The sequence below is a fragment of the Meriones unguiculatus genome, chromosome 6 (genome assembly GCF_030254825.1).
Source record: "Meriones unguiculatus strain TT.TT164.6M chromosome 6, Bangor_MerUng_6.1, whole genome shotgun sequence".
Taxonomy (NCBI): Eukaryota; Metazoa; Chordata; class Mammalia; order Rodentia; family Muridae; genus Meriones; species Meriones unguiculatus.
In genome coordinates, this window is record NC_083354.1 from 136,590,439 (window position 1) to 136,712,334 (window position 121,896).

The window sequence follows — 121,896 nt, forward strand, 5'->3', positions numbered from 1 at the left end:
GCCTCAGGGGTCTTTTCTGAGACTGATATTCCAACCAAGGACCATGCATGGAGATAACCTAGAAGTCCTGCACAGATATAGCCCATGGCAGTTCAGTGTCCAAGTGTGTTCCCTCGTAAGAGGAACAGAGACTGTCTCTGACATGAACTCAGTGGCTGGCTCTTTGGTTAACCCCCTCCCAAGTGGGGAGCAGCCTTACCAGGCCACAGAGGAAGACATGCAGTCAGTCCTGATCAGACCTGATAGGCTAAGGTCAAATGGAAGGGAAGGAAGACCTCCCTTGTCAGTGGATTGGGGGACACCCATGGGAGGAGATGAGGGAAGGAGAGTGGGTTTGGGAGGGGATGAGAGAGGAGGGTACAGCTGGGATACAAAGTGAATAAACTGTAATTAATATTAAAAATAAAAAGAAAAAAGAAACTAGACATCAAAAAGCCAAAAATTCTATTTTAAAAATGGAGTACAGACCTAAACAGCGAATTCTCAGCAGAGAAATCTCAAATGGCTAAGAAATTCTTAAGGAGATGTTCAGGTTGCAACTCTTATCAGACTAGGAATAGAAAAGAACTTTCTATAATTCAATAAAGCACATCTGAAAAGTGAATAATAAAAAAGCTACATCACATAGTGTGCACTTAAGGGATAAGATGTGAAAGCATCATCTACAAGGCAAAGGTAGCAAAAGGACAGGTGCTCACCACACATCCAGCCAACACTGAATTAAAGTAAATGAACACTGAGATAAAGGTCTCAGACCAGGAAAACTGGATTCACTAGCAGGGATCCAGACTTAGGGAACCTGTGTGAATCCAGAAAGTCTTTTGGAGCTGGGTGTCCTGAGCCATACCACTCCTAGGCATATACCCAAAGGAGGCTCAAGTACACAATAAGAACATTCGCTCAACCATGTTTGTAGCAGCTTTATTTGTAATAGGGCTGGAAACAGCCCAGATGCCTCTCAGTGGAGGAATGGATGCACAGATTGTGGTACATCTACACAATGGAATATTACTCAGCAATAAAAAACAAGGAAATCATGAAATTTGCAGGTAAATGGTGGGATCTGGAAAAGATCATCCTGAGTGAGCTGTCCAAGAAGCAGTAAGATGCACATGGTATATACTCACTCATCTAGACATATAATATAGGATAAACCTATTAAAATCTGTACACCTAAAGAAACTAATCAAGAGGGAGGACTCTTGCTAAAATGCTCAATTCCTATCCAGAAAGGCAAAGAAGATGGACATCAGAAGAAGGAGAAAAGAGGGAACAAGTTAGGAGCATGACACAGAGGACCTCTGAAAGGCTCTGACCTGCAGACTATCAATGCAGATGCTGAGACTTATGGGCAGAGTGCAGGGAATCTTAGGAAAGAAGCGGGAAACAGTAAGATCTGGAGAGGACAGGAACTCCACAAGGAGAGCAACAGAATCAAAAAATCTGAGCACAGGGGTCTTTCCTGAGACTGCTATTCCAACCAAGGACTATGCATGGAGATAACCTAAGACCCCTGCACAGATGTAGCCCATGGCATTTCAGTATCCAAGTGGGTTCCATTGTAATGGCAACAGGAACTGTCTCTGAGGTGAACTGATTGGCCTGTTCTTTAATTACCTTCCCCTGAGAGGGAAGCAGCATTACCAGGCCACAGAAGAAGACAATGCAGCCACTCCTGAGGAGACCTAATTGACTAGGATCAGAAAGAAGGAAAAGAAGTCCTCCCCTATCAGTGGACTTGGGGAGGGGCATGCATGCAGAGGGTGGAGGAAGGGAGGGATTGGGACAGGAAGAGGGAGGGAACCACAAGGGGGATACAAAGTGAAGAAAGTGTAATTAATAAAGAATTAAAAAAAAAGACTTAGGGAGACAGTGGTGTTCATGGTTATACTTAAGGATTCAGGGTAAAACTGACAATGAAGAAAAGTATAAAGCATGAAATCTAGGAGAAAGCTATTTTTCCTGTTTAGGATTTAGTTCAGTAACTTTCGCCACTGAGTATTTCCTCATTTGTCTATTACTCCAGTGACATAAAACCTCAGCAACAACAGTGGCTCTATTTTTATGTCCCCAGTAGAGCCATTACCCCATTCAAACACACATTCTCTCTATGGTTTATTAAATATAGTAATGAGAGGAGTGCTGGGCATAGAGTGTTGAGCATATATGAGGCTCAGGATTTGATGCCCAGCACCACTAAAAAAAAGGTGAAAAATTAATTCTACCTCTTGATTACTGAATTATAAATTCTGAATATAGGGTAAAAACATGAGCTAACTTCAATAAACTAGCCATTTTTTCTCATGAAAACTTTTTATTAATAGGATATACTGTATGACAGTTAATTCCTTGGGCATGAGTCCATTGCTGTGGTTCTTTTGACTCTGAGATAATCTGAAGCAATGCTTGGCTTCAGAGTGATGGATGAGGCATTTTGTGAGAAGACAGATGGCTTTGGCAAAGGCATTGTGTACAAAGAAATGAAATTCATTCCTAGATATTTGTCTGCTCCAATGAGGTTGAATCTCCACTCCTTCATGGTAGAAAGGCCAAGTGTAATCAACATGCTACCAGATGGCTGCTTTTAGGTATGGATGGCACCTTGAACCCAGTGCTGATCTCTTTTGTTGGATTCTGAACTCAACTATAGTGGCAACCACATCACCTTTACTCAAGATATATTAGTGTTATAATTATTATCTCTGTTCCTGCCAGCAAGATCGCTCCTTCCATATACTAGTTTATTGAACTTTGAGTCTAACATGTCTGGAGCAGGGCAGTGAGTGACATTTACTGAAAGCATAATTTTGTTCAGGTAGTCTTTGATTGCACTCTTCACATGGAATGCCCTTTAGTGAATATTTATTTAATAGATTCACAGACACATTTTTGTTTCACTCTAAATGTTCTATCCAGTAACATTTCTCCAGACCGTTCTGTAACTAATATTCCAATCCCTTCTCTTCCAAGTCATTTAACAACTTGATCTATGAACAAAATGAACAACTACCCTCCCACAAGCCTCCTGTTTTCAAGTCAGAAGCACATGCCTTGGAATACCACAGAAAAACCTATTGCTTCTTGTCCCATTTCCAAACCCAAGACAGTACATTTTGTTTGAGAGAAAGATCATGCCTCCCTGTGAAAAGACTCTTTCGTACTGCAACAATATAATGCATACGTTCCCCAAGTCTCCCTGCTTAGAGACATGGTGCCATTAAATAGGAGGAATGCAAAAAAAAAAAAAAGAAAGATGGACATTTTCTAGGCTTGCTAAACATGGTCTCTGAAGTCTCTGAGGACTCAAAAATGTCATCACAGCCCATTGCTGAGAGTGAAAATTTACAGTGGGAACGAAACAAACACAGAAGCAGGTCCTATGTGACTCATGTTGACCCTGACTGCTTCCACAGGCCTATTTTCTTTGTGCTCTCAGCTTCTAGACAATTGGAGTAAATGTCCTTGGCAATTGGCAGGATTCAAACCTTGGCCAACTGTTGTGACAGAGGTCATTGTCATAGGAAAGGCTAATCTGAAGTCCTTCTACCAGAATAATACCAAGCATTTGGGTGAATTCTGAGAGAGGAACAGTTGAAGGTTTATTTCTCAAAAACAGACTCTTTTAAAAATGCCACAAGGGTTCGGGAAATGGCTTGTTTGTGTGTGAGAAACAAATGTTCCAGTGTCTTCAGGTGAGAACTTCATGGCTTTTCCAAGACGTTAGCTTTCTTTTGCTATTTTCTACTATTTGTATAAGAAACATCTTTATACAAGGTTGAAAATATGACAACCTAAAAACTAGAGTCTGGTGACTTCAGTGTGACATCCCTAGGGATAGCTATAATTCAACTGAAGGCTCATGTTTGTCATTTCTGATGTCCTCTGGCCCCCTCCTCACATGACAGTGTCTGGGTAGATGTTTATGTGTATGCAAAAGAAAAGGAAAGAGAGACTCCATTTCTAAGTAATGACCATCACTTGCAAGAAGCTTTTGTTTTTGTTTTGCAATCAAATAATATTAGTAATATATATATTTTCAAAACACAATCAAATATGTGTGTTAAGAAATATTTGAATCAGGGATCATAGCACCAGATTGACTCATTTATATTATGTTTGACAGAATTATGGTGTATATAAATTGTCTTTCTGTGTTCACTTGGGGATTCAAGCAGTATTCAAAGCACATTACTGAGCATCTCTACTGCATTGGGGCTTGTACTTTTTTTTTTTTTTGTCTGTTTGATTAGTTGGTTTTTATTGAGACACGGTTTCTCTGGGTAGCCTAAACTGTCCTGTTTAGCTCTGTAACCCATTTTTTAATTGGATTGATTGATTTATTGCTTTTTAACTTCCTCAGTTCTTTATATATTCTGGGCATTAGCCCTCTCTCAGATATAGGGTTGATGAAAATCCTTTTCTAGTCTGTAGGCTGTCTTTTTGTTCTGAGGACAGTATCTTTTGCTTTACAGAAGCTTTTCAGTTTCATGAGGTCCCATTTATTGATTGCTCTTAGAGCCTGTGCTGTTGGTGTTCTGTTCAGGAAGTTGTCTCCTGTGCCAATGAGTTCTAGGCTGTTCCCGCTTTTTCTTCTAACAGATTTTAGAATATCTAGTTTTATATTGAGGTCTTTGATCCACTTGGACTTTAGTTTTGTGCAGGGTGATAAATATGGATCTATTTTCATTTTTCTGCATGTAGACATCCAGTCGGACCAGCACCATTTGTTGAAGATGACCCGGGGTAAGTTGATCAATCCTCACCTAGAAAGACAAATGGGATGGACATTGGATGTAGAAGAAAACAAGTAATAGGCCAGATGCCTACCACACAGGGCTTCTGAAAGACTCTACCTAGCAGTGTATCAAAACAGATATTGGGACTCATAACCAAACCTTCAGCAGAGTGCAGGGAATCATGAAAAAAAGGGGGGAGTTAGCATGACCTGGAGAGGAATATCTGGGCACATGGGTCTTTTATGAGACTGTTTCTCCAAACAAGGATCATTTATGGATATAACCTAGAACCTCTGCTCAGATGTAGCCCTTGGTAGCTCAGTATCCAAGTGGGTACCCTAGTAAGGGGAACAGGAACTATTTCTGACATTAACTCAATGGCTTGCTCCTTGACCTTTCCCCCCCCCCAACTCCCCAAGGGAGGAACAGCATTGCTGGTTCACAGAGGAGGACATGGCATCCAGTCCTGAAGATACCTGATAAGCTAGTGTAAGACATGGAGTCTCACTGCTCAGGATTGCGCCCTTCCCAGGAACTCTCACAGACCACAGCTCGATGCAAAAGCAAGAGGTTTTATTGCTATCATGATAGGGTCGCCCCTCCAAAGACAGGAGATGACCCCGAACTTGCAAAGCACAGGGTTTTTATACCTGAAAATCAGGTCACATTTGCTTTATAGTTTACAGCTGGTTGTTGCTCAGAACAGTTCACCCTGCCCTTCAAGAGCTCTCTGCACCTGGCTTCAATTCAAATAATCACAGTTGTTTCTCATTCCCAGGTGGTCCCTCACTAGGGTCAGATGGAAGGGGAGGAAGACCTCCCCTAGCAGTGCACTTGGAAAGGGGCAGGAAGGAGATGAGGGAGGGAGGGTCAGGTTGGGAGGAAATGAGAGAGTGGGTTATGGCTGGGATACAAAGTAAATAACCTGTGATTAATATAAAAATAAAAATTAATAAAAAAAAAGAATCCTCACACAAGGCACCAAAAAAAATGCACTGGTAAAATGAATGGAGGATAAACTCTTAGTTACCCATCAGTGTCTCATTAGGAGAAGAGACCAAAGCACATTCTCCAGGATAGTTTAGCCAAGAGCAAGCTTGAGTTTCAGCCTCTACTTTCCTCTGTCTTCAGTCTCTCTGTACCTTATGGTTTTTCTAATAAAAGAAGTCTGTCTGTTTTATGAATCTAAACCTTTGTCCCTATGCATGCATGAATGCTGTTGTCTTCCTTTCCCTGTGTTTGTGTGTATCCCCCACTAAGGTTTTGCTCTGTCTTTATTAAGTAGCACAGAAAGTATCACATAGGAAAGGAATCAGGGATACTTTACAGAAAATATATTTAACATGTTTTTGGTTTTTTTTTTTTTTTTTTTTTTTTTTTTTACAATTAGTGAAGCTTTATCAACTCCAGATTAAATGCAGCAAAGACTGACCCGGATAACAAGTAGTTCAGCACACATCACTGCAGACATATAAACCTATATCCATATTGCTTCCAACATTTATGGAGGTTGTTGGTTTTATAAGGCTACATTCAACTTATTTGCTATCCTCGGCATTTATTACTATAATATACATACATACATACATGCATGCATACATTGCTCTGGGTCAGGGGTATTGAATAGAACATAATTTATGATTATTGCTATATTAACTTAATCAGAGCAGTTAATTACATGGAGAACCAAGGCAGTAAGGTTGACTGTTACATTGTCCTCTTAAAAGCAGGTTAAACAAGCAGGCTGAGCACATAGTAGGCTAGCAGCCCTAAGTGACCTCGAGGTGTATTCCTAACTCAGCTGTGAGGCCCAGCAAGAGTGACAGCCTCTTAGGGATATTTTCAAAATAATGTGTCACCACACTTACGTGTCCTTTGCGTGTCTCAAGTTTGTGCATGCATGAGAACAGAGGATAATGTTCCTTCCTCAGTTGATCCACACCTTAATTTTAGAAAGGTTCTTTCATTGGATCCAGAACTCACAAATTTGACTAAACTGAGTGGACAGCAAATCACAGGATTTATGTGTCTCTGCTCTCCCACTGGAAGGATTACATGCATACACTATCACACTATCACATCTGACTCTTCACATGTGTTCTGAGGAGCCAAACTCGGGTCCTCATGCATGCGCAACAAGTTACTGACTTAGTCATCTCCCCATCCTAGTCAGGAGAAACATTAAGAGTCATGAGCATGCTCAGATATGACAAGGCTATAGCATGCTAGCATGGCCCCTTGTTTTAGCAGCTAATGGGGCAACAGAAATCTTGGTATCTCAGGAGGTCAGAAGCCAGAAAGTGTAGATGATGTCAAACATGAGAAAAGCAATCTGGGATGCCACTGGACATGGATGATTGTCCAGTGAGGAAACCAAGATTTGAGAATGTAATTAAATAAGATTTATCTGAAAGAAAAAGAAAATATGGGAGAAGTGTCACACACAAGAGAACAAGTTCTCTGAGGAACTGGTTCTTTTTCGGTTTTCCAATATCCTTCCAGCTAAGTAGATTTTGTGAATCCAAAAAGATGAATTACTATTTTTGACACTGACTTATGTGAGATGTGTTTTAAACATCATGGGAAAATGTTTAGTTCCGTAGTGCATCCTTTCCTTGTATGGTTTCCTAAAAGCAATAACACAATATGTAAAGAACTCGGAAAGAAATCAATCTGAGGTGACATGTCTAGAGATGTTTCCTCTGTCAGCAATGTAAACAGCCTCCTGTGATGGTGTTTGTCATTAGTGCTGCATCTAGGAAGAACGAAAAATATGCCTCACACAGAGAAAGCAGTTTTCTTTTTCCAATTTTCCAAACAGGTAACAGAGTGATTTCATCTGCCTACCAAGTTGAAGGTGTGTAGTATGCGTGTGTGTGTTTAAGGAAACCCAGGAGAATGAAAAATATGTAAATATATGTAACAAGAAATTTTAACCTTTAGTAAAATCAGTTACAAATAACAGAATAAAACAGTATTTTATCTCCGGGTATGACAACGGCATTTCTTGTAATAATAATAAGAGATACATTCACTTAAGCACAGGAACATGGCTCTTGTGTTGTGCTCTATTCCCATAGGCCTGTTTTGTAGATACTATAAAACAGAGGCAACATAACGGGAAAACCAGCAACACCCATATCTGTTTAGTCTCACCAAACGAACTACCGTTGAAATTGAGTATAAGAATGATACGATAGGAGGCAAAGGTAGGAGGAGTGTTATAAGACCTGGGGTCTCACAGCTCAGGAGTTCAAGATCGCACCCTTCCCAGAAACTCCCCCAGACCAAGACTCATTGCAAAAGCAAGAGGTTTATTAACCATTGCACAATGGGGTCACCCCTGCTGGTCAGCAAAGAGTGGCACCCGGAGACAAAGGCTTTAGGTTTTTAAAGAAAAATTGCGGGAGATTTGAAGTTGCAGTCTTGGCAATTTAGGATTGGATGAGGAAGCTATAAAGTAAGATAATTGGTCAGTCTTAGGTGCTCAAGCTTGGCCAGTCCTGCCAAGTGTGGATGCAGCTGCAATTGAAGGTGGGGGTGGTTAGCTCATCCTTGAAGATTAGGGGCTACAGACTTTTGGCTGGAGGTCAAAAGCTACTCAGAAGAAGTCTAGGTTTGTTGCTAGGAAACGCTATCTCAAGGACAAGGGTCTGGTCCTTCTTTTGCTGAGTGAAGGTCATTGCTTTCTTGCCTTTTTTTATATCTGTCCTCACAGAGAGGGTCACATTCCTCCATTCTCTGGAAAGGTACTAAGAGGCTTTAGCTTAACCTGGACCTAAAACTCAAAACTATAGGCTTTAGAAGATAATAGGTTACAAAGTTAGCCTAACCCTTTCAGTGTAACAAGGTCAGAGCCAGCCTTTTCTACATATCAAGTCCCAGACACGTCAAGAGCACACAATGAACATATGTCTCAAACAAACAACAAAGAAACAACAACAAAAAACCCAAGCCAAATTAACACCAAACCAGCCTCCAAAAAGAATGATCTAATTTGATTATTTTTTAATTATTCTATTTTTTCAGTACATATGTTGTTGGAAATGCAAGGAAAAACTTACTTCCATATATTATCATGAGAGCATCAAAGTAAAGCTAATAAGAAATGCTCCTATGATTGCCACACACATGTTTCCAGGCAAAAATGCAGCGTGTGATCTGTGCTCATTGCACCGGTTCTAATCATGTCCTAGACATTAGCTTTGCACGTAAATCATTTAACATTTTTAACAATTACAGTCTGCTACTGGGATCAACTCATCTAGCAGAGGAAGAATCTAAACCTCTGTTTAATGAAATCTCTAGACCCTGAGAGCTGGAAGAAGTTATTTAAAGCTACTAGTGGGGGATTATTTCTAGCAGTAATGCTTTGGGGCAAAACAACTAAGATGTGAAGAAAATGGTTTGCACCACTAGTCGCTTGTCAGAAAAGACTTACTTAAGACATTCTTAACTTTGTCTAAAATCTTAGCAAAACACCACTATTCTGACTGGTGTTTTCAGCTACACACTTATTTAAATGCCTGAATTCTTTAGTGTCACCTGTTTTATGGAATTTATGTAGTCCTTAAAAAAGTCTTCAGGGTAAAAACCCACAATTCTACTTACAAGAGATACTTGCTTATGAACATGGGTAAAGAATAGTTTTAGAACATCAAAGATGAATGACCAGTAACCAAATAAACATGTCTGTGTTTAACTAGCCTTAAGGTAGAGTTTAAATGTTTCAAATCGTTTGGCTAAGAGATGAGCTCTACAGCATCAAGATACATGGTGATTGGAGATGGGGTCCCTTTCTGCCCAGAGGATGAATCAAACTGTGCCCTGGCTGTCTGCAGTCCACTGTGTTCCCACTCCTGTTCCAGTCTCTTTTTTTCATAATATTTTTATTCATTATTTGGGAATTTCACATCATGAACCCTGATCACATTCACTTTTCACTTCTCTGGGGTCCACATCCCCATTCTCATAACCTCTCAACCCCCCTAAAACAAAGAAGAAAAAACAAGTATACTCTGTATTGTCTATATGTTCACTGGAGCATGGACAAACTCCCAGTGGTCAGTTCCTTAAAAAATAGTCTTTTCCCACCCATACCCCCACGAAAAGCCATCAAATGTGGAGAGCTACACTTTTGCATCCATATCACAATTTTTGAAGTTCTCCTTTATGGCTTCTGTCTAGACTGTTACTTTTGGAGGAGGGTGGCAGGGGTGATAGTAAGGGTGGTCACATAAGCCTTTTATGTCCCTCTTTCTCAACTGTGAGTCTGCAGTCATTAATACCATGACAAATGGAGCTTCATTGCCCTTTATATATTTGTCTTGGATATTCTGTTGTTGCCCAGAGTTGGGGTGGTGTGGCTGGACGGGATGTCCATGGACAGGTTCTATGCAAGCTCCTGCTGCTGCAGAAGTGTCTGCCCTTGCCATGATGCCTGCCATGCTGAGGCTCGCCAGGCTCCATTGTTATGCTTGTAGGATGTGGGCCCATGCTGCTGCCCTGAGCTCCCCATCTCCAGCAGGGCAAGCAGCATGGGAGCTGGCTCGCTGGCCTGGTATTGAGTGATGGCATATTTCTGCAGGAGTTCCAGGCCACAGCACATCATTCTGTCATCAGTGCCAGCAGCCCCACCGCTCATCTGGCACGACCTTTCTGGTGCTGTCTGCTGGCTGAGATGCCCTGGTAAAAGGTATAGGTTCTTCATCCTCCACAGTGTGGCTCCGTTCTACCATCTTTACAGTTATGTGAGTCCATTTTTTAAAAGCATCTTCCCGTAAGACTTGCCTTTCTTCTTCTTTCTTCCTCTTTCTCTTCCTCTTCTTCTTCTTCTTCTTCTTCTCTTTTTATTTCTTCTTTCTCCTTCTCCTCCCCTTTCTTTCTTCTTCCTCCTTCTCCTCCTCATTCTTCTTCTCAGGTGTTCTAGAACTATTGCTAGCTCTGCAGACTCATCTTTCACCCTTGCATCACCTTTTCCGTGCATAGGTGCACTGTTGAGTCTCTCAGATTCCTTGGAACTCTGCAGCAGATGCGGGCAGCCACTGTCATCTTTGTTTTTCACTCCTCCATTCTTTCTAAAGGTAATCTACCCTATCTCTGATTCTTGTTATATTTACATAGTTTCAAATCTCTTAAAGATCAGTTTTGTAAATTTCTTATTACCTCCGTATTAGTTATTTTTTATATATATCACTGGCACTACATACCTGACAAAAACAAAGTAGTTAAAGGAGGAAGGATTGATTTTTGGTCATAACTCAGATGCCCTCAGCCTTTCTTATTAGGGAAAGACCAGTGGTTAGATCAGGTCAATGGCAGGAGCTTGCAGCTGTAAGACCTGGAATCTCACAGCTCAGGAGTTCAAGATCGTGCCCTTCCCAGAAACTCCCCCAGACCAAGACTGTTGCAAAAGCAAGAGGTTTATTAACCATTGCGCAATGGGGTCACCCCTGCTGGTCAGCAAAGAGTGGCCCCGGGAGACAAAGGCTTTAGGTTTTTAAAGAAAAATTGTAGGAGATTTGAAGTTGCAGTCTTGGCAATTTAGGATTGGATGAGGAAGCTATAAAGTAAGATAATTGGTTAGTCTTAGGTGCTCAAGCTTGGCCAGTCCTGCCAAGTGTGGATGCAGCTGCAATTGAAGGTGGGGGTGGTTAGCCCATCCTTTGGCTGGAGGTCAGGAGCTACTCAGAAGAAGGATTAAAGCCATCTGGGTTCATTGCTAAGAAACACTATCTTGAAGACAAGGGTCTGGTCGTTCTTTTTGCTGAGTGAAGTTCATTGCTTGCTCGCTTTTTTTCTATCTGTCCTCACAGATAGGGTCACATTCCTCCATTCTCTGGAAAGGTACTAAGAGGCTTTAGCTTAACCTGGACCTAAAACTCAAAACTATAAGCTTTAGAAGACATACAGGTTACAAAGTTAGTGTAACCCTTTCACAGCCTATTCACATCTTGGGGGGTTAGGAAGCAAAAATCTCTGGCTAAAGTAGTTCCAGGTTGCAAGTACAAGAGCTTGCTTTCCTAAGTGTACTCCTTCCAAGTATTGCCACCAGGTCGTGTTCCAACACATGGCCCCATAGGCGATATTTCCACCTAACAGAACAATCTCTCAGGAAAACTTCATTACAGTGTACTGCTCCAGAGGTGGATTCAGAGCACCATACGTTTTATACTCTGAGGGTTAGGAAAAGTCAAATGAGTAAAGCACACAATCACAAGGACAAGCCGCCCAAGGCAGAAAAGCTACACAAAGTAAAACCATGCTTTTCCATAGAGGCATAGAAAGAAATAAAAATAGCCCGTTGTAGTGAATAATCTGAGGTAAACTCAGTCCTATCCACTATGCTTGGGAGAAACATGAAAACATATTCCAGGAACAATTCCGTGTTTTGTAGAAACTGAGGCCACAAGGCTCTTGTCTTATTTTCTTAGCATTTCTCACAAGCCCTCAGAATTCTCCTCACATGGTTACACTTGTGGGCCACTCTCCTTTCCCATTTATTCTTTAAATGCAGGGTATCGAGAGTGGATTTGATTTGAGATGTTGTAGATAAACCTAATTGACATTTGATGCATGAGTAGCCTACAAACAAGCAAATTATAAACATAATTCATAACATTAGAACAGGGATCCAAACTAAGTCCAGTACTGTTTGTTACATTAGCATTCTGATCAGGAAAATACAGAGAATAGCTTTAAAAGAAACCCACATGAGTAGTAGTTCTGGTACCTTGTAGAACATAAGCCAATATTTGCCTTTAATAGGAATGTAAATGTTACGGTGTCCTATGAGAAGGGGAAATCTTTTCCCCGGAGGCATTGCACGTGTAGCTGCTGTGACACATGTGTGTCAGTGGTGGCAGAGAGAAGCGAGTCTGCATCTACACTCAGTGTTCTGACCTGGGAGCAGCTGAATGATTAGTAGCTTAACACTCCCTGACCAAAACAAACAAACAAACAAACAAACAAACAAAAACAAACCCCTGAGACGAGTGTGGCTGGTAAGCTGGGCCCAAAGGCGTAAGAGTGGGGACGTCAGTGGGTGATGGGCTTAGATACCTCTTAGCCCAGATCCAGATTCGAGTTGGCCCACCCCAACATCTAACCCATCAGTCAGCTGTTGCAGTGCATGAAGGGCTCTGTCCTACAGATCCAAAACGACAGAATCTCCATGACACAGGGAAACATCAGGATATCCTAGAGGAGTCTCAGTGAGGTTTCAGTATTGCTAGAGTAGCAGAAGCCAGAGGCCCCAGACCAGACCCATGAGTCATTGCAAAGAACATTTGCAGGCAAAGAAGTGTAGACAAAACAGAACACTGTGGGACACAACTACAGCTTCCATAATGAGATTTATTTTTCTCTGATGGGGGAGCGTGTTGCAATGGTGGAGGGCAGGAAAGAGAGGAAGGAGAGATGAGTGGGATTTGGGTGCATAATGTGAAATTCACAAAGAACCAATAGAAAGTTTGTTTTAAATGTTGAAAATCGTGTTTCATGGATAGCAAGGTGGCTCAGTGAGTAAAGACACTCGCCACCAAGCCTGACAATGTGAATGTGATCTTTGAGACCCATGTGGTAGAAGACAGAACTGATTCTCACAAGTTCCCCACTAACCTCCATAGGGGTTTTGTCACATACGCATTCTATTCCATATACATACATACATGAATATATACTTACATATATACAACGTATAATAATTAATAAGCAAATATAACAAAAATTTAAACTGTATTTCAACACACATCTATTGAACCTGCAGCAGTAAATTTGAATACTTAATGTCCTTGGGGCCGGAAGTATACAGGTAGAGCCCTTGCCTAGCATGCAAGAGGCCCTGGATTCACAAACTACAAGTTGAAGCAAAGGAAAATGAAGAACATAAGCCCAATAACACTCACAACAGACGCACAAGTCAAAGCAGCTAGCATTGCCAGAAAGAGATTCTCAGGTGGCATGGGGCTCTGTATGTTTTTTAGAATAAGTTCTCCCTTGGTGCACAAGGCCTTAATTTGGCAGGTGGGCAGACTTGACTTCTGATGATAGGGTCAATATCTCCTTTTGCCTTTTAGCTGCAAGTTTGCTATCTTTCTGGTGAATTCCAGTGTCTCCTCACCCTCTGCCATCATACTTGATGGCCTGGGGCTGGAGGAGCTGAAGAGGAATCCACAATGTTCCAGTGGATCCATCTGCCATGACAGATGCATGCCCCTTCCCAATTTTCTTCTAACTTAAGGCAAGTTAATGCATCAGCTTGCTTATTTCCTTCCGTAAAAACGGAAGGCTAGAGTGTGCAAGAATGTGAATCTATTGCTGGAAATAATCCTACAACACAAGCAGAATCTGAAACTCTATTTAAGGTTTTTATATAAATTTGAAACTATGAATTAACCATAATAGATGAATCAAAACAGCTAGTACCAATTGTTGGGATGAGGAAAAAGAAGCACTAATAGATTAATGTATATCTGGACCATTACCTCCTATTTTAGTAGATGAGCTATCAATAAAGTAAATATCTGTCTGTGTAATCAAAGAGAGTTGGACAATTTTTATAATCACAAATTTGGTTCATGTAAGAGAATATCATAAACAACAGAGCCAACATACCAGACCCAGGATGGTCTGCAGAGACCAATACTCCAACTAAGCACCGTACATGGAGAGGTTGTAGACTGTCCCTATCATCCCTTCTCCCCTCCCCCTGCCCCGTTCAAAGGAAGCCCATTGGCTGCTCAGTTTTTTAAGTAGGTTCCCTAGTAAGGGGTACAGGGGCTGCCTTTGACATGAATTCAGTGGCCTGCTCTTTGATCACCTACCCCTGGGAGGTGTAGCCTTACCAGGCCACAGAGGAAGATGATGCAGCCAGCCTTGATGAGACCTGATAAGCTAGGGTCAGATAGAAGGGGAGGAGGTCCTCGCCTATCAGGGGACTAGGGAAAGGGCATAGGGGGAGATGTGGAGGGAGGGTGGGAATGGGAAGAGACAAGGGAGGGGGCTGCAGCAGGGATACAAAGTGAATAAATTGTAATAAATAAATATATGCGGGAGCCCACCGGCACAGTTGAACAGTTCTTGAGTGGGGAGTGAGGATTGAAAGAAAATAAAAAACCAACACACTACACATGGGATCTGTTAGAGAAGGCTGCCAGTAGAAACTGTCACTCTGGTTTATTCTGCAGTCCCTTTTTATAGTCAGAGCAAAGCACCTCAATACAATGAAGGGGTTCATGGAGAAGTCAAATTTGTTTACCTCAACCACCTGTCTGCGTAATCCTCACACAAACAAAAGCAAGTGAACTTGGTAAAACATCCTGCCTATCCCTGCCTCCAGGTGAAGGCCAGGGTGAAAAAATGTTTTTCCCTGAGAGCTCAATAACAAAGCAGCCTGACAAATAAGTGGCTCTCCACAAATATATAAATAAAATTAAATTAAACAAACAAACAAACAAACAATAAATAAGAGAACCTCATAGCTTACCAGATGGATAATGCTTTCCCATTGTTCCAAGTAATCTGCAATTGAAATTTGGAAATCTATACAGTTCTGTAGTGCTCTTAAGAACTGATTGTTAATTAGGGTAATATAATGCAGCAAGGATCATATAATTGTTAACATTGGGTGTTCTCCCCCCCGATTTATTAAGTGAGCAAGAAGAATAAGATAAGCAATTACTATTTTATGGCCCTTAAGGTGTAAATAAATAATTCAAATGGTTCATCCTCTTGTGCTATGATCCCCGTAGGAGACAATTTAGTGGGAAAAATAAGTCAGTTTAAATGCAGTGAAGACTCTGCTTGATACACAAATGCCTCTTTTAGCCTGGATTCAAATTACTGTAATTCTTTTCTTGCACCTCAAGATAATATGTGAGGGACTGTCCAGCGTCATCTCTTCTAGAGTTTTAAATAGACTGGTTAGCTCTTTGGCGATATCAAGCACAGGTCCTGAGGAATTAAGAAACAAATTTATTTTCACTGTTCTGCCCTGGCTTGCCTAGATTATAAAGTTAGCTTTTTCATAGGTTCTCTCATAAGTTTTCAGCAAAAAGTGGAGAGTCTTAAAGATTACATTGATTATCAAGTTCTTCTCCCCATGCTTCAGGGTCATCTGCAGACAATGGAGAACACATATCTAAAGGAGGAACTGTCACCAGCATTATTGATGACACTGTTTTTACTTTTGATTTTGCCTGACCAGGAAAAAAAAAATCTTCTTTCTGTCCTCTTTTACCAATTTTAAGATTTGATAATCCACTTATAGCCATTCAAGGAATTAGCCATCTCTTCCTCATGATTAATACATTCTTTATCTCCCTTAAGAATTTTGATAAGTCTGAATTAGTACCCAAGTGGCCCCAAATTGAATGGGGATATTTTCCTTTGTTTATATGCCTTTTCAATATTCTTTTAGACTCTGTACCATACGTCTTCATCTAAAGTTTTTTCTTTTGGAAATCAGAGATTATAATTATAAACAACAAATGCTGGTGAGGATGTGAAGAAAGGGAACCTTGTTCAGTATTGTTAGGATTGCAAACTGGTGCAGCCAGAAATCAGAGTGGGGAATTATAAAGGACCTAAAATAAATTGACTATGGCTCAGCTATACTACTCCTAGGCATATGTCCAAAGGACTCAACATTCTACTCTACAGATACTTGCTCAGCCATGTTCATTGCTGCTCTATTCACAATAGCTAAGAAAGGGAATCAATACAAATTTCCTTCAACTGATGAATAGATAATGAAACAATAAATACTGTACAAATACACAATGGAAGTATTTGGCTGTAAAGAAAGATGAATTTATATAAATTGCAGATAAATGGATGTAACTAGGCAACCCATAACCAGAAGGACAAACGCTGCAGTCTTTCTAATATGCGGTCTTTAGTTCCAAATACTCAGCTGTGAGCATATAACCTGGAATCACTGCAGAAACAAGGAAAGTGGAGTCCAAACAATGAAGTCTATTGCCGCTGTCTCTGGTTATCTGGCAGAAGTTGAAGGTCAGTCCATAATGCTGGAGACACCACACTCTTTAGACACAGGGTGTGGAGGCTTCTAGTTGAATCTGGCTGGAAACCCTCCTGCCTGAGCACGAGCTTTCGTAGAACCAGAAGGTGCAATGCAAGCTGCCAAGGAGGGAAAGCGATCAATAGCGGAACACAGCTGAAGCCTGGGAACAGCAATCAGCTCTGGCTGCTGGTGACTGAACATCCTAACTATCGGATTAAGGCCCATTTATCTGCTTTGTTGATTCACCCATTTTCTCTGTTGCTTCCTCTGTGTGTGCATGCACATGTGTGTGCATTTTAGGGAGAAGGGGTGAAGAGTGAGGACAGTGGCACATTATGGTTTCTATTGCTATGATGAAACACAATGACCAAAGCACTCGGGGAGGAAAGGATTTGTTCGGATTAAGCTACCACATCACAGCACATCATCAAAGGAAGTGAAGACAGCATGGGAGTCTGGAGGCAGGAGCTGATGCAGAGGCCATAGAGGGGTGCTGCTTGTTGGTTTGCTCCCATGGCTTTGCTCAGCATGCTTATTTCTAGAACCCAGGATCACCAGCCCAGGAATAGCACCACCCATCGTTGGAGGAGGGGCTGTGCCCCCTCTGCCATCAATCTCATTTCAAATGAGTTTTCTCCTTTTAGAGGACTCTAGCTTGTGTCAAGTTGACATAAAACTAGCCAGAACACACATCCTATCGTTTTGCCTTGGGGTGTCTATTAATTTCTCACTTTACTTAATTTTTTTAAGATTTATTTATTTTTTTATTTATTGTGTAAGCATGTGTGTCTGCACACCAGAAGAGGGCACCAGATCTCTTTACAGATGGTGCTGAGCCACCATGTGGTTGCTGGGAATTGAACTCAGGACCTCTGGAAGAGCAGACAGTGCTCTTAACCTCTGAGCCATCTCTCCAGCTCCTCACTTCACTTTCTGTCTCAGACAGTTCACACATATTAAACACAGGTCAAATATAGCGTAAGTGCTTTAATATTTTCTTAATCCTCCTAAGAGTGCTCAGAGTGAAGCCTTTTATTAATGCCATGCCCAGTCTGTGGATGAGAAAGCTGGATGAGGCGTGAACTTTACAAAATCACCAGCTTGTAAGAGACAGAGTAAAATTTAAATGTAGGTCTGTCTGCTACATCCATGTTCCCGGTGTTCTTACTTGAAAGGGTGACTGACCTTTAGGAAAGCATACATAGATGCTTGCTGGGACGAGGGCAGCAAACCCATGCCTGAAATGTAATGCGGGAAAGGTGAGGTGAGGCTAATAAACTCCCATTCTGGGGTTGCTTGTGAGCTCATATCCCCACGAGAGCAGCACATGCCCTACAGACAGAAGGGCACACTGTAACCCTGCTGCTCAGGGGGCAACAAGATCAGGAGATTCAATGTACAGTGCAGTATGTGTCGAAATAATGATGATCATTTTTCTGCTAAGAGACAGTTTGTGTTCTAAAAAGTAAATGAAGTACTACACAGTCAAATTAGCTTGATTTAGCCATGTTATAAACTATGTGCATTGTAGCATATCATGTTTACTCCATAAAAATATAATTTTATGCATCAATTAAAAATAAGAATAAGGCCAGATAGTGGCTACGGTGGAGGTGGCTGTGGTGGCACACGCCTTTAATTCCAGTGCTCAGGAGGCAGAGGTGGGTGGATCTCTTTGATTTAGAGGCCAGCCTGGTCTACAGAGTGAGTTCCAAGTCAGCCAGGGCTTCTCAAAGACACTTTGTCTCAGAAAATCTCAAAACTCAAAACCAACCAACCGATCAATTGATCAACTGATCCATTGATAGATAGGAAACTAGATAAATAAATGATAAATAAATAATTTGTGGCACTATGATTAATCATTGAATCAAGTGTGTAAACGCCCCCCACACGCCTGTTTCCACTCCATCAGAAAAGTGAACATAAGAGAAAGGACCAAATAGTGGATGTTTTGTATTGGGAAATGGATGTGGTTGTGCCTCTTACTGAGGAAAACTGCTAATAGAATTATCTGGGTGAAGAAGGAGGGGAAGAAGAGGATGGTGATGAAGGGAGTCAGTGCTGATCTCCCTGAGTTCTGCTGTTTTGGGAACACAAAATGAAGAACCTGTGGAAGCAGTGACTCCAGACAGAATGGCAAAGCTGGTGTGGATGTCATACTTGGGAGGGACGGGCTGTGCAGGATAACGAGGCTCCTGAGGGTGAAGCTGACCATGAATGTATCTAGTGATAAATCTGGAACAACTTGAAGGAAAACAGCGGCTGTCAGTTTCCTGCGCTGCAATGTATCGGTATGTGGCTTTCAGCCGGTTCTGGCTGGTGCAAACATCCCTTCCATGTAGTCATCCTCAGTTCTCCGCGTGTCTGGATTTCTGCTGCCACAGGTGCTCTGCAGGGACCAGAGCTGCAGCCAGCCACCAAATGCCCTTCTAACTCTGCCATTAGCCACCACAGCCTTTGAAACTCTCAAAGATAAAGAATCCTTGTGTTCCTATCAGTGGACTTGGGGAGGGGCATGCATGCAGAGGGTGGAGGAAGGGAGGGATTGGGACGGGAGGAGGGAGGGAACCACAGGGGGGATACAAAGTGAATAAAGTGTAATTAATAAAGAATGTTTTAAAAAAAAGAATCCTTGTGTTTAAATGTTTTCTTTCCCTGTATGCACCCCTGCACACCTGCAGGTTTATGCCCCAGAAAATCACTGGGAGATAGCCAGCCCTGTTGGACAATGGCTTAGAATGTTTCTCGCTCACCAAATTTGGGAAGTTTTCATACACATCAGGAGAACGGCTCCTTGCAGAGGCGTGTGCCGCTCAGGCTGCACAGAAGCTCCTCTGCTGTGGGGTCAGAGCCTCTGTGCCACGCTGGCTCTCCTGAGGGGAGGCAGTCCGCAGGCCTGCTCCCCAGCTGCCCTCTCTAAAGTCAGCTGCCTTTGTGGTGCTCTGCCTTTCTCTGCCACCCAGTCACCACTGTCCCACAGCTTGTCAGGCGGTAGTGGACTTCTGCCGTCACTGCAGTGACCACGCTCTAGCATCTTGACTCTCTAAGCTGCTAACATTTCATGTAGAGTATTTTTTTTTTTCTAAAAACAGTTTCGGCAGAGATGAAACTATTGAACAAGAACAGTGGGGCCATGCTGACTCTCTTTATAGCCTTTTTAATGAGGTTTTCCTCCTAAGTTATTTTCTGGAAATTGAAGTCCGTTCTTCCATGCCTACCCACATTCTCCAGGGCCAAATAATTTAGTAATGAACTGACCTAGACAACACACACACACTGCTTTAAATGCTTTCAATGGTTTTGTCTTCTTTAAAAAATTTCACTAAATTAAAATATTGACAGATGAATACTATGATAATATGGTGTTTGCTTCAAAATAAACCATGTTTGAGAAAAAGGAAATATGTAGAGATATAAATAAAAAAAGACTTGGATTTAATAGTTGAACTTGGCAAATGGCTTTTGAATACTTATTGTACCACTTATATACTTTTGAATATGTTAAAACAGCATCACATATTGGTTACCCAGAGAAGCATGCAATTTACTTGAACATTACCATCTTCACAATCACATCACCCAAAAGTTAGCAGACCTGAACTTTCCTCACTTGTCCTCCATGCTCCAGTTTGTCTTTAGGGAGCCATGTTGGCAAAAGCCATAGTGCTTTCAAGAAAGGTCTGCATGAAAAGCAGTCTGATGGGCTGAGAGACCACACTGCCTCCAGCTGCCTTAAGGAAGCTCTTCTTGCTGAATCCAGAAACCCAACAGAGAGCTGGAAAGGAGTGAGGGGCTAAAGAGGAGGAGAGAGGAGACATGGCATTTAGGTTCTATACTTAAGAACCCTAGAGTCAAATTTATACTCATGAAGGCTTGTGAGATTAAATTAACTGGAAAATCAATCAATTCATTAATTAATGGAAAATTCTAGTGTGTGCATTGTGAATTTTGTTTTGTTTTTCTTCAAAATACCAGCCAATGCTTGCTGAGCTGAAACACAATTTAATCCTGAGCTGCAGGTATGGTTTTGGGGTTGGTCTGCCATAGAATGTGTTATGTTTTTCCAACTCTTCTATCAAATATACAGTGAGGTAGGGATGATACCAGGAGAGATAATTTTTTTATGTAGATAAAGAGAGAGATGGATATGGCTCATTAATCAGGCAACAATTTATGAGCAAATTATGTATAGCATTGTGTTCTCCAGCTTCTGTGCACCTGGAAGGGGCGCCGAGGTAAACTGTGCAGCATTCCTCTGGGCTTTCAGTGTAAACAAATTCACATCCGTGAGAGATCTAGAAAGGGAGCAGCGTGTATAGTCACAGCACTTAAATAATAGACACAGGGTTAAATGCCATCTAGAACATGAGCACTGTATTAATCTATAGTTAATGAATTAATTACTGTACAGTTAATTAATCCCAGTTTGTAGCCAAGGGCCCGAGATGGAGTTCATTAGCAGATTATCTGCCTAGCATGTATGAAGTTATGGGTCTGATCAATAGCACCAGAAAAAAACAAAAACAAACAAACAAACAAACAAATTTCACACCAAATCAAAATAAAATCAGCTTTAGCGAACTGGGCGTGGGAGCCGGCCCTCTTGAGAGTCCAAAGGACCAAGATAGATGCAGATGGAGACCAGGGCTTACCTCTTGTGTCTCTCCAGCATCAGGAAGGATAGAGCCTGTGAGCGGCCCCCATCCCAAGGACCTGCAGCTGTTCTGCAAGGTGAAGCTGCTCAGTAGAACATATCATTAGTAGGCTCATACCTAATATTTATTGCCATGGTAATGTCAGATTTCTCTTTTCCAGCTTAAAAATATTGTTTTGCTTAAAAAAAAACAAAAAACAGTGACATCTGTGGAAAAGCCATCGTTGCTAGGGGTCCAGTGGAAAGCAATTTGCATATTGTTGGGCTAATCCAGTGACCACGCTCTGGGCGGTAACAATTTTCTGACATCTAGTGGACAATTCAGAGAATAAACCGTGGGTTTACTGAATCCTGCAGCTGGAAGGAAAAGATTTATGTTAGTAAGACAACGATTTTCCCACTAACTAAAGTTCAAATGAATGTTTCCAATAAAAATTTAAATACAAAATTATAGCATTTCACTACTCCTCTTGATAATTACTGACACTCAAAAAACATAAAGACACCCCATTTCTGAACTTTTAATGAGATGTGCGTGTGTTAGGGTAAATGTGTTTATATTTAGCTTTTAATTTTTTTTTCTTTCACATCTTGGAAGTAGTAATGTTAAGAGAAAATAGCAATGGATGTTCGTCTTCACCGCCCAACTTAAAATGTTGATTTTGCTTAAACTTGAGCATGGGAGCGTGGAAAACGAATACTGCTGCCTTGTGCTTCCATTTCTCTGATCCTGACAGTGTACACCTCCAAAGTCTGCTGGAATGACTTAATCCATTTCAGAACACTTAGCCTTCAACGTCATTGTTTTACCAACATTGTGTGATTGTGACAACTTTTACTGCTCATGTCAAAGGTATTCAGAAGTGGCCTTTCCCGTGACAGGTGCAGCTTATAAGTTCAGGAGTCACAACAGTTAATGAAAAGGGGGAGGGGCGTGAATCTGAAAGAGAGCACGGAAGGATATATGGGAAGGTGTGGTGTGAGGAAAGAGAAGGGGAAATGATGTAATCATACTCTCATCTCAAAAGTAAAATTAAAAAATTAGAAATGAAACAAAACAGCAAAACCCCAGCCAAGAGCACGGTACCATAATCCTGAGGATGCAAAGGTGGCACAGTATGTTGGTGCTAACAAACAGCTCTCTAACTGGCTTAAAGTCTGTTCAACAGGAGGGAATTGTGTCGGTACTGGAAACCCAGTGAAGTCATAGATATTTGGAGGAGAATTTACAACTATCACTTTACTAAAACAGCATAATCCCTAACTACATTCTAAAGAATTTATCTTTAGTCTTCGTGTGATGGCAGTAGAATAGGTAAACACTCCATTCTCAAGGATGTATATTCCAGTGTGAAAAATACTGAGAAACAGGACTGTAGGAGGGACCAATTTTGGGAGTGAATAATGGAAATAACAGGGAGCTGTTGAGGCTAGATTGGTCCATGATGCGATTAAGAAGCATCAGGGAAGGAGTATGTGTGGGAAGTGAAGACGAGTGTGTTTTACACCATTGCAGATGAGTACTCTCCTCCAGAAGTAGAGGAAGAAGCCACAGTAAACTTCCCTATGCCTTCATGCCTGTGTTTGCATCAGGTGTATATGGAATAGAGGTTAGATGATGGTTTCATATACACAAGATAATTAGCAGAGAATATAAAGTATTACTTTCCCTCAGGGTCAGAAAAAAAGCTATCACTTCGCTTTTAAATTTGGAAATCAGAGTATCTGTCAAATTTGATATTATTGTCCCTACAAAATGACAGCAGCTTTACTTTGGCAGTTAGAGACGTGCTTATTATGAGGGATAACAAATTTTGTGAGAAACCCAAGAATTAATGTAAAAGTGTCGGTATGTATGTGCTTTATTTCTTGCATTCTCGAGATTTCTGGACTTGGGTTTCTCGTCTTCTAAGGTTTCATGTTGAACTCACTGTTGAAATATTTGGCAGCAGAAATGCTGAGAAGGTAATGACTTCTTAAAGTAATGAGCCACCTCTTTCTGGAATTCAATCCAAAGCAATTATGTGAATAACATGAATGTAGGTGGCCATTAAGAACAGCAGGATGGGAGACAAGGGAGTGTCAAGAACAGGAGATGCCAACAGCGGAGGAATGGGAGGAAGACCCTGTCAGTGAACGCTGTTCCAGTATGATAATCAAACTGAAGATGTCCACAACAGCACACACTCAGCGGTGGGTTAAGAAGCCCTATGTGTACTGTGGGGCACCCAGTAAGCACCCAGTAAGCACACTTTGCAGTTTGCTCTAGCTTGCCGTTTCTATGATAAACACCATGACTAATAGCACCTGGGAGAGGAAAGGATTGACACTTCCCACTTCCAGATCACAGTGCATCCTTGAAGGCAGGGCAGAAACTCAAGCAGGAACCAACTCAGAAACTCTGGAGGAGTGCTGCTTGCCGGCTTGCTCTCTTCTCTCTCCGCTAGCTTCCCTGTGTAGCCCAGGCCCAGCTCCTCAGGCGTGCTGCTGCCCATAGTGGGCTCTAGATGCAGTAGTGAGCCAAGGCCACAGTGCAGTTTGACGGAGGCAGTTCTTCAACAGATGCTTTTCTCTCTTTCCAAGTGACTCTAGATTGTGTCAAGTTGACAACAAAAGCTAAACAGCACAGTTTAAGATGGGTGCAATTATATTTCCAATTGTTTATAATCACAGGACACGACAAATGATTCCTGATTTGGGACAGTCTGGCTTAATCAGAAAGCTGTCCGTATGTACTAAACTTTGAGGTCCTAGAGGCATCTTCAGGTACCCATGTGACTGATGGTTGGAAAATGCATACAAATTCACATGGTCAGAAGAAACTGGTATCAAAATGGGAGGTCCTAAGTAACTTTTCGAAGTGCAGGAATGAATTTTCACATGAGTAATTTCATATACCATGATTGAAATGACTGGCCAAAGATATTCACACAATGAGGCATAGCTGTTGCCAGCACAAAGAGACCATCAATGTAGCAATAGTGCTTGTATAATGACAAGTAAGTTTCGTACTCACTGAAGTCAACTAAATATCAGACGTTTGTTAAAGTGCAAGTGTTATAAAATACAAATACACATATAATCCAGGGCCCAGTAGGGCTGACTGATATTCGAAAACTTACAATTTCCTGAAAAGTGCTAGTCAGGTTTGATGTAACTTTCCCATACTTACTTCCTTCTCCGCAGCTTTTAAGGTTTATGTTATAGTTTCCCAGTTGAACATAGAAAACTGAAACTTGATACTTCACTACATGCCACAGAGCAAGCAAGTAGAACTAGGATTCTTTTATTCCTTTATATATTTTTTGAGATTATAATCTTATTTTCCCCTTCCTATTTCTCCTCCAGTTCCTTCCACCTATCCTTCCTTACTCTTTAAATACCTCTTATTCCATTCATTGTTGTTGCATACACTTGTGTATGTACATAGTAATTCCTAAAAATAGCTCAGTCTCTATGCTGCTCATGCGTTTTCAGGCTGACCAGTTAGCGTACTCTTCACTGGGAAAGACAGTTCTCCCACTTTTAGTATTCCTTAGTTGCCCGTAGTGCTTTGTGGGGGGCTGAGGCCTCATGGACTTTCACCCACACTCTTTGGCATGTCTACTGCTGTTGTTCGGTTTGGCTCACATTATGAGGCAGCAGTGATGGTGCGACCATACGGATGTCGCTTCTAGGGTTACTAGGAGACAGTGTTTCACAGCAAGCTCCCTAATCCTCTGGTTCTTACAATCTTTCCACTTGTCATCCACAAAGATCCCAGGTCCTTAGGTTCTCACCAAGACTGGGATCCCCAAATCTTATTTTTGATTTGTTATGGTTTTCTTTAATAGTCTTCACCTTTTGAAAAGAGAAGGTTTTTTTTTTTTTTGTATTTTGTTTGTTTGTTTTTTATGGAGGATGAGGCCTACACTTATCTGTGGATATAAGGAACCACAATAATGACAAGCTTGGCACAATAACTCTAAGAGTGCAGTAGTGGCATGCATACCTTGGCAGTAACCAACAATTCCCTAATTGGACTTAAAATCTGGTCAACACACACACACAAAAGAATCATGCATAGTAATGGAAACCTAGCACTGGAAACCAATTACTCAATTCCCAAGGCTAGTGAGGCCACGTATCTTGGTGGAGAACACACAACCATCATTTTATTAAGCTAGCATAACCCTTAGCTATACTCTGAAAATTTTTTCTTATACCCACAGAACTGGGATTTTTTAAATATTATTTGCAGTTTATTCCCTTTGTATCCCAGCTGTAGCACCCTCCCTCATTCCCTCCCAATCTCACCCTCCCTCTCTCATCTCCTCCCATGCCCCTCTCCAAGTCCACTGATAGGGGAGGCCCACCTCCCCCTCCGTCTGACCCTAGCCTATCAGGTCTCATCAGGACTGGCTTCATTGTCCTCCTCTGTGGCCTGGCAAGGCTGCTCCCCCCTCAAGGGGAGGTTATCAAAGAGCCAGCCACTGAGTACATGTCAGAGACAGTCCCCGTTCCCCTTACTTGGGAACACACTTGGATAGTTATCTGCCATGGGCTACATCTGAGCAGGGAGAACTGGGATTTTAAACTCAGTTTTTCTTGCTATGAAGATGAGCTTTTAACTATTTTTATTCCTAACTGTAATAATGAACCAAGGTGGTTTAAATTTCCAAAAAATTATACAAGAAACTAAAACAAAATAAAACAAAACAAAACAAAAAAACTGATTAACTTTTGCTCAGAAGTATTAGTCAAGAATCTGCAGGAGGTATTCTGACTTTGCTTTTTATGTAAATTAGAAATTTGACAGGTAGGTGAAAGGAAGAATCTTTGGCAAAAAAACAAAATCAAAACCAACCAACCAACCAGCCAACCAACCAACCAAAAAACAAACAAACAAACAAAACCCAACAAGCCAGTTAGGGCAGAAGCACAGAAAGGAGGAATTGTGACTTGAAAAGGAGATTGCAGTAGATCACCTTGTAGATTCTTGTAGAGCTTATCTACAGGAGCGGGGGTGGGGGGGTTGGAAGAGAAAAACAAAGACAGGTAATTTTAAAAGCCTTTATTAAGTCAGTTTACATACCATAGAGTTTGCTAACTTTAAGTGTACAAATAAATTTAACTAGTTTTACAAAATGGTACAATCACCACCATGAATCAGTTGTCGTTGTCCTTTCGCTTTTCCTTGAATATGTCCATTGTCCATGGTAGCGCATGAAGACATTTCCACATCAGTGCTGTGTGCTGACCATATTCACCTCCACATTCCTGCAAATGTGTAAAAACATTGATTTTAAAATTTCTGTGTGTATATGTCTGCATGCATTTCTGCCTACCAGGTAATGCAGTGCCCATGGAGGCTAGAGAGAGTGCTGGGTTCCTTCAGGACTGGAGTTACAGCCAACTGTGAGCCACCCTGTGAACCGAAGGTGGGTCCTCTGGGAGAGTTGCCAGTGCTGTCACTGGGCCTCTCTCCAGGCCCATGAATCAGTTTAAAGTTGTTTTCTTCAACAAAGATCATTCTTGTCCACTTAAAGTGTAGGGAGGAGGATGTATCATAGTATCATAGAGACCACCAGAAGAAAACGTGAAAGAAGAAAGGTCAACAATAAACTCTGCACAGCAGTATGGAAAGAGATCAGTGGTGTATCTGCTGCTGGCATCTGGGGGGTTTCCACGAAAAACAAGGAGTGACATTTAATTGTAGATATCAAGCCTAAAACTTTATTAAGTTTTTGTTTATATGTTTTGGTTCTTTTGAATTTCATGTAATTGTGGTAGATCTTTATTATATAAGAAAAACAGTATTCAATGAAATTCAATTTTAACTAATATTTTTAAGAATGCCAATTTTCAAAACCAACACTTTTCTTTTCCTCCTACTCTCTTTGTCCACACTCCATTCATTTTCCCCAAGACCTTGAGGTGGAGCTACCAGAAAAACAGTCTTGTCAAGGATGTTGTAGACACAGCTCAATATTTAAAGGAAAACCACTGCATCTAGTATGCATCCTTCCACACATATCAAACTAAAATTTCCTTTCTGAATAAGGTAGAAATAGCATTGTGTCACTGAGCTCATTAATGTTTAATTTTGTAGACATTCACTCTTTAAGTTTCTGACCATTGCTGGAAAACACGTTACTAAAATACTCATTTCCTCTGATGCAGGCTACAGTTCTTTCAAAGCTGCTGCTGCTCTTTCCAGCCACAGATGTGTCCAGTCCTGTCACCACAGACACACGGTTTTTTCTTTAATACACCTTTGAGCCTGGTCTTTTTTCTTTCTTTCTTTTCTTTTTTGTTTAAATATATACAATTTTTATTTTTCAAACATAGGAATAAATTGAAAAAACTATTAGAGAAGATATAACTGAAGTAAATATAAGAGTTAAACGCACAGTTTTTATTTGTGCTTTTTTTCGTGGTGCTATACTTTAATAAAAATGTGAGCATATAGCACACACACTCCAGTGACCATCAAATAACATCATGGATTGTATCTAATACAGAACCAGAAGTCTGTAAAGCTACTATAGTGAGTGAGCCTGATCTTTTCATTTGTTTTTCTCCTTTCTGATTTCCAATTTTAGAAACACACTCTCTACCTCCATTATGCTAGAATTTACCTGAACCTAAAGCTAGTCAATCAGGCGAAGTCAGAATTGCTCTAATTCTAATAAGAATTTCTCTATTTCTGGATGCATTTTGGGGGAGCATTTAAGGCACGTGGATGGATTGGTGCCCCTGCAGTGGAGCTACAGCTACTGGTGAGCGACTGGACTTCCGAGTGAGGCACCCAACTCCATCCTCTGAGTAAGTAGTAGTAGTATGTGCTTTGAACTGCTGAGCCGTCCCCTCAGCCCTCACTTTCCTTGATGGCGAGGCTATATGACATGTTCTTGGTAGTTTAATGAGAGCTAAAGGTTCAATGTTTGTTGGGGGGGGAAAGCTCAGGTGGGAGAGCTCATGTCTATGCTCTCCTAAAAGTGTGGATTAGGACAAAGTTTCATAATGTTTTGTGGTATCCATTTGATTTTAATATAATTAATATCATAAAACACCAAGAATTTTAATAATTCTTCAACCTGAGAAGAAATTTGACCATTGGTATGGTTCAAATGAAGATTCTTACTGTCTTCTCTCATGGTATCTTTCTGTCATGTTGATAATATATATTTTTGTAAAATTTGGATTTAGTAACTTATGAGATCTGAGTGTACATCTTTCCTTGTGGTTTACTTTCTCAAGTCTTGATAGGGATTAGCAAAGAACTCCGAGTTTTGAGAAAGTGGTTTCCTCATTTGAAACAGGTCTCTATGTTGTCAAGCATGCCTCAGTGCTCCAGGTCAGTTCTCCTTCCCAATCCTTTCTCCTCAAGCTCACAGGAGCAGGGATTATAGTAGCTCCCATTGTACACAGCTCAGACATTTCTTTCTTCTTACTTTTAAAAAAGGTTTATTTTCTTAGATACCCTGCAGGATAGATTCTTTCAGAGGCCCTCTGTGGTAGGCTCCTGTCCTGTTCCCTGTTTTCTCCGTTTTGCCTTTCTGAGTGAGGATTGATCATCTTATCCAGGGTTCTCCTTGATATTTAGCTTATTTAGCAGTATATATTTTAGTATGCTTATCCTATATTACATGACTAGTATCCACTTATAAGTGAGTATATACCATGTCTCTGCTTCTGGGCTAGCAGATTGAGAGAGAGGCATGGGAGGAGAAAAGGGAGGCAGAGTGGGATTTGGAGGGGACGAGGGAGGGGGATACAGCTGGGATACAAAGTGAATAAATTGTAATAATCAAAAAATAAATAATAAAATAAAAGATTTTTGTTTTGTGTCTGCTTGTGCGCTTGAGTGCCTGTATTGTGTGTGTGTGTGTGTGTGTGTGTGTGTGTGTGTGTGTGTGTCTGACCCTCCCTAGAGCTAGAGCTAGTTACTGGTGAGTGACTAGATTTCAGTGTGAAGCACCAAACTTTATCCTCTCCACTAATATGTCTTTGAACTGCTGAGCCATCCCTTCAGCCCTGAGACATTTCTTGATGGTGATGCTATCTGACATGTTCCTGGTAGTTTAATGAGAGCTAAAGGTTTAATTTTCCTTGCGGGAAAAGCTCAGGATGAAAGCAATGTTCCCAGTCACCATAATATTCAGGGATAGACTGACTCTAAAGTCAGTCTTAAAAAAATACTTGAAGACAGTCATAAATTTTAACTTTCATGTATCCATATAAATAGCATGAACTTTTCAAAAATCATTAAAATAGTGATAATAATAAATCTAGAAATGGCTATTTGGAGTTTTTTTTCAAATATTTATTGGTTCAAACATTAAACAAATTATGAAAATTAAAGTGTGATCTTTTCCAGTTCCCACCATTTATCGGCAAATTTCATGATTTCCTTGTTTTTTATCGCTGAGTAATATTCCATTGTGTAGATGTACCACAATTTCTGTATCCATTCCTCCACTGATGGACATCTGGGTTGTTTCCAGCTTCTGGCTATTACAAATAAAGCTGCTACAAACATGGCTGAGCAAATGTCCTTATTGTGTACTTGAGCATTTTTTTAATATATGCCTAGGAGTGTTATAGCTGGATCTTGAGGAAGTACTATTTCTAATTGTCTGAGAAAGCGCCAGATTGATTTCCAAAGTGGTTGTACAAGTTTACATTCCCACTAGCAGTGAAGGAGGGTTCCCCTTTCTCCACAACCTCTCCAGCATGTACTGTCACTTGAGTTTTTGATCTTAACCTTTCTGATGGATGTAAGGTAAAATCTGAGGTTCGTTTTTATTTGTATTTCTGATGACTAAGAAATATCCTGATGACTAAGGATGTTGAGCATTTCTTTAAATATTTTTCCGTCATTCGATATTCCTCTTTTGAGAATTTTCTGTTTAGCTCTGTAGTCCATTTTTTAATGTATTATTTGATATGTTGCTGTTTAACTTTTTGAGTTCTTTATATATACTGGATATTAGTCCTTTGTCAGATAAAGGGTTGGTGAAGATCCTTTCCCAATCTGTAGGCAGTTGTTTCGTTCTGAGGACAGTGTCCTTTGCTTTTCAGAAGCTTTTCAATTTCATGAGGTCCCATTTATTGATTGTTGCTCCTAGAGCCTGTGCTGTTGATGTTCTGTTCAGGAAGTTGTCTCCTGTGCCAATGAGTTCAAGGCTCTTCCACACTTTTTTTTTTTTTATAACAGGTTTAGTGTGTCTGGTTTTATATTGAAGTCATCGAGGAAATCATGAAATTTGCAGGTAAGTGGTGGGAACTGGAAAAGATCATCCTGAGTGAGGTATCCCAGAAGCAAAAAGACACACAGGGTATATACTCACTCATAAGTGGATATTAGACATATAATATAGGATACACCTACTAAAATCTGTATAATTAAACTAATCAAGAAGGAGGACAAGGCAAAGAGGATGAAAACATCAGAAGAAGGAGAAAACAGGGAACAGTACAGGAGCCTGCTACAGAGGGCCTCTGAAAGGCTCTACCCTGCAGGGTATCAAAGCAGATGCTGAGACTTATGGCCAACCTTTGGGCAGAGTGCAGGGAATTTCATGAAAGAAGTAGGAAATAATAAGACGTGGAGAGGACAGGAGCTCCACAAGGAGAGCAACAGAACCAAAAATATCTGAGCACAGGTGTCTTTTCTGAGACTGATACTCCAACCAAAGACCATTGATGTAGATAACCTAGAACCCCTGCACAGATGTTGCCCATGGCAGTTCGGTGCCCAAGTGGGTTCCATAGTAATGGGAAGCGGGACTGTCTCTGACATGAACTGATTGGCCTTCTCTTTGATCACTCCCCAACCCCCCGAGGGGGGAGCAACCTTACCAGGCCACAAAGGAAAACAATGCAGCCAGTCCTGATGAGACCTGATAGACTAGGATCAGAAGGAAGGAGAGGAAGACCTCCCCTATCAGTGGACTTGGGGAGGGGCATGTGTGGACGGTGGGTGAGATTGGGAAGGGAAAAGGGAGAGGGCCACAGGGGGATACAAAGTGATTAAAGTGTAATTAATTAAAATTAAAACTGGAAAGAAAAAAAGAAGAAAATTAAACAGTGTGGATTTGGAAACGTTTTGTGGTTACAAAAGCTTTGGTTTCAATAAAATGAATAAGAGCTTAATACTACCAAGAGTTTTAACAATTCTTCCAACTCAGAAAAAAATAGTGAAAGAGTCTGAGATATGGCAGAAATATCTTTCTAAGGTGAGCTATTCTCCTGATCTTGAGAGAGAAATTAGAAATAAAACATTTTAATTTAGTAGTCCTTTAAATCTGACTACTGTGAAAGAGAGTCAGGCAGCACATAGTTTATTTAACAATAAAGGCATCCTGTTTGGATCAATAATCAGTTAAAGTATTTTTCTATTTATGCCTTGAGATGATACTCAAATGTAGTAATTTATATATTGTTAAAATTGTAAGGCAAGGTGCATGCAATAGAAGGAGAATTATTAAAGAAGTTATTCTATATCTGTCGTGTTTACAGCACAGCTAATGTAAAAAATAAATCTTCAAAATCCATTTCAAAAATATCCACCATGTGAAGTGCACATTTGTTCGATATAAGAAACTTCTGAAAACCACCATTTGTAAGACAAAAAGCTGTATTATGGCAGCTACAGATATGAAAGATCTATTAAAGTGGTAGGGAATAATTGATATGTTCAGTTAAATATAACCATATCATATTGTAAAATCTTATTCTTAAATTTAGCACATGAACTATGTCAGTATGTCAAGTACTTTAAAAAGTATTTTTACCCTTACATTAAAAAGCGATATTACCACCATCAAAAATGCTCTGAGGCTGATTTTTCATGCTGGCATTTTGCAGCAGTTTTTTAATGAAGGTCATGTGTGCTCAAAGGCAAACATATTTCACCCTGACTAATCCCTTTTACTGCAATGCATTATGTGATGTTCCTAAAGTCATAATGACTGAGTGTGAACCCCTGATTGTGACATGATCACGTTTCAGTCACCCACTGGTACTAATTTGTCTCAGTAAAGATTTTTAATGGTTTTGCAATTAAAACTCAGACTCTTGGGCATCCTACTCGTTTTCCTCAAAGGAAGGAAGAATATCTTTCTTTGTCAACTTCAGTTCCAAATATAACAATGTAAAGTGTTTTGATGTGTTGACATATACACTCACCTACATCAGCAAACAGCTCTAGCCTTGAATTTTTTCTGCTTGTTCTCTCACTCTTGTGCTACTAACCACACATGCACATGAGGAGCAGTAGGAAACTCAGCTATTGGACTTCTGCCCTCTCTGGTCCTATCCCCACACCATTTACATGTTGGTATAACTGTCTGGACACACACTGTCTTTAGCCTTTTTCTGTCCTAGCCAAAAACGCTGGACACTTCCATGGGCTGTTATACATACTTGCACCTTTGGGGTAACAGTTAACTTTCTTTCTTCCTCTGACTTTCTCTTGTACAATATCATTTCTTCCCGCTGTATAGCACAGCACCTTAGCAGCTTCCATGCCATCTTCTGAGACATGCTTCTACTTCGCTGCTCATGTAGATGTCACCCTGAATCATGGATAGCCACTGCATACCTTGACAGCCCATTCCATTCTTTAATTAGTCAGTTAAAAAATTTTTATGTTTATAAGTCAAATAGATTATCCATGGCTTTCCACAGTTGTCTTTGTATCATTGCAAAGAAGTCTTTCTTAGCTTTTTTGCACATGAATAATGTGTCTACAGTAGCGCTTTGCTTAAGCATTAGGGAAGGGCTCTTTGCAAGTGGACCTCCAAGTTTTGAACCTGGATTTGCCCTCCTCCCACCTCAAAGTCCCAGAAGCATGATATTTATTTTTGGGCAGTGCACATTCGATATACATTTGGTGACTAAGCAGTGTCAAAATAGATAACTGTTTTTATGTATTTATATAGACTTAAGAAATGATTATAAAATATTTATCTATCAAGTGATTCCATGCATTTAGTTGTTAAGATTAAATCCACGGGATGTATCCCAGGTGTAAAGTCCTTGCACAGTATGTGTAATGTCCTGGGTTTGATCTCTAGTACCATTAAAAAAAATTAAATGCAATTCTTACCTTTTCATCTCCACATACCACAACAAACACCTAAACTGGCCTGCACGTCACCATGTTAACATGAGAAAATTATCTTGGCCATTGTTAATTCAAAAGTACAACTGTGATTTTCAAATTGTATATGTGGCCTGGCTTTCTATTAGTTTTGCAAAATTTTTAACATCTCTGAACATCCACTGTATTTTACACTATTTTGATTGTTGCCACAGCAATTGTAATTGCATCTCTGGTGGCGCATTTTTAACATTTTCATCTTGCATAGCCTTTTCTTCTGTGTAACTTAGAGTCTTAACATTTAAGGCTCCTGCACTAGTCTGAAGGTCAGCATATTACTACTTCCGGAAGGGTACTTCTCCTGACCTTTCTACAGCTGAGTCTCTGTAACCAAGGCTGATGACAGAGCATTGGGAGAACAAACTGCGTTCCATGTGTCCCAGGCTAGGCAGGGCCATGGTCAATTGCTGTTTGAAACAAACATAGTTTGTATGGTGGCAGAATTTCACCTAAATTTCCAGTGTGACAGAATAAATGGTGATTTGTGGACTGGCTGCTTTGAGCTTTCAAGTCCTGGTCATGCAGCAGATTAGGGCCCTCGGGTTGGCTGGCTTTGGGAGAGCTGCGCGGAGGAGGCATAGAAGAACTGGGGCGGGGGGAGGTGCTCCTCTATAGCCCCCTTTGCTGTATTGTGCTTGCTTTGGTCCTGAATTTCCACCCGTGAATTATTATTAGTAGTAGTAGTATAAGTGTTTACTTTTGCTAGGTTTCTTTAAAGCTCACGTTTACGTTTGACCATTAATCATCTATGTAATTTCCAAGGCAAAATGAGTGGTTTAAAAATAACTATGAGTCCTATTATGCCTTAGATATCTGGATGACAGTCATGTTCTAACACTGAACTGAGTCCCTAACGTTCGTTTTCATGAGTGAAAATGTAATGACCTATTTAAAGTTTTGCCTTTGGGGACAACAACTATTCTGGTTAGAGTCACTTAAAGAACAAATAGAACCTGTAAGCATTTAAAAAAGGCATTGTGGGCTTTGAAAATACAATTAATCTAAAGTGTGTTGAAATCCATGCTTAGCTGTTGAAATCCATGATGCCCATTGTTCTTAAGTACAAAGGTCCTATAGTTTATTATCATTTTTTTTATTTTTACCCAGTACTTGGGAACAAGGATTTCGTGAGAACTCCATTCTTTCAGAATTCTGTGGAGTTTGTGTGTTCCTTATTGTAGAGTTCAACTACAAAGTGTGCTAAACCTTTTCTTTTGGGTACCCCACACTATACTGCCTTCTAAGATACAAATAAAAAAGGAGTGCCGCCGAGTTTCGGATTTAGTGAGAGCAAAGGCAAAGTGGGTTTCGGGTGGGGAAAGAGTTTCTTTCTACAAGTCGGTGTCTGCCCCTGAGCCGCACTTGCGGCAGAAGATCTCCATGTTCTGGGTCAAGAACCCTTCGCCCACCAAGGAGACGGAGCACTTTCCGCAGTTGAAGCACTCGCTGTGCCACTGGCGGTCTTGGAAGCAGATGAACTTGGCACCTCTGAGACCTGTAAAGAAATTGAAGGTAAATAGGAATCCATTCTTTCAGTGACCAGATTGAGAAGGCAGCAAATCCTCTAGAAACCACTGAAGACAGTGGTGAGCAACGCCCTGTGGACTTGAGTGACTCCCACTGGCTGTGGCCCTCTGGACTCATGTCCAACTGAGAATTTCAGCCCATAAGATTCCTATCTCAATCCCTCTGAAATCTAAGGAAGTAAAAACAATATGGTTAGGCACTGATTTAAAAAAAAAAAAAACTTTTTGGGGAGGAGGCAGGTGAAAACTGCAAAATCGTTAAGAAACGACAGTGCGGTGGGGAGGTGGAGGCCCCCAGGATCCGAACAGGAATGTATTTTTACCCTGCTGTTCGTGTGATCCAGTTTTCCTAGCTGCAAACTGAAAACACAGTGAAAGGAATGCGCTCTGCAAAGTCGGCCCTCATGCTTTAGTGACTTTATTTCTCAGTTTTCCATGCTTAATTTTACTTGGAGTAAGTCCTATTTGGGGATGTGTTTGAGGCACAATTTTCCTAAGACTCGAGTCGAGAATTTCTTCTAGGCTAGCGTGGAGCTGTTCCACACTAACAGTTTTAGTACCAGCAGCTTCAGCCCGGAGTTCTACTGTCAATGGAGGGGTCTCTTAGCTCTAGCTGCCTGGTCACCTTATTCAGAGATAATTCTAAGAAGGCCTTCAGCCACTATCACAACTTTGGCTAAATTAGTTTTTAAAACACTCACTAAAGCATTGACCTTTGTCTTTCCAATATGATTTCGGGATGCACCTCAACAAGTTTATGTCCAGTAGCTGTAGAGAAAAGGGAAGCTCTAGAAGTTGGGAAGTGATTGTGATGGACAAGTGGATCTATTCGTTTCATCAGACAAGTCGTCTCCACGGGATGTTTCTGTTTTGGGTTTATGGTGACTTACTTATCACTTAAGGAGTGATGAAAATATTTTCTGTGGCAATTCATATGTGTTACCTAATTCTCTCATGAGAAAATGAAGCACAAAGGGTGAATATGAATCGACTTCAGGTAAATTTTCTGAAAATGATAAGGGATTTACATTTAATATATTTTTCTTTTAAAAATGTTTTTATATAAATGTCTCTGTTGTGTGTATAGGTGACTGAAGATGCTAAACAAGGGTGTCAGGTCCATTGGAGCTTCATTTACAGGTGTTTGTGAATTAGCAACATGGATGCTGGGACTTGAACTCTGGTCCTCGTGATTGAGCAGCAAGCACTGTTAACAACTGAGCCATCCCTCCATCTATGTAGGAGCTTAGCTCATAAAGAAGTTCAGATCCTGTTAAGTTTCAAGTGGGACAAATGGCTGAGGTGCCCACTTATCAAAACGGACCTGGCCTCGGGGTTCTCCCAGCATCCCTCAGTCCAGTGTATGGTTTCAGGATATGGTTGGCATACCCCACTTCTACCCTGAACGTTTTTGTCCAGTGACTGGGCTGGCCTTCCCCAAGAGACGCTTTTCTATGTAATCCAGGCATTTTGAACCTTTTGCCTCCTGGCTTCTGTACTTGGTTCCCCTCTCTCCTCTTTCCTCTCCTCTCCTCTCCTCTCTCTCCTCTCCTCTCTCTCCTCTCCTCTCTCCTCTCCTCTCTCCTCTCCTCTCTCCTCTCCTCTCTCCTCTCCTCTCTCCTCTCCCTCTCCCCTCTCCCTCTCCCCTCTCCCTCTCCCCTCTCCCTCTCCCCTCTCCCTCTCCCCTCTCCCTCTCCCCTCTCCCTCTCACCTCTCCCCTCTCCTCCTCTTCCTCTCCTCTCTCCTCTCCTCTCTCCTCTCCTCTCCTCTCCCCTCTCCTCTCCCCTCTCCCTCTCCCCTCTCCCTCTCTCTCCCCTCTCCTCTCCTCTCCCCTCTCCTCTCCTCTCCCCTCTCCCTCTCTCTCCCCTCTCCCTCTCTCTCCCCTCTCCCTCTCCCCTCTCCCTCTCCCTCTCCCTCTCCCTCTCCCTCTCCCCTCTCCCTCTCCCCTCTCCCTCTCCCTCTCCTCTCTCCCTCTCCCTCTCCCTCTCCCTCTCCCTCTCCCCTCTCCCTCTCCCCTCTCCCTCTCCCCTCTCCCTCTCCCTCTCCTCTCTCCCTCTCCCTCTCCCTCTCCCTCTCCTCTCTCCTTTCCTCTCTCCTCTCCCTCTCCCCTCTCCCTCTCCCTCTCCCTCCCCCTCTCCTCTCTCCTTTCCTCTCTCCTCTCCCTCTCCTCTCCCCTCTCCCTCTCCCCTCTCCCCTCCCCCCTCCCCTCCTCTCCCGTCTCCCCTCCTCTCCCCTCTCCCCTCCTCTCCCCTCTCCCCTCCTCTCCCCTCACCCCTCTCCTCTCTCCCCTCTCCCCTCTCCCTCTCCCCTCTCCCCTCTCCCCTCCCCTCCCTTCCCCTCCCCTCCCCTCCCCTCCTCTACTCCTCTCTTTTCTCTCTCCTCCCCTCTCTTCTCCTCTTTTTCCTCATGTGGCTCAGGGTCATGACCACTCTGGACTCTCCCAGACATGTCTACTTCTGGTGATGTTCTCCCTTTTATCTACAACAAACTTTCCCCTCCTCCACACCTAGTAGCAGTCCTGTCCATTCCTTTCCTCTCCTTTTTTTTTTTTTATTCAGATATTACATTTTCTTTATTAAACATGCAGCTTGGGTATGTACGATAGTGTTATTGTTATTTTATAATAAGAGTGAGCTGGTAATATACTGTATTGACTCATTTTTTGTCTACTTGACATAAGCTTGAGTAGTCAGAGAGAAGGAGGAGAGCCCCAATTGAGAAAATTCCTCCATAATATCCACCTGCAGAAAAACCTTTAAGGCATTTTTTTAAATTAGTGAGTTGTGGGCAAGGGCCCACCCAGTCCTTAGAGGTGGTATCATTCCTGGGATGGTGGTCCTATGATCTACAAGAAAGCAGGCTGAACAAGGCAAGAAAAGCAAGCCAGTAAACAGGCCCTCCATGGCCTCTGCATCAGCTCCTGCCTCCAGGTTCCTATCCTGTGAGTTCTTGACCTGACTCTCTTTGATACTAAAGTGATATAAAAGTTTATGCCAAAATAAATCCTTTCCTCCCCAACTTGCTTTTTTATTGTGGTTTTTATTGCAGCAATAGAAACTCCAAGTAAGACATATAACAATTAATTAAATTTTTTTATGCCTTAATAAGATAACTGTAAGAGTAAGGTTCTGTGTTTACATAAATAATCTCTCTCAATAAGACATCATTGAATGTGTAGGATTTTGGTGCCTATGAATTATTCTCAATTTTATTAGCAAGCTGTGCACAAGGCAAATGTAAAAGTAACTATAGAATTTTACAAAGAAAAAAAGATGGAAACATCTAACAGTAGGATGCTAAAGTCTGACCCAACCTTTGAGGTGTTGATGAACTGTTCTAAATTTGGTTGTGTTTACTTCTTTAGGTCACCAGGGTCATTTGCTACAACAAAGTCTTTTAGGAGACTGATCTGCTGCTGGATGTGGTAGCGCATGTCTTTGACATCAGGACTTTTGAGGCAGAGGCAGGCAGGTCTATGTGAGTCCAAGGCCAGTCTAGTCTACTTATTTGGTTTCCAGGGTAGCCAGGGTTACATATTGAGATCCTGTCTAAAAAAGAAAGAAAAAAAAGAAAGAAAGAAAAATGTGTGTGTGTGGGGGCAAGGAGGGAAGCAGGAAGGAATCATTGACACCTACTTCATCTGGCTTCATTTGTACCTATAAACCAATAAAATACAATGCAGCATTCATTGAGTCCTGGAGCCTGCCACTCTCCAGTCTTATTCCCAACACGTGTATTTAGCCCTTGTTTAAGCTTCATAGAGTAGATATTACCATCATCTTCAATCTGTAGAGAAACACTGAGCAACAGTGAAGTGCAGGCACTTAGGGTCGCCAGCTGGTGAGATCTGCCTCAAACTCTGCAGTCTGGCTTTACAGCCCACGCCATTAACCTCACTAAATTCACTTTATCCTTGTGAAGAACCTAAATGGGAACATTAATGCTTCTTTCTGTAGAAACTCAGCACTTGAAACTCCATTTTCTCTAAATGAAATGAAGGGAAGCTAATATTCTGTCCTTTCCCACTCATTTTGTAGATGTGGCAAGTGCGGGCCTCAAGGGGGCATTGTTCCCTGATCATCGCACAGTATCCGGCAACACAGGCAAAAATGAGGGCCATTATCGCCAAGTTCAGAGAACTTTTATTGTATCAAGCTGCTTCCTCTAACTTAGATAGTTCAAAGGTAGTGAACAGCTTTTTTTTTTCAGTTTTTATTTTGTTACATCCTAAGCATGCTCCCTCCCTCCTCTTCTCCCAGTCCCCCTTCCCCTCTTTCCTCCTTACCATCTCCCCTTTCCCCTCTTTTAAACTATCTTCCCATCTTCCTCCCCTCACCCTGCATCAACCCTCCCCAGCTCATTAAGTCGAATCAGGACTGAGCATATTTACATCCCCTGAGGCCAGGCAAGGCAGCACTGCCAGGGGGAGGCGATCCAACCTGAGACCCACCCCAGGGTAGAGAGCCAGCCTCTGACACTATTAATGATGCTCTGCTATGCTTGTAAATCGGAGTCTAACTTGGATGTCATCTGGGAGGCTACAGCCAGCAGTGGATCAAGACAGATGCTGGGACTTACCAGCAAGCATGGGGTTGAACTCTGGGGGTCCTATGGAAGTGTTGGGGAAAAGATGGAAGAACCTGGAAGGGTCAGGAACCTCACAAGAAGACAAACAGAGACAACTAACCCAGTCTCATGGGGTGTGGGACTGAGGCATCAACTAAGGAGCACACAGGCTCTGGAGCTGGGCCTCCTGCACATAAGTGGTCGATGGGCTGCTTGGTCTTCATATGGATTGCCTGGCAAGTAGAAGAGGGTGAGGGCTGCTTCTAAAATGGACTCTATTGCCTAATTTTTAGTGAACATCTTAAAAAGGAAATATCATTGTAGTTACACATTTAAAAAAATTAATATTAATTACAGTTTATTCACTTTGTATCCCAGCTGTATTCCCCTCCCTCATTCCCTTCCAACCCCAACCTCCCTCTCCCTATTCTCCTCCCATGACCCTCTCCAAGTCCACTAATAGGGGAGGTCTTCCTTCTCTTCAATCTGATCCTAGCCTATCAGGTCTCATCAGGACTGGCTGCATTGTCTTCCTTTGTGGCCTGGTAAGGCTGCTCCCCCCTCAGGGGAGGTGATCAAAGGGCCAGCCACTGAGTTCATGTCAGAGACAGTCCCTGTTCCCATTACTAGGGTACCCACTTGGACACTGAGCTGCCATGGGCTACATCTGTGCAGGGAGGTTCTAGGTTATTTCCATGCATGGTCCTTTCAGCCTCAGAAAAGACCCCTGGGCCCAGATTACTTGGTTTTGTTGTTCTCCTTGTGTAGCTCCTCTCCCCTCCAGGTCTTTCTATCTTCCTCTTCTTTCATAAGATTCCCTGCACTCTGCAAAAGTTTGGCTATGAGTCTCAGCATCTGCTTTGATACCCTGCTGAGTAGAGTCTTTCAGAGACCCTCTGTGGTGGCTCCTGTCCTGTTCCCTGTTTTCTCCCTCTTCCAATGTCCATCCCGTTTGCCTTTCTGAGTGAGGATTGATCATCTTACCCAGGGTCCGCCTTCTTGCTTAGCTTCTTTAGGTGTATTGATTTTAGTATGTTTATCCTATATTATATGTCTAATATCTACTTACAAGTGAGTATATGACATGTGTGTCTTTCTGCTTCTGAGATACTTCACTCAAGATGATCTTTTCTAGTTCCCACCATTTGCCTGCAAATTTCATGATTTCTTTGCTTTTAATTGCTGAGTAGAATTCCATTGTGTAAATGTACCATAATTTCTATTCTTCCATTGAGGGACAAGTAGTTACACATTCTAATTTTTATCCTTATATTCACAAATATGTATGGCTTTCAGCCCTCATCAAAGAAACATCTCTTTTTAGCAAAGGGAAACCATTACAGAGAGCCATAACTGGACAAAATGCATTGATCAATGGATGGTGTGAGCCTAGTCCCAAACAGTTACAGCTACAACAGAACTCTTCCACTTAAAATGTCTAGCAGGGAATATCTTTGAAGAGGGGATGAACTGTGAAGTGTGTGAGATTGTGTCTCCTGGAGAAAGCTGCATTAACAAGACTTGAATAATGTCACTATAGATAGATTCAGAAGGGGAAAATCTATCTCATTGTTTCCAAACCCTAGACAAACACACACACACACACATACACAAACCCCTACAGGTAACTAATGAATGCTAAGTAGGAAGAATTAGCCTCTCCCAGGGATTACCACTGTAATTGGTTATCCACTGCAAAGTAGTCATCCCTGAAAACATATGTACAGAAACACAGAAACAGACTCAATAGGTTGTACTTATATATAGTACTTATATATATTTGTGTTTGTGTGTGCAACAATAATCAAAGGAAAAGTAACTACCAAATTGAGTGTGAGGAGGGAAATGGGAGTTTGAAAGGGGAGATGGGAAGGGATGAAGGGACGAAAATGAGGGAAGAAGTGATGTAATTATATTTTAATTAAAGAATAAAAAAGATAAAAATAGTTATAATTTATAACTATTATAAATTATATAATAGTTAAATAGTTATAATAGTTAAAATAATAATATCTGTAATTGGTTCAAATGAAGCCGATTCATTGTGATAACATCAGTAAATTACATGCAACTAACCTTTACGTAGATTTTAGTTAATATAGGATATTATATAAAAAGCATCCTAACATAAATAGCTTCTTTTAAAATTAATGTTGAGGGAGCCAGGGATGTCAAGGACACCACAAGAAAACTTACAAATCAATGAACCTGGGCCCATAGGGGACACAGAGACTGAACCATCAACAAAAGAGCATGCATGGGATGGACATAGGTCACCTACACATAGACATGCAGCTTGTTCTCATGAGAGTCCTGGTCCCTTAGCAACTGGAGCAGGGCTGTCTCTGACTCTGTTGCCTGCCTTTGGACCCGTTTCCCCTACCTGGGCTGGCTGGACTGGTCTCAATAGAAGATGTGCCTAACTCTACTGCAATTTGATATGCCAGGGGGGAGTTGATGTCCATGGGGGCCTCCCCTTCTCTGAGGAGAAAGGGGTCAGGAGGAGGCGAGGGAAGGTGAGAGGGAGAGACTGGGAGGAGAGGAAGGAGGGAAGCTTTGATTGGGAAGTAGAGTAAGTGAATAAACAAATCAATGGAAAATCCTCTAAAAATAGAAATATTAGAATGAGCTCAAAGTTTTTTCAGGCATTTGTCTTAAGACAATCCTTAGAAATTCTTTTAGGTTGACTCTTCTTACTTAAATACTATCACATTTCGATTATTTTTCAGTCTGGTCTTTTGTTTATGTTTTTGTGTATAATAAAACAAAACGTGTTGGCTTTTTGTCTATACAGAATGAAGCCTGATGAAGTTGCCTGATGGAACATTCACCCTAAATACCACTTAGGTGCCTGTGTCTGTCACGGATCAGAACTGAACCCATCAAGTTCAGGGCTTGTGTAGGCTCTGTGAGATCACCATTAACTGTTCGACTTCTCATAGAGCTGTAAAAATATTTTGAATTATTTAACATCACAATTTTCTCATCACAGGGCCTTTTTCTCCCCGTTTAGTTGAAATTAGAGCAGGCTGTGATGGGAGGCTTTCCCAAGGAGACTCTGGAGGCCTGGTGCTTTTGAACCAGGAGGTCCCATCGTCTAACGAACAGTGTTGGGGCTCGTAGCTGGCTCCCTCTGCAGGAGCTGCCAGATGAGTAGAAGGCAGGAGAGCCAAGTGGTTAGGAACACATGCTCAGAAGCCCAGTAGCATGGAACTGTTACTGTGAGACCTTGTAAGAGCTGAACGGCAGAGGGAGAGTGTGGGGAACCTATTTCTGTAGCAGGCAGCCACTCAGCAGCTCAGGAGGCTGACCAGGGAAAGGGAAGGCAACCTGACTGTCTGTGGTGAGCTTTTAATTTGCTTCTACTTGCAACAATGCATTTTATATGAATTCCCTCCTCAACCCTGCCAATTTAAATATTGGCCAAGTAAAACCTGTCTGCTAGCCAAACACTTCCACGGACCAGTGTGAGCTGGAACACATGGTGCCCCTATCTGGACAGACAGGATTGTGCTTAACCTTGAGATGGCTTCCTCCCTTTACAAGTGAGTGGAAAGACTGCAGGTTTGGCTTAGCAGAGAAAATGTTTTCCTTAATTTGAAAATACACATAGATTCAACACACACACACAAAGATCTGAAATTGGAGGAAGAAAGGGAATAATCTTTGATTTGGTGATATGCAATCTGACCTAAAAAATGAAATATGATGTAAAACACTAGTAAGGGGAAGTAGAACCACAGTCTGTCACATCATTAGTGACAGTAAATGGACTGGAAGGAGAGCTGCTGGATTTCTCAAGTCTCATGCTGGCTTCAGCCTTTTTACCACTGGATTAACATTTTGGAGATGGTTCTGGGAGAAACATCATGCACTCTGCCAACCCCCGTGAGAAGCTACTAAGCGTGGCTTGATCTGTCATCTACATTAGTTTTCAAGCCGTGTCTCATGTACTTTGCTTCTTTAGTAAATTACTATATTGTTTTCCTTCATAATCAAGAGTTGCTGCAGGTGATTACAGGGAAAGAAGCAACACATTTGTTAAAATCATCTTAAAAAGAAATTCAATTAATTTCCTTTCTATGTTATTCTAATTACATCTTCGGCTATTTTATGGAATACTTGGGTTTAATTAAAACCTTTTGTGTTTTAATTAGAAAGTAGAATTTTTATTTAATAGTATCCCTTCTGTCCTCCCAATTCCTCAAAGCACCCCAAATTGGGCTCCTTTATTAGGGCTTTCTCTTTTTTAGCTTACCTGTTTTCCTGTCTTGCACTATGACTATCCTTAGAAACTGTAAAAACTAAACAGGTTTAGTATTTTTAGTATTTATCTTTTACAGTGTAGACACCTAAATTATACACTGTCACTTCCTTGAGGGGTCCATGTAAAATTTAAATTTATAAGTGAGTATCTGCTTGTGTTTACCTCAAAAGAAAATGTGATTGAAAATATTCTATTTTCATTTCCTAAATTAACTAGGCAGCATTTTACATAGTTCTAAGAGCATCATGGAGGTACCAAACTGAGCTGAAGCACTTACCGGTGATGGGTTTGGAGCAGGCTGCACACTTTTTAGCATAAAGATGGTTGTAGCAATCTAGGCAGAATGGGAAGTCATCCCTGGACATAAATGCCTCCTCACAAAGCTCTTTCCTGCAGCCGCTGCACAGAAAACACTCTTTATGCCATATCTGGTCACGGAAGGTTATTCCACCGGAAGTTATCACCTGCCAAAGCATCATGGAAAGGCAGTGAGCGTGGATACCCTCGCAGTTCAGGCACTATCATGTTTCTCTGTTCCCACACTTGGAGCTCTGAGCTCTCTCAGTAGAGATGCTGTGTTAGGATGCTTCCTTCCTTGAACACATCTGTGTGGTTTTAGAAGACAACATGAGAAGCCAAATGTTATAGAGCTTATATAGAACCTCAAAACAGAAAACGTGTCCAATTTTCTTCAAGAATGGATCAGAAAAGAGGCAGAACAACCTTGGACCACGAAGGAAGTAGATGCTTCATTTACTCCATCTTTCTCTGAACTTCTTATTTTTATCTTCAAAGATCTTTTGCTAGGGTTAACATAATTCTACACTCTATATTTATATCAGTATCTGACCTTGAAGAATTCTGTCAAACACAGTAAAACAAACAGAAACAACAGCACTTTTTCTTGAAAGTGTAAGAGCATGTGTGAGAACACTGGGTAGTGAAGATGGTGAGTGGAGCTGAAAAGCTCCATCATTGTGAGCAGTGACTCACTTTTCACCCATCTTCAGTCCTGGATTAAGGACGGCTCTTTCTGGATGTTCTCAACACCTCTACCTGTCACAGACTCAGTCCTTCTGTAGATGAGGAGTCCTTTCTTGCTGCAGCTACAGAGATAGCACTGAACCTTGCACATTCTCTGCCCAGTGTGCTCAGCCATCTTGGAAGGCCATTGATACTGTACTTTGAAGAAGAAAGTGCTTGAAGCTAATAGGTGACATTTTAGCTTCAGGTCTCAAATGATACACAGAGGTTACATTCCTGACACCTGCATAAAAGCTGGCCACAGAGTCACAGAATCCGCAACATTGTACATTGAGGCCCTGACACATAGGAGGTCTTCATTTTGCTTGTATAGTGCTGGGCCTTGTGCAAGCTAAGGAGACTTTGTACCACCTTAGCTAGCCCATATGACATACTTTTAAAAACCAGTTTAATCCCAGTGTTACTTTAAAGGCTGAAACATCTTTAGTGAGAACCAGGCTGATAAATATTGGTTAAATCTTTCTGTGGAGCTTCTTTGCAATCATCTCTTCATAGAGCTGCGGAGGAAATGGAAATATGTTCCTGTCCATTTCTTACAAAGACCAGGTAAAGGTGATATTGAAGATACCGCAGCTACAGATCTGTATCAAATTAACTGGCTGTTAAAGTGTAACCCTGCTTTAAGCCGTCTTTTCTGACAAGCACAGGCATATTGTTTCTCTATCGTACAGGTTTTTGGGAAAATGTTCTAAACACACTTTAACCTTATAGCAAGTTTTGCAGAAACTAAAAATATTTGGTGTGAGTCAATTTTTCTAGAAGTGAAAAAGCGTAGCGTTGTGAATAAGTAAATGAGAAGCACAGTGGTAGGTGTGAAGGAAAGCAATTTAAAATGCCTCCGACTGACTTCAAATGCCTGTCAGCAGGCACCGGCAAAGTCAGGCTTCCTTTGATTTGTTTGGTCAAATGATTTGTAGGCAGTGCTTAAAAGATCAGAAACTTGAAAAATGGATTTTCAGCAAAATAATATATCCCAAAGCTCTGGAACACTTGAAAAAAAGTTTACCCGTGATTATATTCTTTTTGAAGAAGTAGGAAGCATAGATGAAATCTAATATCTAATATCTGACCACTGACTTAGAACAAGTTTCTCTTCTGGCAAAGTGGAGACAGTAATAGTGTGTGTGTGTGTGTGTGTGTGTGTGTGTGTGTGTGTGTCTGTGCAGAGGCTAGAGGTTTGCCTATTGCTCTCTATTGTTCTTGAGAAAGGGTCTCTGACTGACCTTTGAGTTCTCCGTTTCACCTGCTTTGGCTCTGGTTGCAAACTTGTGCCCCCAGGCCCAGCTTTATGTGGCGCCTGGGGATCCCAGCCCTTTCTTACCCAGCCAGTGCCTTACTGAAGGCGCCATCCGAGCACAGCAGAGAGGAGGAATTTGGCTTTGAAGGCACTTCCAGTTTGAGCTACCAGTTTCTTTTTTTTTTAATTTTAATTTAATTTAATTTTTAATTACACTTTTTTTTTTTACTATCTCCCCTCTAGTTTCCTCCCTCCTCCCCTCCCAACCCCTCCCTTCCTTCCCCTTCTCCATGCATGCCCCAGCCCAAGTCCACAGGTAGGGGAAGGTTTCCTTTTCTTCCTTCTGATACCAATTTCTTAATAGAAAATTCTAATATAACAAAGCAGAATTAGCGGGGGAGGAGGGAGTCCGGGGAGGAATGCAAAGTCCTGGACATCAAGTAGTTTGGCTTTATTTAAGCAAAGTTTTGTTTGTGGTTTGAATTGAAAAGAATCTCTTTCCCTAGCTTTGATTCCCATCATTTATATATAGCTGTTCTTAAGGTGTGTGTAATTAAAAAATTAAAGAGGAAAAAATATCTGAGGCATTCTTTATCTGCAATCCAATGAGAGCATTTCATGCACTTCTAATGACTTCAAATCCTTTCCTCCAAAAGCCGCAGTGTTCCACAGCCTGGGAAACATAGCGCTTTGTCCCGGACACCTCAGATCTTTATAGCAGCATTGAAAGGAAGGTTCTGTTGTGACCAACAAATTACAGGACACTTCCACAAGTCTCGTTCATGTTTCAGAACAGCAGGGTAAGCCTTCTCATCTTACTTCCAGCATGTGCTGTAAGAGCCATTGGCTCTAGCAGGCCAGGAGGCTTCTTATGTCATAGGTCATTCCACAGGGCTTGATGGTTGCTTGTATCATCATTTCCTGAGTCAGAATTTCTGGAAAAGTAATAACTGAGGAACTCACCAGGTGTTAGATCATGTCCTGACTTGTTGTTGTTCACTGTAGCTTTCAGTCACCATCATGATGTAATTTAATAAGTATAACTTTGAAAAGTGTATTTCTTACTTTGTTCCATAGGCAACACTGGAATTATTACCAGTACAAGCAGAGAATTCCTATAGCCTGTGCACATACATACATGCTTGTGCATTCACCTGGAGAAATGGTAATGACCTTTTCAGCTGTCCAAATGCGAATATACAAGTAATTTTTAAATGTTGTTAATGCATCACAGTACTCAGGAGCCAGTGTACCAATACACCGTCATGAATCAGTATTCTCCTCCAGTTCAGAGTGCCATTTAAACTCATAACGCTTCATGTGTCGAGGGTTTCTTCGATAATATCAATATATATTTTATGAAATACAGACATAGTTCATCAAGATGATGAACTCGAGTTGCTTGTCACATAAAAGCATGGAAGATGAAATCATAGGCCACATTTGTTTTTAAAAAATGACTTTTCTCTGCTGGAAAGTGTGCTTTGAATGGGAGAATAAGAGAGAGGGTGCTTCCTTTTGTGCTGAAGTGGGAACCGAAGGACATCACAGCTCTTGAGATTTGTGTCCTCATCCCAACTGGATTTTTCTCATGATCTGTCACCTGTGTAAGTCTACCAATCTTATCCTTGAAAGCACAGAGCTCCAAGACCGGAAGAGATTTTTAGTTACTAGAAAATAGTAGGCAGGTTTCCTAGAACCATGCTCCCTCAAGCACTCTGAGGCGCAGATCTTTATTTCTCTGAAACACTTAATGGAAACACTGAAATACTACATGGGTTGAACTTGTCTTCTAGGAGGCAAAGAGAATTGTACCTGCCCCAGAACAAAGTCTCTATAAAGCAGTCAATGGGACTGGGAGATCAAGTCACCTGTGTATCACTGAATATTTGATCCCTGGTCTCAGGTGAAATTTTATGGCTACTAGAAACAGTAAGTCAACTTCATTATGACAGTTGTAGTTTGGGATGTGTTGAAATTTAAAGGTTACTTCATATATTAGATATAGCACAATAGTGTCACTTCATTCCAAGTATATAAGGTAGCTAAAACACCAGTGATTTGGAAGGTTCTATAGATTTACCCTCTTTAGATAGTGGTTACCTTCTTGCAGAAGTTGCAGTAGTGAGCAAACTCCTTCTCAAAGCATGGCACACAATAATTGCCACTATCTTTCGAGATCAGAGGCTTGGTTCCTATTGGCTGTCGGCAGTGCTCACACACAAAGCAGGTTTCATGCCAGTAGTTGCCCCTAAATTCCATTTTTCGAGAACCTGAACCCCAAAATAAGACCCTGTTAGTATAAACCAGACAATACTTGTGTTTTCTTTAGGAGAACATACCTCAATTATTTTGAATATTTTAATAGTCATAAACTGATTGCCCTTCTAGAGAAACCACATTTTGTACTTTCTGAGACATTCCTTAGAGAAAAGACTGCTACCACTCTGCCATGATAAGAGCGAATCAATCACAGAAAACTCCTGCAGTCTCTGCATGGCAATGGGAAAGTCCTGCATGTAGAGACTTGGAATGGTTCATGGATAAATTGATACATAATTAGATAATAATAGATAAAATGAGTCTGAGCCATCATCAGAGGGATAACTCTAAATGCTCAGGGCACTACTTTAGAGATACATATTATAGAAATGGCTTCTGAATTTATTTGAATTCATAATAATAGTGATAACAGTGATAATGAGAGTCAGGAGGACTGATTGATTCATGTTCTAACGCTGCTGTCCACAGGGATAGGAAAGGACCAAAAAACAAAGGACATGACAAAGAGAGGGCAGAAGGATTTTAAGAGAAACAGGAAATCTGCCATGAGATTGTGCCTTTTCAGTATGAGAAGGCAGCTGCACCCATGAAATATCAACCACATGATGCCTAAAGCTAGGCCTGAACAATTCCACCAACAGCTGATGTTCTAAGACAAATGGGGGGAGTTTCATGGGGCCCCGTCTCTAGGTGAAGAGCTACAATTATTGGCTGCTGAGAGAAGAACTATTAGTATTTTCTAGGGATGAGTCCCTAATTAGTTATCTAATACTAAACGGTCAGTGCTAGAATACACAGCTGCAAGAAACACTGTAGGGACTCAGCAGGTTGTATTCATATGCATATTTGCTTATGTGTTTATGTAACAGCAAAGACTGAGAAAGAAGAAACTGTGAATTTGAACAGGACACACTTAAGAGGGGTCAGAAGGAGGAGATTGAGAGGGGAAATGATAAAATTTCATTTTAATTAATTTTGAAGTAAAAGTATTTACATGGACGTTTTCTCCTCTCCCCCCCAAAAAAAACAACCCCACTAAACAAATAAACAAAATAATGTCCAGTTTGTATAGACCTATGAAATGATGTGCCTTTGTCTAGTAGAAAGGCAAAACTAGTAAAGAAGCTTGCTGCTATGCCTGATGATTTAAGTTTGAATGCTGGATCTCATGTGTTGGAAAAAGAGAACTCACAAAAGTTGTCCTCTGACACTCCTAACAGAAAAATACACGCATAAATGAACATTTAAAAAATAAGGACTATCTCCAATCTTTCACGATGAACCATCCCTGAAATACATTGGTTATGCCCAAGGCAGGCTGTTCACACTTGTGCTCTGGCAGAGGCTTTACCCTTCAGTTATCTCTGGCTAACAGGTTTCTATGAAGTAAGCTATGAAAAACAAGAAGACACTGAACACTGTAATAAAACTGCAAAATCTCAGAGCATTGTGATTTACTCGTTCGAGAAGAATAGATGAATGAATTGGGAAGCAGAGAAAGCAAGCGAGAACACTGCCTTCCTCAAAGCAGTGTCGTGAGTCCCTGGTGCTCTCCATGAGGAGAGATGCAGGCCCCGGGCAGTGCAGACAGCTCCCTTTGGATCTCACCTGGCATGATGGTTCTCTTGCAGTGGAAGCACTTGGAGGAACACTCCTTAGAGTAGCAGTCTGTGCACAGCAGGTGCTCGTCCTTGGCGACAAAAGGCTTTTCTACCAGAGAGTGATGGCATTTGGTGCACTTGAAGCAGCCTTCGTGCCAGTGACGGTTTTTGTAACAAAGATCCTTTCAGACAGTAAATAAAGTTAATTAAATGTGCCTGCAATAAAACAAGCCATTTTCTAGAACAAGATGGGAGACTCCTGGGATCCCAGTACCAGTACATTTTGCCAGTAGCTTGAGGGAGAGCTGTTAATACTGTTATCTGTGGAAAGGAGACTCTGGGTAATTGAGAGTATAAGCCTGGGGCTTGTTTGATTGGCCACCAAAGACCACTGAAAAATAACTTTGCTGGATTTTGTCAATTTTCTCTATCTTCCTTTTTTAAGCTACCAGAGAGATATTACATGGAATAATTTAAATTTTCAGGTTGCAGTATCTTATTGTCCATCGAGACTTCAAACAAACAACTGACAACACATAGTTAAAGAAACGTAAGGAAGAAAAGAAAGAAAAGAAAGCTAATAACAAGCATAAAGGAGAGGACAGTGTGATGTAAGAAGGTGCAGTCTAGGGGAGTAAGGGAGACAAGGCAGATTTTTAAGTTGGAAAGCACAGGCTTTGAATTTTTTACACTTGCAATTTTTTTTTCATGTATTTTTACACACTTTGGCTATTCCAGAAGTGACTCAAGATTTTAGTTGTAAAACTCTGGGGAAATAGTTTAACTTTTTATATTTTACTCATTCTAAAAAATACTGTGTGTGTGTGTGTGTGTCTGTGTGTGTGTGTGTGTGTGTGTGTACAGACACAAATACACACAGTCACACAAAAGTTTTCTTAAGGGTAATGTGAGACTAAAACCTACATTTCACAGCCTCAAGAATCGTGGCCTGATGTGAGCACACAGTAGAAAATGTGGATAAAAGTCAAAACAGAAAATGAGCATTTTGGAGCAGTTACCTACGGTACAGGAGCGCGTGTGAACTGAACTGATACCTACCTTTGAATCTGATTCAATTGGTCCTTTGCACTGCTCACAATGGTTAGAAAAGATGCGATCATAGCAGGAGACACAGTATAGATTATCATCCTTGAGTACATACTTCTTCCCAAGAAGGGATGCTGTGCAGAACTGACACTCAAATTGATTACTTGTCATTTCTGCTTCGTCCTGTGGATAACAAAATAATCCTTGTATATAAAGCAAAGTTTCATTACAAGTGGAAAGTCTTTTATAAATGTGAGCCAAGCATTTAAATTTATACCTTACTAGGCAAAATTTCATAAATGTTGGAGGTTGCTTGTGGTCATGATGATTTAGGAAAGACTACTTTTCCGTCTTGGCAGTTCTCCCCCTACCCAACACTCTGGTAAAGTTTATCTATTTAAATTCACTGTATAGCCTGATCACTGTGTCCTTCCCTTCTCCCCTCCCAGTCCATGCCTCATTCCCTCCTCCATTTCCTCATCCTCTTACCCTCAGTTAAGGGGAGGCCCCATGGGTACCAACCCTAGTATAGATGGACTGAGCTCATGCTCTCCCATTGAGGCTAGACTAGGCAGCCCAGGTATGTGAGAGGAATCCAAAGGCAGGCAACAGAGTCAGAGACAAACCTGCTCCAGTTGTTAGGGGACCCATATGCACATCTGCTACATATGTGTAGGTGGCCTAGGTCCAGCCCATGCATGCTCTTTGGTTGGTGGTTCAGTCTCTGTGAATCCCCATGGGCTCAGGTTAGTTTATGTTTAGGTCTTCTTGTCTTGTCCTTCATCCCTGTGGCTCCCCAAATCCTTCCTCCCATTCTTCCTAAAGACTCCCCCAGCTGAGCTTATTGTTTGGCTCTGTTCTCTACACCTATTTCCCTCAGCTGCTGGATGAAGCCTCTCAGAAGACAATTATGCTAGACTCCTATTTTTGTCAGTTCTTTTTATCTCCTCTCTTCCTCTTTCTACTTTTCTCTTTTTCTTTCTTTCTTCTTTCTCTTCTCTTTCTTTCTTTCCTTTCTCTTTCTTTCTTTCTTTCTTTCTTTCTTTCTTTCATTTTCTTTCATTTTCTTTCTTTTCTTTACTTTCTTTCCTTTCATTTCTTTTCTTCCTTCCTTTCTTCTTCTTCCTTTCTTTTTCTTTCTTCTTTCTTCTTTCTTTCTTTCTTTCTTTCTTTCTTTCTTTCTTTCTTCTTTCTTTCCCTTCTTTCTTCTTTCTTTCCCTTCTTCTTTCTTTCTTTCTTCTTTCTTTCCCTTCTTTCTTCTTTCTTTCCCTTCTTTCCTTTCTTTCTTTCTTTCTTTCTTTCTTTCTTTCTCTCTCTCTTTTCTTTCTTTCCTCTCTTTCTCTTTCTTTCTTTCTTTCTTTCTTTCTTTCTTTCTTTCTTTCTTTCTCTTTTTTGGTTTCTTGAGATAGGTTTCTCTGTGTAGATTTGGCTGTCCTGGACTTGCTCTGTATACCAGGCTATCCAGCCTATGTCACCACCACCTGACGTTTCTTTTTCTTTCTTCTTTCTTTCTCTTCTCCCTTTTTTTTTTTTTAAAGTAAAAGCAACCACATTTTGAAACAAAATCCTTTCTTATGTACCAATGTGGAAGCGAATGAGAATGCAATCATGTGCCAGGTGTGGCACATTGAACACAACAGTGTGACCTGTAGAAGGGTGTTTAAAACTGGCACTACATAACTGGCTCACAGCTCTGCAAGTGGAATTTGATGAAAATAGCAATTCTTTATTATTCAAACTTGAATTCAGTATATTGCTATTTTTACTGCATTTTATTTCTAAATCTTCTGCTGAATTTCTAATGAGGGTCTTGCATATTAATCCTGAGGACTTCCTGTACCATGTACTTCTCTCCTGCTGTTTTTTCCATTTTTTTATTATTTTTTTACACTTTATTCACTTTGTATTCCCTCATAAGCCCCTCCCTCCTACCCTCCTGTTCCCACCCTCCCTCCCCATTCTTCATGCATGCCCCTTCCCAAGTCCACTGATAGGGGAGGTCCTCCTCTCCTTCCATCTGATCTTAGTCTATCAGGTCACTTCTGGAGTGGGTGCATTGTCATCTTCTATGGCCTGGTAAGACTGCTCTCCCCTTAGGGGGAGGTGATCAAAGAGCAGGCCTATCAGATGGTGTCCGAGGCTAAAAACTGCTTCCTGCTACCCTTGGCTATCTGGAACTCTGCATTTGTGGAACTCTCCCCTCAAATCTGAAATGCAAATTTTCTCTGCTGGCAGGATTCAGTTCAAGATTTTGGTTGAGTAGTGTCCCAGGTATGAAGATGCAACAAAAACTATAAGATTCAGGGCAAAACCAGCATATATATATATATATATATATATATATCCATATTTATATGTATGTCATGAGTCAGTGGAATTACCTCCACCAGAATGAAAACTGACTAAAAATATAAAACTAGGGCTAGGGTAAGACTTAGAATTATTTTATAAACCTAGAAAAGTAAGGAGCATGCCATTTTCATTATAACTAAGAACAACAGCACTAATTTTCCTTGGAAAAAATGGGATTTACAATCTCTGGGTTTGTTGGAATATACATTCTTATTCTCTAATCTAGATTGCTTTCATTTAGGAAAAACCAGTAGAGCAAGTAACTAATATGATGTTTTAAATATTTTGATATTAATTTGTATCTACTCCATGTAAAATGAAATTCTTAAATATTTTTCTCTTATTTATCGATGAAGCACATGGTTTCTTGGCAAATCCATATTGCTATCAATTCCTTGCATATTGACTGTGTTTGTTGCTCTTCAATGTTATGTAGGAAAAAGAATGAGAATCTGGAACACAGGGGTCTTTTCCCAGCAAAGATACAAACTCAAACTAGAAAGTTCCCAATGGGACATGGCCAAAATTATCTGCAAGAACATTGAATTCCCTATTTGATTAATTTCACAGAAATGTCCAGATCTAGTGAGTACAAACATATTCAAAGGGCTCTGAAAACAGCAGGAAAATAGATCTGATTCCCTAGAAACATTAAAAATATCTTAAATTGCATTCACAGTGATCAAGTGTTTAAACTCCACAATAAATGTTATACCTTTAACTTCTTTCATGTAATATGGAAATGTCATTTTGTTATGAATATGTATTCAGTTTAAAATGCATACAGTACCACCATGAAGCACGGGGTCTCTCCTGGATTGGGAACGCTTAGGAGACTTCCATTTTGTGAGGTTTTAGTATGTTAGAAGAATGAAGACAAAGAATTTCAAAATTGGTACTACTATAATAGTTTATTTAAAACAGATTTACATAAAAGATTATAATTTCTTTATTTCATTCGGTGACCAGGTCAGAACTATAAATATAAGGGAAAAAAATACATGATCCTCAATTTCTGACCACACGACAGCCTTTGTTTCACAGAAAATTCTTAAATAAGCTAGACCATATTTCCTTACTTTTTAAAAGAATAAGGACAGCTATTTCATTCTCATTTGTAAAAAACATCAGAGTTGCGTAGGATAAAAACAGCTTGTTCAGTATCTTAAAATCTTATGGATTTTCCCCTTCTATAAGACTATTCTGAATATTAACTCAGTGGTAGTTGACTTCCCTGCCCTTACCAAGTTTGAACATATTCTGAAGTAAATGAACAAACTGAATGATTACTTTCTTTTTGGCAAAAATCACACTAAAAAACTCAGTCCTCATTTCACAATGTCTATCACTTAACTACAGATGAGGTATAAAGAGGTACAAATATTTTACTAAAAATATACAATATACAATATAAATATAAATATACATTTGTATCATGCACAATTCTTTAGGGAGCCAATAGAAAGCCCAGTGGGGAGGGGAAGGACTTTCCTAGGAAGGCTTTGGAGAGTTAGGCTGCTGAAAGTCTGCAAATCAAGAAAGGAAGGAAGGAAGGAAGGAAGGAAGGAAGGAAGGAAGGAAGGAAGGAAGGAAGCGAGCATACACGCAGCATGCACTCAGTCAATCCCAGTTTATAAGGAAGGGGAAAATATGTGCAAGAGATTGCTACAAAAGCCCAAGTGTTGAGTCTTGAGAACAGATTCTCCCTGGGGTAGATGAGGCATACTGGAAGACCCTGAAATTTTAGTTTGAATGTCTGAGGAAATGGGATGAGATGGAGAGGTTAAGATATAAAGACAATTCCTAGGTTGTTTCCTGTTTTCTTCTTCTTCTTATGTCCATCCTCTTTGCCTTTCAGGATGGGGATTGAGCATTTTAGTTAGGGTCCTCTCTCTTGCTTAGTTTGTTTAGATGCACAGATTTTAGTGGGTTTGTCCTATGTTGTATGTCTATATGAATGAGTATATACCATATGTATCTTTTTGCTTCTGGGACAACTCACTCAGGATGATCCTTTCCAGGTCCCACCATTTACCTGCAACCTAGGAACCTGCCACAGAGGGCCTCTGAAAGCCAGAAGAAGAAAACAGGAAACAACCTAGGAACCTGCCACAGAGGGCCTCTGAAAGCCTCTGCCCTGCAGACTATCAAAGCAGATGCTGAGCCTGATGGCCAACTGGCGGGCAGAGTGAATAGAATTTTATGTAAGAAGTGGGAAATAGTAAGAGCTGGAGAGGACAGGAACTCCACAAGGAGAGCAACAGAACAAGAAAATTTGAACACAGGGAACTTCCCAGAGACTCATACTCCAACCAAGGACTATTCATGGAGATAACCTAGAACCCCTGCACAGATGTAGCCCATGGCAGTTCAGTGTCCAAATGGGTTACATAGTAATGGGAAGAGGGACTGCTTCTGACATAATCTGATTGGCCTGCTTTTTGATTACCTCCCCCCGAGGGGGGAGTAGCCTTACCAGGCCACAGTAGAGGACAATGCAGCCACTTTTGATGAGAACTTATAGACTAAGATCAGAAAGGAGAGGAGAACCTCCCCTATCAGTGGACTTGGGGAGTGGCATGCATGCAGAAAGGGGAGGGAGGGTGGGATCAGGAGGGGAGGAGGGAGGGGCTTATGGGGGGATACAAAGTGAATAAAGTGTAATTAATAAAAAATTTAAAAAAGATATAAAGACGAATCTTTTTCAGCTACATGAAATCTCTCCACTTAATTATTTTGTGAGCACCGTTTCGTATTTTCTTCTCTTCCTTACGTATGGAATCAGCATTTTTTTTTTTAATTTGTGGAAGAATTGCATTGCCCAATGGGAAAAGTTGAGGAAGGAGAATGGGGTACTCCTTTCCTAGTGTTAACTTTTCAAAGACTTCAAAACTCTTCAAAGTTCATAATCTTTAAAAATTTATTATTATCATTTATTACAATTTATTCAATTTGTATGCCAGCTGTGGCTCCTTCCCTCATCTCCTCCCAATCCCACCCTCACTCCCTCATCTCCTCCCATGCGCCTCTCCAAGTCCACTGATAGAGGAGATCCTCCTCCCCTTCCCTCTGACCCTAGCCTATCAGGTCTCATCAGGACTGGCTGCATCATCTTCCTCCGTGGCCTGGCAAGGCTACACCCCCCAGGAGGAGGTGATCAGAGAGCCTGTCAATGAGTTAATGCCAGAGAAAGCCCCTGCTCCCCTTATTAGGGAACCCACTTGGAGACTGAGTCTATGGGTTACATCTGAGCAGGGATTTTAGGTCCTCTCCATGCATTGTCCCTGGTTGGGGCATCATTCTCTTTAGGGCCCCCAGGGCTCAGGTTTTTCTTCTTTTTTCTTTCTCTTTCTTTCCTTCTTTCTTTCTTTTCTTTTCTTTATTTTTATTTTTTGGCTCTGTTGCTCCCCTTGTGGAACTCCTGTCCTCTCCAAGTCTATCTCCCCCTTCTTTTATAAGATTACCTACACTCTGCCCAAAGGTTGGCTATGAGTCTCAGCCTATGAAATCTTTATACATACACTACAGGCTTAGAAGATTACTTTAGAAGTGAAATTACATATCACACAGCATAGGAAGATAAACAAGTTACTTTTTCATATTCTTTAGATTTTAAATTTGTACATAATAGGATGTGAGTTTTCTACCTGAAGATGCTGTTTCTTAGGTGTTAATTTTCAAATGAGTATTTTTCTGTCAAGTTATGTTTTATGGGGAGGAACTGATGAGAAGGCTAAAGCTGTGAGCAGCTTATATTTTACTCTGCTGAGCAGGACCAAGAGATTCACCACAGGTATATTTGACAAGCAGAAAGGCAGTGGGGACTGTCTGCTGTTGGTGAGGTCCTTAATATGCTCACAAGGCATTTACACAACTTCCATTTATCTCTGAATTTAAATAAATGTGTAAAGTACATTTCATTTGTAAAATAAACATCTAAAAGTTGTAAAGGCATATAAAAACACATGAAACTCACATTGCATTGGCAGAGAGCATACATATAACCCAAGAGAGTTGGCACATATTATAAACATCTGAATAAAGTTAGAAAATAAGAGAAATGAAGTTACACTAATTAAAGTAATGCTCTTTGCATAATTAACCTGTAAATGTCCAAATTATTTCCTTAACCCAAACAGAATTTCTTTATTTTATTTTATTATTATTATTTTTTTATCAGTTACATTTTATTAACTCTGTATCCCAGCCGTGTCCCGATCCCTCATTCCCTCCCAGTCCCTCCCTCCCTCCCTCATCTCCACCGTGCCCCTTTCCAAGTCCACTGATAGGGGGGACCTCCTCCCCATTCATCTGATCCTGTTTTATCAGGTATCTTCAGGACTGGCTGCAAAGCCCTCCTCTGTGGCCTAACAGGACTGCTCCTCCCTTCGGGGGTGGGGAGACCAAAGAGCCAGTCATTGAGTTCCTGTTAGAAATAGTCCTTGTTCCCCTTACTTTGGGAAACCAATTGGTTACTGAGCTACCACAGGCTACATCTGAGCAGAGGTTCTAGGTTATATCCATACATGGTCCTTGGTTGAATGTCAGTCTCAGAAAAGACCCTGTGCCCAGATATATTTGGTCCTTGTGGAGCTCCTATCCTTTCCCCATCAGACTAACTCCCCTTCTTTCTTATGATTCCCTGTACTCTGCCAAAGGTTTGGTCATGAGTCTTTGCTTTGAAAACACTGCTAGTTAGAGTCTTTTAGATGCGCTCAGTAGACTCCTGTCATACATTCAATGCACATCCCATCTGTCTTTCTAAACGAGGATTGATCATCTTGCCCCATGTCCGCTCAATTGATTATCTTTTTTAGGTGTATAGATTTCATTATGTTTATCATATCTTATAGGTCTATATAAGTGAGTATATCCCATGTTTGTCTTTCTCCTTCTGGGATATTTCACTCAGAATGATCTTTTCTAGATCCCACCATTTGCCTGCAAATTTCATGATTTCCTCCTTTTTGACTTCTGAGTAGTATTCCATTGTGTAAAAATACCACAATTTCTGTACCCATTCCTCCGTTGATGGACATCTGGGTTGTTTCCAGGTTCTGGCTATTACAAATAAAGCTGCTATAAACATGGTTGAGCAAGTATCCCTTTTGTGTACTTGAGCAAACTTTGGGTATATACCTAGCAGTGGTATAGCTGGGTCTTGAGGAAGCACTATTCCTAATTGTCTTAGAAAGCACCAGATAGCTTTTCAGAGTGGTTGTACCAGTTTACATTCCCACCAGCAGTGGAGGAGGGTTCCCCTTTCTCCACAACCTCTCCAGCATGTGTTATCGCTTGAGTTTTTCATCTTGGCCATTCTCATGGGTGTAAGGTGATATCTCAGGGTCATTTTGATTTGCATTTCCCTGATGGCTAATGAGGATGAGCATTTCTTTAAGTGCCAAACAGAATTTCTAAGGATAGAGACTGAAGATAATTAATTTTCATTTCCCACATGATTGACTGTCCAGCTGAAATGATCTCATCAAAGAGCGATTATTTTTAGCAAAGATTCAGGAAGCACTTGGAGAATCTGTGTCTGCCTGAGCGTGATGGAGACATAGTTTGCCAGCCTTGGCTCTAGTCTCCTTTTGGTGGAAACATTTGACAGCCAAAATTATTTCGTGGATCTTCTTCCACTGAGTGAGTGTTCAGGAGACTCATTTAGCTTTGCTACCTAGAAATCTGGAAAGTAGATGCAGAATGGAAGAAATGTTCCTACTTTTGTTGTGTAGCAATTTCCTTTGAGCTGACAATTTCTATTCTACAAGGAAGCCTATTAAAACCCCTGACATCAATAATATAAAGCTTCAGGAAGTCCTTGAAATTGACCAGATTCACTAGACCCCTTCGATTTCCAAATAGTAAAGACTCCCAGATAATCTAAGCTGCCTAGAAAATGCTCAGATAAGCCCAGCTTCTTAGAAGAGACACTCTGGACCTGCAGCTGCCTGCAAGTTGTGCAGTGTACTCTAGGGCCTCAGCATTTCTGAGATTTGGCTCACGCAGTGGTAGACATTGGTGATGCAGTTGTCTTGGAATAATTTCTGCTCTTGTAAGTAATCTCTCTTGTAAGTAATTTATTGTAACTCCAATAAATCCATTAATCATGTTTGACTTTGATAGTTTTATTGCTTTTGTAGATGCCCTATCTGGAGTGAGCCTAGTGATAGTATCACAGAACATGTCTTGATGAGGGCAAGTGGATTGGGAGCTATGAATTCCTTCAGTCTGTTTTCCAGGTGCTATAAGTAGCTTTTGGCTGTGAGTGACAGTAATGGAGGAGTTAGAGGCAAAAGTTGGTGAGAGATGGGCAGAATGGACATGATCATGGGCAGAGGGTAATCATCAGTACCACCCTTGGTGTAGCAGAAACATAGATCTCTCTGTCCTGGAGTTTATGGGGAAGGGCATTTACTATGGACTAACAGGATTGGGAAGCACTTTTGTACACATGGGCATTTGTAGACAAGAGCAAGAAATGTATGACACATAGCTTGCAAGGCAGGAGATGACAATATTAGTGGACAAATTTGAAAAGTCTACCTGAAGCAAAGGGCTTCATTGCTTTAAGATGCAATCTACAATTGAACTTCTTATAATAAACAAGTGGCATGCTTTTAGGAGATATGAAAATTTAACAATAAGGATAGACATGATTAGTGATTAGAAGGTACTTTAAGAAAACCTATTAGAAGCTTTTATTCCTGCTTAATTGATAAATATTGTATCTTCATTATAAAAAGTTGTTAAGGTGTTTGGAGGGGATATGAAACATATTCAATGAGATCTTTTCAGGAAAGTTTATTAATGGAGAAATGATAAAACGCAAATTAACATTAAATTTCATAATGCATACATATATTAAATCACATAGTATTATATATGTTCTGAGATCTGCCATTAATCAATTTCATTATTATGGCAATGGCTAGAGTTTGTAGATAGTATAGTCTGTCACACACAGGCCATATCTGTAGTCTGATAAAATGGAGAACAGAGGTATGAGGGTGAGACAGGTATTTAGATACTGAGAGAATTAATACAATAGTACATTTCTGTATCCACTCCTGGAATTCCGAGAAGCATGGGGAAGAATGGAAGTATTTGAGTTGCTCAGGCTGGAGGTGATGTCTTACTTAGAAAAGGATAATGTGAAAAGTTTGTAGGTGAATCAAGATGCAGTAGGACCCAAGTGAATATATATAGGCAGAAAGAATCCTCCTGAGAGTTAACATCCGAGTTAGTGTGCTACAGAAGATGGGGCATGGAAGAAAAACTGAGAGGCAAGACTATTTCAAATTTATGTGGATTAATTTTGGAAGATGAAACTTGATAGGTATCATGTTGGCTGCTCACAAATTTAGAGTGAAGTGCTGAATTATACAGCAAGTTTGGCTTTTGTCATCATTTGAACCATTTTTGTCATCATTTGAATCATTTTGAACCATTTGATGGTGGATAAGTTGCCCTAGGAGCTGTCAGAGAAAGCTGCATAAAAGGCTTGTGGGTAAACAGAGACTGTGGAGTGTGAAGGGAACCAAGTAGTAAAGGAAAGAAGAGTATTAGAAGGGGACATATAAGTACAGGTTAAGGATGGTTTCATCCCTTGAGTTTTTGATCTTAGCCATTCTGATGGGTGTGAGGTGAAATCTCAGGCCCTGCCATTTGCTATTTCTCTATTGAGAATTCTCTGTTTAGTTCTGTGCTCCAATTTTTAATTGAATTACTTGGTTTTGTTGGTATTTAACTTCTTGAGTTCGTTATATATTCTGGATATTAGCCCTTTAATAAATGTAGGGTTGGTGAAGATCTTTTCCAAGTCTGTAGCCTGTTTTGTTTTGTTGAGTGTCCTTTGCTTTACAGAAACTTTTCAGTTTCATGAGGTCCCATTTATTGATTGTTGATCTTAGAGCTTGAGCTGTTGGTGTTCTGTTCAGGAAGTTGTCTCCTGTGCCGATGTGTTCAAGTACAACACATGCCAGAGAGGATGTGAAGAAAGAGGAGCCCTCCTCTATTGCTGGTGGAAATGTAAATTTATACAACTTTGGAAATCAATCTGATGCTTTCTTGGAAAACTGGGAATAGCATAACCTCAAAACCCAGCTATACCACTACTAAGCATATATCTGAAACATGCTCTACAATACAACAAGGACATTTGCTCAACTTTGTTCATAGCAGCTTTACTAGTAATAGCCAGAATCTGGAAACATGTCCCCCAATCAAAGAATGGATACAGAAACTATGGTACATTTGCACAACAGAATATTACTCAGCTATTAAAAACAAGAAAAGAGCATCCTGAGTGAGGTATCTCAGAAGCAGAGACACACACATGGTACATAATCACTTATAAGTGGATATTAGACATAAAATATAGGATAAACATACCAAAATCTACAAACCTAAAGAAGCTAAACAAGGAGGCTACTATGGAAGATGCTTAATTCTCATTCATAAGTGAAAACAGGATAGACAGTAGAAGCAATAGGAGAGAGGGAACAGGATGGGAACCTTCCACAGATGTTCTCTAAAAAAACTCCAACCAGTAGGGGATCGAAACAGATGTAGAGACTCATAACCAAACTTTGGACAGAGCACAAGGGAGTCTTATGGAAGAAGGAGGATATAGAAGGACCCATAGAGAATAGGAGTCTCACAAGGAGACCAACAAAGTAAAAAAAAGCTGGGCCGGCCCAGGGAAGACTGCAGACACTGATGGATCAACCAAAGACCTAGACACATACAGAGGACCTAGACCCCCCCCCCCCCCGCCGCCATTCAGATGTAGCCCTTAATGGCCCGGGCTCCATTTGGATTCCCTAGTAAGGGGGGAAGAGACAGTCTCTAACATGAACTTGGTTGCCTGTTCTTTGATCACTTCTCCTGGTGGGGCAACCTAGACTGCCCACAGAGAAAGAGGATCCAGACAGTCCTGATGGGACCTGATAGGGTAGGGTCAGACAGTAGGAGAGGAGGACCTCCCATATCAGTGAACTAGGGAAGAGTGATGTCAGAGTCAAATGTCAGGCCAGGGCAGAGCTACTGAAACACATGGGGTGTTCAAACACAGCATTAGCCATGCAGAACCCTGGGACAGAGGAGGCTCAGAAACAACCCACACATATGGAGCTGTGACCTAGGAGACAGTGTTGTGTGTGACAAGTTGGAAAGGTCTATTGACCAATATGAGTGATCAGGGCCAAATGCTCTTTTTATCAAAGGGCCATGGGGCAATTGAATGTCCAAGTGACGATGCATGAAAGTAGGTGCACACTATTTTCCTTCGTGTAAAAACATCATTTCTGCTAGATTGTAAGGTAGGGCAAAGCAGAAACTTTGGCAATACAGACTATATGAACATGTAAATGTGAAAAAACAGAAAAAGAAAACTAGCCTCATGGAATCTATGTTAAGGTAAATGTCAGAACCTCTGTCAAGAAACTACATTAGTGAAAATAAGCCAGAGTCAAAGAAGGTCTTACAAGTTACTCATCAGCTGAGAGCTCAATCGAGAATGTGTAAAGGACCCCAACAAATGCACAAGGAAGACAAAGTGGGTAGCTAAAAAAAGACTAGAGAAAAAGCAAAAGAAGAGAGCCAAGAGCCTATATAGAAACATTCTTAGTTTAACCCATAGGTACTGAGAGAGTTCAGAAAGTTCTACTATACAGTTAAATGAAAACAATTTAATATGCATGCTTAGAACAATTTGCTATCCATAAAGCAACACAGAGCATGAGTGTTCCTGAAAGACAAAAGGACAGATAAATACATGGTCCTATGCCATCTCACCATATGGTAATAAAAGCAAGTGAGGCAGATATTCAACACCAAATTTTACAGAATGTAAACTAGGCAGTGGCAAAAGACTTCTTGAAAGCTCTATCATTCACATAAGTTCCAACCAGCCAAATGCGTGCACACACACACTCTTGCACACGCATATGTATGAATGTATACACACACACACACACACACACACATACACAATATAATAGAACAGTTTTTTTTAAAGTATGGTTGTAATATATAACATAAGAGTTCAGTTTAAAATTAACTTTTAATATTGAAAGAGGATAGGAAGTTAGATAAGATAAAATATTTTGGATATATAATATCCATTGTATAATGCTGATTTGTTATTTTTGCATCTTACACATATTATTTCTTTTCTCTATATGCAATTTATTTTTCTTTGAAACAGCAGAGATGATGAATCAAGAGGAGTGGAGTTACAAAACTCTCTACTCTTTGTGCCAACAGTACAATAATTCAGATAAATGGAGCATATTTTGGGAAGGGCTTTGAATCCTTATGGTACTCATGGGAGGTTCTGTGCTAGCCGGAAAGCTGGGAAGAAGTTTGGTGCGTGAACAGAAGAATCCACTACTGAAAGAACAGCTGAGATGCAAAGTCAGGGAGGAAGGCAGTATGCTCTCTCCCGCCATCTCCAATTCCTTCTCTTTTTCCCTTCCCCCCTTTCCTCTGTGATCCTCTCTTTTCTCTTACCACTAGTGCAGTGAGCTACACTAGAACTGTTAAAAGAACTTAATTCCAATAGGCAAAATGCTAGCTAATGCAGTGTTGTAAAAACAGAGAACTATTATTTTTTTTTAATCAGATAAAAGATTCTAAAGTAAGAGAGCTTTTACCTTTTAATGATGGAGTTGAAATAAATTTCACCCCTTGAATTCCAACAATAGCTCTGTGTAGCTATGTTTTTAAGGAATTTTTATCTCATTGTGTTCTAGCTTGATAGAGTTATTATCATATATTCTGTATTCTAAATCCAATTATAAGTAACCCCATTGATTTGATTATAGCTTTGTATTCACCATGGAGGTGGTAAAGCTGTTTAAAAATAATAACAGTGATTACATGCTTTACATAGAGAATGTACAGAAAAGGGTATTTAAGATGACTTCTCTAATGCATGGTTTGTATGTTTTACTGTCTAGATGCCCATAACTTACTTTTATTTACATCGGCTGTTTTCAACCTGTAGGTTGTGACCTACACAGGGGTGGTATATAAGATATTTATGTTATGATTCACAACAGTAACAAAATTATAGTTATAAAGTAGTAGTAAAATAATTTTATGGTTGGGGTCACCACACCATGAGGAATTGTATCACAGGGTTTCAGCATAAGGAAGGCTGAGTATAGTATCACTAGCATAGATGCAAATAGATGCACTCTTTAGACTCTGCTGGGATTTCTGGCTTAATTTATATCTTTCTTTCTTCTTTTTTTTTTCAGAATACTTTCTGGAGATGCTGCTGGACTAGTCTAATTTTCCACTCCAGTCTTTCATTGATTCTTTTGTTTTAGATTTATTTAGGGACAAACATGATTCAAATAAGAACCAGGGAACACTATTAAAGTGCTCTTGGCCCTACAAGGTCCAAATATATCTGAGCACAGGGGTCTTCTATGAGACTGTTTATCCAACCAAGGACCATGAATGGATATAACCTACAACCCCTGCTCAGACATAGCCCATGGTAGCTCAGTATCCAAGTGGGTTCCCTAGTAAGGGGGACAGGAATTGTTTCTGACATGAACTCATGAGCTTCCCCTTCCCCCTGAGGGAGGAGCAACCTTTCTAGGCCACAGATAAGGATATTGCAACCATCCTGAAGATATCTGATAAGCTAGGGCCAGATGGAAGGAGAGGAGGACACCCCCTCTCAGTGGACTCGGAAGGGAAGGGGGCAGGGAGGAGATGAGGGAGGGTGGAGAGGGAAAGAGGGAGAGGGCTACAGCTGGGATACAAGTGAATGTATAAAAGTATTTAAAAATAAAAAAATATTAAAAAAATAAAGTGCTCTTGGAAAACATTAGTGAAAATGTTCGAAATCTGAAATTTGTCTGCTTCATGGATGAACCTGGGAGAAGCAGACTAGATGAAGATTCTTAATTTAAATTGTATTTCATTGGATTTACTTGTAGTCATTTTCTCATTTAGTGTTTTAATTTTGAAAAACTGCTGGAAGGGCAGGCAGGCATAACTGAGCAGCCACGAGCATTTCTGAGCATCATCGATCAAGGTACAGTGTGCACTACTCTGTCCAGAGGGTGCAGAAACAGTCTACACTGCATTAACCATGGACAGCCTATGCTGCCTGAGGCAGCTGCTTCACGTGCTACAGCCCTTCCTCTGTACCTCTTACATGTGTGTGCTACGGAACAAAGGCTAATTATTCACACGAGTGTTTTCTGTCTGTTGGTGAGTGCAAGTTCCCCAGAGTTCAAGAACACCTTCCTCAGCAGTAAAAGGCCATGTGGCTTTATGACCTTAGTTTGATCCTAAACTCAAATAAAGGTAAAAGGAGAGACTGCCCTCCACGAAGCTGTCCTCTGACCTGCCCATGTGCTATGACTTGTCAGTACCCATACACATCATACGCATGTACACACACACACACACACACACACACACACACACAAGTTTAAGAAAGAATTACAAGAACTAGCAAGTAGTTTCTATATTTGGATTTTTCTTTCATTTTTTTCTCTGTTTCTGAGGATGGACAAACTAGCAAGCAGTTCCTTGCTTGATTATTTGCTGTAACAAAAACGTAAGGGGAACGTAGGTTTGGAAATCAGAAGCAGAAGATCCCCCCATTGCTTACTTTAGTGCAAGCTTTTAATTTGTGATTACATAATTCATTTCACTTTTCTGGCCCCTCTTTTTTAAACTACAGAATAAGAATTCTGTTGGTTGCTTATGATCTCGTGTGAGGGTCAAATAGACATAAAAATAGAAAAGTCAACCTATAGCTAGAAGTATGGTTCACATTTTGAAGTAGTAGCTATTCCCCCCTCAAAATGATACTGAAAAAAAAAATAAACCAAACAACTCAACAGTCTTAAAATAACCAGAACCATAACTTTGAGACATCAATCAAAAATAACCTAAAACAAGCAACAGAGAATTGTGGTGGAATGTTTGATATTAGTCTCTGGGGAACCCTTGCAAGCCCAGATTGTTGAAAGCTCAATGTTTTGTGTGGAGAGTTCAAACATGAATTCTCCAGAGAGCCAATGAAGAACTCTCCCATGAAACAGAGCAGCTGACTAGACTTTTCCATCTCTTAATTTATTCTGTGGAGATGAGGAAAATAGGGGGGGGGGGGCACTTCGTATGGTTTCACGGAGAGATTACTTTTAGAATGGTGCTGCAATCAAAGCCATTAACCGCAACAGAGTTAAAACATCATTCTCACAAAAGCATAAGTGTAACATTTTATCAGATAGAAAGGACTACCAATTCATAGGCTTCATACTACCCTTGATTTTTAATCCACTACTTTATAGGCGAATGTCAAGAGAAGAATCTCAATCATAACGTTACTGGTTTTCCATGTTCTAACCATGTCTCAGCTTTCTTTTAGTCCATCATTACAAGAGGAGCAATGATTATTTCAGAAGGTGTGGTTTGAACTTGTCCATCCACTCTGTGTTATCTTCACATTTTCTCACACTGATGAATTTTAAGATCATAAACCAGAAGGATCTTCTGTACACACCAATGAGAGAAAATGTGAACATATTTATTGTTTTTTCTTGAATGCACTGCTAAATCAAATCTGCAAATATTTAATAGAACAACTTTACATTGTTAACCAATCTATTTAAATGAGCTTTACATTAGAAATGTGTGTTCTTTTGAGTTCCAAGCTTAGTTAACTAAGGAGCTAACAATGAAGAGTTTCTTTTCAGATCAGCTCACATTAGAAGCCAATGATTGTCTTATACTTGCTCTTGTGGTGGTCATTTCACAAAAACTGCTTATTCCACTTCACCTTGTGTGAGTTGTTTCCTCAGAAAAGAATCTACAGTCCTCAACAAATTAGTTATATGGCTATTAACATTTCAGGCAATACCAAATAAAGAAATTAAACCTTCACAGCAAAGAAGAGAAGGAACAATGGGAGGAAAAGGAATAGGCAGGGTGGTGCTGACAGGCTTGCTGGGAGATTTCTTGATGGGTACAAGATTGAGACACGGCCTCTGAGTGCTCATTTTATTTTCCTATTTGCTTACAAGCATGCTTGCAATCTCATTTTCACAGGACCACTAAGTCCGTGGGCTGAGAGGGGCTTGAATTTCTTAGTTTGTTCTGTGTTGTTTTTCTCATCTAACAAATGGAAATACTGGGTTTGGGGGAACACACTGAGGTTTGTTTATTTGTTTTTGTTTTTTCTTTTAAGCTGATGTAGTTAGCAAAAAAAAAAAAATGTAGTTCAATATAGTTCAGAGGTTCCTGGTACTTAATAGATATAATTTATTTTGTGTTTTTTTTTTTTTCACACAGGGAAATTATTTTTTTTTTTGTTTTTAATTAAAGATTCTTCCATTCTCTTCTTTTGCATGAATTTCTCCAATTTGGAAGCAGTGAGAATAAAATTTCCACCCTAAATTTATTTGTTCTATTTCCTACCCAGAGTCACTTCAGCTGTAAGTAACTGGGAAGGGAGTGCTTCGACATGGAGCACTTCTCATTTCCTGTGCTGGGGAGTTGGTTGCTGAGATCTCACTGTGCTGCCTTTTCTGAAAGACGTCCTCAGTGTCTGCCTAGATTAAGAAGGTGCATTGCTCATGTCTACCCACTGGGAAAAAAGTGAGGTCGATGACAGGGGGGAAATCCTCTTGTCTCTCACAAGTTGTGCTCTCTCTCTCTCTCTCTCTCTCTAGTTTTTTTAATTAATTTTTTTTTTTTTTTTTTTTTTTTTTTTTTTTACAATTTATTCACTTTATATCCCAATTGTAGCCTCTTCCCTCATCTCCTGGCCCCACCTTCCTGCCTCTTCCCCCCATTCTCCTCCTTTTGTCCACTGAAAGGGGGAGTCTTCCTCTACTGTCTGACTATCAGGACTACCTGGATCCTCTTCCTCTGGGCTGGCAAGGATACTCCGCCAGGGGGAAATGATCCAAGAGCAGGGAACTGAGTTCATGTCAGAGACAGGCTCCGCTCCCCTTACTAGGGAGCACACGGAGACTGAGGTGCCCGTAGGGTACCTCTGAGTATGCTACCAAAAGCACTCTACAGATTCAATGCAGTGTCCATCAAAATACCAACACAATTCTTACAGATCTTGAAAGAACAGTTCTCAACTTCATATGGAAAAACAAAAAACCCAGAATAGCTAAAACAACCCTGTATGATGTGGCCTTTCTAGGCCACAGAGGAAGAGGACCCAGGCAGTCCTGATGAGATGGGCAGATGGCAATAGTGGAGAACTCCCCCTTTTAGTGGACTAGGGGAAGGGGATGGGGAAAAGAGCTGAGGAAGGGTGGGACTAGGGGGAGTTGAGGGAGGGGGCTTCAATTGTGATATTTAATGAATAAATTGTGAAGAAAAAAATTAAAAAAAAACAATAAGAGATCTTCTGGAGGTATCTCCATCCCTATCTCAAGCTGTACTATAGAGCAACAGTAATAAAAACTGCATGGCACTGGCATAGAAACAGAATGGTAGGTCAATGGAATAAAATAGAAGATCCAGAAATAAACCCACACACCTATGGACCCCTGATTTTTGATGAAGCCGCCAAAACCATACAGTGGAAAAAAGAGAGCATCTTGCTATTTCTTATGAAAAACAAGTACATGTATATGCTCACAGAAGTTTCTCAAACTCAGGCAGAGTTCTCAGACTGAGGCTCTAGAGCAGTTCTGCAACTTTACCCAAATCTCAGCGCTTCCTGTTTGTATGTCCTGAGCCCTAAACATTCTGTTTATATTTTTAAAGAGCAGAAATCATAGCAATTGGGCAGCTGACACATATATAAAGTTCAAATTCGATTTTCTAAATAAAGCTGCATTAAAATTCAGCCACCCCCGTGAACGTTATTATCACACTGTCCAGTTATAGCTGAAGGCAGCCATGCACATGCCTTACATACTGTATTGCAGGGGGATGTGCCCACACATGCATCTGCACCCTTTTTATTGGTGGTGCAGTCATGCCCATGCATCTAATTACAGTGGCGTGAAGCCACACATGCATAGCTCACGCTCTAGCTGCAGTGGAGTGGGCTTTGCTCACGCACTGGGACTCCTGCTTCGGCTGCAGTTGCATTATGATCGACTAGGATTTGAAAGACTTTTCTTTAAGATAATATTAGTCACCATTGATATGGTGTTTATAATGGTATTTAACAGTATGATGGAATGTATATCACTTTAAGTGAAAATTAAATAGAATAAATTAAATATTAACTACATCGATATTTTTAAAAAGTTAGAATAAAACATGCCCAGATGTTAAGTTTCCTGATTGAGATCACAGAGTTTTAGAAAGTTTCCATCTGTAGTACTTTGCAAATGATATATTGTAAAGTATCACTGACAATAAGAAAACTATTGGATAAAATTAGAGTATAGTTGTTCAATTTAGAAAAGTTATTGGTCAAAGGTTACAAGTTTCTGTCATAGTATAATTATAAAAATGTTCCTGGAATAAACAAGTATTTGTAATAAATTGTAGGACGTGAAATCACTTTTAAAACAGAATCTTAATTTAGACCACATGGCAGGTTTAATGTCAGCTGCGTTTACATTTTCCCAAGTGGGTTATTTTCATGTATCTGACAAAGAAATGTTAACCTTCATGTGAAGAGAGCTTGCACACACTAGAAGCACTGTTTGTTCTATGCTGGCATGTATTTAACCAGAATTTATGACAGAAACCCTCTGCCCCATAGTAGCCTCAACTTAATTGCATGATGGTCATAGATTTTTAATATTTTTTAAGCGTGCTAACACTTCTGACATAAGTATCAAATGATTTTTCTCTCTCCCTCTTTTCACAGAACCAAGAATTCGTGTCTATCTATCATCTGTTCATTCATCTATTATCAATTTATATACTCATCAATCAGATCAAGCCACTACAAGACAACAGAAATAATGGTTATGGTGCTCATCTTTTTTAATGTCCAGTACTAATGACAACCAGAAATGCTCCTACACCAGCCCATCATGTCCATGAGTTATCCTTGCCCTTCAGTGAGACCTGGAGACTAACAGTGTTAGCATCACCAGCATGTACTCAGAATGCAAAACTGTCACAAATGGGGATTTGGCTTATGGCAGCGTCAACAAGAGGTTGAGAGAGGTGGATGGTATTCATTCTGCTAGAGATGGGGGGGCAAATAAAGGGCTAATGTTAACCAAATGAAAGAAGATGGTAGTAAAAGAAAGGGAACATTATCCTATCCTATGTCTGGGTTAAGCCATGACTGGAATCGTGGTGTCATTGATTGTAGAAGAGTACACCTGAGGGAAGTACATATGAAGTGGAAGGAAATAATTAGTTAGCTTGTATGAGGCTTGAGAATGCTGTCAGACAACCAAAGAGAGATGGGTAGCCAGGGCTAAACAGGTAATGGATGGAAATAACGTTAGTTACCATGGTATTTTATTGTGGAAGGTGTCTTAAGTGTTGTTCCTGTCAGAATCTCTAGCTGCTTTGCCAGGGATGCCACCACACCATCACATTCTATTTATTAGAAGAGTCTGTAGGTCACATATGAGCTCATGATGGTTTGACTTAGGGGCATATACACTTTCAAGCTGATCTTTTTGAGAGGATTCGAGGTGTTTTTAGTGAGACATCCCTTATCTACCAACAATCCTTCTCTTCAAAGGTCCTTCTATGGTACCAGTGGTTACTGACAAGAAGACCTTATACACAAGAACAAGGAAATGCATGCTTTAACTGATAGCCAATTCCATGCTCCCTGTATGGAATCAAAATAATCTAAAGCTTCCCTAAAATTTTGTATAAAAAACGTATTTTCAGTATAAAAGGTACGAAATATTCTAATTTACCTAATCCAAATTAAGTCTTTATTAAAAATGCTGCTGTGGGGCACCATGTTGAAGATGAGAGGAGTTTGTCAATGAGGTGACACTACATAGACAGCTGGCATTCAGTGAGGTCAACATGGGGATCTGTAGTAGGGAGAACAGACATCTGAGTTTACCTTCCACATCAACCAATTTGGCTTGTGACTCCACGCATTTATCTTAACACAGGCACTTAGACATATTTTGTCTGGTATTTGTGCTAAGTCTGCTAAGATTTATACCTGACACCCTTGTAAATCTGAAATAGTGGCCAAAGTGGCTCAAAGATTTTTTCTTTCATTACACATTTTATTCTTTCATTATACATTTTATTGATATTTTAAGTTTCTACATTTCTATACTCCAAAACAGTCAGTATGCTGAGTTTGGTTTCTAATAAATGACAGGTACCAAAGAGATATGACTGGAAAAGAGTACTTTTTGTCCAAATAATGATATCTCAAACAGTAGTACTTTAAATATAATATATCATACACTTACTGTGTGGGTGGGACACACAGGCATTCTTTGAAAAAGATTAGGAATTGCTCTATGCCTGCTTTTAGAGAGTAGGGAATAGGCTTCTAATTAACTCTTATACTGACTTTAAGATGTGTTCTGTATAAGTAATTCAGTCAAATATCCCCAACGAAAATGTTATTCACTCAGATGAATTAGGCAGAATAGAACCTGAACTACCTTCCTTGCCCTTTTATGAAAATGGAAATGTCCATGTATTAAGATAATTTCAAACCCGGGAGGCAATTCCAGTTATTTGCTACTGGGCTGCCTCCATGAGTGCCATCAAAAAGAGAGATCTGTAAAACGCAGAAAAAGAAAAGAAAACAAAACAAAACAGTACTAATTGGCTGTAATTGCTGAGACTTCATGGTCCATACATATCCTCCAAGCAAGTTTATCTTAAGAACTTCCTGGAACGTTTGTAAAAATCTCATTCCTAAACATTTTTAAGAAGCCAAAATACCACATAAACAACATAAAGGAAGCATTAGGGAAAACAAAACAAAACAAACAACTCACTTTTTCTTCAGCTGCTTTTTCCTTTGATTTACACAGTGTGGAAGAACAGATGGTGGATTTCCCTCTCAGTCACAGGCCTCCCATCTTCAAATGACCAGAACATTATCTAGCTATCCCTACAGACTTTCAATTTTGTAGGAAAAAAAAAGTTCTTTCTTCCAGCTCTGTGACATGCACACAAGATTCCTCCTCAGCCAAAAACCATTCCTTGTCAATTTCTACTGAAAATCACTAGGAAAATGTTCCCTTCAGAATATCCTTAAAGGGAAATTTGACTAGTGTTAGTATTTGAAGTATCTGGCGAAGCCCCAGAGTTTAAAATATAGAACATTTACGCAGACACACACCCTTGAGAATTTCCACTAAGTTCAATTAAGGTCATAATTGTAAAAAAAAAAAAAAAAAAAAAGTTCTCTGAAAGTAATGTATTTTGTATTTTCTTAATCAATCCATTTTTGGCTATGTTTTCTGGTAGGTACCAAACACTTCTTTTTGGGTAGGAAGCATCTGAAGTGCAGATCTTTTCTGTCAACCTGTCTGGGAGTGATGAGCAGAACTCTTACCTTATCTTTGCCGAGCAGCAGATGAGATGTTCGCTGTTGCCCTATCAATTCTTTCTTGGGAAATTTGAGAACGTTGAGTGCTACACCTGAATAAAACTCAGGACAGTTACCCTGCTTTCTGCACCTTCAATGCGGATAGCCTTCTGTTGTGTTCCCAGCGGCTGACACCAATTGTTATGTCATTATCCACACTGTGTGACTTCACTTAAGCTCAAGCTCATCGGGGCTTTTGAAATATCTAAAATATGCACAGTGTCCAGAGAAGTCAGATTTTATCAGAAGAGAGGTTTGGTTTTGAACTAATCCATCAAAGAATTCTCAGTGGGTCACACTGACCTATATGACAAATGGCATTTGTTCTTAGAATTTCCATTTGAGACCATTCCTTCAGTTTAGAAGGTGGGGTAAGAGAAGAAATACTCTGCCATAACTTCAATTATTTCCTGCCCATATTTACACTGTTTTGTTGTAACCCATGAAGGCATGTTAATATTTCTAGAAATCAAACTCAGCTTAATACAACCAAAGAACTGGAGTCAGGAAACAGCCAATAAACTGCTTTTTATTCACTTGGATTTGACTAGTGAGCCACAAAGATGAAACATCATGATTAGTAACAACTTCTGATCAGCAAAATAGATCTACCTTTCATTAGTGACAGAATCGAGTACTTGCTAAATAGGTGTTTTCTTCCACTTACAAGAATGGAAGCAGTCTCTGTGATGTCGCAGTGCCTATCCCCATCAAGTTAAGGTCACTGCCCTCTTGAGTTACTGGTATACTCTTCCAAAGCATAGTTTATTTAGCCACGATTCAGCTTCATTGATTCTTTCAATTTAATGCAATTTGTGCTTTGCTTGAACTATTTTACCAGAAAGTAGAAAAAAAAATCTTTAAGATCATAAAGTATGCTGACTAGAATCTCTCAGAGCAATGTTGTATTTTACAGGAAATTTCTCTGGCCAGCCCTGCTCTTCAAACCTGCTTCCTTTCTTTAAGTTAGACACTCCTCATTTCCTCCTCAGCCTCTGCTCTCTCCCCTGGAGTTTCATTCTTTATTCCATGTTTCTCAGTGCATTTCCAGTGTTCCTTTTTTTTTTTTTTTTATTACAATTTACTCACTTTGTATCCCCCTTCCTCATCTCCTGATGCCACCCTCCCTCTTCGCCTATGCCCTTTCCTTAGTCCACTGATAGGGGAGGTCCTCCTCCCCTTCCATCTGACCCTAGCCTATCAGGTCTATTAGAACTGGCGACATTATCTTCCTCTGTGGCCTGGTAAGGCTGACTGCCCAGTGGGAAGAGGTTAAAGAGCCAGCCTTTGAGTCCATGTCAGAGACATCCCCTGCTCCCCTTACTAGATAACACACATGGAGACTGAGCTGCTTATGGGATACATCTAAGCAGGGATCCAATTTAAAAAATGGGGTATAGAGCTAAACAAAATTCTCAATAGAAGAATACTGAACAGCAGAGAAACACTTAAAGAAATGCTCAATGTCTTTAGGGAAATGCAAATCAAAATGACCCTGAGATTTTACCTTACACCCATCAGAATGGCTAAGATCAAAAACTCAAGTGACAATGCATGCTGGAGACGTTGTGGAGAAAGGGGAACCTTCTTCCATTGCTGGTGGGAATGTAAACTTGTATAACTACTTTGGAAATGAATCTGGCACTTTCTCAGACAATTAGAAATAGTGCTACTTCAAGATCCAGCTATACTACTCGAGCATATATCTGAAAGATGCTCACTCAACCTTACAACAAGGACATTTGCTCAATTGTGTTCATAGCAGCTAAATGAGGTGTTTACTCCTATAGTCTCTCAGAGCATGGCACTACCACCCACCTGTCATCTTAAATCTTAGGTTCCCCCATTTATTTTACACCAGCTTCTCTTTCTACATCTTCTGTTGGATCTAGTTTATTAAATGCCATCTCTTAGGCATGTCACTATCCCTTCACTCCAGACTTAACATAACTAAACACATTGCTTTATAAGCCACAAGCACTCGCCTCAGCTTCAGTGTGGTTCCCTTCTACCCTTTTTTTTTCTATTATTAGAGAGCAATGTTTACTTTAAAATGTCTTAATGAATTATAAAAATGTATGCTGTCTAAATTCTGGAAAAAAACATTTCAAATTACTTGCATTCTAAGGAATGAGCATAATCTAAACACACTTTTCTCTAGAATTTTGTGTGTATATGTTAACTACATAAGGCAAAAATTAGGTATTTATATGTTTACACATAGCTTCCAAGTTAACACAATACAATTAATCAGAAAAGACCAACCATAGGCTATATGGAAGAATTCCCATTGCTAGGTTTACAGATAACAAAGGCAAATTAGAGAAAAAGCGTCTATATTATTTATTTTTCTATTGCTGTAATAAAACACCATGGCCACGGTACCTTATGGAAGGCAGGACTTACAGTTCCAGAGGCACAGGAGTGTATCACTATCAGAGGCAGAAGTGGCACCAGGCAGGGACTGAGCAGCAGGCTGAGACCTCACATCTCAACCCAAGGCACAAATAGAGCAAATGCAAATGGCAGGCAGCTCTTGAAACCTCAAAGCCTGACCTTTTTTCCATTAGGATATACATCCCAAACCAAATGCTCTACTAATGGGTACCAAGTAGTCAAACATCTGAGCCTATGGTACATTCTCATAAAATCTATTAAAATATACAAATGTATTTTTCACTTAACCTGGAGCTTTCAGTCTCAAAAAGTCAAGCAATTTTTTTTTTTTTTTTTGTGTGTGTGTATGTATGTGTATGTGTGTGTGTTTAGGTTTGTTGCAGTGACTGGATAGGGAGGGAGTAGGGCATCATCAGGTGGTAAAACAGAGTACACAGATCAGGAAGCTATGATTATCCACTCTTCTATCTCCCTAGGCTTTCCCTTAATATACTGAGATCTTCTGAATCAATGAAATATTATCTTGTAATAGCTGTGATAAAATTTATGATGAAATGGGGTTCTTTTTCTTACAACCCACTGCTTGTTTCTGTCAACAAAAGTTGTAGCAAGCATTTATTAACCCAAGAATCATGGGGGCTTGATTTAGGCAGACTGGGAAAGAGAAAAAAATCTACCACATTAAGTTCGTTTACATTTATTTAATAACACATTAACAACAATTTTGTGTTTTTGTCTGAGACATCTACCATGCAGCTAATGCTGGCTTTGATCTTGTAATCCACCTGAGATTACAGGTATACCATGCTTAAACTTATAGATCTGCCTTGCTTAAGCACACATTTTTTTTGTCTACCAACCTTGATGACTAATAGAGTCAAGGCCCAACGACTCAGACGGCAAACAATTTGATGGTGTGTTTCTGCTTCTTCCCAGTGAAGCATGACACATGAACTTTTGGACATTTGGCTGGATTAGGCAGATGAAAGGTTTCTCTCTGGTGTACTAGACTCTATACATGAGAAATGTACAGAAACTTAATGCATACTTAAACTAAATGTTACTTCTTTTGTGTGAGGAGCAACTTTTCTCTGAAAGCCTGTAAGTCATTTGTTAACTGTCCATAAAAGTAGAACAATCTCTGCAATCCTTTTAAGGTTATTTTAATTTTTCAACATGTAAAAATTGTCATTCATTAAAAAAGCAACAATTACATTAATAATAGTGATTTAAAATGTGTGTGGAAAACATACACCCCAGAATTTTCTATGTGTTTTTACCTTGTCTCTCATTGTGGTAAAAGCTTCATGGAATTTACTGAAAGAAAGAAAAAGAAAAAAAAAAAAAAAGAAACTTTCTGCTCCACCTTCCTTTCATACAATGTCAAAAGTAGTTTTTGGTAGAAAAAAAAAAACATTTGGGCCTGGAGTTGATGACATTTTGACAAAAGCAATGACTGTTCCCTGCCTACGTAGCTCACTGCTACAACTCTGATCTCATTATTTGAGTAAAGCTCCTCTCTAAAATGTCCAAGGTGGCCCTACCTAGAGGTTTAGACACTTTTTATTTACTTTCTATAGCATTATGGTCTTTGCTCACAGCACAATGAGATTTTATCTTCTAGACCAGTGGTTCTCCGCCTTCCTAAATGCTGCGACCCTTTATTACAGTTCCTCATATTGTGATGATCCCCAACCATAAAATTATTTTGTTGCTATGTTATAACTGTAATTTTGCTACTGTTATGAATCAAAGTGTAAATATTTGTGCTTTCCCATGGCCTCAGGTGACCCCTGTGAAAGGATCCTTTGATTACTAAAGGGGTTGTGACCTAAAGGTTGAGAACCACTGTTCTAGGTGGTCAGAAGGGGTTTCCTATGAATATAATGGTCTGTAGATAGAACACACCATGGAACATGAAAACTGGGACCTATTTTTACATATCTCTATTATAGTATCAAGAGCTAATAGATATGGACATTGTTATACATTTGCTGAAATCTGGCTCAGAAATGGTTTAGTAAGATGAATAGCAAACTTTCAAGCAACAAAACCCACCAGGAAATAAGGAATTATTATTGGCCTACTCTTTGATCACCTCCTCCTTACCAGGCCACAGAAGACGACAATGAAGCCACTCCTGATGAGACCTGATAGGCTAGGATCAGAGGGAAGAGGAGGAGGACCTCCCTTTTCAGTGGACTGGGAGAGGGACATGGGTGGGGAAGAGGGAGGTTGGGATTGGGAAGGGAGGAGGGAGGTACGGGGGGAATACAAAGTGAATAAACTGTAATTAATAAAAATTAAAAAAAAAGTTGTGTGTGTGTGTGTATATATATATACACACACAATGCAGAGAGTCTTGATGAGACCTGATAGACTAGAATCAGAGGGAAGGGGAGGAGGACCTCCCCTACAGTGGACTGGGGGAGGGGTACGGGTGGGAGGAGGGAGGGAGGAGAGGATTGTGCGGGGAGGTGGGAGGGGAACTACAGGGGGAATACAAAGTGAATAAACTGTAATTAATAAAAATAAAAAAAAATCCCAGAGCAAAAAAAAAAAAAAAAAATCACCTCTCATAACAATCAGAATAATTAAAAATATAAACATTAAATAGACTGCATTTATTATTTTTAGTATGGCATATAAAATTTAATAAGATAGACATTTTTAGTTTAAATAATGTTCTTAACTCAATCTATTAAGAATATATCAGAAATTAAATCTTTACAGACAAAATCAGTTTCGTTTGTATCAGTTTATACAATTTATAAACACTTTTTTATTTACTAAAGAAAAATAAGAACCGTTTGGATAAATGAAATAAATGCAAGTAAGATTAAGACAACTTTACATTTTTATAGTTTATTTTGTAAATTAAATTGAGTTCATATTGTATTTATTTTAACAGTTGAGTGTGGAGCAAATATGGGTTACTTTGGTATTTTTTGTAACATAAATAACGTTATTAAACAAAAGTTGAGTAAGCTGAGTATGAATTTGGAAGCTGAATTTAAAAAAAAAAAGAGATGATTTTGGAGTCAGGAGAATTTATCACTTTTCTTCCTTTGCTTAATGGAAATATGCAATAAAAAATTACATAAATGTGAAATCATTTGTTATTTTTATTTATGTGTATGGGTGTTTTGCTTGCATAAAATCTCATACCCCCTGTGTATGGTTGGTGTCTGCAGAGGCCAGAAAGCATTGGATTTCCTGGAACTAAAGTTATAAAACATCCCTGTGCTGCTGGGGAAAAAAATAAAAAAAGCCAGTACTTATCCACTTTAGTAATTATTTCCATGCAATAGTAACACTTTGACATTTCAGAAAAGAGGTAGTCTTATCTTTGTATTTAAACATCTTAAAATATAAAAATTTCAACAATGTATAAGGCATTATATAAAACAGCATTCTTTAAACATTTTGGTTCCAAATAACTAAATTTTGACTAGTAATAAGACATCGCTTAGGAGTTACTTGATTTAAATTATTGTTCTAAGAAACTGTTTTAATAAGTCTTAAACAAAAAATCACAGAAAACAAAAACACAACTTTTAAAAATTTCTACTTTTAGAATAAAGATCTGCATGGTTTAAACACACAGATTCTGTGTTCATTAGAATGGCCCAGCTACCTAATACACAGGTTCCATCAAAGAACTCAGGGTGAAATCAGCCACAGAAATCAAACAGACAAACCTTAGAAATCTACACAGGGCTAATCAAAGAAACACCTCTGTTGTCTTAGCCGCCCCGACACACAGAGTGCCTTGCAATGTTTGGTGGTGCACCTTGTGTGTTCCCTCACTGTGCCTGTGGCTGCTTTCTGAGAATACATGTTTCTTCAGTGTTTTCACTTGGTAAACCACTTCCAAGGCCTCTAAAACACTCTTGCAGAAGGTCTTCTACCTGTCAAAAGAGCCAGAGCTCAGTAATACAAAAGAAATTTGAAACTTCTACTTTTAACCATTCTCTATTAATTTAAAATAAAACCAATTCATTTTTTTTTGGACATAAAATCTCTCTCCTAGAAAGATCAAGTATTCTATTTTACTTTTCATTGTAACATCTAGAAGAACATTAAAGCATATACTATGTTCTAGATTCAGGACTCTTTGAAAAACTTTTATTACCTGAAAAATTACTCTTAGGTTATATGAAAAGAAAATGTTTCATGAAGAACTCCACTTGTAAAGATTCTCCTAAGATTTGCCTCTAATACAACAGCACTATTTTATCTGAATTGTGTGGAGGATGGCAGGGGAGAGTGGGGTGTGCTGAGGGACTAGTTCTGTGATCACGGATCTACTTTGGGGAAAATACTCACTCTATAATAAGAGGTAACTAGCAGCATTACTCCTCTGTCACAGATGACTTCCTGGACTTGAGAACAAGGTCCTTAATGGATAAGGACAGTTCCTGAAGCTCTTTCCGAGTAGTACTGCTGATGTCATGCTGTTCCTTGTCTAATATGTCCCTGGATGGATCCTCTCCTTGCCCGCTCTTCTTATTTTGACTGACTAACTGCTTCACAACCAAACCTTGATATTTTACCAAGAGAGAATGTTGATCCTGTGAAAAGAAAGAAGAAAGTGTACAAGAACATTTATTTTTTTTTTGTGAACAGAGAAATAGAATTTGTTTGAACAGTACAAACTGAAGGGCCTTATCTTCACAAAAAAAAAAAAAAAAAAAAAAAAAAGGCCATGTTAGTGGAAAGCTCAATCTGGCAAGCAAGGTCTGTGTTCTCAGAGTGCAGACTGGGAGAAATAAAACCTGTGCAGAGCATGTCACAGGAAGCCAATTTAGCTAGGCTCTATCACCAAGGACAAAATAAGAGTTAAAAAAGTCAAACTGCTTTTAGCTAGGGGTTGGATTCCTTAGATGAACTGGTCAAGAAGTTGTCCTTGGAGACTAAATCAAAACTAGGGAAACTGAGACAGAAGTTTAGACATTCTTGTGTCTTTCCTGAAAACTTAACTTCTAAAATCAGAGGATTTTTTTTTTTAACCATGGATTTTACAGAATGCTGACAGATTCTTGAACTATGCTCAAAACCAAACCAAACCAAACCAAAACTAAATCATCCATCCCTAACTTACTGTTCCCATTCATGGATGAAGCCAATACAGGCTAATGGCTTCTCTGTATTTCTGTCACTCTGATTGGGTGTCGGCAATGACTCACATCCTAATTTCTCCATGTTTAAAAGTGTGAAAATTTTCGAGTGTGTTAAAATATGGTACCTCTGGGATTCTGTTGTGCAGAAAAGCAATGATCTGTGGGACACATCTTCCAGGTGCATGGAGCATGCTGTGGGTTGAGAACTGGAATAACAGGACTGACGTGAGGTGCAAAATAAGAGCAGGGTCTTCTGTGACCTTCAGCTGTTCAGCCAGTGCCTGCCGATGCTGGAATAGTATTTGCCTGCAAAACCAAAATCACAGAAGTACAAAACAAGGGCTCATCATTTATTTAGCCTTCAGCATTCATTTTTCACCTCCAGTTTAATGACTCCATTCCACAACATTTTCGGGAGTTCTTTAGATATGGGTGATATATATGCATACTATTTTAACTTTAGTTGGCACAGGTAGATTAACATTATAGACAAAGCTATAGAGCAAGGGAACTCAGTGTAGACGTTCACTCTTAGGTTGCTGGGATCAACTAAGGTTTCCTGTAAGGAAGGTCTGAAACCTAATACAATGTACCAGAACTGATCATCTGCAGGATTAGGGAAGTGAGCAGACTGCAGGTCTACAGCTCTCTTAGTCTCAGGCTCACACAGTCATGCTCAGGTCTCAACCATGAAGCAGTTCATGTGTAGGAATAGCAACAACAAAATCAATGTTACCTTTCCCTTTTTTTGTCTCCTTTTTTCACCATAATGTCACAAGCTTCTGTTGCAGAATCCAGACAAGAAAGGAAGTCTTCTATGCTCTATAATTAATATACATGTAATTATAGACATTTAATACTGTTTTGTAATTTTACACCTCAAACACAAATTGTTAACAAGGCATCTGGCAAACAGAAGTTGTGATTTAGGACTAAAAATGTTGAGTGTTCCCATCTTTCTCTTACCTTCACCTTCCCAAAAGGTACATGCACACAGTGTACAACTAGTTCAGGTTCCATTTATAATTATTCTGATTAGAATGAACACAAGGAGCTTTATACATAAAAGTTTTAACTGTGGCTGCCAGTTAGCACAGACTTACTTTTTCATTCAGAGAGTTGTGGAGTTTTGTGAGAGCTACTTTGGTTTCTTCCGTCAATTTACTTAAAATTTTTTTCCTTATCTGTAAGGGAAAATGTTCTTTTGACATGGTGTTTTTGATATATGCTGGATGTAAGATCAAACAGACAAAAATCCTCATATATTCAGTACTACAACAGAATGCTAATGTAATATATCATGTGCTTTGAATGTTAGGCCTCAAACCAGGAATAAAAATGTTAAAATTTTACAGAACTATAGAGCTAGGAACACATAAGCCAAAAAAACTTGTATGCAGCCCCCATCTTTACAGCTTCCAGTGACATTAGAAGACTACAGAGTGCCTGGCCTTGTGGGAATAGAGAATATTGGCAAAATGACTCTCGTGGTTTTCTTTTCAGTGTCACCTGAAAGGGTGTTGCTCTAGCACATGGCTCTCCCACAGGAGGAAAGCTGCCTGTAGGAAAGGCAGTGGGTTGTCTTCTGTGGCTATGCTACAGGCTTACATAATACATGGTATAAGGAAGCTTTCGTTATCTTTCATAGATATGGATACTGTAAATTTCAGAGTATTGCAGATCAAACAGATCAACCCCTCTAATACACTTCAAGAGGACGGACCTGAGGGGTACACTGTATTTATGAAGACACATGCTACTCTGAGCCTCTTTGCTCCATCTCACACCAATTTTCATTCTTTTTAAGGCCACACAGCAAGATTGCCAATTTTGTAATTTTTAGAGTAGTTGGTAAAGAGACAGAGGACATGGAACATTCCAGAGTGTTGGAGTTGCTGCTCAAGATGAGAGAGGAGGAATCCAGTATCTTCCAAGTAGTACTGGGGTAAATAACTGCACTTCTGTCTGGGGTTGAAGGATGGTCTTTATTATGTAAGGGAGTTACCTAAAATTAAAACACACCAAGAACTATCATGCCAACTCTGCGGCAACAAACCATAGTAAAAGCGGCCACGGCATTAGATGGATGTGGTCTTATCACATTCAAAGCCAGTTATAAATGCACTCAGCCACAGAAAGACTTTCTCACTCATTTTTCCTGAATCTTCAACTGTCAGATGATCCCAGAAGGATGAGAAGGAAGAGGAATACTCATTATTACCAAAGGAACAGACCAAAACCCTACTGAGCCATGGCTCTACCTCACATGCCAAGTGCAGAAGCGATGGTCTTGGGTCCTAGTTTCAGATCAAAATTTTAAACAAATAAACTGGTGTTTGTCTCAATATTAAGTAGCATTCTGCCATCAAAAGAAAATGACTGTGAGCTGAAGAAAACTGGACTAATTATTAAAGGAGTTACAAATAACTAGGAAAGGGGGAAGATTGACAGACACAATTAGAAAAAGTCTTATTTATTATAAAGTAATTATACCTCTTTACTATAAGTAGTTTGGTCATATTATCAATTCTTGTAAAATTATATAAGCATTGTACAATTACTTACTTAACTTCTTTAGTATTGTTTTTTGTATAAAAACTTTAATCTTATTTTTCCTTTAAACTTTTTCAAAAGAGAGAAAATGAAAATGTGCTCAGACTCCCATTACATCAAGCAGCAATGAAATCACGAACATACCTCACTAGTGATGGCTGCGGGGTCCTCTACTGCCATCATTAAATCTGAGGCTAGGAAGTTGAACATGAGGTTAGTGATGTCGGTACACACTGTCTTTAGCAAGTGCTTGGTAAGCGCGGTCTGTGTGTCATCTGGAGAAGAAAGACACTTTATTAAGAGCAACTTCCTTGCAAAATTACAAGCATCTGTAAAACAGACACTCTTATTAAACATACCTGAAAAATATTTCATCCCCTTTTCAAATAATCTGATATTATTGTACAGGTTTGAAACCTCTTCTTGTAAGTCCTTGATTGTACGTTTTCTGCCAGTTCCAGAAGCAGAAGTTGAAGACAAGAACACTGAACGTACCACCTCAAGATATATTTTATTAAGAGGTCTGTGACAAGATAAATAACATTAATTAAAATGTACTGCATCAACACACATAACATTTTTGTTATTGTGAAATAACATTTAAAAAAAAAAGAGTCCTTCGTTCGAGGAAATAAAATTAATTTGAAGCAAGGTTCAGTAAAGAATTTGTTTTTACAGCTGGGTGTGGTAGCACACTCCTTTAATCCTAGCACTCAGGGAGGTAGAGGCAGGTGGATTGCTGTGAGTTTGAGCCCAGGCTAGTCTACAAAGTAAGTCCAGGACAGCCAAGGCTATACAGAGAAACTCTGTTTTGAAAACAAACAAACAAAAACAAACAAACCAAAAACCAACAAAAAAGAGAGAGAGAAAAAGAATTTGTTTTACAGGATTAAGAATAATTTTAAAATTTTACACCATTTTATGGTATTCAACGAAATTGCAGAAAAAGTGACAAGAATGATAGCAACAAACACTCCATGAAACAGATCTTTCAAGTTAATTAGGAAAAGGGCAGAATATAAGTTTGATCCTCATTCTCAGGAAATACAAAAAGAAAAGCTCTTGATTTCCAAAGTACTATTAAGATGATATATTTGGGGCTGGAGATCTGGCTCATCAGTTATAAGCACTCTTCCAGAGGTCCTGATTTCAATTCCCAGCAACCACATGGTGGCTTACAACCATCTGTAATGGGATCTGATGCCCTCTTCTGGCGTGCATGAAGACAGAGTATTTACATACATAAAATAAATAAATCTTTACATAAAATAGATATCTTGAAAAAACAAAACAAAACACAAGCTTTACAATAGATTACTTAAAAAACATCAATGCTGCATAACTAGTAGTATCTATTTTCTATTTTTATATACTATGGCTCTGTAATATATTTATGTATAAAATTTACTTATATTTTTAAAAAATCTATAAAGCACTACTCCAAACTAAAAAAAAGTTAGATTCCCTGAGCTTTTGGATTATCTCTATGAGACTTATGTGTTGGGTCTGACTTGAAGGATGATCAGGTATGGTTAGTAATGGTTAAGTTATGTAAAATTTCCTTGATTTTTGCATGTAAACTGAGCATGGCTTATTCACAAGGTAGAAGTTTCCACACTTAATGTTTTTGGGGTCAATTTTCCTCCCTCCAGAGACTTCAAGTACCCATTGTTTACTCTTAGTCAATCAAAATAGAAAGATCCCTTTCTTTTTAGATGCTGTTTTTCATGCTATGTAAAGGAGCAGCAAGAGCTAAGGAGGACTGCAACGTCAGGGAACACTTCAGAGGTTCCGAGTTTCTACTGTCCATACTGCCAAAAGTGTTTACGAAGGGTTAAGTGAAACTCTTGCGGAAGGAAAATGAATTTGGAATTTTATGTTTAAACTAAATTCAAAGACTCAAAAGAAAAAAAAAACAAAAGTCCTAAAAGCTGTTTTTTAAGATCTTAGTGAAAAATTACACTGTCAGAAATGCGAAGAGATACAATTGACACTTACTTTATTAAGTATTCTGCGAGTTCTGAAACAAACTCCTCAGGGGCATCTTGCACGTGTTTCCTTAAGCAATCTTCAATTTCGTCCTGGAACATAAACGTGACGTCCGGCTTCTTCTTTCCTGGAACATACATCAGCATGGGGAAAATAAACACACTCAATGGCAAAGGCCAGGTAGTAATACACACCTCACCAGGTAGCAACATATTTTATGTCAACAGAATTACTACTTCCAAACACAAGTATCTAATACAATCAAAATTTAAAACTTCATGTACTAGAATTTCTTTTAGATGGCCATGTTTTAATTTTCCTTAAACTGTTTTTTCTCTTTCTTTACAAGGTGGTCACAAGGACAACTCTGTCCATCTAACCTGGGATATCAGAACAATCAAGTAGGAGATCATCTTTCAGAAAAGTGTGATTTGTCCTCACTGAACAACAGACACTGAGCAGAATTTTCTTTTTCACAAAACTGAGTACTTACTGAAGTCAAATCAGCCTATGAATTTTCATGAAAGCTTCAGAAAGTGATAAGACTAAGTTAAAGTCAGCTTTTTTGAAAGATACAAATGAAAGAAACGCTTATCATTTATTTTTGCTTTCCCAAAGACAATTCTATACTAATTAACAATAAAATTTATATGCAGCTACATTAATTGCAGAAATGCCATGCTTAACTACTTACGTGAAAAGTATTAATATCAAAGAAAGCAAACAGCATTTTTTTATAAATGACAAAGCTATACCTTTTATACAATTGATTATTTTAGATAAATCACATTGTTGATTCCACAGGTGAAACTTAGCAATAAAATAAAATGGCTCAAAATCAATTTTCAGTCTCAATGAGAATCTAACAGCTGAAATCATACCTTTAAGGTACAGAACCCAAAGTTCTATTCTCTTCTGAGATCCGCTCTCCAACCCTGATGTTCACACTAGTCTTTTCCTGTTTGCTTCCTGTAATCCTTTTATAGGTTGTTAATACATTTCCTCCAGTAATCTTTCATACTGACTTGATTCTGTATTTTAGTTGAGAACCTAATTTCACCCTCCATTTCAAAGATTATAACATAACCCTTTTCAAAGCACTGAAATTACTTTTAAGGTGGAATGGTTTTACTGCTGTCACAGTGCCTCAATAATCATGCACAAAAGAATGTCACATGCCTCATTTTTCTAAGATTACAGGTATTAGAGAGTAACTTTTTAAAAATTTGTCTTTATTCTTGTCCCTACCACATCTTAGGAATAAATAAACAAGCACATAAAATGAAAAACAGCACACACATGTTGATGCTGTTTAGAGCAAGGGTAAGCAGAGTAAGTTGTTTCTATTAGAAAGACTTTCTTTAATTAACATTATTTTCTGCACAGTAACAATTTAGCTATTTCAATCTTTCTTAAAATATTTTAAAGGAAAGCCTAAGCACTGTGATGCTACCAATTGTAACATATTATCTGCATTTGTGGGTTTTTTTTTTTTTTTTTTTCAGCTGTTGCTAGGGATAAGAGGTGAGTACTATTATGTTTTATGATCTTCTCTTTAAAAAACTATAGCTGTGTTTAGAAAAGCAAAATATGTCTCTTGATGCGTTAATCCTGATAAACATTAAGAAGCCCAGGAACTAAAAGATGCAAAAGGCAGTTAATTCATCTTAGATATAAGTAACAAGCCAGGCACATATTGTGAAAGCTGAACAAGCATATGATTCTTTGCATTAGCTTCCAACATCTATCCTTCACCCTTCAAAGGTATTTCCAGGAGTCCTTTCAAGGTGAAGAGGTATTGTGTACTCACAGACAGCACTAGGGAAAGCAGGAATTGTCTTTCCCTAAAAAGCACACAGGGTTGTCTTTCCCAAGAAGATGTAGAACTGATTTATTCCTGGAAGGTGGGAGTGGAGGTGGCTAACAGCCTAAGGTAATTCCTGCCCTATCTGGAAGGTCAACCTCCCACCAGCAGAACCAGCTGTGGCTAATAGTCTAGAAGACCTCTGTATTATGTGAATGGCCAGGGATTCCCCCAAACTCCCACAACCAGGACTGGAGGTGGCTAATAGCCCAGATGAACCTCTATGACCAAAACCATACCAGATCCTCCCTTACATAACACTACTCCCTTAACACAACACATGTAACCTATCTCTAGAACCCACATACGTGGAAAGAAGCGACAGGTACTTTGAGAAGAGTTTTGGTGTCATTATGCATCTTTGTGCACCGAGGACTGTATTACGCCAAGAAACGTTTTGTCAACTTGTACTGCACTTGCATATGCCCACAATAAACTACCTGGTGTCAGACTCTAGAAGTTTGAACCAACACTGGCTCTGAGTAGTGTTGAGCCAGATTTCCTTCTTATCTCATGTGAATCAGCACTCTGCTGTCCCCAGTGGTCACAGACACCCCATGAAGAAGTTTTTTTACTTGTCACTGTTGTTATTATTATTTGCCTATTTTACATCTTCTAAAATATTTCCACCCCTTTTGTTAAAATTACATCAGTAAATGAGCCAATATTTACAGCGAATCTCAAAAGTCAGAATTTCTAGACAATACTCCAGCATTAAGCTTGATTCTAATTTTGATTTAGTCTGGAGATAGATTCTCATGTAGCCCAGTCTGACCTCCAACTCAAGGCTGACCTTGAACTCCTGATTCTTCTGCCTCTACCTCATAAGTGCTGAGATTACAATGTGTGCCCCCATGTATGTCTTGACAGTAACTGTATTTCCAGTGTTAGCACTTTTTAGTTCTTTTGTCTTTTAACTATTCATTTTTGTATCATAGGATTATCACTGGGAGATGAGAGGCAACATAGTTAACTATGACAAACCTTACAATAAGCGACTTGACTGTCAAGGCCCCTTTGTTTATATAATGATTTCCAGCCTAAAAACTAAGACAGGTTTATCCTTTATATTATTAAACTCTGAAATTTGCAGGGACTGAAAATTCAAAACAAATACACTCTATACAAATACAAGTACCTAATTACAAGCATCTTAAGAAAAATGTTAAGAAAACCATATACACACAAATAAATAGTGAAATGAAAGCTACACACCAGCATGAGATGACTGAGATTCATCATCACTGTCATCATCTCTTCTTCCCTTCTTCTTCACTTTTTTAATTTTGTATTCTCTGGCATTGCCCCCTCCTCCTCCTCTCACACTTCCAGTACCCTCTGGTAGAAATACATTAGTTAGTATTATTAACAAGTTTTGAAAAATGAAGGTATCATATTGCTATATTAAAGGATATAACAGAAAAATAAAAAGCAAACTAAAGAAAAAAAACAAATTCTTTTTAAGATCAGTTTCCATATAACAATATTAAATTTTATTACAACAATTAGAAATCAGTATGAACTTAATCTCCTGGGATTGTTTTAACTGTAATCTCAATGCTTCTTGTTTTTGCAGCTTATATACATATGGTCTTTTTAAGAATATGAGTATTTTTCAATTATGCGTTTGAGTGTTTTGTCAGCGCGTGTACCACATGCATGCAGGGCCCACTGAGGCCAGAGATGGCATCAGATCCTCTGGAACTGGAGTTGCAGATGGCTGCTAGCCGCCATGTGGGTGCTGGTACTTAAACCAGCGTCCTTTGGAAGAACAACCAATGCTCTTAACCACCGATTCATCTTTCTGGCCACCCCTTCACCTTTCCTTGTCCCCTTAAAGAAGCAACCATTCATTTACTCCCATCTGTTACTACCGCATTATTTTATACTCATTACTATGACATTTCACCAGGTTTCCCTTCTTGGTTAAAAGACTGATTATTACTCGTGTTTGAAGGAGTCTGACTCACCCACCACTCACCTAAATTATGAATTTGTAAGATGAGATGGTTAAAAAGTAAGCCTGGCACAGTAGCACATGCCTATAATCCCAGTACTCAGGGAGGCAGAGGCAAGTGGACCTCTGTGAGTTTGAGGCCAGTCTGTTCTACAAAACAAGTACAGGAAAACCAAGGCTACACAGAGAAACCTGATCTCAATAAATTATTTTCAATCAATTACTTACTAAAGAGTTAAATACAAATCATGAGGAGCTCAAGTATTGTGCATGAGACTAAAGGCACCTTACTGAGGTAGTTCTCGGCCATTAAATGTCTACATTTAGAATCTCTTTTCTATAAAACACAATACTCATTTTATAGTGGGTTATAAGCATTAAGTAGTTTTCGTCATAAGCATTATTTATTGAGTAAAATAAAGGGATTTCCATAAACTAAATATACTTTTCTAGCATTTAAGCAGAAATCCCTTAGATTTCATTATATTTTAGAATTTATTTTCCTTGACTTTATAATGACAAAAAATAAAACCACATGCCTAAGTGAAATGTAGCTTTAATATTTGGTAGCAGGTTTTTGTTTGTTTTTTTTTTTTTCTAGGAGGGCATTTGAGTCAGATGTGATTGAATGCACTATAATTAATTCATGCCACATAACTGCAGTTACTGACAACGAAATGCTACACGACCCATAACTTTGAGAAAGAAATAGATTGAGTATACTGACTTCCGTCATCAATCAACACTTGTGTATTTCTAAATACCACTCTAAATAAAGTGACAGAATGAGTGTATCCATGAGGATTAGGAGTTACTGAAGTAACTTATGGCTTTTCTGGAAGAATGGAGAGAATATTAAAAATTATTTCAAGGGTCTTACAAAAAAAGGTTTTGTAAGAGGAAAATTCTTAACTAATGAAACCAGAAAGAATTTTCATAGCAAAAATTATGTTTTAAGCATACATGTTTGGTGCTTATTAGCTTATTAATGAAAAAAGTCTGAATAGTTTTAGCATTGACATAGCACTAATAACTTGTTCTACTAGTAAAAATGGGGAAAATATTCGTGCTTCTCAGCCATAAATTACTAAATGAAAGTACTCCCTAGAGTACTCCCACTGATTACAAACTTAAAAATGTGTTAGCAGGGAGATTTGCTTAGAAAACCTTACATTATACCAAGTGGTGTTTTAGGTACTAGGGACACAACCATGGACATTGTTTCCAAACTATATAACACACCAATATGTTCCCCCAAACTGGAAAGATAACACATGTGAGGTCACTATTGTGAGGAGTCAGGGACATTTTGAGTCAAACTCAAAATGCAAGAACTCAGTTACTTTAAGTTTGGATGAAGCAATGAAGTTAAGCAGTATAGAAGCAGTATAATCAGTGCAGAGGCCTCGAAGTGAGTATGGACTTGGCAAATATGAGAATACAGAAAGGAAGACAGGAGACATGGATAGTCACACACACACAAAATGGCCTTGTATCTTTTCACAAATACATACAAAATCCGAATACACTGTCATTTCCGTTTTCATGATTAAAATTTAACTTAGTAGGGGCTAAAGAGACGGCTTAGTAGTGAAGAGCATTGTCTGTGCCTACAGAGAATTCATGTTAGATTCCCAGCACCCACACGGCAGCTCACAACTGTCTGTTAACTCCACTTCCTGGATCCAGATGTCCTCTTGGCCTCCTCAGGCACCAGGAACACATGTGGTGCATGGATATACATAAAGGCCAAACATCCATACACATAAAATCAGAAATTAAAAAAATACTTACAGCTTAATTGAATGCAAGATTGGGTTTAGATTAGCAGTTAAAATAAATCAATTAAATAAGAAGCTTTTCAAATGGCCTTAGTATAAAGCTCATGTAAAAAAGTAAAATTCAACTTTCCCAGCAGCACTTGCTAAAGAAGCACCATTTCCCCCCCCAGTGTATGTTTTCAGCCCTTGTCAGGATTCTGACAGCGGAAACTGCTTGGCTGATTTCTATTCCACACACACATCTGTGTGTCTAGATTTGTGCCAGTACCATGCTGTCTCTGTAACTACACTACAGCTTCGTCAGGTACTGTTACAGCTCCAGCTCTGCTCTTTTGCTTCAGGGTTTTGTTTTTGCTTCCAGAAGTGGGAACTATCTGTGATATGCAAGTATATATATGTGCTACACACACGTACTTACAAACAACTCAGCTTTGAGTCTTATTTATTAATGATTTATTACCTGTTGCTTTCTTCCTGCGCTCATCTTTTTTATCCTTTTTATTTGTATTAACACTTTCTAAAATGGAAATTTGTTTCAGATCTTCTTCAGTGATTAAATGCACAGGATTATTTTTCATTTCCTGAAATAAAACATGCTTTTTTGGTAGGCAAAATATATAACATTTCAAATAGCAGAGAAGTTGCTTATTTATTTACACATCCTAATTATACTTGTTAGGTTTCATTGCTAAAAATGTTAACATTCATAACTGCTGCTCTGAGGCTGTTTGCCTTCAAAAAGCATCAGTTTCCTCTGCTGTTTTTTTGGCTTCGTTACCTATCCCTGGCCAGCTAAAGGGCAAGGTTTACCAAGCCCCTGACTGCAGAGCAACAGATGCGGTTCCCCAGCAGTCACTGGCTGGTTTTACCAAGTCTAAGAGAAACCCCTTGTCTCTTTCACTTTTCGAATATTCTTTTGAATACAATGCCACCAGGATACTTAAAATGGCAAGAAAGACATGGAAAGTGCTATTACCCCAATGACTACGAGTTGCAAATCAATTAAAATAAATCTACTTTTCCTATGAATTAGTTCTTGATGATACTATTTAAGTTTTATGTTAACAATTAACAACAATGAATTATTTCCAGCTTCAGTAATCAGTTCACTTTTTATGAGAAATAGTTCTTTAAAAATTAGACAAAAGAATGTTTTCACAGTAAAAATATTATTTTATTTTTGGTTTCCTAAGAAAAATTCTTAATAATGAGGATTTCAGTAACAAAGTTACCTCTCTCTAAACTCATTTTTTTCCCTTGAGGGGGAGGTGTTAAATAAAGAGTTCAAAGAAAGAAAAATGAACATTTTAAAAAAATAACTGATGACTAATACCTCACAAACACATACACTCACTTCCATTCTTGTACTTCCATGTATCTTTTCCAGAATATCATCCCTTTCTTTAAGGATAAGCAATAGTACAGAAGAAAAACATTTAACCCTAATGTTTACTAATGTCACACCTATATATTTTTATTCCCGCCTGCCTAACAGGACAATTGCAGAAAACTATCTCATTCTCACACTAGTAAAGTTTAAAAGTATAGACAAACACGAAAGCTTTACACATTTAATAGACCTGCATGAATTCAGTTACAGTGTATTAAGACATAGGGCTTGTTTTACCCGAGATTAGGCTTTACACAAAGATGGTGGTTTTAACTACAACCATGAATTGGATAGCTGTAAAGACAGACCTGGTAAGCACTCTGCTTCATAATACTTTTAGAGAGTGGTTAAAACTAAAGATTTAAACCACAAAACTGTTCAGGGGCTGAAGAGATGGCTCAGTGGTGAAAAGCACCAGCTGCCCCTTACAAAGGAACCCAGGTTTGATTCCAGCACTTTCATGGTGGCTCACAGCTGCCTGTAACGTAAAATTTGAGGGATCCAATAGCCTCTGCTGACTTCCGAGGGCACCCAACACACATACATGGACACACATGGATAAATAAAAACAAACATAAATATATATATATATTTAAAATCATCAGTTTTTGATTAAGACAGGCTCTCACTGTAATAGTCCAGGGCTGACCCTGAGCCTAAATAGACTCAAACTAGTGCCCTTGTCCTTAGCCCCTGAGGGCTAGAATTACAGGAATGTAACATCAGGCTTGAAAATCTAGTAAACTTTGGTAAAAACATTTCTTTTCCAGTGTTTTACCCTGTTTATTCTGGCCAGGTAAAATTAATGAGGCTTTCCAGGACTTAGTAATTATCTAAGGTGCTTTGTACTTAAAATATGCTCATTGCTTTCTTTTTGATCTCTCATCACAACTTGATGTATACATAGGTAACACTGTAACATATTTCAATATTTTAACAGTGGATCAAATCCTTTGGCAACATAATTTGAAACTACGTAATTTTATTGATAATATTTAATTTGTAAACTCAGGTCTCTAAATTTTAACAGGTTCTAATGAAGATGAGGAAAAGGAATAATAAATCCTCAAGGAAAGAAAAAAGAAATATATAAAATGATATTCCTTTGTGGTCAGACTGCTTATTGCATTTCCCAACAGATAACAGATGATCCTAATGGGAAAGAAAATGATGTTAAGATTAGGAGGTGGAAGAAAGTCTGGACTACCTTTTCAGCTTTTTGGTGCATCCGTTCGCTGAACAGTTCTGTACAGTCACTTATAAATTTTTCGCTGACCACAACTGTGTCACTGAAGATTACAGCTGAAGCTTGCTTGCTGAATGGTCTCATCACCTGCTGAAGCAGCATAGCAGCATCTTCAGTTGACAAAGAACTGGGAAGCAGAGGCTGGAATTACAAGCAAAATGAAAATGAGAAGAATGCAGGAAAACGCAGGTTATCTGTTTCAGAGGTATAATATACATATATGTTTAGATGTATTTATTCGTATGATTTCCCTCAAGTAGCCTTGTTTAAGCCAGTGGCTTTCAGATGCAGTCATGATCATAACTTCTCAATTTTTCTTGTTTCAGCAGAACTTTGAGCTCTAGAGTCTGATGCTATTTTTAAACCAAATTTCTCCACTTGAAGGCCCTTTAGGAATATCAAACTGGGCAAACCACCACCAGAACCTACAAGACCCCTTTGTGCTTCTCTCTTATAAACCTACAAAATATTTGCCAGTAAATCCTGACAACTTTACCTGTACAAAGCTTCCTTTCAGCTCTGTCATCGGAATTATTATTTTGAATTACTGTTTCACTTTGAACTGCTTGTCCTAAGAGAAGACCCTTGTTTGTCTACCATATTTCTAGCATATAGAACAATGCTACACCAACACAATATAGGCCAGATCAGACCAAAATAAAAGTAAGTAAATGCAGGTTTACTAGGCACTACTCCCAGGTGGGTCCACTTGTCCCAGCAAAAGGGGCTGGGAAGTCCCTCATCCAGGCTAAGGCAGGGAGGTTGATCTTAGGTGAGGAGTGATGACATGTTAATCAGGAGCTGGGACTGTGCCATAGTACGGTCAGAAGCTGGACACCTGGGTGGGTGTTTGAGTGGACTGGTCATGTGCTAGCTGCCAGAACGCAGATCTGAGCTTTTGGCACCATTCTTTTGTTCAGAGTGTTTCAGTGCAGGTGTGGAGAGAGAGATAGAGAGAGAGAGAGAGAGAGAGAGAGAGAGAGAAAGGGGCTTCCTGGACCATGAGGGGCGAGCTAGAGGTTCCTACCACATAGAAACTACCTAAAACCTGCTATCAGGATAAAGATGCCTTAAGAAATTTGGCATCCACAGCAAGAGTCTTTCTGCCTTATAAAAAGTTCTATGGTCTGACTAGAAGTAACAGATTAGCTTCCGGTTTAACTTTACCCATACTTAAGAATAATGAAGGGCAGGTGAACCTTGAATAATGAGGCAAAGCACTATCAGTGCTAAAGCAGTTTATGCTAATACTTAGCAGAGATTACTGGAGAAGGGATAAGCAAATGATGCAGGATGTCTGAGGCAGGGTGGTTGTACATGCTTGGATAAGACACCCTAAGGGTTACTTTCAATTGTTAACTTTGACACAATGTAGACTCCCCTGGGAAGGGAGTCTCAGTGAGGGGCAATTTAGGTCAGGCTGGCCTGTAGGCATGTCTGTGGAGGACTGCCCTGACTGTGTAATTAGAAGGGAAGACTCAGCCTTGGTGTTAGTGGCACCATTCCCTGGGTTTGGGTCCTGGACTGCATACAGAAGAGGAAAGTAAGGGGGGCACCAGCACGCATGTGCGCGCTATTCAGCTTCTCTCCCTAGCCTGTGGCTGTATTACGACCAGCAGCTTCGTGTTCCTGCTCCCGTCATTTCCCACAAGGACAGACTGGCAACGTGGAACTGTGACCTACAACAAGGCTGTTCACCCTGGAGTTGGTTTGATCAGGATATCTGTAACAGAAACTGGAAATGAAACTCATATACAGATGTGCAAAATCTCAGCAATTTCAGTATTGGGACTGATATGGTTGCTATATTGTTTTCCTATTTTTGACATTTGTAGAATTCTGGATTGGATTATGTACAGCTGAAAAATTAAAATTTCTGCTGTAACAATGATTGCTAGATTTTACCTTTAGTGGCAAGATCATCTTTATATGGCCTATTTCTAAAATTCATTTTGCTTATCTTAGTTAAAGGGATGGATTTTATTTTAAAAAATGGGCCGTGGTACAACAGGACGTAGCCAGTCCCCACAGCAGAGGATTTAGTATTTCTTAGTAAAATATCATCATTGGCTTAAACAAAAATTAAGAGAAAAAGGTAAAACGTACAGAAATATCAACCCACGTTCCAGAACTGATGGCTTCTTCTACTGATGCTTCCACTTGGTCCACGAGTCCTTGACCAACACAGGCTGCCTTCAAAAACAAGAGCTGAGCGTTCTTATACCTTTTCTTTATATAGTTCACAGCATCTGGGATTCCAAGTCTAGACAAAGCATCAAATTCTAGAAATACACAAGAAAGTTGAACAGAACGGTCAATCGCTCATATCTCCCAGAAGCCTCATAAGAAGTTACGCTCTGTACAAAACCATTCTTTGACTGTGGATTCAATGTATTCCAGCATTTTCTGAGGACTACAAGAAAAAAAAAAACAAAAAAAAAAAACAAAACATAGCTTGTTACCTGGGTATCTTCCGACATGTCTATTTTTAAAGATCTCTGTTAGAAAGGTATTTCAGGTGTTCCTTAAATACACTAGCGGTATGAGCCCTTCCCCAAGTAAAGGGTTGGAGTAAAATAGGACTACAGAAGCAATACAATGAAAAAACAACAGTAAAGGAAATAGAATGGTTCAAATTAAAAATAAAAACTGGAATCTACTTTGCTCATTTTAGTTAAAGGGATGACTTTTCTTTTTAGAATGTCTCATGGTACAACATGAGGTAGCCAGTCCCAGCCTGCAGAGCTAGTAGACAATTTCGTATAAAAGACTCAGAATTACGGATATTACGGTTAAGAAAACTAACGTCTGTGGTTGAAGTTGGATGCACATCATCAGAGAGCAAGCAAACGTACAGCCGAGTGTACATTCAAACCAAAGCATTCTCCACAGACTTAGAGAATGTGCCCTGCTACGCTTGATCATGAATGTATTCAGCAAATGAGGTGGTTACTCCTTTAAATCAGTCTACTTTACTGAAATCATGGCAGAACCTCAGAAATACACGTTAGAATAGTATTGTTTCTGAGTAGTAGATAACTGAGAAAAGCAGGCATTGTAAAGCTGACAGTCAATAAATAGTTCTAAGATGAAGTAACTGAGAAGGGGTAACAATAAAACAATAAGCATATTACATTCAACAAATAATTACTTTTTAAATTTTATATCACCTTTGTACAAATTGAAGGGCAGTATCTTTTGGCATTTTAAATTTTCAGTATTTTAGTAGTTCCTATGCCCCACAGAACTGAAAGAAAGACTTTGCAGCCAAAGGGAACCATGGAAATTCCAACCACAGGAAAATGCATGTGGAGTCTGAGTACAACACTCTCTAATATCATTTCAGTGTTAGGAAAACATTTTAGTTTCATAGAACAGAAAAACAGTTACCTAGATAGCCATTCTGCCTGAAAAAGGCATCCACCCAAGCGCTCTGTGTCCTGGAGTAGATGTCAGGGACAAACACGGCTTTATCCTGTCGTCCACCAACCACAGTGCCCCGTAAGCGACCAGTGCTAACAAGCTCCTCAAGCACAGCTAGAGCAAATGCACATAACACAGAACAGGGGCACATCTTTAACGGTCAAGTACTTCTCAGTCAGTCTCCCTAAAATTTACGTCTTTAAAACATAATTTAAAATTTAAACATGATCCGTGAAATTACAGTTTCAAGAAAAAAATCCTGATATTTATGAGACTACTCAGGTTCTAATTCAGGGAAAAAGTAGAAACTAGTGTACTAGTGTAACTCAAGTCAGACAATATACACACATTGAGTAATTCTGAATAAAACTCAACACTCTGGTCTTGAAACCAGAAATAGAGGCCATGAGAGAGGAGGAAGCATTGCAAGAGAGTGGGAAGGGGGAAAGAAGAGGACAACAGAACACATGTGACATAAAGCAAGAGGGAGGGAATTATTTGGGGGAGGGAGAGGACCAGTAAGGACAGTAGTGGTAACAGAGTCGAAAGACAACTAAAATCAAAATATGACACATATCCATAATGAAATCCATTACTCTGCAGCCTAATTTAAAACTTAATAATTAAAAAAAGCATACCATCATTTATTTCCTAATTTGATAGAAAGCAGCTGATCAAATACTAGTGGTTAATGTTTAACCACTAGCATTACATTCAATTTTTTAGTATTGAGAACCAAGCACTAGGACATGCTAGAATCAGCAGTGTGAATAAAGCCACAGAACAGTTTCCACTGTCCCTGCATTTCTGTATGAAGCAGCACACATGCCATTCACAATGCAGAAGGAAATGCTACAGCTCAGAGTACGGCTTCTGTGGCTCTAATGCTGAAGGACAAACCTCAACTTTGCCATCTCCTAACTATACAATACTGGGCAAATAATTTCTTTCATGCCTTTATTTTCTCATCTGTGAAATGGGGAAAATAACAATACCTATTTCATGAGGTTGCTGTATTCAAGTAACGAGCGACCACCAATTGGCATAACAAAAGCCAGTTATATAATACATATTAGCCTCAAATTTCATTATCACCTTCTCCATTCATAATCTAGGGCCAATCTGAAAACTAACTTGACTTTATGCATGTTCAACAGGAGGAAAATCATGCCTCGTATGTTATGGTTCCTGGGGCTAGTGAAGTCATGGACCTTGCAGAAGAACCAACAATCACCATTTTACTAAACGAGCATAATCCCAAGCTCCCTTCTAAATATTTGTCCTTATACCTACAGTGTAGTCCTCACTCATTAAGGAAACTTCTTTCTGAACACACTGAGATCATTATAGAAAACAACAACAAATCACAATGCAGAGGTTGGAGCTCAGTCACAAAGGATATCTACAATATAACTCTTGTATGTAAAGCTCAGGGACCATTGTGGAAGAGAGGATGGAAAGATTATAAGAGCAGAGCAACGTGAATTTACTGTGAAATTGTATCTCCTAAGAATTCCAAAATATTACCAACATGGCTGCTCATAACAGTAGACACGCTAGTGTGGATAGAAAAATGCCAAGAAGGCTTCAGCCTTAACACAGGTAATTAAGAGACACTGAGAGCAGAAGAAATTCTTCTCCAGGAAACAGCACCCCAGTTTACTTATCCAGTAACACACACACACATACACACCACCACCACCACCAATCAATGAAAAAAGAGGCCATGAATTTGGAAGAGAAAAAGAAGGGAAATGTGGGTAGTGTGAAGGGAAGAAAGGGAAGGGAGAAATAATATGATTATATTATAATCTCAAAAATTAGGAGACATTAATAAAAAAAGAAAATGGAAAAATAAATTACTTTGACTCATTAACAGCCAATAAAGCAGTGCTATACTTTGGATGCTAGAGGTCTTCTTGGTCCTACAGAAAGGCTAATGGGGGCTGAAGGAGCCTGTAGGAGGTAGAACCTACTAGGAAGTCCTTGGGCAGTAAATGTATGCCTTTGAAGAGAACTGTGTGACCCCAGATTCTTCCTCTCTCCTCTGTGTTTCTAATGGTTTTTTTCTGCCACAGGATCCTCACTGGTAGGATCATCCAGCAATCACCCGCCCCAAGGTCCAAAGAAATGAATCTACCCAATGTTAGCCTGGAACTCCCACAACTATTTGAACAGCAGAATGAAACGATACAAAACGAAACGAAACCAAACCGTCTTCTCTTCCTCTGATCCCCACTTGCATCTTCCTTTCCTTTTTGCCACTCACATTTCTCTCCTTCAAAATAATAAAATAAAATAACCTTTCTCTGTCTCCCCACTGAGGATGAAAGCTGGTCCTTACGCATTCTCAGGAAAGTCTGTTACTACATTACACCTACCACTCAAGAAATACAAACTTCAACAAAACTCACAGTAAAGGAGCTGCTCCTGAAATCCATATTTTGAAATCAAAGAATTCACTGCTGTAGGCCTTTAAGGGAAATTAAAGGAAAAAAAAATTAAAGCCAATTTACTATACAATTGTATATGATTAAAAAAAATAAGAACTGGAGTTTATTAAAAGAAAACACCAATTAATTTGAAGGAAAAAATAATGGCAATTCATACCAAATTTTAGAGACCTTACCAGATCGTCCTACCCAGATAGCAGGAACCAGTCTTTCTTTATAATCCAGATCAATTTCTATTATGATTCCACCAGGTTTTTCCTCTCTGTGATGCTGGACTTTCTCCTGGCTCTCACTGTGCAGCACAGTGAGATTCAAGGATGCTCATGTCTCTCATATAAAATACTGTATGATCTCCCGAGAGCCTGAATACTTACCACTTCTAGATTTCCTGATTTTCTAATGCAATGTTACCTGAACATGTTTAGTGCATATGTAACTTTCTTACTAAGGAGTTCCAGTACATGATTTGCATCCATGAATGATACAGCACTCAGAAACATGTGATGGTTGGGTGTATGTAATTTTCCTTATGGTGGGTTCCCTCTCCTCACTTGGGAATATTCAAGTAATTGAATGTCATATAATTTCATTTTTGAAGAAAAGGGAGATAATATGTGCACTTAAATGTATCTGTATGAGATATTTTTAGTCAAGTGTTTGAGAGAAATCACAGGATCAGAAGGAAGGTAAAGAAGACCTCCCCTATCAGTGGACTTGGGGAGGGGCATGCATGCAAAAAAAAGAGTAAAGGAGGGATTGGGAGGGGAGGAGGGAGGGAACTGCAGGGGGGATACAAAGTGAATAAAGTGTAATTAATAAAGAATTTAAAAAAAGTTACAACAAAAAAATGTTCTTTTTTACTTATCTGTACTTCTGTAAGATTTCCTAAACTATTTTAACAGGGTATAATTTTTATATAATTAACATCCACTCAAGCTCAAGTACATAACTCCATAATTTTAATCTTAATAAATTTACAAAATGGTGTAACCATCACAACAATCCAGGTTTACAGATTACAGTAATATTTGTAGCCAATCACTGCTGCCACCCTATAGATAAATCATCATCTATAAATTTGCCCTTCTAGACATTCACTGTAGTTGAATCAATAGGAGGCCTCTTATTTGTTTTCTTTCACTCAGTATTATGTTACAGGATGTTCGTCAATGATGAAACATGCATGACATGGTTCAGTCTTGAACAGCACTCCATTATACACTTGCTTTTATTTTTATCAGCTGGCAGACATTTACAGTGTCTGTCACTGTAAATGTGAGGCATTCTAAATAGATGTAATAAATGTCTTGTTTCAAGTCTTTGTGGGAGCACTGTATTTGACTGTGATAGTTGAGATAACAGGATGCCGTAATTTCATCCCAATGCCTTGTGCATGCATAAATCACACTCTCCCACTATCACTAACACATCACCAGCTGCTTTTAGGTAGCTGAACAAATTCCCAAAAGTATCTCTGGTTTTTTTTTTTTGTTTGTTTGTTTTTTTGGTGTGTGTGTGTGTTGTATTTGTTTATAGTGTATGTCTATGTGCTCAGGTATGGAGCCTATGTGAGCCTATAGAGGCAGAGGAACAAATGGGGGTATCTTCCCCTATAGCCTTACTTACATTTTCACAGGGTTTCTCACTCATTCTACTTAGCTAGACTAGCTCCACTAGTCAACTCTCCTTGCAGGCCTTGGGCCACTCATGTGTGCCCCACACTTTGCTTTAAAGAGCATGTTGAGGCTACACTCTGGTCCCCATGCTTGTAGAGCACACAATTTATCCACTGAGGCACCTTCCCAGTCCTGTATCTACTTTTCACTACTGATGGCTTTGAAAGTAATGTTTTGCTTCTATTTCCTTTAAGCTATCATCTTAGTTCTCCAGTCAGTTTCTATTCTTATGTATATTCAAAATCCTGTAACTAATTCCAAATGTTTAATGTCTTACAGATTATTTAGAATGCCATAACTTTATTTTCTTTTACCTCCACAAAGAAAGTTGGTAAATAGATACACTTACTTAAAAATGAATGAAATACTTAAAGCTCCTGTATTTGGACGATTTTGACTAAAAATTATTTAACAAAATTTCATGTAGATCAACTTATTAGGTCCCAGTATGCTGTAAATTGTATCATCTGTTTCCCTTACAGTAAAACATCATAACTTTCTTACATGATACTTTGGGTGTGTTTTCTGCTCCTTCTAAGGAAACATAAAAATAAGAGCTCTCTTAAAGGGCCCACCTCAGGCTGTGTAGGTATTGCTCACTATGGGTGGTCAATAAATGTCTAAATTTCTGCCTGTAAGAGCTGTCAACCTATCCCTGTGGTTGAATATGGCTTCAGACCAGAAAAGTGAGGTGGTTTCTTAGTTTCTAGCTCTTATACAGACATAGTGAATTAAATGTACTATTTGGATGCCACAGGTCTCAGGAGTATCTGTTCAGGCTTAGAATTAGTTTTACTTTGTAGTTTGGGACCACCTCCACACAGACTCTGGGCTACAGGGAGAGAAAAACAAACAAACAAACAAACAAACAAACAAACAAACAAAATAAACAACTGCTGATTGTGACAAAATTTACCCTTGCTACTGTAATCAGCAAAATATAAATGACAAATATATTAATAGAAAAAATTTTTAGTTTTTGACTAAATGATAAATTCAAAGGGACAAAGATATAAATCTGTTTCCCCCTATCTCTACCAATCAGCTTCACAGTTCTGCTCCCCCTAAAAACCAACACTTCCTTGTGTTTGGAGGGAGATTGCATCTGTGTGGTCAGAACCCATGGAGGATGGAGTACATGGAGGGATACTATAGCAGCAACAACCAATCAGGTACATAATGGGAAATCATGAAATAAGTAAACACATTAAGGACAATGCATGCTAAGCTTACTTATGGTGGTTGAAGAAGAGAATTACAAATATAGAAAATAAAAACAGAAAATAAGAATGAAGTGAAGCCTAGTATCTGACCTGAATCAGTTTGCAAACAGCTTTGTTATATATATGTTTAAGAAGATATACACAGTAAGTGCACATATGTATGTCAGTGCATCCTCTAATTTGTTGACCAAGAGGACTGAGGGATAATGAGAACCAAATAGTGTGAAAAGCAACTAAGCACATGGATTCTACATAGTCTACTCCAAGAGAAAATCAGGCCCCCTTGGAGAAATGGCTAGATAGTCTAGGTGGGACAGGGAAGGACCCTGGACCTGGAACTGAAACACTTTGTCCTATCAGTAAAAAAAAGGTATCCCATCCAGGAATGATGGGGTCATGGCAGAAGGTCAAAAGGCAGCCTGACCCGTTTCGGGGTTGGAGAGATGGCTCAGAGGTTAAGAGCACTGGCTGTTCTTCCAAAGGTCCCGAGTTCAATTCCCAGCAACCACATGGTGGCTCACAGCCATCTGTAATGAGATCTAGTGCAGGCAGAACACTATATATGTAATAAATAAATAAATAAATAAATAAATAAACAAAAGGCAGCCTGAGTGCCAACTACTAGCAAAGGAAGTTAAAGTCGAATAACAAATTTAGGGAGCACTAAGTCCCCAATGATACAAATAATTAAGAAAACAAACTGTAAGTCTGAGGAAGAATGGGATATACGGTCTTAAAATATCATCCCCGCATATGACTATCTGTTTTCTTTACAAAGGAAAACAAGTAGCTCTATAAGAATTTTATCAGATATATCTGTTAAGTAAGTTACTCACCAGTAATTGAAAAAAATCTAAAGTGTGTATCACCCGCTACAATTCAATTAGAAGAATAAAGTGTTACTTCTGTGTATTCCCTGCCATTAATGGGCAACCTAAATACTGACATTCACATGCAAACCTTTCAAACAAACAACAAGATAACATTTTAAAAAAATAACTAATCTGTGACCTTTAAAACAGGAAAGCCAAGGAAAGACCAAACAGGCACTCCAGATTAAAGGTGACCAAAGACCTGTAACAATTAAATGAAATGGGTGATTCTGAACTGAACCTGACAGGGCCAGAAAGGGCAGTGATGAAGCAATCTGAACATCAAAATGGATTCAAAGACCAGAAGAGTATGTATCAATGTTAATTTTCTGACTATGAGTTCTATATTATATTGTATAGGATAATGTTCTTTTTGTAGGAAATACAGACTAAATTGTTTGTGGTAAAATTTGAGCAACTTCTATACTGGTCATAGAAAAACTCTCTAATCTTTAAAGTCCAAATTTTTAAAAACAAAAAAGAAAGAAGAAATTTGTTTCATCAGAGTATACATGTTCCCTCCAAACCTTTCAATCTTTTTTTCTCTTGCCCTGAATGTGTCCGGTACTCAATAAATGTATACTGTTGTTAAATGACAAAAAAGAAATTACTACAACTGCCCTATCTAAAAGATGTGTCTACAGTTAGATGCTGATGTAAAGACAAGTAAAACAAGGAAAAAAATAGGTTATGAGATTAGTGTTAATGACAATATAAGTGGTAGAAACCAGATAAATACTTTGAGACATGAGAGAGGGTAAGAAAATGAATATTGAATATTGACATAAGTCTTAAGAAGAGGTTTTAAAAGAAAAGAATGAACATTATTAGATGGAGTGGAATATGCCATCCAGATAGTTGTTTGAAATGAAAAATCTGGACATCTCAAATGCTGATGACACACAAAGCTACTCAACAGAAACTTATGTGACAGGTGAGGAGATAACTAAGAATGTAGGCTTTCTGAATTCGATTTAAACAAATCTAAATATTTTATAGACTCAGTCTTGAAATGTGTCTTTTTAAAGCAACACTGCTATTCCTTAAAATGTGGAGTTTTAGTAAAAAGGATCCTAAAACAGTCCATCTGAACTCCAAGTAAATTAGGCCACTGACATACCTGCCCCTATCACATGGCTACTAATGTAATAGAACAACAGACCCACACTGTTCTATTTTAATAACTGCATGGTCTTTCCATGATTTCAGGCTGATTTTTATATAGTGATGTCAGCATCAGATTTTAAGCTGTTTTCTGTAAAAGTACAAAATCTGTTGGGGCAGAGAAAGGAAGGTGCTATGGGTGGAGACAGGCTGTGTCTTGGGACCCTAGAGGCTTTCCAGTCCCATTTCAGAGAAGCACTCCTTCTATTGTACAATAAACTGGGATGCGCAATGAAATTTTGCTTCAGAATGATTCATCTGCTAGAAAAAAAATGCAAATCATGTCAGAAAAATGTACAAGTCTATTTCTCTCTTTTTCTCTCCCTCTCTCTCAACACGTTTACCTGGTAATAGCACTGAAGAGTCCACGGATGCGTGCTTTATGGCGAGCTACAAAGGCCTCAGTGAAAATTACTCCTCTGTTATCAAGGTCAATATGGCCATTGATAATTCGACCAAGTCGCTGTGTTAAAGCCTGGGAAAAAAAGGTCAATTTTTACTAATTTGAAATAACAAAATTAAATTATGCGTTGCAGTCCTATACAATTCATGCTATATGCTGTGACAGAAATTCCAACTGCACAAATTACATGACGCGTAAATTAATGTTGATTAATATCTATACAGCTTCATTGTCTCACAGTAAAGAAACACACCAAATTGTTAAAGCATTAACTATAAAAGGGTGGGTAGGAGGCTCCCCTTCTCTGAATAATAGGGAAAAGGGGAGAGGGGAAGAGGGAGGGTTGGACTGTAAGGAGAGGAGGAGGGAGGCTATGACTGGGATGTAAAAAGAATAAATAATAATTAAAATAGTAATTATTAGTTAATTGTTAGAAGATTAACTACAATAATGGCCCTTGCTTACAATACTTATTTCTAATGGAAAATAAAAATGACTGATTAGCCAATTTTCTAGATATAAATGGTACACATAGCACGATGAGTCTTAGAGAAGACTTTCTTTGGACCTTTGGATACTTACAGGAATAAATGTTATTCCAAGATTTTTATAACTAGGGAAACATAAGTCTTGAAACAAGACTTTTCCAGATTTAAACTGGCAGATTATCTGGTTTCTTGACAGTTTTTCAAACTTGAGATAGTATTTCTCCTCAGCTATACTACAACTACACAAGTGCATGTGAAACAGGTCTGGCCGTATTTCACACCACCCCTTCCCCAGTCAAAAGCAGATGTATTCAAGTTGATTTGTTTGACAGTTTCATAACAAAGAAAAATGTAATACGCTTTCAGAAACACATTTTTTATATTCAGAAAACAGAGCTGGGAACTCTTCAGTATCTAGGAACACAGCTGCAAAAGAAACCATCTGGTCTGAGCCTTCTATCTTTGACTTTCTATAATTTCTAGTTACTAAGGTAAAACATGACTTAGACCCCTAACATGCTTTGTAAGACATCTATGTTCTCTAAATTGTGTTTTACATACCACTAGGAAAGCTTATTCTATTACTACATGTGAGTGAATGCATCATACCACAAATTAATCTCATGTTCTTATGGTATGATAACTCTCTAAAGTTGGATTTTCTTATGCTGAAAAGCAGTTGTGGTTTGAATGGGAATGGTCCTATAAGCTCATATGTTTGAATGATTGGTCCTCAGTTAAAGAACTGTTTGGAAGGGTTAGGAGACCTGTCACTGGAGGTAGGCAACGTCTTTTTCTCCCTGACTGCCTCCCAGTGGGTCCTGCATGAGCTCTCAGTCCCTGCCTGCTGCCATGCTTCTTCCTGCCTTGATGACAATGAACTAACTCTCTGAAACTGAAAGTAAGCCCCCAATTAAATCCTTTTCTCTAAGAGGTGCAGTGGTTATGGTGTCTATTCACAACAGTACAGTAACTAAGATGGTAGTTAGATGAGATTTAGCTGTTTATTTCAGTAAATTTTTTAAAAAAGCTGCTATTTCTAGTGCTGCCTTTGTGCTAACAGTTCATCAGACATCTCACTGATGCTTATGAAAAGAATATGGTTATTTCTTCTCAAAAGACTTGCAATACCACACAGACAAAACAACAATTTTCTTAATGTCAGTTAACTAAGAAGTGTCATCAATAGGATTCAAATCCAGGTCTGTTTAACACTAAAGCTTATAGATTTTCCACTGTACCACATGGACATCTGTGACTGTAAGATAACAAACTACTTTAGAAACACAGACAACATATACGTAACACTGTTATTGCACTACAGTCATGATACTGGAATTCAGTATCAACACAAATACATAAAGTTAGAGAATATGTTCTCTAACATCTAGTTAGAGAATATGTTCTTTAACATCTAGTTAGAGAATAACTTTATTCTCTAACTAGAGAATAGATTCTTTGTTCTCCCGGCTTAGTCACAGGTCAGAGGAAGAAACACGTAGCAACAGAAGAACGATAATACTGATATTTTGGTAAGAAAATCCTTTGTAGAAGATATTTTACATTGAAAAATATTCAGCAGCAGCCCTCATCTTTAACAATTATACCAAAACTGTTTATATCCTAGTCTGTTTCTAAACAGCGGGTGTTGTAAGCATTAATAAAATCTGCGCACCTGTGGTATATGTGCTTCTATGGTATCAGGTTGGGCCTAACAATTTATCTTGCCCTTACGTATCTTATGATTTGGGGCTGGGGATAATTATAATCATTTTCAACAGTCTCTTCAGAGCCACCAAATAGGATACCCCCACCCCCCAAAAAATACATGGTTTTAAGGTGTATCTACTTGTAACTTATTAAAAAAAAAGAAGAAGAAGAAAACAATCTAAGATTTTTAAAAAATTCTTTATACTATTAGGGAAAAAAAATACCTGTGTCAGAAAATCTCCAGGAAGATCATAGGTTTTACACAGTTCTGAGATGGTTACTTGACCACTTTCTTGTAATTTATCATTCACCTCTTCTGATAATTGATCCAGATAGTTCCTAATATTGAAAAAAAGTTAAACAAACAACAAAAAACATAAAAAATGTTTTCCTTCAGTATTCTTCCCCTTTCCACTGGAGCACATTAGGCCTCCAAAACAGTGAACAGGATGTGAATGAGCATCATTCATTGCTCAGATTCTAAAGCTTATTTTTTGTTCATGGACATTACTAAATGTAAGGTTAATCAAATGATAGTTTTTTTCTTCTGCCAATAGAGATTTTATAGTCATTTAACAGTAATATTTTTAGAACACATTTGCTTTGAGTTTACTTAATTTATCACAAATAATAAGTTGTTTTTTATTGCTTTAAAAAAGTCAAGATTTATACTATTTATATATACTCCCCATAACTAGCACCTACTTTTAACTGGAATGACTTTTATAATGAACGTCTGTATCGAGAGCTCTAAACAAAAAGCCTAACTGGGTATGACTGGCCTAAACTTACATACTATTGACATGAACAAAACAAGTACATGAAAATGTTATACTTACTCATCTATTAGTTGTCCCAACACCATCTGGACATTTTTCTCTGATTTAATAATGTCACCTACTCTACTTTCAATATGAGTTAGATCCACATTAATAACCTAGAATTAGACAGAAATTATATAAAGTTTCTACTAGTTCTTAAATTTGAAATTACACATTTAGAGTTACACGTTTACACTCATTCTTACATAAATAAGGAATTGTTTTAAAATACTGATAGCTGAGTATGGGGTCAAACACCTATAATCTTAACATGCAGAATGACAGCCACAACATCAAGGCTAGTGTGGTCTACATAAGTTCTAGGCAAGACAGGACCACAGAGTAAAACACTGCATACACACATGCATGCATGCACACACACACACACACACACACACACACACACACTCGATATATGTATATCATATATGTATCTGATATGTATAAAACCTACATGTTTGTATATAAAACAATCAAACTAATAAATACTGCCGAAGCCTTAGTTACGTAAAATTCCGAAACCCTATTGCTTATCTATTTACTTTTGAGTTCTGAAGAATTATATTTTTCCAGGAAAACTTATATTAAGCAGTGAACTCTATTTTCATAAAACAGAGTTTTTCATATTTTCAGAAAAAGTTTTCTAGTGACCAAGGTGGTTACACGTGCTTTTTAATATTTTGGAAATTTTCTTACTTTTTCCATTACTCTCTCTATATTGAAGTGTATAAATATGAAACCCTAATGACTTTTCTCTAAAAATTACATAAACCTTACAATTTTATAAAGTAATAACTTTTGAGTTTATCTGTAAAGAATGAACAACTCAACCAAGAAAGAAAACTGAGTAAATCAACTCAAAGCATCAACGAAGGCTTCACAACCATTTCTTCACATATGTCATACCAACTCTGACACCAACATTGGTGAATACTTAGAAAGGAACTGAATGAGCTCATAGCATTAGAAATTTACAAAACTTTAAGAAATCAAAGTAAAACTTTTATAAATTTACCTGCTGTAAGTCGACAATGTTTACTCGACCTTTGAACAAAAGACAGGAATTTAAATGGCAAATTAAATGAAAGTACAGCCAAACAACTTCAATTCTGACAGACAGTGTTGATCAGTCTAAGTCCTTCTACAAAGGGCATAGGACCACAACAGCTGATGCATTTAGATACAAATTACTAACTAATCAATCTTCATGGTTAAAGCCACAGGCAACACTGCTGCCATCACCTCAGACTAACTATGAACACCAGCTGACACAAGGCAGACGAACCTAAGGGGATAGGGCACTTAATTCTTCCAATTCAGTTTATCTGACGTGGCCAAAGGCTATATCTGCAATTAAATTAAGATGACTCCTCCATTATTTGAAAATGAAAAGTAAGTGTCTATTAGGAAGAATCAGTAAATATTCCAAATCACAGCTCATATTTCATTAGCACTATTGCAGGGAGATAAGAAACACCAAGGTTACACCCTTATAGTATCTAATGAAGAGTCGTTTCTATTTAAGTCAACTGTGCTCAATCTTAATACACTGCTCAGCTTTTAAAAATACAAAGCAAAACAGTATTTCATGTTAGATGGCACTAATTGCACTTCATATAATGTGAGCCTGAGGCTACTGTATACTGATTTACAAAGGTTTTTTTTTTTTTTTTTTTTACAGACTAGTAATGCAGCCTTAGTATCTGAGATCTTACAATCTTATGAAATCTCTATTCTTAATTTACAATTACATCTGATCACTCATGCTTAAAAACCCACAGCACATTTAATTCAATACAACAAAGCATGGTATTTGTTACATGGCAATAGTTAAGATCCTATTTGCTTATGTGAACCTATGAAGGCTGATTATCAAGTTAGCAGTTGAGAAGGGTTAAGCTCAGTGGTAGTATTTGCCTAATGTGTGCCCGTGTCTGATTCTTAACACAAAGGGGAAAGGAAAAGGAGAAACTGAGGTGAATGTCCCATAACTCCATTTAACTGTTTAGTCATGATTTTAACTCATTTCCTCCAAACACTGCAGTAAAAACAAAAGCACAACACTAAGGAATCACTTACCACCTCTGACATGTAGCTCATCTCTCATTTCTTTACTGATCTGGGCTGGAGTGATATATTCTTTCCCATCAAGTGTATGAACTACTTCTAGCTGTTTCTGAGATATTAACTTATTCACAATTTCAATGCAGTTCCGCTCTGACAACCTGAGAGAAACCAAAAGTTTAAGAGTGTCATAATATGTTCCACAAAAAAGTATTTGAAAGCAAAATTTTGAGTAACTTCTACATTGCAAAATCTGTCTTTTATTAGTATAATGATGTTGATTAATTAAAAAAAGAAACTACTCCAGAGTAAGGAACTTTACATTCATTTGAATTATTTACTTAATTCATACATGTCACCGCATTATGATTCTAAAGGTGTTTTCTTAATCCTTTCTTCAGTCTTCAAATATCAAAATTGTGGGCATACAATTTAAGAAAGAAAACACCAGCTATGTCTTTAATTTTCAGGTGAAAACAAACGTTTCTTGGAGATCACAGTATGTTGGCCTTACTGGTACAGCTGTACAGGCAGGACATCTGTCTTACTTAGCAAGACCACGGTTACCTCTGTTAGTTAAGTAGGCAGGTACTGTGCCTAGATTTTTTCCCTTGGGTTTTTAACTGTTTGGGTTTGCTGTTTGGAGTGTTGAGTGTGTGTGTGTAGCTCTCAACACTATAAAACACCATCAAAGGACTAGTGTTTTTAGGACAGCAGAAATGAAATACTACAGGAACTCGTTTCTAAGGAGAAAAAGTCTATTGGCATTATAGATGTGGTCTGTAATCCTGCATGCGGTAATTCTCCAACGTTCGTGGGGTGCAGAAAAGTCCTGGGTGCGGGTCTGGCGTCGCTCCGCGGCCGCAGAGAAAAGGAGTTAAAGGGGGACAGGCTACTTGCTGCGCAGTGCGCCGGGGTCTCTGCAAGCCCTAGGCCGGGCGGCGAGCGTCTCTACCGGCGGCCGCAGCAGCCGGGCTCCGGGGTCTCCCCGGGACGCGGCCGGCAGCGCGGAGACGACAGCGCCCCGGGCCCAGGCCGGCGCCAACCGGGGGGGACCAGCACCTCTGCGTGGCCTCCGCGAACTGCGCCCGCTGGAAGTCAGCAGCCAGCCGCCGGATCTCCTCCCAGGCGTCCGCCATCGCTGCCTCGCTCGCCCGGCCCCGGGAAACCGCTGACACGTCAGCCCTCGGCCGCGCGAGCGCCGCGGGACGGACCGCGCTGAGGGCCAAGAGACCCGCGCTAAAGCAAATCGCGAACCGACGCGCGGCTGCCGTGGTCCCGCCCCCTGCGGGGCGTGGCCTTCCGGAGCGGCTTTATAAACTGCTTCAAAGCCAAGCCAAGCGCTGCCTCAGTAATCCTCCCATTTGCAAGGTTCCTGGTCAGCCCTTCCTGAGCGACAAGTCACACTTCTTTTGTTGGGCTGTTACAAACCATGGCTAATCCATTTTGAACAGTGAATCGGCCTTTTACTTGGGCCAAGAATAAACTCAGTTTTGGAGAAACTTGGGCCATACTACTAAATCAGTTTGTTTCCCCCAAATAAATCCATTTGGATATTGCAAACGCCATGGAATTCAGTGCATGTATTCTAGAGCCTGTTTATTCTTACTCTTACTATTTTATAAAGACTGTGTACTCAGAAAAATTACAATATTTGATATATCTTTAGGCATGAGACTATAACTTGGAGTAACTAAGAAACCAAGAAAGTAAAAAGGGAAAATGGGGAGGGAGTAGAGAGAATAATATCTGAATACAGGTAATATGAATGGGGAAATGGGAAAAAGAGGGCCAGAGGTCAATGCAGAAGGATAAGGAGGGAGTAGGACAAATTAAGACTAAGGATGTTTGAAAAAGCTATAAAGTATAAATAAAGTTTAAACAATGTTCTGGGTGAAAATAACAGAACAAACCCTAAGCACTAAGATTTCTAGAAGGGAGAAGATTTCTTTTTCTTTCTTTTCGTTTTTAGAGACAGGGTTTCTCCGTGTAGCCTTGTCTGTCCTGGGCTCACTTTTTTGACCATATTGGCTTCGAACTCACAGAAATCTGCCTACCTCTGTCTTCCCAAGTATTGGGATCACAGGCATGCACCACCACACCCGGCCTGAAGAACAAACGTGTGGATTTGGGGAGCTGAAGTTCTATTCTTTATAAAATTTTCTAGTAGCTGTCTATGGTTGTGTGCAAAGCATGTTAATACTGATATGTAGACAATTTGAGAACAGCTGATGGAGTCTTTAGTTACAATGTGTACATGATTTATTATACATTTTCAAACCATCTAATTGTCCTTCAAAATAAAAAACATCAAAATTTAATACAGTGATGAAACACTATGTAACGTGTAAACATATGCATACATGCGTAACATTTAAATTATGTCAAACATCAAACACTTCATATAGCATCCATGATGGAAACATTTAATAGCCTTAAAATTACATATGACACAGGCAGAATACTGACAGACCTTCTCTTTTCTCTCTGTTCTCCCAGATCCAATTTCACAGTCTCAACCCTAGTGCTGCAACCAAACACCAGCTACAACCTTCCTTCCCCACTGCCTACATCTGTGGTCGATCCCACAGTCATTTGCTCCAAACCTTCCTCCTCCACTCATTGCTTTGTTCCAGACCCCACACCCAGCAGACAAAGCTGGATACCCAAGCCCCACCCCCTCTTAAAGCAACAAGTGGGCTGAAGGCAGACCCATACCTCTCCCACTGCTCCTGTTATCCAATTCCTCAGTCTCATCTCCATATCTGTAACAGGAAACCCATTGTGACCTCTCTTTCTTCTTTGACCTCATCCCAAATGGATCACAAAGACATTCTCTCTCAACTCATCCCAGTATCCTAGCCTCTAACACTAGCAGGCATTCAAACAGGCAATCCACAACTTTCACACTCTCAGAAAATCCAGAGAGGAGACAGAAACCAAGGGACAAAACATCCACGAAAAGAGACAAACCCAGAAATCAGTACCTAGACCTATATTCATCTTAATCTCAGATACCTAGAGAGAGCATGAAAAGACAATCTATTAAAGCCAGGGCAATGTCCCCATTAAAGCCCAGCTATCCTATCCCATTAGGCCAGCTATCCTATCCCATTAGCTGAGGCACCAGGAAAAGATGATCTGAAGATGAAGATGAAGAGGAAATGAATAAATCCCCTAAAGAAACCCAGGAAAACACAATTAAAGACAAATAAATTCCTTTTAAAAAAGCCAAGAAACACATACAAACAACTGAAGGAAACAAATAAAACTGTTCACAACTTGAAAATAGAAATAGAAGCCATAAAACACACACACACACACACACACACACACACACACACACACACACACACAATGACACACATAATGAGGGAATTCTGGAAGTGAAAATTTTAGGACTTTGGACAGGAACTATAGGGTCAAGCTTTACCAACAGAATACAAGAGATAGAAGACTCTCAGGCATTGAAGACATGATAGAAGAAATGGATACATCTGTCAAAAAATGTTAAATCTAAAAAAAAAAAAAAGTGACACAAACGTCCAAAAAATCTGGGACACTATGGAAAGATGAAGCCTTGAATAGTAAGAATAGAGGACAGAGAAGAAAAACCAGCTCAAAGGCCCAGAAGGTATCTTCAACAAAATCATAGGAGAAAAATTGTCTAACCTAAGGAAGGAGATGCCTATACAGGAGCAAGAAGGGTATAGAACACTACATAGATTGGACTAGATAAGAAAGTCGTCTTGCCACATAGTATTCCAAACACTAAATATACAGAACAAGGATGTATTAAAACTGCAAGGGAGAAAAGACCAAGTAACATATAAAGGCAGACCTATCAGGATTACACTTGAATTCTCTATGGGGAGAAGGGCCTGGGCAGATGTGCACAGACTAAGACAGGGGTTCTCAATTTTCTTAATGCTGCTGCCCTTTAATACAATTCCTCACGTTATAGTGACCCGCAAGCATAAAATTATTTAGTTGCTATTTCAAACTGTGATTTTTGCTACTCTTATGAATTGTACTATAAATATCTGATATTCAGGATATGTGATATGTGACCTTAAAAAGATTGTGCCCTACAGGTTGAGAACTGTTGCTCTAAGAGACAACAGATGCCAGCCCAGACTTCTATAACCAGAAAATTTTTCAGTCACTATAGATGGAGAAAACAAGATATTTCATGACAAACCCAAATTTGAACAAAACTATCTACAAATGAGAAGGTGGTAAAAGGAACCACCAACACCAGGAGGTTAACTACACCCATAAAAACACAGAAAATAATTCCATACCAGCAAAATCAAAAGAACACACACACACAACCCCCCCCCACCACCATCACCAATAGAATAATAGGAATCAACATTGGTCATTGATATCTCTCAATATCAATGGTCTCAATTTACCAATAAAAAGACATAGACTGGCAGAATGGATTAACAAACAGGAACGATCCTGCTGCATCAAGAAACATACCTTAACATCAAGGATTAAAGAGACCCCATGACCATGAAAACTCTTGTAAAGAAAAACATTTAATTGGGACTGGCTTACAGTTTCAGAGGTTTATTCCATTGTGGTCTTGGCAGGAAGTATGGAGACACACAGACAGGGTGCTAGAGAAGGAGCTGAGAAGGCAGGCAGTAGGAGACTTAATCACTAAGCATAGATCAAGCATATGAAGCCTCAACGCCCTCCTCCATGTGATGCATTTCCTCCAAGAGGCCATACCCCTTAATAGTGCCAAACATTCTCACACATGGGTCTGTGGGGGCTATTCTTACTCAAACCACCGCGAGGACCAAGGGTGCAGTGCTCCCTTAGTCCCAAGGAAACCTAATGGAGTTAAAAACTTGGTCATTCTTTGAAGTCTTTGAACTAGTTGGGAACAGGATGCCAAATTTCAGACAAGTCTATATACTCCCTTAGGTCTGTGGGTAGAGCCCCGTGCTGGAAGTAACCACAGAAGTATTACCTGGTTCTACAGTGACCCCTGGAACACCAAAGTCAAATCCCCATACCCACAGGGACGTCAAAGAAAAGTAGAGCTCAATTTTAGATTCCTCAAGGACTTTTCACACACTGGAGCCAACGCTTGGTTCCCACACTCACCTCAGAAGCCACTATTTGTGTGGCTAGAAGGCTGTGTGGTACTACTCTTCGGTCCCATTGTGCTCTCTGGATCTGCGCTAGCTGCAACACTGGCTGCAGGGGTTCTCAGATCCTGTAAGAGCCGAAAGCCAGTTCACATGGTGGTCTCTGGTCCAGCAGAAGCTAGAGACCTGCTCTCTGAACATGCAGGAATCAAAAGCTTGTTCAGGCATCAGGAGTTTTGTATAACAGTCTTTTTTGCTCTGGGAATATTATAGAAAAGTTTAAATCAATGGAGATTATTAATAATTATATCTCATCTCACATTGTCACCAGAAATTTCATAAGGACTATGCCTTTATTAAAGTGGCTAACGAAATTGATTGAGAAAATTAAAGACAAGCCAGCGATCCAATTTATTAGTCCTTTATTTAAAAACAAACTGGAACTGGAGGCCACCATATTTGTTTATTTTATTTTAGAAGTTAAGATACGTACATTTGTTACTAGAGAGATGGCTCAGTGGCTAAGTTTTCGCAGAGGACCAGGACTCAATTCCGAGAGTCTTCAGGTAGCTCAGAACTGCCCAGGGGATCTGATGCCTCTGGCTTCCTTAGGTGCTTCAAATATTTCATGCCCCTCCCCACAATGCATACAATAAAAATAGATATATCTCTATCTGTCTATCTATCTCTCATCTATGTTATTGCCCTAAGTCTCACTCTTCTATTAGAAGGGAAGATGATAGAATGCCGTCTTCTTTAAGGAAATGAAAGTTATTGTGTTAAAGTAATTTTTTTGTAAGATTTTTTTTTCTTAAGGAACTCATGCTGGGTCCTTAATAACCACCATTTGCTTAATGTAAAGCCTATGACCTTATCTTTTAATCACTTGTTTTAGAACCATTCTTGTTTCTTTTATGTATTACCCCCCACAAAGTGTAAAGCTCTTTTACTAGCTACATGTTTTCTTGAGGGTTGGAGAGCTCTGCTGAATCATGATGTTCTTCAGCTCTTGTCAGTAAAATAGTGACTTACTTTTCTTTAGCTCGTTATCATTTTATTATTTTTGAATGTAACTTTTGTATTCTGACCTGTCCAGTCAAATCTACGCAAGTACTTCTAAAGGTATAAATTATCTCTACATGTTTCTGCTTCCACTTACTTCTTAACATTATTATTTGTGATTATGTTGTCAGAATTTCATCTTGGTACTACATCTTTGTGAAAATTCTGCTGTAAATATGTTTTTCCAGAAACAGTAAGTATTCTTTTGTTTCCAAGGGAACAAATTCTATATTAGTCTATTCTTCTTTTCTTTGTTTGCACAATGCCAGATTTATTATCTGTAGGCATCATTTTCCTATGTACTTCTCTACAGTGAAACTCTCAGACAAATGACAAAAGGCAAATTCACAAAAGAACCAGTTAGTATTTTTGTCAGGGTTTGGATTTGTCCTAGTCCCAAAGGAGCTGAAAATTCTCCTGTTTCATCAACAAAATGCGGTTTAAAAGATATGTTGCAGTATCAGTCTCAGAAAAGACCCCTGTGTCCAGAATTGTTGGTTCTGTTGCTCTCCTTGTGGAACTCCTCTCCAGGTCTTACTATCTCCCCCTTCTTTCATAAGATTCCTTGCACTCCGCTGTAAGTCTCAGCATCTGCTCTGATACTCTGCAAGCCACAGCCTTTTCAGGGGCTCTCTGTGGTAGGCTCCTGTCCTGTTCCCTGTTTCCTCCCTGTTCTGATGTCCATCCTTTTTGCCTTTCTGAATGGGGATTGAGCAACTTAGTCAGAGTCCTCCTTCTTGATTAGTTTCTTTAGGTGTACAGATTTTAGCATGTTTATCCTATATTATATATCTAATATCCACTTACTAGTGAGTATGTACCCTGTGTGTCTTTCTGCTTCTGGGATACCTCACTTAGAATGATCTTTTTCAGTTCCCACCATTTGCCTGAAAATTTCATGATTTCCTTGAGACTGACACTCCAACCAAGGACCATTCATGGAGATAACCAAGAACCCCTGCACAGATGTAGCCCATGGCAGTTCAGTGTCCAAGTGGGTTCCCTAGTAATGGGAGCAGGGACTGTCTCTGACATGAACAGATTGGCCTGCTCTTTGATCACCTCCCCCTGAGAGGGAAGCAGCCTTACCAGGCCACAGAGGAAGATAATGAAGCCACTCCTGGTGAGACCTGATAGACTAGAATCAGAAGGAAGGAGAGGAGGACTTCCCCTAAGAGTGGACTTGGGGAGGGTGGGATTGGCAGGGGAAGAGTGAGAGAGCTACAGGGAGGATACAAAGTTAATAAACTGCAATTAATAAAAATAAAAAAATTAAAAAAGTCATTGTGAAGACAAATGTATAATGTGAGAAAAAAAAGATATGTAGCTATCTTTTTAAAATATTTTTTAAATTTTTATTTTTTAGAATAATTACAGTTTATTAACTCTGTATCCCTGCTGTATCCCCCTCCCTCATTCCCTCCCAGTCCCACCCTCCCTCCTTAATCTCCTCCCTGCCCTTCTCTAAGTCCACTGATAGGGGAGGTCCTCCTCTCTTTCCATCTGTCCCTAGCTTATCAGGTCTCATCAGGACTGGCTGCAATGCCCTTTCTTGTGGCCTAGCTAGGCTTCTCCTCCCACATGAGGTGGGGAGGCCAAAGAGCTAGCCACTGAGTTCATGTCAGAGACAGTCCCTATTCCCCTTATTAGGGCACCCACTTAGAGACTGAGCTGCCATGGGCTATGTTTTATTTATTTATTTTTTTAATCACTGCTCTGTACTAGTATTCACAGTACAGCTAACAGTCATAGGAAGACAAATGTCTCCTGTGGAGGGGAAAGCCAGGACTTTTTCCAGTGTTTAGGGACAGCTTGTGTCTTCTTTTACTTCTTCTTCCTCCTTCCATCTTCTCCATCTACTCCCTTTTCTTTCATGTATCAGGTATTAGTTACATCAATGAGATTATGTACTATAATCAAACTTCAAAAAAAAAAAGATGTTATACTTCAGCGGCAGCAGCAAGATTGGAATATATCAGCTGGCATTCCAAACATTTTCCTTCCTGTATTCTGTACTGGAAAGTCATTTCTGAATATAAGATCTGCCTAAGCTCCTGCAAGTGGCAATATTAAGGGGAGTTCATGTGAAAAATAAACGAATCTTAGTTTGCTTTTTATTGGTGTGATAAAACACCGTGGCCAAAAGCAATCTGGGGAAGAAAGGGTCTATTCCAGGTTACAATTCATAGTCCACCATGGAAGAAAGACAGAACAGAAACTCGACTCAGAAATGAAGTTAGAATGCTAACTATTGGCTTACCCCACCATGGCTTGCTCAGTCTGAGCTTTAACATAACCGTAGACCTCACTACTCCCGAGAGGCTGTCCTCTCTCCATATCAAAATTAACCAAGAGTATACCCCACAGACTTTGTTTACAAAGCCAATCTGCTGGAGAAATATTTTAATAAGTCTTTGTTATTGTTATTATTATTATTATTATTAATTACAGTCTATTCACTTTGTATTCTGGCTGTAGCTGCCTCCCTCACCTCCTCCCAGTCCCACCCTTCCTCCCTCTTCCCCTGTTAGTTGAAGTTTCAGTTTCCAGATGGCCCTAGCTTGTGTTGGATTGCCAAAGCTAACCAGCACAGGTGTGTAGACTCATAACCCATGTTATTGCAAACTTTAAAGCAATTAATATGTCCTTATGTATTCATTCCCTTTGCTTGCATTTTAAGCAGATCAATTTTCCTGATGGAGGGAGATGCTATTGATTATTTCTGTTTCTGTCCCACATAGTAGTTATACTTCTGAGAAATTTTTACATGAAATAGACATTTATTGTCTTGTTCTACATATGTTTGACCATAGTGAATTGAGTTTATTTCATAGGTCAGCAAATACACAACATAGAAGGAAGCTAAGGCAGACCACTAATCAATTAGAACATTTGTCTTACTAAGACAGGAAACAGCTTCAGAATCCTTCTAAAATAATGTTCTGACCAGCCACTGACAATATATCAAAATTGATGCTTGCTATAAGATATATTTGCATTGCAGAGCAAGGTCATGCCTCAGATAAATAGTATTGTATTTAAAGTGACCTGTGAGTGAGGACATCAACAATATGAGGGTCACTGATAGAGACCAGTAATCTCTCTGAATGAGGGATAGTTGCCTGAAAGTCACTCCAGAGATATCACATTTTAGCAGCAGCTAGGGGTTTAGGCTTAATGTAGACACAGAACGGATGTAGAGATGAATCCACATTTTTTGGTGTGTTCCTAGATCCACAGATTGCCTGTTTGGGAAGCCATTACTGAGGTTCCTATCATTCTACTGAGTGAATTTTGTGCAGCCTCATGGTGGCATTGCAGATATTCTCCATGATCGGTGAGCCAAAGGACTGGTGAAAAAGGAGAACTCTAGTATTGCCTTAATTTTCTGATAACCCTGAAGAAGAGGCCACTTCTTTGATCCCATGGTTCTTACTTTTTGTCTCAGGAAATTTGTAATGTTAAACATTCAAGAAGCTAGTCACATGCAAGGACGCAGAAAAAAAAATAATGCTTTTATGCTTACTCATCAGCTTATTCTCTTTACTCACGTCCAGCCCAGAACTCAAACCCCAGGAATTGTGTTAGCCACAGTGTTCCAGTCTTCCCACATTGCTTAATTTAAGACAATCTGCCACAGACATTCTCATAGGCCAACCTGATTTTGACAATTCTAAATTGAAGCTCTCTTTCCCGATGTTTCTAGGTTGTGTCAAATTGCCAAATAAAACAAATTACCACGAATGTTATATTAGTTTAGAATAAACATTTTATTGATAAGAGTGGCATCATTTATATTTTTTAAATATCTTAAATATTTGGCTTAGTAGAAGACTAGTAACTCCTTATTTTAATTTATGACACCATGTATGACCTCATCTATAAAATTTTACTGTATCCTCATGAGAAAATCAGAGTGCAAAAGACAAATGACTTAGTGTGGTTTTGAAAACAGTTTTAATCTGACAGACCTCCTGTGAGATTTAGAAACACCACAGGTTCTTGACTTACACTTTGGGGACTGATGCTTTATCCAGTCCTCAAATGACTGATGACTTGATGGAAGATGAGTGCAGATGCAGAACAACTCTTGCTAGGACTGTCCTTAGCATTACAATATTCAAAAATGATGGGAATTGCATGTGTCATCTAGTATGTTTTTACAATTCTATGAAATGTTTGCTGAATATACTTTCAGTACTCTTTTTCTTGTTTATCAAGCTATAAAGTTAGCTGATTTGCTCACTTATTAAATATTTATGGACTACTTGTTCTAGAACTAGAATATGAACAAATAATTAAGATAGATCCAATTGCTACTCTTGTGATGTTATATTACAGTTATGCAACTTATATCACAAACAAAGTTTTGAATAGAGCAAAGATAAACAAAACCCAATCAAACAAATATTTCAATTACAAGATTATTTCTGTCTAAAGTTAAAAGGAATCATTACAGGTTATAAACATTTTTTGGAGATGTGCTAGGAATGTTTCATGTAGTAGTTCCATAACTGATTTTTGAAGCTATGTTTTTGTACCTTCCACTAATTAAATCTGAGGGCTGAAGAATAATTTTAAGAAAAGCATCTAAAAATACCATATAAACTGTTTCTTGGGAAAGAGTATGATTTAATTGTTGCCAGTTGTCTTATTTGCTTTTCTATTGCCGTGACAAAATGCCATGACAAAAGCAACTTATAAAAGAAAGCATTTAATTCAGGGCTTACAGCTCCAGAGTGTTGGCACCCATGGCAGGGGGCACTGCAGCGGGCAGTCAAGCATGGTAGTAGAGTAGTAACTGAGAGCCTGTCCACACCATGAGGCAGAGAGAGCATCCCACTGACACACCTCCTCCAACAAGGTCACACTTCCTAACCCTTCCCAAAGTGCCACCAACTGAAAACCAGTCATTCAAATGTATGAGCCTACAAAGGCGATTCTCATTCAAACCACCATACCTATATTATGAGGCAGTGTTTCCAAACTAAAATTTCATTCCTTTCTTTTCTCACTTTCAAAGTACAAATCTCCACAGTCATTTAGCAATGTAGTACTGCTTACTCAAGCTTGAATCCAACATTCCTCCTATAGCAAGAACAAGAGCAAAATGGAAGACACAGCACACCTGATGAGAATTTAATGTCTGATTCAGCTGGAATTTAAAGTCAACTTTTAGATGGAAGGCTTCATCATTTTTTTCAAGAATGGGAAAGATTTGTATGAATTATGAGTTCAATTCTATTCTTCCAAAGTTTATAGATTAAAGTTCTAATCCCTAGAACTTCAGGATGTGATTGATTGTATTTGAAGACAGAGTCTATAGTGAGGTAATTAAGTTAAATGAAGTCATGAGGTTTAGGCCCTAATGCACTGTGTCTAGACACTTATAAAACAGGTTCAAGCTGGCACTGCCAAAGGGGAGACTATCTGCAGACACATAGCAACAGGGCCATAACAAATCACAGAGAGACTCAGAAGAAGCCATGTCTATGAACACCTGAGTCTCTCTAATCCTGGCTTTCAGGCTCCCAGGTGGTGGTGATGTGTTTTGACAGCCTCTGTAAACTGAAACTGTGTGAATCAAGGGAGAGGAAAAAGGGGGAGTCAAGGAGAAAAAGGTCAAAGAAGAGAACCTTAGGCTTAGCAGAGAAGGAAGGACTAAAGGCAGAGAGAATGGTGTGGTAGGCGAATGGCAGCTGCTGGTGGTATGTGTGCCAGCCATAGCAGCTCTTATGGTGGAGGCCGAGGCGGGAAGCTCTCTGGCCTGGGCCATGTAGCAAGATCCCAACCCGAACCAAAACAAAGTCAATCCCTGAGACTTACTCTGTGTGGTAAAAGATGCTCTTAGGGGAAATGGTTTATCCCTTATGATACAGGTAGGACTTAAACACAATCTCATATATCCTTATCGGGCAAAAGTAGAGACATTTTGAGACTGAGATAGAGAAAGTAAGACGGTTGGGGCATGTGGTCTCATACACTGAGAGCCACAGGAAGTTAGAAGATGTTTGAAGGGAAGAAGGAAAGACATTTCTGTTGTTCCAAATTACAAATTGTGTGATAATTTTGTTTATTTATTTGTTTGTTTGTTTTAGAAGTCACAGTGAGTTAATATGGACAAAAATAGAAT

General features: G+C 39.3%; 2 protein-coding genes and 1 non-coding gene across 3 annotated transcripts; 1 reads left to right on the plus strand and 2 right to left on the minus strand.

The window, feature by feature from the left end:
- The first annotated feature begins 12,542 nt into the window (after window positions 1–12,542).
- Window positions 12,543–12,672, plus strand: LOC132654972 (small nucleolar RNA SNORA17). Its single transcript, XR_009592572.1, has one exon. It is a non-coding gene; the product is annotated as a small nucleolar RNA SNORA17 (small nucleolar RNA).
- Window positions 12,673–34,042: 21,370 nt separating this feature from the next.
- On the minus strand, window positions 34,043–72,598 carry Fhl5 (four and a half LIM domains 5). The gene is made up of 6 exons (XM_060384620.1): window positions 72,401–72,598; window positions 51,153–51,323; window positions 50,101–50,275; window positions 48,313–48,482; window positions 44,206–44,392; window positions 34,043–35,064 (listed from the first exon to the last, which is right to left on the minus strand). The coding sequence occupies exons 2-6, from the start codon at window positions 51,309–51,311 to the stop codon at window positions 34,901–34,903; spliced, it is 855 nt and encodes a 284-aa protein (XP_060240603.1). The 5' UTR covers window positions 51,312–51,323; window positions 72,401–72,598; the 3' UTR covers window positions 34,043–34,900.
- Window positions 72,599–77,996: 5,398 nt separating this feature from the next.
- On the minus strand, window positions 77,997–110,793 carry Ufl1 (UFM1 specific ligase 1). Its single transcript, XM_021645515.2, has 20 exons — window positions 110,656–110,793; window positions 109,609–109,754; window positions 108,545–108,573; window positions 107,548–107,645; window positions 106,933–107,047; window positions 104,452–104,582; window positions 99,134–99,192; window positions 96,687–96,833; window positions 95,403–95,578; window positions 93,258–93,437; window positions 91,121–91,241; window positions 88,138–88,260; window positions 85,068–85,185; window positions 83,429–83,592; window positions 83,214–83,344; window positions 81,620–81,700; window positions 81,253–81,338; window positions 80,642–80,822; window positions 79,723–79,967; window positions 77,997–79,304 (listed from the first exon to the last, which is right to left on the minus strand). The coding sequence occupies exons 1-19, from the start codon at window positions 110,730–110,732 to the stop codon at window positions 79,749–79,751; spliced, it is 2,382 nt and encodes a 793-aa protein (XP_021501190.1). The 5' UTR covers window positions 110,733–110,793; the 3' UTR covers window positions 77,997–79,304; window positions 79,723–79,748.
- Window positions 110,794–121,896: the final 11,103 nt, after the last annotated feature.

What these genes read in the sequence shown, in the direction of transcription:
- Fhl5 (XM_060384620.1), bottom strand. Translation starts at nt 51,311, where the DNA reads ATGACAAGTAATCAATTTGAGTGTCAGTTCTGCACAGCATCCCTTCTT. An exon ending in CAATTGAATCAGATTCAAAG is followed by an intron (nt 50,276 to 51,152) that starts GTAGGTATCAGT and finishes ACTGTCTGAAAG; the next exon opens with GATCTTTGTTACAAAAACCG. An exon ending in CTGCTCCAAACCCATCACCG is followed by an intron (nt 35,065 to 44,205) that starts GTAAGTGCTTCA and finishes ATTTCTTTACAG; the next exon opens with GTCTCAGAGGTGCCAAGTTC.
- Ufl1 (XM_021645515.2), bottom strand. Translation starts at nt 110,732, where the DNA reads ATGGCGGACGCCTGGGAGGAGATCCGGCGGCTGGCTGCTGACTTCCAG. An exon ending in CAGGCAGAATGGCTATCTAG is followed by an intron (nt 95,579 to 96,686) that starts GTAACTGTTTTT and finishes GTGTATTTCTAG; the next exon opens with AATTTGATGCTTTGTCTAGA. An exon ending in GGGGATGAAATATTTTTCAG is followed by an intron (nt 83,345 to 83,428) that starts GTATGTTTAATA and finishes TTTCTTCTCCAG; the next exon opens with ATGACACACAGACCGCGCTT.